The sequence below is a fragment of the Lepeophtheirus salmonis genome, chromosome 2 (assembly GCF_016086655.4).
Source record: "Lepeophtheirus salmonis chromosome 2, UVic_Lsal_1.4, whole genome shotgun sequence".
Lineage (NCBI taxonomy): Eukaryota > Metazoa > Arthropoda > Copepoda > Siphonostomatoida > Caligidae > Lepeophtheirus > Lepeophtheirus salmonis.
In genome coordinates, this window is record NC_052132.2 from 13,241,312 (window position 1) to 13,385,490 (window position 144,179).

Here is a 144,179-nt window from a genome sequence, read left to right on the forward strand (position 1 = left end):
AAAAGGATTTTCACTAATGGAGGACCAAACCCCCAAAAATAACCTTTATATCAAATTCTAAGCATACTATAGTAAGGCAAATATAAATTATGAAGAGTACCAAAACATTTAAAAGTGTTTATGTGTTATGTTTTGTTTTTTTTACCTAATCTTATCACTATTTTTATAGAGATCTTATAAATGGATACATAATATATTTACAAATGATGGGGTTCCAATATATGAGTGTCGTGCCAAAAATAGACTGTCAATAAAATATATTTTGTGTTTGACAAATTATACTCTACTCATAAAAACAAAAATAAAAGTCAATATTAGCTATCAACAAATAAAAATCATATAATAAATCAACATGGTAACCCTGACAATTTGAAAAATGTTTTAGGAGAGAGCAGTTTAGCTGTAATGGCATTTCATTCAATCACCTAAAAGCAGTTCTGACAAGGGAAGGGGGGAGAAGGAAATAAAGAAGGAGTGTCACATTAATTACTCCTTTCTACATCTTTAATCTTATTCTGAGTACAACAACAGGGGCGTTCACAGGGAAGGAAGGAACTTTTGTTTTCTTGGACTAGGGAAACTATTGCTTTATATTTTTTTTTTTTTTTTTTTTTATTATTATTTAAAAATTACCGTGGAGGAATGATTATCCTATTTAGATAGTTCCGAACGGTTTTTTTGTCCAATTTTCAGTTCCTGTGCCATGTATTCACATTCTAATATTCCAACTCAACGATTTTCATTAATTAATCGATATTTTCGACGTCCATATTACCAGAATAGAATCGTTGGAACCATCGCTTTGCTGTTGCTTTCGATACTGTATTGGGTCCATGAAGAGCACAGTTTTTTTTTTAGTTTTTTGTGTTGGGGTTTTTTTTTTTTTTTTGGCTTCCTTTTCCACTTTTTTACCTTGGTCGTTGTGATACTGGAGAATGTATGGAATTCTATCTTTTTTTTCTTCCATTTCGGAATTCTTTAACACAGAACTGGCTTTCCAAACACAAAACTGTCAATGAACTCTTTTTAAGTGTACACTTTTTGATGCGATGTATTAATCGGGAGATTTAGCTTTTCAAAGGCATCTAGCGAAAAATGCTCAGAACTTTTTACTTAACCTAATATAAATATATAATCAAGTGGACACCCCTGATCATGGACTTATAATTTAAACTTTGCAAAAAATCCTCAAGGTTACATTCAGTCTTTTATGAGTACACACAAATGTTATATCAGGTTTTTAATATAATTAAATATAGTAGAAAAAATATGTTTACTACTCCGGAGTGAATTAATGATGACAACTGCTAAGAAAAATAAAATGTATTCTCCATATTAGTAATACACAGACAATTTACAATGAACGTTCTAGGTAATATTTATTCAGATATCAATGTTAATATCAAACCATATAGAATCACATTTAGAATCCACTCAACTCCTCCCTTACTAACAATTACCTCATTAGTTACAGAGCTCATTGGATAATATAACATTATTAATGGTGAAAATTGTGCGAATAATAGGCTAAAAAACGAAAATTAACATGGTAAGCCTGACAATTTGAATATTGTTTTGGAGTAGATCAGCTACAATCAGCTGTGACAAGGGAGGAGGAGGAGAATGAAATAAACAAGGGCATGCGTAAGAATTACTCCAATATCGATCCTCAACTCTACACTGAGTCCAATAAAAACTTATTATTATAACTATGGAACACATCGTCAAGGATGTCACTCGCTCTTTTAAGAGCGTACTCAAGAATGAAATAATAATGACAACTGCTAAGGAAAAGAAAATTCATTCCTCAGATTACAAATTCCAATAAATGGACAAGCTAAAGCATTCACAGGATTTACATCACTAATCATCAACATGGTTAGTTGTAAAAAAATATAAACTACTGTTATGTTTAAATAACCGAAAATGAACGTAATACCTTGACAATTTAAAGAATATTTGGACGGAGATCAGCTTCGCTATCATGATGTTTGTTTAAATTAAGGAAATGAACACAAAATCCTCAAAGCATCTAACATACTTTGATGCCGGCCCTCCATACTACTCCGAGTCCAATAAGGATATACGGAAATTATCAAAGAAGGTAAAGAAAAAATTAAGTTCAGGAATTAGAAAAGGGAGAACGATTATTATGCGTCCCCCTTTCATCTGTTTTAGTCATTATTTAATATGTCGTCGTGGTGTTAACCTCTACCTCTACAGTAAGTATTATTGCCTATCTTTGATGTAAATTATTTTAAAAATAAAATATATATGAATTAAAATATAATCATAATAATGTATTTTTCATTTGCCGCCAACTGCAAAAAAATGGACAATCAAATAATTGCACCCGATTGGCATCAGTAGATGTAATTGTAAGTTTTGTTGAACTCGGAGTAGAATTGAGGATTGATATCCGTGTAGGAATTTTGAGTATTTCTCTTCTCTGGGAAGACTTGCAGCCAATCTAATAAAACTGCATGACTTCTAAGATGCTCTTCTCCCAATCATTCAATACATTTTCAGGGTTACCATGCCAATTTGTGGTTGTTAGCATAGAGGCAGATCATACAACTACAAGTCTGATTAATGTTTTATTAACTCATTAATAAAGGAAGGATCTGTCTAAAGAAAAAAAAACTAAGTATGGGGATTAGAAAAGGAAAAATGGTTGATGCGTGTGCTCTTCCTTCTTTTTTATTCATTATTTAATAAGTCGTGTGGGTGTTAACATCTCTCTCTCTAAAAGTAGAATTATCACCTATTTTTGTGTAACTTGATTTAAAAATCCATAATAACGTTATATAAATATTGAAATATAATCATAATATCATTTCCTGCTGAAATGATATTTTAAATATTGTTCAGGTTCTCCTCTTTATACCACTAATTTATTTTTTTCCGACAAAATCATATAACCAGTAACTGATATAAATAAGTGTGTTAATTCCAGTGTACTATAGCTATCTTTCCTGCCTTCTCTTGCCCTCTTTTTTACTTACAAAGATATTACCTCTACCAATAGGGAAAAAGGACCAGAAAGCATAAAGAAGCGTTCATTTTACACTCTCTATCCAAACCTAGGGATGATAGATAGGTAAATATTATAATGTTCATTAGAGCCATGGGAAAGCCACAAATCACATTCCAATATAAGTTGTACATAATAGTAACAGTGTTCTTTTTTTCCTAATGGTTTCAAATAATTTACATTGTCAGAGTCAAACAAAAAATATTTCATTGTCTTTTGTTCAAATATTTGTTGTAGGTTGTCATTATATAAACATATGAGCACATAATATATTAATGAGGTTGTATTACTGCCCCAGGAGTACTAATATTGGCCTTTTGATTTCAGTAAAATATTTGATTTATTTCCAACATAACAATACATTTTATATTTCTAAAGTTTGAGCAATTTCAAAATAAGTATCCATTTTTATTCAAATTTATTTTGTCAAAAAGATCCTTCAAAATCTTTTTTTGTTTAAAACTATTGAGCAACATACAGGTTGATCCTTGGTTGAAATTGCACCTGATGGATTTAAATGAACTGTAATAGAGATCCAATATGCTACATTTTTAATCTCTAAGTTAACAATAAATGAAATTCTGGTAAGGTTGAGAGATACAATGTGAAATATTTCTGTCAGACTAAACAGGAAATTACCAGTAGTGCTAATAAGTTATCCTTTTTATCTCTCCTTTTTTCTTTTCTTTTTTTGAGTTGCCGTCCCGAGAGTGAAGTTCATTTTCCCATGTTTCTATCATGATTATTTTTGCAAAGGAAAAGAAAATTCATTTTTCAGAATACCAATTCCAAAATAACGGGATGGCTTAAAAATTCACCGGATTTACATAACTGCACATGAGACAACATGCATTACATTTACAAAATTTATCCACCTTAAATAGCAATTGCTGCACCGAAAACATCCGTTTAGAACACGTTTGTTCACGTTCAGTTTGTGCTCAATTTGTTTCTTCTCAGTTTTTAAGCAAAAAATAAATTATTTTATTACAATATTTTATAAAATTATAAAATTCAAGTCATAAATTCACTTAGTTTTTTTTTTTTTTTTGTATCTTGTCGGATGTAATTCATATTTTTTTTTTTGTTTTGTTTTGTTTGATAACTTAGTAAAGTAATAAATAGTTACTTACTATGAAATACATAAAGGATAATACATAATGATTGGAAATTAAACATTATTTTGCCGATTCTACAAATAACACCCAATTCTCTAATTCCTGAAAAATCGTCCTATCAGTAATTTAGACGTACCTTTTATACAACTCTATGCATACTATAATCAGTGATACTGATCGGTAGTCTTTTTTAAATCGATTCTTTTTTTTTTTTTTTCTTCTTTTTTTCGAAGTGGACTAACTTAAAAGTGTCTTTTCTTTTCCTAATCTATTATCATTATTACTTAATTTCACAGGAGTGAACTTCATTTTCTACTGCATACAACATATAATTAATGTATTCGAAACAAGAGTGAACATTAGTTTGTGCCCATAAATGATGGAGAGTAACCCTGAGCATTTGTTGGGCATTTATAATTGTAAGTCCTTGTTGAAGTCGGAGTGATTAGAATTGAGGATTGACATTGGAGTAATTTTTGCCAATGTCCTTGTTTATTTCCTCCCCCCCCCCCTTTCTTGTCACAGCTGATTGTAGCTGATCTAAAGAAATGTCATAACAGCTAAACTGCTCTCTTACAAAACATTCTTCAAATTGTCAGGGTGACCATGTTGATTTTTCCTTTCTTTTTTTGATTCACTTGCCCAAAATGCCCGAAAATATTACTATCACTGGCAAATACATCAGTCTCTATACATCGTTGTTTAAAGGGAGCTGGGGTCAAGAACTGTAATTAAATAAAGAACACTTTTTTGATTATGTATGATAACTCTAAATTGTCAAATTGTTCGGTCCCTGTACCTTCTTGTATCGTTAACTTTATTGTATATTGCAACCTTTCTTTAAAAAAGAATTTGAAAAAAGGGGCAAAATTAGTTTGTAGTTAGTCTATTTTTCAATTAATTGATTAATAATTGTTAGGAATGCTTCATAGCTTAAAAAGAGCTCCCTCTAATTCAACTAATAAACGTTCAGAAAATCAATTTTGTACATCAAATAAGGAAGAAGAAAGATAGGAATATCTTTAATGCATCGGTCGGGGAGATAATCAAAAGGCTTAATAGGATGACAGAGTATTCATTTTTTTGGATGAAGTAGAGAGTGGTTCCCAACTTACTAACCTTGAGTAGTTTATATGATAAAACATCGGAAGAGAGAACATGTTTCTTCTGTAAACAATCACTCGAGACATTTTTTATTTGAGTGTACTCATATAATTAGTATAATTAACCAAGTGGACTTTGTTGAGTGGATTGACTTTCAAGCATTTAATTTTTCATGCTTTTTCCAAGGCTCTATTATTTTTGGTTGCGTGGTACTGAACTCATAGGTCTTGTGGTTATCAAGACTTAGTTAGAATTAATTTATTAAAGTACCAAGAGCCTGTGGTAAGGGTGTTCGGTGGAGGATCAATAATAAGTATTTGGGTTGTTTTTCTACGGGTCCATATGGAGTGAAAATAAATTACATAACTGCAAAATTAAAAGCTATGTTACATAAATTTAGATGCACAGGAACACCATTACCTAAGTATTTTACGATAATTTTGTAGAATATAGGGTTCAATTTGTTAGAAAATTAAAATTAACGTTTTTATAACATAATAATAAGTGGAAATATTGTTTCACCGAGGTACAAAAAAAATATGTTTAGAACACTGATATGGAAAAGAGATGGAGATAAATCGGCAGCTGGCCACAAAGTACGCCAAGTTTTATAAATAAGCAACATAACTCCTTAAAAATTTATCTTCCAGTTATTTGGAATTCCCGGGAATAATCATTCATTTGTATCATGAATATAATTGAATCCAGAAATAGCTTATTATATTCCAACAATTTTTTATGTTTTTAAAGAAGTCATTAACTACGTGGATCTGGACTTGAAAGTTTCTTGTAGCTAAACATTTATGTCTAAAGATATAAACTGGTCCAGATCTGAAAAGAGGAAGATGCGTTCTATCCTTGCCTTCGTATTGGTAGAATTCGTGTCATTCTATACTCCGTCATTGATTTTTAGTTTGATAAATTATCAATCTAATGGTCATGACTTTAAATTAATGTTTTAACTACAGCTCCGCCTACAATAATGAATAGTTGTCTACGAGAAAAATACGAAAATAACCAGCTACAATGTGTAATTGAACTATGAAGATTTCTACCGCGGGGAAGAATTGGCTAATTACGAAGGGAAATTGGGCACATTTCTCTATTTCTTTTTGGAAGTAAGGTAGTGAGGTACAATCAAGGTAACGATGTGGTATACGAGAGGTGTCTGAAAAGTTTCTTACCTCAACGTGAAGATGGCAACACACGAAAATAAAAGCTATTTACATCTATCTTGCATCGGCTGATAGTTACTCAGCAGTGTTTAAGCCATTTTAGAGGCGAATTTGTTATGTAAAATCTTTTGAGTGAGTTGATGCGAGTTTTTTGTGAAAATTGACAAAAACTGTTTGTTATTTTTCCAGGTGGGAGAGTGATGGAGACTGTTTTTGGGGATAGCCATTGATTTATTTTAATCGATTATCTACAGAAGGAAAAAGCCATTACAGGAGAATCCGACGCATCATTACTTTTTAAAGGGAAGGCAAATTTTTGAACAATGAATGGGCCTTCTTGAGCAATTATTTTGCAGAGAAAAACGCCGAGTATAATTTAGGCGGGTTACAGAGATGGGATCATAGCTTGGAGAAGTGTTTAGAGTTACAAAGAGGTCAGAAACTTTTGAGATCACCCTCGTAGAGAGTTGTTCATTAAATCTGAAAACTTTGAATTTTAAACTTCAACAAGATATAATTTATTAATAAACAATATGATTTCAACAAAATGAATACTATAAATAGTCATGTGTCTAAACTCTCTTAATCATTCATTTAGACGTCCTTAGCGGCAATGATGGCTTCCAGGCGGCGACGAAAGGCTTGGCACCTGCTGCAGATGAAATCCTCTATCATGGTGTCCCCGTGCTGTTGAAAAGTGGTTTCGAGGGCCTCTGCGTTTGCATGATGGACAATACAGGCCTTCCCCTCTACAGACACTTAAAAGGTGTAGTCGAGGAGTTTGACATCAGGGCTGTAGGGAGGCTAAAAGTATCAAAAAAGAGTTCAAAAGAGTCTTGCAACATAAGAAATAGGTTTCTTTCATTGCTAGTGTCATAAGTGACTTCTCTACACTCACAAGACTCTTTCCACCCACTTTTTTGATAGATTTCTAGACAGTCTGATGTGAAACCCCGAAATTCCTTGCATGGACCCTCATGGACTTGAGGGGATTGGCCTGGGCTGTTTTATTTTAATCCTCTGGGTCCATTTTGGCCTTTTTGAAAGAGCCCTTCTTCCTCTCCAAATTTTCAAACTTGCTAACGGCGTAGGCGGTGGTCCTAGAGACGCCCAACTGTTTGGAGTGCACGAATAGAAATTCGTCGATCAGGTAAAAGTCTAATTCTCTGGATTTGTGCGTAAGCTAAATAACTCAGGTCTGTTTTGTTCTGTAACTAATTGTGTATGAATTAATTTCAATCCCTCAACCTTCATTCATTAATGAATTAGTAAGTGTTCAGATTTCAATCGACCACCGGGTAATGCGTTCAATCAATCCTTAAAGAAAATCTACTTCTTTTAAGGCATTGATTTGTGGATAAAAAACAGGTTCGTATTGTGACTTATTGCTTATACTTTAATATATGTATAGCCCGGTATAGATGAAGATCTTCATGAATGAATAAAGCCATCATTTGATATCCGTCCTTCAAATGCATTTAAATTTATTCATACACGTCAATATTTTGACAAAATAAGCCAAGCATAAAGATATGAATAAGGTCGTTTTCTATACAAAGAAAAGTTTTCAGTGAACTGTAGATAGATATATTATGTATGTAGAAAAAAAAGTCAAATACATAAATCAAAACCCTTAGTTATGAATGGTATTATCCTTGATCTATGATTGAGGTATGAAAATAGATAAAATATAATGTATTATAATATCAAATGGTTCTAACTTCATATAATATATTGAACAAAAAATAGTTACGAATCAAGTAGGTTTATATTGTTCTTTCTTGAAAAGGATCTTTGGACCTATATAGAGCGTTTTCACGTGACATTGCCGTTTTTGATTTTCATTAATATTAAGGAAACTACCGAAGTCTTGGATGTCAAAATGAGGTCAACAAACAAAAGGACTTAACCCTTACAGTCTATCAAAATTTTATCAATCTATTATCTAGTTTTATTATATATCTGAAACTAAAATTATATTGTTACTTCCTTATATGAACTTATTTCCATATTGTAGACAATAAATTAATCATTACAATTGAAAGAATCCGATATTTTTTTACAACTCTCCTTCATTTCTCGTCCCTAATCGATCAACAAAAAAATTACAAATCCAGCCATTTTTATAGACTTTTATTATATATCATTTTTATTTTATTTAAATATCATTGTTAATCATCGGCATCAGATCAGGGGCGTCTGCAGGGGGTTGGCTTAAGGGTTGTAGCCCCACCCCAAAAAAAAAATATATATATTAATAATAGTAATCAAGTTTTTGCTTTTTATTAGAATTTTTTGTCAATAGCTATTGAATTTTTGACATTTTTTTTCAAAAAGATATAATATTTCAATTATTTTCAAAAATGTATTCGTTGCATGAATTTTTGAAATTTCTGTCCCGATAAATTTAATACATGAAGTTTAATTTTTGAAATTTTTTTACAAAAAGTTTATATTTATAAGTTTTTTTTCGAAAAAATTTAACTTTCTACAGAAAGTTAAATAGCTTTAGATTTTTGAATTTTTTTCGAAAACAATCCAAAAACTATACCCCCAAAAAAAAAAAAAAAAGTATATATATAATATAGGGTCAGTTTGTATCGTCGGACGTTTCAAATTGTCGGACACTTAACGGTTAAGTCGCAACAATTCTTTAGTACTTCAACCAAGAATATCAAAAGAAATTGTTATCCAATCATAACACATTTTTAAATAATCCTGTAGAAAATCGAATCGATTGATGGTATAGTTTTTGAGAAACAAAAGTTTAAAGTTCGATGTTCTAATTATTTTATGGTGTGTGATGATATGAAGATATTTCCTCCCATTTGGTAATATTAAAACAAAATTCCCATGTTCGAGTTCAATTGAAGTTTTGACATTAGTATTTTAATTATTTGCTGTATATTTGTCATATTATTGGCGAAATAATCGCTGTCGGATAATATGAACCAAATAATTGACAAATTCATATTATTGGACAGTGTTTTAAGTTAAATAAAATAACAAATACCTGACTAAATAGCTAGATAATGAAGAGAAAATCATACAAATAGCTTTTGATCAGAAAGAAGAAAAGGAGGAAGAGAGGTAAGGTACACATTCAACTGCCTCACGCATCACATCAATCATATTAATAACTAATAAAAGGGATCACATTTATATCCGTGCATCCAACTCCGCATCGGGAAGGAATATAACGGATCTACTTCGACAAGAGAATGTCATTTATCCCATGGATACCTCCAATACGTATTTGATTGACGGTTAAATCACTCTCCAAATTAGAAGTATCGTATGGAGTCTCTCAGAGTTCGAGTCGTTTCACTCCTACTCATCACCTTGGCAAATTATCAACATTTCGTTTTCAAGCATAAATAATTGTTATGGATTCCCTAACAGGTGCTCATACCAACAATAAGTTTAACTGGATCAACACTTGAAGCATTGTCAATCTGGGGATTTGAATCTTGAATTCATTTTGATGAATACCTTTTATTGAGGGAAAAATATGAGAAAACAACAGAAGAATTTGTGGCCAATATCATGATCCACCTATCCCATTGGTTTATTACCCAATCAAGGCGACATATTTCAACTAATTCATCAATTAAGAACTCAAATTAATTCCTTTATGAATTGTATATTGTAATATTTAATTAATTGATTAATAAAACAATAAATTGGAACATATGAAAACAATCTTTAATCATTGAGTCAATGAGAAACTGAATTTAGAAATTGCCGAGTTGTAATTTTTTAGTTCCTGAATCTGTGGGAGCTCAGCTTCTTTTTGTATTCTTAAATACATTCGAGTTATCGAGGTGAAAGGTAGTTCATTGAATTCCTTGCCTATTAATAAGTCGAACCGAATCGAACATGAATCTTCCAAGTTCGTGAATGAAGCCTTTCTGAACAAAGAGGATAACTTGAATTTTGTAGAACGGTAATGCAAAGATGTCATTTTACCTGTGCCATATTAATTAATAATTATTATTGATAAATGAAACCAAAGAATGTAAAAGGCTATAACATCAACATCATCTAGCGGAATATAAATGATTAACTCTTGATTGTTGAAATAAATGAAGGATATAGAGTTAGATACAATTCCTCTTCATAATTGATCCATTATATTATCAGGATAATAGACACTTTGACTTGGAAGAGTCTCAATAAAATATAGGTTCGTATTGGAAATGAGGATTTAACTTTCTGGAGTTGACGATAGGAGCAAACAAGACACGAGAATTATAGCACATCTTTGCAAAATTGATTATTTACCGAGGTTCCATGAGTTGAAGTGAAGCGACTTGGACTCCGAAAGACTCCATAGGTACTTGGGTAGAGTGAGAATCCGAGTAGATATTTAACAGTGATTCGGATATTGGAGGTATCCATGGAATACATGGTATCATATTGCAGAACTGGGTCCATTATATTCTTCCCCGAAACACAGACATGATCCTTTATAAATTATATTAATTGTTAATACGACAAAAGGAGTGATGATTCTTCTTTTTCTAATCTATTCTTCTAATTTATGTACCGTGTGTCTGTTCCACCCTCAATTTTTTCTCATAAAATAATATGAGATCCTCCATCTCAAGGATTGCCAAATAATCAAGGATTCCTCTACGTACACGAGTAGGTACGTTTTTATTTTGAATCTTATACACCCAAGAGATAAATATTCACACAGCATTTGCACTCCTATGTATATTTATCTTTTATATTTTTGGTATTTCATGGTGTCTGAAATTAAGAAACATGATTCGAATAACGTCCAAAATAAATTTTTTTGATTTGAAACTTGTTCGAATTTATGAATTTTGGGCATTTTTGATAGTGCTTTTAAAATCTTTAGTCATGTCTTTATTCGACATTTTAATGAAAATATTTTGATATAAAACTTCTTACTAACATCAATCTGTTCATTTAAAAAAATCTCAAATATAACGCACGATGTCTATATAAAGTATATGAACATAAACACCTCTTCGATGTGTCTGACAATGAATAACTTACCCTATATATATGTTTATTCCTGCGGGCGCCCCTGCAAATAGTATTCAATCCAGTTGTTAAGTATTTTGTTTTTTATTCTTAAAGCCACTTCAATAAGTCCCATCTTGATTTATAGGAAATTTGTCCATTTTGTGGTAAAAGTATCAACTGTAAGTGAAAATGGTTTATACTTATTAAAAGTTAGACAAGGGTTTTTCGTTTAGATCACGAGGAGAAGGGGAGCAAGATATATGGTACATCTGAATTAAGACCCGTGTTAATATCAGCTGCCTGATATATGATTTTGGAGGGGATAAAATAAATTACTGCAATAGATAGGAGAACCTTCTTTATAGGTATAAAATAGCTTTAGTGCAGAGAAATATCATAGTTATATTTAGTTTGTTATGTTTTTTTAAATCAACTTATATAAAAGATAGGCGAGAATTCTTCTTTTATAGTGAGATGTGAGCACACCGACTAATATTAAATAATGAACAAAAAAGAAGAAAGAGCACACGCATCAACATTTTATTTTTCCCCTTATTTAATCGCTATAGTTAGTTTTTATTTACACAAATCCACTCATTAGTAATAGCCAAATCATATAGTTACGATACTATTTTCATCCGCTAGGGTGACACTAAGGGTTTCATGAATTTCACTATAACTGTTGGACGAAATTAAGACATTATTATATGACATTGGAACTATGCAAATTACGATTAAATGCTATATTTAATGTTAGTATTTTAGTTAGACGTATGGATAAAATGTATGCATTGGAAATCATCTCAAACAGCATTACATATTAAAAGGAATGTTCCTAAAATAATACTCGTATTTTAATACCAAGAGTCTCCTCTATTTATATTTCTTGGAGTATAACTTCTATGGTGTTTACATTGTAATGTTATATTGGAGAACGAAATATAATCAGATTGAATTTGAGCTCCGAATAGTCAAGTGCCTATTTCTAGGATCCTACATTAAATAACCATGTATCTTCCACGAATTCAACCTTTTAATTGAATTAACAATGTAAACTCATTAAAATAGAAGAAAATATTGCATTGGTCAACAAAAAAGAATAATTAAGTTAAGTCATTTGTGGTCTAGGGTATCATCTTCAATTCGGTTTTAAATGGTTTACTCATCTTTTTTCTAACGTTAGTGTAATTTTTTTTATTGAGGTTGCGTGAACGGGTGAACATAATTCAGATTCATGTTACTTGTTTCATTATTTTTTCAACTGCCTTCGCTACTCGTTTTTTTTTTGGAGGAAAATCAAAACTACTCTATATTTTCCCGTGAGCTTTTTTTGTCAGTTGATTCCTTTAAAAGGACATTTATACATCAACACTTTCCCAAAGGTACTTTAACAAGAGAGTACTAGAGAGGTGGAGGACTAACTTGTATTATTAAGCTACAGACGAAGTCTCCTATCATAATTATCTTCGTATGTTTTGTTTCTACTTTTTCACTGTTTATAGCTTCAGTTATACTTGGTTTAACATATATTTTCTTAAGATATCAAATTAGAAAGGACATACATCATCCAAAATGATAAAGCTGAATTTATTTCAACGATATCTCATATTGATGTTTCCGATTGTAGTAAAGTTTCATCTGTAATAGTCGTTTGTATGAGTTGATATGAGTGTTTTTGTGAAAATGAACAAAATTGAATATCACACTGTTGGTGCAGTTTAGGTACAATAAATTAGAGTTTTGGTGCTGATTAACTAATGTACATGAATCTTGGGTACACTATTATATGCCCTAAACAAAAATATGATTCCAAATAGTGGATTACAAAGATTTTCGTCAAATGAAGTGGAAATCACATTCGCGAACAATTTTTAGCAAAGAAAAACGCCGTACTATTTGGACGGGTATAGAGAAGGGAGCTATGGATCATACGATGTAAGGTTATAAAGGCGTGAGTGTACACTACAAACGCTTTTTGGACAATATTAGGCTTGGCCGGTTCAGTCATGAATAATTTTCGTCGAGTTTGCAGGTCTCAAAGAAAGAAATTCGGCATATTCAACATTTTTACTACCTGAAAGGGAAAAACGTGTCCAAAGCAACCAAGAAATTTTGATGTATACAAGGCCGATACTCTTTCGGTTCGTGTTCCACAACAGTGATTCGAGAGATTTTTTTTCCACTCAATTCTGCCCTCTATTGTGAACAACTACACCGTTTGAAGTTGACAATATTGGTGAATAGGAGAAAACAAGACATCATCAAGACAACGTCAGGCTACACATATCTTTGATTAAGCACAAGAAACTCCGGGAGCTCAAATGAGGGTGTTCTTATACATCCACCCTACAGTACAGACCTGGCACCAAGTGAATACCACCTGTTTCTCTATATTGCCAACGTTCTTGGAGCTACAAATTTGGCCTCAATAGAGGCCTGAGAAAATTGTTTGTCCGAGTTTTTTGGCAATAGGGTCAAGGGCTTCTACGAAAAGGACATAATAAAGTTGGATTCTCATTTGCAAAAAATTATCAAATAGAATTAGGCATACTTGGCTTAAATCTGTTGATTGTAACACATCCTATAAAGCATTGAAATAAAACGAAAAATACAAAATAACTGTTTTTAGAGGGTTGATGATTAAGTAACATCTTGAAATTCTACTATCTGTACAACCATGGGTTTTGGTTGATAAATAAATTGAAAAAATAGCTTTTATAAGAAAGGATATTAAACGTGAACCGGTTTAAAATCCCAAGATTTATGTAACAATATCAGCATTACACATCCTTCAATGTGAAATTTTATCTATACGAACAAATAATACTTTCATATCTTTCAAGTCCATAAACTTATCACTCCAATCTTTTTTTCTAAAGAGAGATATTTATTTTATCTTGTTCTGATAAAAGTTTTATCAAAATCAGAGGATATAGGACTACAACTCAAAACTCAGTGGTCTTCAAAAGGATTTTTTATGAAATTCATAATGAAATCTCAGGGCAGAAGGATGATATAATTCCAAGTACCGAAATTATCCAAAGTAACTTGAGAAGTATTTTGTAACCCTAATAACTTAACATTGGTCTTTTATGGTCGGCCTATCGTCATTATTAAATAAATTATGAGGACTATGAGTCTTCTTCGTATTTTATCTATTATTTCTGGTCTGACGATGAGCCCTGAAAAAACAGAAATACTCAGTCCATTTGAGGATATAATAGAAAAAGATTGGCCAAACTTCCAAATCACAAAGGATATTAACCTCTTTTGGACCTCGATTAGAAAATCTGGATGCATACACAACGAAAATGAGATCGTAAAAAGGATTGATTAGGCCTGTTCCTTCTTGAATAAATTTAACCTCTCAATGTGGGATAAAATCATTGTATGAAACACATACAGTGTTGTACCTCCTAAGAGTTACTCCATACAGTAAGAAAATCTCCCAAAAATAATTGAAATACAAAATACATTCCTTCAGATGAAAAAAAGGAAAAAATGTATCTTACGCCAGGCTTCATGCCCAATGAAGAATGATAAATATATCGGAAATATGGAAAATAGTGAACTTCTACTGGGTGAGGAAAATCTGGAGAAACAAGGAGCCTTTGTGCTTCATGTTTAACCATTTTTAAAGAAGAAGGAATAGATGTTAAAAAAAACCTCTGGCGAGTTACAAAGTAGACTCGATAAACTTTCCCAATACTCAGAGTGTATGAAACGGCTTGGTGAGGCTGTGTGGAAGTTTTTTCAAACCATGAACTTTCCTTGGAATAGAAATTGGCCATACACCAAGGTTAAAATTTCCCTGAAGTGCGTACAGTTTCCTCCGATATCGCTGCTGAGGTTAATCGGTCAACCTCACTGATAAACCAAATGGCTCAACTTTCCTTTAGGAAAATACTCGGGAATCTTTCTAAGGTTAATAGTTCCATTTAGACTATTCATTCTAAGTCGCAAATTAGGAGAATGTTCCAGACAAACACGCTAGACCCCTTTAGCTGTTACTTGCTAAGAAGAGGAATCACCACAAAAGAGGCATCAGAAAGTGTCGGAGTAAAAAAATACCGATGGCTCACATCCTCAGAAAAATGGTTCAAATACTGCCTGTTGTCCAGAACGCTGGAAGTACGTTCTAAGTTCTTTGATAGACAGAAAAGCCTCCATATTTTCTGCATGGGCATGAAGGAGACAACAGACCATATTTTTTGATGTTGTAGAGCCCTAAAATAAATATATCAAAAGGTAGTGGATAATTTGTCGAATATTTTCGGAGCATATATTGGTAAAAAGTAAATCTTGCCTTACTTCACTCAAAACAAAGAAGGGAAAGTCAATACAATATTAACAAAAATGCAGCATGTCGTATACGCAAAACGATCCTCAAATGACACCCCCCTAAAAGATATGTTATCAATCGTGGAGATGTCAATCAAAGTAGCAAACTAATGGAGGGAATTTTATCATTTTATTGATGCTATTTATATCCATACTTTATATTATGTGCACATATTGTTCTAATAAAGTATTTTACCCAAACGTTTGTTTTATTTATATATATGCTTATGACACCACTATCATATTTTATGGAAGCTTAAAATGAAAAGCCTAAAAGTATGAATAAAGTCTAGTATTTTGACAAAGGAAAAAAAATGAAAGCTCAGAGCAGGATTGAGTTACAGATCTGAAATTTCATTTTTGAGGCTCTGAATAATAAGTGTTTTGACATCCAAAATTTAATTCAAATTGGGCGTGTAAATTTTACATACAATTACCCATATTTATTAATGGATTTATTATTTATTTTTTGAATACCTCTTGTATCATCAGATATTTCCCCAAATTGATTAAGATACAAAGATTTGATTATGACATTTTGAAAAAACGTATTTACTTGTTAATTTAAAATACAGGATATATACTTTATATTCAACAATCAACGTATATTTCAGTATATATATTTCTTATTTGAATAAATTAAAGCCTAATTGTATTGTGATGCAAATTTTAAAAAATACTAGAGAGTCTACGTTGTACTAAATTTGTAAATACAATTTCCTTTAAAAAAGAATGTGTTCTCCACCTTTCTAGTTGTTTCTACCTTAGTATAGAAGTCTAAAGATATTTATTTTAAGTTTTTTACCATCTTAAAGAGTCTACACCCAATATTGAGTCCACAAACATTAATGGTTGATTTCGAAAAGGCATTATCAAATGCATTCAGTGAAACTTTCACCGACTTCTAACACCACTAGTTGTCTTTTCATATAGCCAAAAATTTGTATCGGCACATTGTAGATGTGGACTTAAAAGTTAAATAACTTGTAGTAGGGGTCACCAATTTATAGTTGGTATGAGGACGAGTAAAATAAACCAATCTTTGCTGAATGCAATAAGTTTGATATTCTATTTATTTATGTTCATGTTCGATCTTTTATAGTAATTCTATTATACAGTATGTCCAAAAGTTGATGGTGGTTTTTTTTTAAAGTCATGCAATAACCTAAACAAGTTATTCTTTTTCAAACTTTATGACGACCTTTAAGCTTAATACATTTTTTTATGCGTTTTGGCATCCCTTCATACAGATTATTCAAAGTATTTGGAGAAATTTTTTCCCAAGCTTTTGTCAGTTCTTTTTTCCTTCATCCTCTGAAGTTGCTGGCGCATTTTTATTGAATTCTCTCTGGACCAAGGCTCACAAATTTTCAATGGGAGACAAATCAGGACTGTTGGCAGGAATCCAAGTTGTCTGAACACCACTTTTGTGCCCTTTTGGAGTGGTGAGCAAGGGCGCCATCCTGCTGGAAAATGGATCTTGATGTTTTAGACAACATTTTCCTCTTCAAAGGAGGTCCAGTTTCTTTAGTACGAGACAAAGCTAACATCAGATACTTGCTGAGGATCTCTGTTACGTAGTACTCGGCCATCACAGTTTGGTTTCATGGAATCAGGTGAAGATCTGACACTGTCTGGTGGAAATTTCACAGTTGGAGTGTGTTCCACATCTCCCTTATCTCTTGCCCAACCCCGATCTGTTTGGGGATTTGGGGCAGGAAATAGCTCAAATGGACTTTCATGACTGAAGAGGATACATTTCCAGTCATCTGGAGTCCAATGTTTCCGCTCACGACAGAATTGAAGCCTGGCCTTTCTTTGGTCTTCTAAAATTTTGGAGTGCAGACGAGGTTCGTACGACAAAGCATTCAAAGAGTGCCTCAGGTAGTTGTGGACAGATGACTTGGATATTGGATAGCCCTTTGAAGTCAATCTTGCACCAAGTTTCCTTGTGGATTACCTCTTTTTGGTCAAACATTTTGAAATCACCAGTTTGGGAACTTTGCCCATTTTTTTCTTCCTTCATCGACCCTTCTGATTTGCAAGGGTTTGTCGATCCTTACTTTTCTTACACCAATTCTCAATGGTCCTGAGAGGAATCTGTAATCTTTGAGGAACGTCTCTCTGGCTTGATCCACCCTCTATCGTCCCAACAGCCTTGGCTATGGTCTCCAAAGACTGATCTCTCGCCATTTCTGATATTGAATTTTCAACTAACATCCTGTGGTATTTTCTGAGCCTTTTTATATTAATGTATGATGTAATCATCGAAAATTATTGGAGTAGAAAAATTCAATATTGCATATTGATTGCATCAGCTAAATTTCATTTTATTCCGAATAAAAATATTTATTCTTTACTTTAAAACGGATATTTTTAATACCCCCATCAATTTTTGGACATACTCTATATACAGTATATTAAAATCCTCCCGTCTTAAGAATAAAAAGGTTTACTTAATAAAGAAAAAGGAAGGGAGGAAGACAATATTTGGTGATGGAGCTAGTTCGCTACATCACTTCCCCCCAGTGACGAGAGGGTTGAGGAATGAGACTTTCTTTGACGACTTTTTTCTTGCTATAGGGACTTCAACATAGTTTGTTAAAATTCAAGATATAGATCTTGTCTGACAAAAAGTTTGACTTGGACTCTCATAATAGTTAAGAGTCATAAATGTATGCTGGTTTAAGTTGGAGCTTGAAAAGAAGATATATCCAGTGGATAAGAGGATGGCATCAAGACGGTGAAGGAGGGCATCGACAAGTCGGCGGAGGGCAACAAGACATCGGCAGAGGATAGCGAGACGTCGGTTGAAGGGCTGCGAGACGACTGAGTGTTGTCGGCTTTGCAGGCAACGTGTTGTCGGCTTTGTGGGCGACGTAGAGTTGGCTTTATAGGCGATGTGTTGACGGCTTTGTGGGAGACGTGTTGTCGGCTTTGTGAGTTACAGGTTGTCGGCGTGTCCATGATGTGTTTTTCGTGGGTTCACTCATCGGGACTAGCAATAAGCAGGGTTTCAATGTTTGTGTGCATGAAGGGGAGGCCGCAGAGTATCTTATCGATGAATCTCTGGAAGGTTTTTGCAGCATTCTTAAATCCAAAGGGCATCCTTTTTGTTCCAGTAGGGTTTTGTCGTTAGAAGGCACCGCTTTGTGAGTCGATCCTGTTTCGTCGTCAGAAGGCATTGTTTTGTTCTAGTAGGGGTCACCAATTTGTAGTTCGTGTGAGGACGAGTAAAATAAACCAATATATGCTGAATATAATAAGTTTAATATTCTATTTATTTATGTTCAGGTTCAACCATTTACAGTAATCTATAAAGTACTTTAAAATCCTCCCATCTTAATAATAAAAAAGTTTAATTAATAAAGGAAAATGAAGTAAGGAAGACAATATTTGCTGATGGAGCTGGTTCGCTACAAACTAACCGATTCAAATTTTTATAATAATGTCAAGTACTTAACAACCTTGGAATTTCTCCCAGTCATTGATGTAATTAATATGTTTATAGAACTCATCGACAATGATAATATATTGCAAGAATTTGTTTCTTACTTTGAAATTAATTAATGGAATATGTTCCAAAGGACTCAAGCTATGACAATTCGAACGAATAATAGTGTAAAAGGATTTGGCAAAGCTTAAAAAGCTCATTTAGTAGTATTCATCCCAACATATGGAAAGTAATAGATGCTTTTAAGAAAAAAGAGAGCTTAGTAAGAAAAAAAAGTGATCTAAACAGGAGCTAAATAATACCAATATCCAAAAAATATTCAAGTATAAATAGAAGGATCTACAACATTACTCTTAATTATAATCCAGACGAAAAGATAAAATATTTGAAACATAGCTTGAAATTTTCATATATTTTAAGATTTATTCATCATTATGCATTATTTATGTTAAATATAATATTTTGTAAAGTACTTTTTTGCTTTCATTACATTTAAAAAAAGGTTATAGAAATAAATCATGTAAATATATCATTTGTTGGAATAATTTAGTTTCAACAGCGATTGGTTCTTTGAAAATGTAGAGAAATAATGCTGGATTTCGGACTCAGAATTACTAGGTACTTAAAAGTGTAACAATTTTGATTATTTCAATATCCCCTAGGAATACTACACGCTTCTTAGGGGTTCTGCAAAAGTTTGAGAGGCCCTGGACTAAGGAGTAGTGAATATAATTAACCAAAAAAAGAATAATGTTTTTATTTGGAAAGGTGTATCCCAAAATAGATGTGAATACTTTATAAAGAGATATGTGAAGTGAGTCAGTTCGGATAGACTATAATGATTAAAAAGGGGTAAATGTTGGATTTGGCATTGGAAAATAGACTGAAAATATGAATATGCCTTTAGTTGATATATTTTCTGATGACCCAACTTTTCATTTCTTCCTGAAGCTTAGATAAAGACAACAACTAGTATGAAATGATAGAAAAATCTTGTTAAACATACGTAGTAATAATTAATTTTTACTTGTCCTCGTTTTGTAGTGTAAGTTGGATTTTACTCCAATGAAAGACACATCTTCAAAATTATTGAGACACAGACGACCTCGAGAAAGAGGAGTGTCCATTAGGTAAATAGGAGCTCCAACACATTCCATCCAAATTATTCTTCATTCAAGTTGTCTATTGAATCTCAATCATCACTCATTGAGTCACTAATTAATCCACACTCGACTCCCTCTCTTCATAAACCATGTTTTCAATTTCGAATTCATATATGATATATTTATTTATTGGGCTGTCGTAATGATTTATGATACAACGGTTTTGAAGCATCCTCATAATTAAATGAATCAATTAATGACCACTTAATTATTACAATAATTAATCATATTATATTTTAATTTTGGAGCAACAGGAATGGGAATCATAATTACATAGTATCGGATCATGAATGAACATCAAATATGTTTATGATATAATTTCGGCAAAATGGCCTTCGGCAATAAGGTTTTGGTAATGTGTCTGCGCACAAGCCATGATGTATCAAGCGAGACGAGGCAATTGACAGCTGAACACACAATACAAAGGGTATTTTTGTGTTCGTGAATTAACACCGTATTTTATATCTCTCTGCTTCTCTCCGTCTCATCCATCTTTCTTTCTCCCTTAATATCTTTCTACATCCCCCTATCTGTTTCTTTTCTTCTACCTTCATTCTTTGTTTCTATTCCCCTCTATTCAGCCCACCAACATAGGCAGCCTCTGTTAGTATATTTATCCAATAGACCTGTTTTTATAAGTAATTTATTATATAACAGTGGTGATAAGCCCCCCAAAATGATGAAAGGTAAACCGCCTGATTTGAGCTATCATGACGTCTTAGTAGATCAGCTAGAAGTATCTATTGTGAGGAAGGCGGTTTGAAATAAAAAAAATCCCAATCTACTTCTTCTCCGAGTCCAACAAGTATATAGCGACCCCTGATAGATGTATATTATATAAATATTTTTGATTTAACAAATAATAATGTAGACGTATGCATGAGGTATTGCAGGCGTGTGTATGTAGCATCGAGTAGTAGCACTGTTTTTTCTTCTCTTTAAATGTGTGGCCTTTTTTTATCATTAACTATTGCATAGCACTACAATTAATTGTAATTTAAATACCTGGAGGGATTGCATAATAAAGATATAAATAAACATTTTAGCTTAAAATTAGACCATAGACCTGCTCTTCTGTTCTTTTTTGTTATGTCTCAATTTCCAAAATGCTCTATAAGTATGAAACATTCATTTAAAACAATATTGGAAATATAAATGAAAAGAGTTTACAATGAAACATACAAAAAAAAAACGAGAAAAAAATATTTAAAAAATGGACACAAATACACAGAAAACGTTAAAAGTTATAATAAAATTACAGTAACAAAAAATTTCACAGTTATAACTTACTTGAAGGACAAATAGTAACTAGCAGCGCTTTTGTTATTCCTCTTTTATGTCTATCATCATTGATATACATTTTCAGTATAGGATTGTTCAGGTACATCTGGAGATTTAACTGCATCCAGATCAATAAGGGAAGCCATTAAAGGTTTGAAATTTTATTTACAAGTTCTACTATTACAAAATAAAATTAATTCAATGTGTCCGCCATCTTTGCTAATCATTCCCTCAATACGATTCCTAAAGAGCAGGCATTGATCACGTCAGTGGGGGAGACTTTGTTCCAGTAGCATGATAGAGGCCTTCAAGGAGTCCATGCTGTTGTGTGAATTGGCAGAGACCTTCCTCTTTAACTCCCCTAAAAGAAGTAATCCATGGGATTTATATGGGGGAAGTTAGAGGGCCGGGCTGGGGATCCCAAAACGGTACTTTCTCTTCTTTCAAGGAAGTTTTGGGTCTTGCAGGCCTGGTGAGGGAGGTCTTGTTGACCGAAACTTGTCATTGGCCTCAGCTTTCATCCAAGATATCACTCGATCAGATAGAAGTTTTCAGTACTTATCAACACCCACCCTTGTTAGCTTTTCGTGTCGAAAGTGTGCCTCCAGTGCTTACAACCGACGCCTCGTTGAAAGGTATGGGTGCATCACTTGAGCAGTAGCCTCTCTTTTTGCAGAAAAAAAAATCGGAGCATGACACTGCCGTTACTCACAATGACCCCAAGGGTAATGATACTGGCCGAAAACTTGATTTTAAAGACATGGGGGACATTAGATCTCTTTGTGGCTAAACATATCTCGTTATGGATGTTGTGGGATCTGTCGACAGTCCATTGTTTCTTATCCGATCTTATCTTATTGGTTACCTTGGGACTTCAAATAGTTCTGCAATTTTCTTTTTCGAAGAACTCAGGTGGTCTTCATTTGGTCTGTAAGAATATGCCTTTTGTAGAGGTTTCATCCTCAAATCAGTATTTATGGACCAGGATACTGTTGCACTGCTTATTTGGCGCACTTGGCAAGAAAGTTAAGAGTCCCAGGAGATGTCTTCATAAAACCGTTTCAGGGATATGATGAATCCGGGAGTTTGTGTTTTATCACTTCGGGACGTGTGGGGTTTTTTTATATGTAGATGTAGATAAAGATGGTCCGGAATTCCCTGAATGGCCTTGTATATGTTAAAATTTGAATAAAATACAAACACTGGTATGTAAACATGAATTAAGTCGCACAGGTTTTTTATGTAGCATACAGGTAGCACTGGTTTGTTTTTCTGCTAGTGAGGGATCTAGAGACAAAAGTATCGATCAGTCATCCCATCATATTAATTCGTTTTACCTCAAACTCTTATTATAAATCATTATTTCTTGAGACAGAACACGTCATATGAATGGATATAAGTATTGAGTAGATACATGTGAGTCTGCTTATGAAAAACGGATAGTAACACTGAGGAAAGAGGATTTCTTTGGGAGCTATATTGTATATTATTATAGCTAAATTTGTCTTTTATCAAACGCCTAATTACTCTGAGCAATGCCGGGTACTCCCGTTAATAATATAATAATTTCAATAGATGTGAATCCTTTATATAAATGTACAGATATTATTGATTGAATGTTATATACATATTTATATCTTTTTATAAAGTATTCACATCCGCTGTGAGACACACCTTACCAGATAAACGCATTAATATTTTCTTGGTTTTATCCATAGAGAAAGAAATCCATTAGTTCTTTATGGTTTTATCATTAAAAATTAGTGTAATGTGAATAGGAATGATAAATATTATAAAATAATGTATTTCAACATGCACCCTCATGGAATATATTTATTACTTTTTTCGATCTTACATTTACACTACCGAATACAAACTGATGATGAACTTTATTTTCGTTTTCTTGGAGAAGCGAATACTTGAGAAGAAAATGAGGGAGTTTGTATATTTAATGTTGTCTAGCATTAACATTTATAGGTGTGTATAGAGAAGGGATTAATGTATTGTAGAGATATATAATAAATTAATTTATAGGTGTATAATTAAGGGAAATGAGGTAATCTTCCAATAAATCCTTCAGAGGCACATACAATTTATAGTTTACTACTGTTATTTTCCCAGGATTAAGACCTTTTTAATGTATACAAATGTTTGGATGGGTTTTTTTAAACACAAAGTTTTTGAGGGCAGTAGGATACTCATCAAGATAAAATCTAGATTGGATCATTCATAACATGTTTTTGTTTGATGATCCACAGTTCTTAATTTATAGGACAAGTTCGCTCCTTTGCAATCTTAGCAATTAAAATCAAAGTATCCTAGCTGAAATTACTATGTTCATGACTAAAAATGGTCAAATAATGCATAAAAAAATATATATATTTTTTTTTTTAGGAGTAAATTAGCAGCTTAGTTTTCATTACCTTTTATTCGATTAGCTATAAGTTACTATGAGAGGGAGGAAATGAATACAGATCCCATTCCTTATTTAGCAAGAAATAAGGCAAGAATTATTCGGGTGTCGATCATCAATTATCCTCTGAGTGTATCATGTACTTTCACTTATAACTCTCCAACAAATCCTTGGTTTTACTTTCCATATTTCATGAGCACAAGCACTTTAGACATAACTAGATATTTTCTCCTCAAGAATAATAACAGATTTTGAAAATGAATGGAAAATGATTGGAATTATCAACTCTAACTATGAGAAAAATATATCTGCTGACAAAGATGACTATACCAGCTAGTACTTTGGAATTTTTTTAAAGGAATATTCCTAACATACTCTCGCAGGGATTTCGACAATTTTTACAGCTGTAATCATTGACAACTTCTGCTTAGACAGATTGAGGTGGCTGCTTATTGAATGTAATTATTAAACTAAACAAAACAATTACTGGATATATGAAAAGAGTGGGTTTTTAATATCATTTAATTAAAAATATTAGGAGTTTCTTTTGATTTGAGAAGTTTTTAATTGATTTTGTATGCAAACTTTATTTTCTTTTACCTACTTCACGACGTGATTTCCATAAAAATTTCCTTTTTACTTTGTTGGCAGCTGCCGATTTTTCTGATTCTTTCTCTTTTTTACTGTTGTGAGTCTTAAAATCGGTTGAATCCGAGTCAGCAATAGTAGAAGTGTAAACAGTTTAAAACAATAATTGAACAATTCATCCAATGTTTAAGGGCTCTGCAATGTGCATCACCCTTGAAGTACTAAATTTATCTAAATTTGGGAACAAATAGCATTTTTAACTAAAAATTGCGGATATTCTATATAACTTAAAATTGAACATTTAAATGATTATTTAACAGGAATAAATAATCGTTTTTTGGATTTTTCCCTGCGATGTTTCTTTTTTAAATGACATTGATAGATAAAGTAAAGGCTGTGTCGTATATAGGGCGCACTTTGTTTGCCTTTTATGTTTAACATAAGATCGAAACTTTAATTAAAAAGCCTTTCCTAAATTGAAAAAATGCATATTTTTTAATTAAATTATATATATTCATAAAATGGATAGTAGCAAAGATGTAAATAATATGATAATGGAAAAGGCCCTACTTTTTGGAGTTCCTACCTAAATAGTTTTTGGTTTTTTTTTCTCCAAAGCTGCTATCATTACTCTTATAATCATGAAGATAGAACATAAATTTATAAAGTAATTACTAAAAGTAAAGGATTTGTTGCAAAGTAAAAATTGTAAGTCCTTATTGGACTCGGAGTAGAACTGAAGAATGGACATCAGAGCAAATAAAGAGGAGAACCTTCTACATTTAAAATAGTGTTAGTGCAGGGAAAATATGATAATTATATTTAAATTCATACATATTTATTTCAATATACATTTTTAAAATAATTTATACCAAAGATAGGTGAGATTGCATACTTGCATACTTATTTTATGGTCCTTTAATCAGTCAGAATGAGTTTAAATGATAAAGCATAAGTTAATATTATAATGTTTACTCCACCTGACCAAGGAATCTTCTTTGAAGTCCATACACATGAAGTATACATATTCCCTTCTCTAGGAGCAACGGAGAGCTAACCGACAAACATTAAGTTCAAGAGAATCATTTCTCACCGGCCTCTTGTCATTTGAGCTACGTCGTTCCATATTTTCCTTATAAAAATATCAACTCTACACATAGCTACGAGCAGCAAAAAATTGATTGAATCAGCTAAGCTTTGGATGATAAAAATTGGAAAATTGATCCAAACATTCTTCAAGGTGACCACGTGAGTTTTTTGTTTATAAGTTTTGAGTTCAAATATAATTGATTTTTCTAAAAAATATTTCGGACAAGTTTGTGTAATTTTCAGAAAATAGTCTACTATAGTATACTCGATTTTTTCGAGCTCTAGTAATACTCGAATCCAACAATAATATTAAAAATCCTCGCTACTTATTGGTTCCTATCGAAAGTAACAATATGAAATTATAAGCATTTTTGGTAGGTAAAAAAAGCCTAAAGGTAGCATGGTAACCCAGGCAATTTGAAGAATGTTTGAGAGGAGTTTGATTCCCAACAAATCCGCCATTTTACTCTCTGTCACTTATGAGCCCCACACTCGTGATAGACCTACGAATGTGGTCTGAAAATTGTTGACCTCAACGTGAAGATGACATCACTCGTAAATAAAAGCTAGTCACGTCTACATATTTTGCATCTGTTGGCAGTTACTCACAAAAGTTTTAGCCATTATTAACGAGCAGTTGTTGTGTATCAGTCGTTTGAGTGAGTTGATGTAAGTGTTTTTAACTTACAATACCTCATATATTGGTTGTTTTTGTTATTAAAACAGTCTGTAAATGGTTGTGATTGGAAATTTGGGTGAAAATTTGGGAAAATATGTTGACATTGGAATTGGTGAAATATTAAAGTAGTGGTTTTTCTGTCACTAGTCAACCCCTACTTGGCAACTCCGCCATTCCCTACCAGTGGTTAAGAACCACTACTCTGGAGCATTTAGAATAATATATAGTAATATAAAACAAGAAGCACATGATGCATTTTTTGTCCAAATTCAGCTGCCCCCTCACGATCTCCCTTTAGAGATACACCATAAATATTGATGAAAATCGTATCTATAATGGGCATGATAAAAACAAGAAACTGAAAATCAAATTGGTAACTCTGACAATTTGAAAAATGTTTTGGTGGAGATCACATACAATCAGTTGTAACAATCGGGAGATCGAAATAATTACCGACTTGTTAGCTCCACCATTATCCCCCAGTGATGAATTCCCCACAAGTTAATAACCACTGTTTTAGAGGGAAATGTTGAAACCCATCAACGCATCACCTAATTGTTATACTTAGTTTTTTTCATTATACACTTCTTTATATATATGTCTTTACTTATAAATTATCTCCCCAAGAATGAAAAAATAGTCATAACATCTTTAAGGATTTTCAGGTTGCCAACAATAGCAAAACTCACATGTTAAAAATGTTTAGGATTTACAACACTTTTAAAAAATGATCAAAACAAAAGATTCTTAATATCATATTAAATAATTATTTTTTATCTTTTGAATTTAAAGAATGAGGTAATGTATCGAAAATCTATAATAAAGCTCTTAAAGCATGGGATATATATTATTTATATATTGTATTATTTATTGAGTATACCGGGCGGTCCATTAAAATCTGAACTCAATACTAATTTAATCATTAATGAAGGTTGAAGGATTGAAATTAACCATATTTCGATATATTAAAGCATACAATATAGTTACGAAATAAATTTAAAAAAACTTTCACTAGCTTACGTACAAATCGAGAAAATGATACTTGAACGTGATTGACGAATTTCCATTCGCGCACTCCAAACAATTGGTGTCTCCAGAAACGTTGAAGAGGAAGAAAGGCTCCGTCAAAAGGCCTAACTGTACTCAAAGGAGTTAAATAAAACAGCCGATACCAATTGTCTAAAGTAAATGAGAGCCCATACCAGAGATATTGGCCCTTGGGGCTTAGTATCAGACTTTCCAGAAAACTATTTTTAAAAAGTGGGTGGAAAGAGCCTTGTGAGCCTGAAGAGGTCACTTTTGACACCAGCAATGAAAAAAAAACCATCCCTTTTATTGCAAAACTCTTTTAAAGTCTTTTTTGACACTTTTGCCCTCTATAGCCCTAATGCCAACCCCCTTGACAATACCTTTTGTGTTCATGTTGAGTAGAAGACCTGCAGTGTCTTATCATCCAAACGCTGAGGCCCTCAAAGCTACTATCAGCCATCACTGGGATACTATAACAGAGAACTACATCCTCAGTGGGTACCAGGCCTTGCACTGCCGCCTGGATGCCATAATTTCTGATAAGAATGGCTACATTAATGATTAAGAGATATCATACACACATCTATTTATGCTATTTATTTTGTTGAAATTCTATTGTTAATTAATAAATTATATCTTGTTTTTGTTTAAAATTCAAATTGTTCAGATTTTAATGCAACACTTGGTATATTTATATATTGCATTATGTATTGCACATCGAAATCTATAAATTTTTTCTCTATCGTAAATGTTAAAAAATAACTTCTTTCTAATAGTGAGACGAATACTTATAACTTACACTTAATTTTTGAAACGAAATATCATAAGGATTATTATTCGTGAAAGTTTTGAAATTCAACCAGTAATAATTAATCAAATACAGAGCCGTTTTAGCATGAGCGGGAGCTAGGGCCAAGATAAATGAGTGTTGATCTTTTAGTTAATTTTTATATTAAAAAAACTAATTTTGATTATTTCGTAACCCTTTTCGAATAGGAAACAGTGTGGAAAGGGGGAAAATCAATATATAATTGGCCAAATCATGAATTATTCCCAGCATAACAGAAGGTAATTCAAATTCAACCAACGAATATTCGGAACAATGGTAAGTAAAAAGGAAGTAGAAGTATCGAGAGCCGACAACAAAATACACGGTACCTATCATGGTGTTATCTCACGGTGTTACTTCGCTAACACTAAAATACCCTACGTACATATTTTGATGTCAGCTGTAGATTCCATCTTCTTCCTTGATACGTCATTGCTATTTCATAATGTATTCTTTTTGATAAATAAACAAAGTAAAAAGTTATTTTATACTTATGCTCCGTTTCCAAAACAACAGGAATACAATTTCTTGTTGAGCTCTTGTCGTTTATAATATATAAATATTGGCCATTTTATTATGTATATGAATAAATATTGGCTACCATATAGAAATACAAATTTATAGCTACGCTTTTAATGGAATATTACTGAGCAATATTATCATACAGAATAGAATAATATACCATGTATATTTTAATATTACGAAATATATATCCTATAATTTATTTTAAAAAGGGTAAAGAAGTAATATGACGGTATTAGTCTGGGATAATAAGACTAAAAAGGAAAGGGGCGTCATATATATCAGTCAATAATGTTTGTTTGTTTTATCTCTAATTCTCATTGGTTTATAATAGAGTATTTGCGCTATGTTCAAAACGTGCACAGTTCATTGTGATATTCAATTAATTGAAATACATACAAAATTGTTCATTAGATCACGTTTACTTATTCAAATTCATTCAGTTGATATTATATTTCATTGGCATTTATCTTATCAATTATCATAATGGTGATGGATTGTTGCTTTAATTACAACAATATGTCTAAAACCCTCAAAATAGCTTCAGGTTCTACTCCTCGAAGATTGTTTTCCTTTCCAAAGGACAAAAATTGAAGAAAGTTGTGGATTAACGCTGTTAAACGTCCCAAGTGGACTCCAACGGATACTTCAAGACTTTGTGACGTAAGAATTCATTTTAAATAATAAATTCAATATATATTTTGATAACAAACATTTATATTTCATTATATATTATTTTACATTTTAGCCCCACATTGAAGAGAATATGTTTCGTCGTCGATCTGTAGAAGGGCAATGGCTATTGACTAACAATGCAGTTCTAACTCTTTTCGACTATAAGAAGAAAAAAGATAATCGGAAACCCTCAACAAATAGAAATAGAGTAAAGGAAGAGCTGGATAGAAATAGATTTAACATCATTTTATACCCTTCTTACGCCAAGAATTGTTCATATTCACTTGAAAAAGGCGTTTTTATATATCAACCATATGAGCAGTTTAATGAATTGATGGTTCAAGAAGTCACTGACGTTACAATACCAGGAAATGATCAAAATCCCTCGAAATCCTGCTCAAGTTGTAAATATTTATTACTTAGGAATAAAGCTCTTTTAGAAAAGAATGCTCAACTTCATATGAAAATAGCGAAACGGAAGGCCTCACATAAATCCAGAAGACTTTGGATTTAACAACGTTGCAACTTTAAAACGAAAAAGGTATTTTTCAATATATTAAGCTGCAACAAATTCAGAATATTATTATATTCTGAATATCTTTTTGGCTAATTCTCTTAACACAAATGACACTAACATAAAAAAAATTCTCAACGATGACCAAATTAAATTTCTATGTCGAAAAGGAAAAAAAGCCATTTGTCCTTGGACAAATTTAACCGTCAAAAAAGCTCTTAAATTAAGGTATATAATAGTTTAGAAGTGTTAAACAATTACATCATTGTAATTTTCACAGATTTGTTATTGAGGGGGGTAGTTTGAATTTATTTATCATGGTATTCAAATAATATAATTTGAAATACATTAACAACTATATTTAAGCCTAACTATAATATAATTTATCATAAACTGAACTTAGTGATGACATATATATTTAGTCACTGAATAATAGAGGAGCTCAATATTTATTCGTCATTAAGAGCTTTATGCATACATAAGCATAGAACAATTATTTATTTTGGAGTCAAATTGGACTCTAGGGTTCCTAACTAATGAATCAACGTCGTAACAGTCATAATAACTTATATCCTATTTGTATAATAATAATACAGAGAGACAATTAAATTTACTTATGTTAATTTAAATGATACGTTAATTATTTCAATAAAAATAAGTAAAACATTATTTGAGTACATTTTGATATTTCACTTATTAATTTATAAATCCTTCGGAATTTTATAAAACCTAAGGCGGGTTTGATCTTTTGAACATATTGGAGGTGAATATTCGTCTTTTCCATTCGTAGAGAAGTGATCTCTTATTGGTTTAAGTTTATCCTTCCATCATAATGATAAATCCATTTTCAGAATGATATTCAGGATATAGAAGGATTGTAGCCTAGAACCTTTATTAACTATAAGAATTCTATTACGATCTAAAAGTGAAGGGGATATTCTTAAGTTCGTAGATCCTATTGTAATGTTATTTTTATTTATTTTTTTCTGACTCCTTAAAACCATATTGTTGAATGATTTATGTCTTAATATTTTTGTATCTACATAAATGTACTTTTTTATTTAATTCAGGTTTTCCTATGGATTGTTAGGATATGATGTCGTCATTGGTGGAGGATACCCATTACCTTCAATACGAACTCTTCAAAGGAAAACTGAAGGCATTGCATTTGAGAGTTGAATATTAGAAGATATTTTTTGTATTTTGAAGCTTAAAGTTGAAACTTTGGAAGAGAGGGGAAAAAATTGTGGGTCATTTTAATAGATGAAATGACGATAAAAAAGTATAAGGACTATGATCTAAGGTCAGATTCCTTAATAGGTTATTTTACTCTCCCAGGGCATCAGGGGGATTTTGCAACACATATCTTAGTAATTATGCTGGCTGGAATAATTAATAGACGGAAGCATGTTGTTGCATATTTTTTTACACCTGACTCTGTTGAAGTGTCTATTTTTGGCAAATTAATCAAAGAAATAATAATGAGAGCTTCTGAAATTGATTTGAGGATTCGATCCATAACTACTGATATGGACCCATTGAACCAATCAATGTTCCGATGGTAGGGTGTTAATTGTGGAAGAAACAAAACGATCAACAACTGTATTTCTCATCCTGCTTACCCTGAAAAAAAACTATATTTTTTATATGATGTTCCTCATCTTCTAAAAAATATTCGCTCTTCTAATATATCGAACAACGATAGTGTTCTTCCTTAATTACTGAAACTCCGATCTCCTCTGGTATATGCACTATAATCTACGAAGACTTATTGAAAAAGAGGACAAGCAGGAGTTGAAAATTGATCATAAGTTATCTAATAGTATTTTCAATCCCACTCATTTTTCTAAAATGAGTGTTAGGTGATGACTGACATTCTTCTCCCATGCAACAAGTGCAGCATTAAGATATTATTCATATTATGATTTAGATAAAGGAAACAATACTTTACCTGAATTTATAGACTTAATTCGGAATTGGTTCGATCTAATGTCATTCAGATCTACATCAATGGCATTAAGTAACCATAACAGAGAAAAATATGAGGAGGCCATTTTATTCTTGGAAAAATTAAAATTATGATCCAAAGTATAACCGTTGGAGTTAATTGACGTTGGAAACCTTGGCAAAGTGGTTTAATTTTATCAACTACATCTATTCTTCAACTTCACAAGGAATTGCTGGAGGAAGGAGTTTCGTTTATTTTTACAAGTAGGTTTACTCAAGATGCAGTGGAAAATCTTTTCAGCATGATTAGAAGTCCCACCCAAACATCTTTGAAGGGTATGAATAATCTGAAAATAATAAGCTTCAGTCAATTTATGAAAGAAAAAGAACCAACTATCAATTCGACAATGGGGATTATCTCTGTGATTTTCTCGAAGAAATCAAAGTAAATAAAAATAAGGAGGAGGATTGTTTTCTTCAAAAGTTAACACTTCATCAAGAAATAGATGAAATCATAAAAAGTGAACAGCAAAAAAATATTTTATATTAAAAAGCAGGCTACATTTTGAGCCAACTAAATTCTAGAGGGATATGTTGTTCAGTATGTATAGATACTGCTACTAACTGTGATCCAAAACCTTATTCTAATCTTTTGGAATTGAAGGACTACGCAGGTTGGAGTCTTTTTCGATGTAGCAATTACATTTTTGAATACATATTTTTACCTGCAGAAAAATAATTCTGCCTAATTATGAATAACTCTATTATAAACGGAATAAAAAATATTACAAATATACATAATAACCAATTAAAAATCGAAAAAAAAGGATGTTGATATACCCAACTTTCATAACATTCATCCTAAAATAATTAAAATAAAATGCCAGGTTAGAATTAAAATGCATGCTAAATTAGCTAGGAAGTTTTTGAGAGAAAATTCTAAAATAAATAATATTAGATCAAGCAAGAGTGTTGCTATGCATGAAATTGTTAAAAATATTTAAACTATATAATGAACTATTGAATAAATAAATTAATTATGTATTCAAATAAATTATTTCTTATTGAGTAATGAAAAGGGACTAAATATCTATACATATATTTTATAAAAGCTTCGACTTTAAGACCTTCATTATGATCAAGGAGCTGTATGCATACATAAATATAAATCTGTTAGTTATTTAGGAGTCCAATATGGTTTCAAAATTAAATAATACACTTCTGAACAATACGAATAAATTGTATTGTATTTTTGGAATGATAACACAGAGATCCCATTAAATTTACATCGATTTAAATGACTTAATACTTATTTCTATAAAATTAAATAAATCATTAGTTAAGTACAATTAGATATTTGAGTAATTTATTTATAGATCCTAGGGAATTTTATGAAACGTAGAGAGAGTTTGATGATTTCAATAGATTTATCCTAATAGACTATCTGATTGTAGGTGTTTAACTTTATCTTTCATAAGAGTTATTAGCTGAACAATATCTTAGAAGAACATTCTGTATTCAGTATTACAAATTAAGTTAATTCATATGTTCAATATATATTCATGTCTCATACGGAGGAATAAGGATACTCAGTTGACAAAGAGTTTGCATTGACTCAGGAGAGGGTAAAATGTATTATTAATTATTTTAAAAGAAAAAAAATAAGCTACATTTTGACTAAGATTCATATATTGTAATTTAATACAAGTAGACGTTTTCGAAAAGGGTTATGTATTTTTCTTTAGAATAAACCAGAAAACATACACTATTAATTAAAACCATAGTTCATAGTATCTTAATCATAATTATGCTCTAAAAAATTATTAAAATTATTTTAAAATATAACTACATAACCCAAATCATCTAGGAAGGGTATTTATATTCTATATTTTTTGATCGAGGTTACGTGAATTCTGAACATAATTTATATACATGGTTTTTGTTTACTTTCTATTTCAATCATGTCGTCTCCTCTTTCCTTTTTAGTCTCTTTAGTCTGGGAGTAACAAGCATAGAGATATAAAGTATTTTTTATCTCCATGGCAATAAGAGATATATAGCAGTTGGTATGATTGTTTATATATCTACCATATGATTTTAGGTATTTTTTCTAATCCTTTTGGAAGGAAAGGTTGCGTAATATAATAAAGGTAACGACGTGATCTTGCTTACAGAAAAATATACCCTGTTGTCAGCTGTCAATGTTGCTAGTTTTTTTTCTAGTCAGTGTTATGAATGTTGATTAGTTGAATTAAGCTTATATAATTAATTTAATAGTTCGTAAGAATTGGCCACTACCAACTAAATTTGGGTTTTTTTCAGTTTATTTTTATATGAAAGGTTGTGTGGTACAATAAAGCTAAGGACGTGCAATATTCAGTGGTTAAAAAAACATGACGCTTGAAAATCACACTTTTTTTGTAATTGCTACTTTTTAAAACAATATTCACAGATCTGCTATCATTATTCTTTAATTTTTGAGGAGAGAAAAATAAGTATAAAATAATCCCTAGCGCATGAAAGAGGAAGAGTTACTCTGAGGATTTGTTGTCGAGTTATAAGTGTAAGTCCTTGTTGTACTCGGAGGACAATGCAAGAGATATTGGAGTTTCACACCGGACTGTCCAGAGAGCTAACAAAAGAGTGAATGAAAAGAGCCTTGTGAGGGTTGAGAGGCCACTTTTGACACCAGCAATGAAAGAACCCCATCTCCTCCGTTGCAAGACTCTTTTGAATAAGTACTTTGAACATTTTTTTTTTTACACTTTTGACCCCCTACAGCCCTGATACCAACCCCCTTGACATGCACTTGAAAGATTTAAGCCTGCAGTGTCCGTCATCCAAACACCAAGGCCCTCAAATCCACTATCAGCGAGCACTGGGACGCCATGACAGCTATATTGAAAATTAAGAGAGCTCAGAGACAAATCTATTTATAGTATTAACTTTGTTGAAATTCTATCGTTAATTAATAAATTATTTCTTGTTGAAGTTTAAAATTCAAAGTATTCAGATTTTAATGAACCACTTGGTATTTTAATCTCTGCCTATATTTCTATGAAAGCTAGTTGTTTTAGAGAAGAAATTTCAAATCCTCGCTTTCTGGATGAATATTTATTTTTCACAAATTACGTTTCCAAATCAATTAAACTTTTTTTAGAAAAGATTTATAAGGTTATAACAAATCTACTCATTGTAGCCTTATTTTTTATAATCAGGTGGAGGACGGGGCAATGACCCCCCCCAATTCCTCCTCCCCACATAAAACCCACCCTGATCAAATCTAAATAAATATGTAGGTATTATAACAGTAGATTAAAGCCTGTTTTTGTCTATTTATAAATATATATACCTGTTATTGCTTCAATTCAGGGTGTGTAGAAACTTATCGAGACATTTATAGGGCATTTTATAAAGAGACTATGAACAAAAAGTTAGATTTTATATTTATCATAGCTAAATGGATACATTTTGATAAAGAATTCCCTGAAAATTAATCGTAATTTTTCGATCAATTAATTATTGAATAAAAAGTTACTATTAAATAATGAAAAGTGAGGAAGAAATATTGTAAAATATATGGTGTACGTAAACATAAAAACAATCATGATTCACAAAAATCAAGAAATAGAATAAAATTCCATATAAATTTTTACATTCCAATATTTACGACATATTTCGGTCAATTGTAGGATAACTTAAGATACCTAAGGGCTAAGAGTGTGAAGTATACCTTATGACGTTTGATTTTGGTAACTTAATTTGACAGCTATATAACCTTTTAAATGAAATCTAACCATTCCTTTATTTGTAGCGATGCACTTTTGCTACTTTAAATGGAAATTGCGGCGCTTCCAAAGGATTAATCAGCTGAATTAAGACCTTTGTTAATATCAGCTGCATTTTATATGATTTTGGTGCGAGAAAATTAAATACTACTATCAAGAGTAGAATCTACATTTAAAATATCATTAGTGCAGGGAAAATATTGTAATTATATTTAAATTCATGCATATTTATTTTATTGTACATTTTTAAATCAATTTACTTTAAAGATAGGCGAGAATTCTTCTTTTAGAGTGAGATGTTAGCACACCGACAAATATTAAATAATGAACAAAAAAAATAAAAAGAGCACACGCATCAACTGTTTTTCCTTTTCTAATCGTTATACTTAGGTTTTTTCGTTACAAGATCCCTGCTCTAGTTATTATGAAGAGAAAGCCCTGCTGCGACAGAAATGATTCATCTATATCGCAGATGATTAAAGGAGTTTGACAAAATATCGTTTTCACTTGACGTCACAATTTGATGTCCATTTTGGGGACCTGAATAACCAATTTTATACCTTTATTCTATTAATATTAAGAAAAATACTAAACTATTGAATGTTAAAGTGGGACCAACGAATAAAAAGACTTAAGCCCTAATTTTTATCAAAAATGTATCCCTCTAATGCCTACTTTTATTATATATGGGACCCTAAAATGCATTAAAAATATGTTATTACATCGTTTTACGATTTTATATCCGTATTGAAGACAATAAATTAACCATTTTAATGGAAAGAATCTGATATTTTTCTATAACTATCCCACATTTCTCGTCTCTCATCGATCAAAAAAAAAAATTGGACAACTCAAGCTATTTTTATTGATTTTTGGTACATATTACTTTAATTTAATTAAAATATCTCTATTAATCTTTGGTATAAAATAGTATTCAATGCAAGTGTATAAGTCTCCTTTATTCATAAAGCTATTTGATGGAGTTTTATCAAGGTTTAATCGAAATTTTTCTATTTTATTAAGTAAAAGTATCAATTTTGAACCCCCAAGAGGGTGTTTCTTTCCATTATAATACAATTTATGACGTTAGTCAAAATGCTCAATTAAATGATACTATAGAATTTTTAAAAAAAAGGTTTAGTAGATTACCTGATTCAAATTGTTCCGTTACTAAAATTATATCTACACACTATAAATTATATAATTAGCAAAACATATTAAAGAACAGTTTTAGAGAGGCTAATTATTATGCAAGTATATATTTAAAAAAAATCTTTAATTCAAAAACGAATTCAACAACAAGCAACAAAACAAAAAATACAGGAAATACAACAACATTACAGAGCGTTTTTGTTGTCCAAGGTCATTGCTACGAATGCATCAACAGTCTGAAAGACCAACTTACTTTTTAAAAGTAAGAAAAATAAAATATTTTTTTTTAAATCACAATTTAGTAATAAACTCATATCCTTTAGAAGAGAGTAATGAACGGTTCTTCATGGCATCCAAGTATATTGTATTTTGTGTTATTCTTAACTCTCCTATGTATATCACTTATAAAGTGGGACTCAATATTACCGTTAAAACTACCGAAATTAGAACTTTATAGCCAAAGACTTGAGGATCACGTTCCAGATCATTGTAAGTTCAAAATCATAAAATTATCTCTAAAGTCTATCTCTCGACGCCCTAATTACCTAGTTACAGGTGTGTTATACCATTTTGTTATACCATAGCTAATACTTAATAGTCCCTATTTCCGACAAACATAGTCCTCAAACTGAATTATTTATTAAATTAATATGTAGAACTTGACGAATTATAAAAATATTTTCACGTTGAATTCGTTATATGAACATACTTATGAAGATGAGTCATTTGATGGATGTCAATAACGTTTATTTATTTAGACTTCAAACAACTACAAGTGTGCAACATACCTAGTCAATAGATAGTAGTAGGTATGTGTCGGCATCACATGAATACATAATATTGTATGAATTTGTAAGATAATCCTCCTCTTCGCGACATGTAGTTTATGAGACTATTCAAATGTAATAAAGTCATGTAACAATATCTTCATCATAAGCTATAATCAAGGATAATTGCTTTATAGATTATATTAATTTCAGGGATATCTGAAGGGGGTGGGATGGAGAAGCTGTAACCCCTTCCCCCCCACTAAAAAAAAATGAATGCATTTTTGTTCTTTACTTGAAAATTTAATATTTGAAATTTTTTTTCAAAAATTTAATTTTCCGTAGGTAGCTATGGATTTTTGAAATTTTTTCCCCCAAAATGTATTTTTTTGAGAATAGCTATAGATTTTTTTTCAAAAAATTAAATTTTTGTAAAAAGCTGTGGATTTTTGAAATTTCCATCTACAAAATTAAATATTTGAAATTTTTTACCAAAAAATTAAATTTCAATAATGGTATTTAAATTTTTTTTTTTTTTTAAACAATTTAAATTTTTTGCTCCCCCACCTCCCAAATATATATATATACATAGTTCTGCAGCAATGATAACTATTTTTGCATATTTGTAAACAATTAATATGAACATAATTAAGCGGTTTTTTTAATCATGAAAAAAGCTTCGTTATCCCCAAATAAATGTATCTAATATTATGTTTATAAGAAGCAAAATTCTTTGACTAGTGACAAAGTATGGTTTGAAATTGGCTTATTAAACATATATATATATATACATGTTGCGTACAAGTTGCAACCAAAAAATTACATGAATCATTTTAAATGAAGAATTTACGGGAAGGATAATGCAATAATTGAATATTCGATGGATGATGAATATAAAAATGATGTAATTTTTGACAATTTTATTAAAAATTTCTAAAATAGTAGGTATAGTAAAAAGAAATTCATTATTTTCTCAAGAGATGGCTTCAGTAATGTGTATCTCACATTTTATAAATACCATTAGTTTTAAGTAGATGGCGTTAGAAAGATAAGATTTTGTAATAACAAAATATTAGGACTTATTGGGATTGTTTGACTTAATATTTTTGAGTGCCCGTCTAAGACAAACTCTAGCAAAGAGAAAATTCCCCATATTTTACAGTTTTTATTCGAAGGAGGGGAAAACGCAAGCCAGTTGGCTAAAAATGTTAATAGTAAATATGGTCCTGATACTGTAACATATAATCACGCGTAATTATAGTTTCGTCTATTATGTTTTGGTAATTTTGATGTCAATGATGGCTTTGTAAGGACAATTGTTGAAAATGCGGATAAAATAATGAAAATCGTAGAGTCCTGCCGTATGTAAGCCCTGTTTCATTCTCAAGGAGATAAGCATTCATGGAGGGAGGAATCTATTAAAAATAGTTGATTTAGTTTTACTACACATTATATAAGTATTCTGTCCACATTATAGAGTTCAATTGTCTACAGTTATATTACTCATAACTAGTGTTTTGTCGGCCCTTATTTAGGAAAGAGTACCACAGTCCAGTCCCTTCCGGTCCTATCCAGTCACACTTGTGGGTCCTTAAAGAAGATAAATCAATCCCTTATAACATCACTGAGGGTGTTTTTCCTTTTTTTTAATTATTCCATTATATAATAGAATAAGTTTTATACTAAGTAACAATATGTTCGTATTATAATAATAAAAATATTTTTTTGCAAGATATGTGTAATAGTCATATTTCATATATCTTATTTGGCTTAATAAACCATCATTATTTGTATGAAAAATTCCAAACCGACAGTCTTAAGACTAGACTGGACCGAATAAATGAGAAACGACACAACAAACTCATATATACGTAATAACCATGTAATTTGAATAGATCAAAATGAAATGACAGTATCAATTAATAGTGTTTTAATTAGAATGACGAATGTTGCAATTTAATAATGGATTTTAAAACGAAGAAATTACAACTTGTACACAACATATACTTACATTGATGTTAACATAATATGCGCTCTTTTAAAAAGCAAATATATTTTTGTATGATTCTAGATAAAGGAATAATGCAAAAAACACTTGATAAGATTATTTGTCAATGTGTTCCAAGACTTGTATGTGAAATTTACTCGTCCAAGAGCAAACAAAGATCCGAAACAGAGGAAAAACTTTTACATATTGCAGAGTAAATTTATTATATTATTTTATTTTAAAAAAAGTTTTCATAGAATGCAGCACTGATTTTCCAGATCACAGAGCATATTTGATTCACAAAATGGATACACCTTTGCTGCTTTCATAGGACAACAAGTTATGGAAAACGAAGGAAGTGGATGCAATGATTTTTTCTCAGATTGTCCTTTCTCTAGTCATGACATGCGTGAAATAGCTAAAAGGACGATTATTTAATCGTTATAATTATTGGATACATTGAGAATGATTTATATATATATAATTCTAGTCAAAAGGATGATAACATTGAAATGGAAATTGTCAAACAAAATTAGACATGGCATGATGAAGGGAGAGCACAAAAAGATAAGTGAACTGCAATACACTTCTAGTAGTGAATGTTGGATTACTAATAATTAATTAATTATACAACATAATATACGTTCAGATCATATAGTTATTGATATAGTATAATTATAATCGGTGTTTCATTGCTTACAGATGGACGTGGATTAAAATAATTAATATAAGAATAGCATAAATAAAGTTTTTCCTTAATGTTTTTTTTTTTTTTTTTTTTTTTGAAAATAGCAGCATCAGTGACAAGACATTATTCACATCAAACAATAATAATAGTAATTAATTAATTAAAAGTCTTGTAAGGTAACATTTATTCATACGTATGTATATATATATAAATAAATTTTTAGCAATTCATATTTTTGGAGTTTATACACACTTATATTTATTAATTCTTCATCACAATATATGTAATGCAATATTCCTATCGTGCGATTTATTTTCTTTACAATAACAATCTGGATTCCAGAGACTAAATTCGTGTATAATTGTTGAAAACGATTCTTCTCATCCCTCATCATCTTCATCAATAAATTGAATATCCTCTACTTTCTCATTCGATGAAAATGTAGTTCCTCTCTCACAGATATCTGCGATCGTTGTGTTCTCTGATACCGGCGTTCCTAGTTGCTATAACCTTGGATCAGTAAGCATGAGAGGAATGGTGTATTCCCGATCACTGGCAATCAATTCTTCATCTTCCTCGTCATCGGATTTCTTATAAATTCCATCCGCTTTATCACTGAGCCTTCGACCCGACAAAGGCCCAGAGGACGTCATGAGAATTGAGCTCCCATTATTATAATGACTATTAATAAAACTATTGGATGAGGAGGAGCTACTACGAAAGGACCCCCCCGGTGATGTATCTGCAATGAAGGCTGCCACCATGAGAGCTAAAATAACGAGGAGCGCACCAAAAACAAACGGTGGTCCAGGGATTATGTTTGTGACAGCATCCATGGGCTCCAGTTGCACAGTTGAGTTAGAAAAGGTACTAACTGCCTTATCTTTTTCATTAAGATCAACATGAAAGAGACTAAATATAAGTCCAAACATGGCCGGGCCGAGTCCATTGCATAATCCTCTCATACCCGTGATCATTCCCTGAACTAATCCCTGTTTGTCTGCGTCTGCATGCATAGACACATACGAGGATATTGCAGGATACGTTATACTGAAAGATATAAAATATTTTACTTTTAATATATATGTAAGATGTGTATCAATTAATTACGTATTATAAAGATAAAGATATTTATGAACAGAGTAGGAACAATAATTACTTCATTAATTAATAAAAAAATAGGAAATATATGTATGAAGAAATATGTTCATTTAATACAGAGTGACAGAAAAAAGAAAGAATAATTGAATTAGTATTTATATTGATTTTCCTATAGGTAATTAGGGGGAATTATTGTATGAAGATTTATTCAAAGTAATTCAAAGATCTTGAAAGAAAGTTACCATTTTAGTTGTAGAAATTAATTTACTATAGATTATAATTTATTATCCTTCATGAAAGAAGAATTCTCTTATTGGAAAAGAAAGACTCTCTAATTGAAGAAATGCCTTTCAATATATTTAATATCAAATATGAAAAAGAAAGAAAAAGGTTAATGAATCAAGATTACCTTGAAATGGATGCAAGCACGCCAGCCGCCCACATCATCCATGTTTTAGACCCGAACCCGTACCACATGAGTTGAAGCATCTCAAAAAGAAGGCCAATCATTATCGTATGCTTATTTCCCAATGTTCTCATAAGCAAAGTGAGTAGTCCAGTCTGGGCAATGACAGATAGAATTCCAATCGTGGCAATGAACAGAGCCACTTCTTCTTTGGAGAAATTCATGACAAGACGAAGGTAAACAAAAAAACATGAATATTGTCCTGCCTCTGGTAAATACGAGAGGAAAACAGTGACACATATCATGAGTACGGTCTTGTCTTTTGACATTTTTCGAAGGGCTTGAAAGGGATCCACTTGTTCAAGTGTGATTCCTCGCGATGCTGGAGGTTTACATTTATCTGGTAAACTCTCAGGAACAGCAACCATAATAAAAAGTACATCTAAGATAGCAACAGCTGTAGCCAGAGCAATAACAACTTCTTCAGAATACATTTGTTCTAAGTAGGCTCCAAGAGCAGGAGAGGTAACTAATGAGGCTGCAAATGTAGCAGAAACAAGTCCATAAGCTGAAGAACGATCCGCTTCGTCAGTCACATCTGCAACATAGGCAAATACGACACTAAACGTTACAGCAAAAACACCTGAAATAGATATCATGGCAAAGTACCACCATGTGTTAATTTTCATTAGGGGAATAGGAACACATGTGAAGAAAACTGTGATGAGCAAAAAGAACTTGCGCCCCCAAATATCGGAAAGTGCTCCAATAAGGGGTGCTGAGAGAAATGAGAGAAGGCCCTTGATGCCCACGATGAGTCCATTGATGAGAAAAGTATGCTCTGGGAATGTTTCGTTTAGCACTGTGATCATAGGGGAGGTGAGGAGACCCCAGGCAAAAAACTCCAAGAAAATCACGACTAATGCGTGATAAATTGAAGCCTTCCCAACACCTGAACTCGTCACGACGCCTTCCATCTTTTTCGCTTTGCCACTTCGGAGGAAACCCCCAGAAGAGGATTTCTTACTTGTAATACTACTACTTTTCATCATTCTTCTTTCTTGGCTTCACTTGCTTGTCTACTTATTCTGTCTTGGGTTTCAAGCAAAAAAAAGTCTTGAGAGTCCCAATACACCAAAGCCTGTCTGCAAACAACAAGAAAAGATAGGATTAGTCAAAAAAAGGACAAGGAGTGGACAAGCAAAAGATGACTCACTGCAAATAAACCGTTAAGAAGGATATTGGAAGTGCTTTTCAAGCGCCTTCCCTGAACCAACACCAAATACAAGCTCAATGAGAGGGGGAAAACTCCTCCAATCACACGACAAGACCAACAATCTCCGATTCCACGAGTAGCCCCTTCATTGTCACGTAGTTCTCCACTCATTGAGTAGTCGAGCTTAAGAAGAGGATCTCTAGGACTTTCCTTCCATACAATTCGCTATTAGTTATTATTTATTACTAATTCTATTCCAGCACACCAAAAATAAAGACAGCTCCACTTCAGTGACTATATAAGACTAAGTAGACGTAGGTAAGAGAGAGAAAAGATGAAGAAAGAAAGAAAAGCCAGCGAAACATGCCTAGCTGCTCCACCTAAATCTATCTTCTCCTCCAGCAGCTAGCTGCGTGCAGAGAAGAAGAATCAGCACTTATTTTTCTACAGTATGACGTCATTGACACTCAGTTCTACCAATTGTTCACTCGGATATAGCCACGTACATGTTTTGTACAAGTTGCAACTTGTATAAAAAACTGTACACGTTTCTTCGACTTCAAATACATTACTTAATTACGAGATGTATCATTCTAATTACCAACTACTAATTCACACTATTATTTCATTTTGATCAATTCAAATTATATTATTATTATGTATTTATGAGTAATATAACTGTGGTCATTAAAAAATTTATAATGTACCACAGAGTAATTATATTTTATTAATTTTTATTAAAATGGGCAAAATTACCATCATTAATATATTTATCCTCTAAAGAATATTCAATAATTGCATGATCCTTATCCCAAATGCTGTAAATCCTTCATTTAAAATTATTAATCTTATTTTTAATTGCAACTTGTACAATTTTCACATACAATTTAAATATATATTATATGAATGATGTTCGTCAATAAATTCTTTCAAATCAGTGAATTTGGCTGTAGATTGTTAAAATAGGTAATAATCATTTTCAATGAAGACAAATAATTATGCTATTTATATCCTACTAATTACTGAGTGATAACGCATTTAATAATTAATAACAGTAGAAAGGAACTCAAATAAGGGCATCCCTTTGGATTGAGTTTGACGAGTGACGTATTGAATTATTATACAATTTTAATCCATGTCAATGTTTATAATAAAACAATACAGGTTACCAACATCACCTTGATCAAAGTTAGCTAGATCATTATCATAACAGTACTTTAATAAAAGGGTGCGCAATTATTAAATCCATGAGCAAAAGAGATGCAAATTAGAGTTATTTTATGAGTAAATTATGTTCACTGGTTATTTAATTGTAATCTTGTATTTTTATTTTAAAGAATGGCTTATGTGAACAATCACAATACTATTAAATGACGCACCATTAAATCTTAAACGAATATGCAATCAGAATGTATTACATATACATTTATTTTTTTACACGATATGTATAAAAACGATGTCTATATCTTAAATCTCATTTGTCTTTAATATAATATTTGAATGATAAGATATACTTTGTTTTTTGGCTTTATTTTTTAATAAATAAATAAAGTTATATATATATATATTTCAATAGCATGTTCTTATTGAGTTTAGAAGTTTTACAATTCGCCCATTGAAACATAGTATTAATGTAATATAATTACTCCAAAAAGATGTAGAATAATAATTATCTCACTCAATTAGGAATATTATACATCCTACGCTATACATATTAAGTATTATAATCCATTAATTGATGGATAACTATTATATTATTGAAATGTAAAAAAGTGTTGGCTTTTCATTCCGGCTATGTATGATGAGTTGATACTATATTTAATACAAAATATTACTTAATACAACTTTGTTACTTGCCTGATGACGTGTCATTAAGTAAAGTTAATATGTATTATATGAAAAATGATGAATAGTATAAGATAATCCTAACTGACATTACTATTTTTTTTATTTTAAAGAAATAAATCCTAAAAAGATGTAAACTACTAAAATATGTAAAATGCTTCATATCTCTTGAGTTTGTTCTCTAATTGAAGTCATTGCATTACACACTATAAAATAATTCTTAATTAATATATAATATACTACGATATGGAAAATTATTCATAAGCAAATAATATTTACAACATGATCAATTTATTGCAAATGAAGACTTAAAAAAAGGATGAATGAGTTCCGTACTAGTCTAAAAAAACGAGGAAATTCTTTCTTTAACAGCTAAAAGTAAAAAGGAAAACGAGAGGAATATATATTTGGTTGAGGATCTATAGCAAAAAAAAAAAATATTTGCGTGTGCAAAAAATACTCATAGATACTAGCATTGGTAAGAAACATCTTTCAACTTTTTTTGTTCCTTCTTTGACCTTAAATTTTGTATTCTAATGACTTAGTTAAACATACTTATCTTTCACACACACACACACTTATATTTTAAAAAGAACTGGGTTATCGTCGAGAAAACAAGTTTACGAGAAAATTGCTCAATGTGTCTCTCACATTGAATCAAAAATAGGAATACATAGGATAGATCAACATCAACATGTCGGATTCAACAAATAAGTTCATCAAGCATCTTGGTATGCAACTTGTTGCTGGAGGCTCTGCTGGCTGTTTGGAAGTATCTCTTATGCATCCCTTGGATTTGATTAAAACAAGGTTTCAAATTCAAAATAAATTGACAAATCCGAGTGGGGAGGTATATTCTGGACTTTCAGACTGCTTTAAGAAAATTTATAGACATGAAGGACTTATATCCTTTTGGAAGGGTGTCGTACCTCCAATTCTTGTTGAAACTCCGAAAAGGGCATGGAAGGTAGTTTTGTTAGTTACTTATTATTTCATTTCTATTATTATCTAATTTTAGTTTTGTACATTTGAGCAATTCAAAAAGATTTTAATATTTAGTCCAAATCAACCATCCGCTCTGGTAAGTAAACATGTCACTAAAGTAGGTTATTCTTCGTGAAATACTATAATAATTAATAGACAATTCACAACTTATCACAACTTCAAGATCATCTTTTTTGGAAGACGTAATATTTTAAAGTCACTATCACGCAACTTCTAATGAATTTAAGCCAAAAAAGGAATTTATCTTTGACCGCAGAGCCCAAAACTGATCTCAGTTTATCTATCAGTCATCTGAATTCTGAAATCTCTTGGATTGTAATAATTCTGCACTATTATCGTTCAAAGTCCTTTTTACCCTTAAAAACATCCTCAAATTATTTATCGACTTTTCAGCTATTAATTATCATAGAGGCTTTTTTTTAAATCCATAATTATTTTCCATCTTAAAAAATGTTACGTTTTTCCTAGACATACTCCCTCGCAGGTTTAGGCTCTGGAATAACAGAAGCCATCATTGTTAATCCTTTTGAAGTTGTGAAAGTCAGTATTCAATCAAATCGGCAACATCAGTCTGTTACACCTTCAACTTTTAGCGTTGCACGATCAATTATCAAGGAAAATGGATTGCTTGGCAATCAAGGACTATTGACCAAAGGCATAACCGGCACAATGGGACGAAATGGTGTTTTCAATATGGTCTATTTTGGGTTTTATCATTCCGTAAAGGAATACTTCCCTCCTTTTCAAGTAATTTAACTGAGAAAATTTAAATGTGGGATTCAATCCATTAATTATTTCTCTTTTCTATAAAAAAAAATGAATGGAATTAGGATACAAGAACAGAATTCATTCGTAAACTCTGTATTGGATTCGTCGCTGGAACGACTGCCTCATGCTTTAATATCCCTTTTGACGTTGCAAAAAGTCGTATACAAGGACCTCAGCCCGTGAAGGGTCAAGTGAAGTACATGGGAACTTTAAGATCTATTGCTTTAGTGGCAAAAGAAGAAGGGTAATAAAATAAATAAGCAATTACAATTCGGAAATAATAATTTGTATTTATTCATAGGGTATTGGCATTATACAAAGGTCTTTTACCAAAGATACTAAGACTTGGACCTGGTGGAGCTATTATGTTGCTAGTTTATGAGCATGTATATGATTATTTAAAGGTCAAATATCCAGATTAAAATATTTTCGAATAATGCATTTCCAGCGTTTTTATATTGTTATGATGAATGGTGAATCAAATATTTTATATTATTACAAATGTAATTTTAATACACATTATAAAAGCTCTATCCTCCTATGACAGTACAATGAGAATGTTGATATTCGCCAAAGTCACAATTAATATAAATAGATGTCTAAATTAATATAAATATTATAAAACCGAAATTAGCTTTGATACATTTTATTTTACCTTGCACCAAATTATGGGATTCCATGTTGTTAATAATAGGAAGTTACAAACAAGGCTGCCGAGTCAGAGATGAGGAGTCAGGAATATGAAAATTTGGTTCCAACTCCGACTCAGTTATTATTATTTATACTCATTTATAAGTTAACTTCACAAATTTCAAACGTGCTCTATAGTCTATACAATCACAATTCCCGAACATCTTTAAAGTCCAAATTATTATGTTTGGTAGAGCATAAACACAAGCCATGCTAATTCATTACTTAGTCTTGTGAATAGTCCTCAGAGTAACGCTGCAGTGAGAGGTTGCTTGTATTGTTATTCGGGGTTACGAGTACATAAATTATGTTCAGAAACTTATGAATGTATTAACAATAGATAGATTTTGATCCATTTCATTTGTTGTTCATCTTGTTAAATATCCTTTATTCCAAATATATTTTTATACAGTGCACAATTATTTGATAAATATAAATATTGATTATCTATAGCTACGAATTAGATCTAAGGTTATAGTATCTACACTCAAATGACTCAATATATTTTATTTAGGCTATAAAAAAAATTTAAAAAAAAATTGTGTGTTGGAGTCGGAACATTTTATTTACAGACTCTGCAGCTCTGATTAGAAACCCTATTATTAAAAGACGAGATGATCTTTACTTAGTAAAATATATGAGAATAATTGAAATATTTTTCAAATATAGGAAATGACTCATCAACAATACAATTGATCCAAATTACATACATTTGAATGAATATTTATTTTTGTAACAATTAAACCAAAAAAAATTTCTAAATTTATTTGCGGTATAACCAAAAAATTGATAAGTGCATGTAACACTAATTGAGCCGTGAGTACTTGGATTAACTGGAATTCAATACGATATTTCAAGCATTCATTTTTTTATTTTTTGTTTTAATAACGGTTAACTACAGTAACGCATCATTGATATTGATTAACTATCTATAAACTTGTCAAGTCATATAAAACAGTCCATTATATAATAGTTGGCAATGTTAGTAAAATAATAATTCACTTTTGCGCTACTTGTACTATAAAGAGGAAATGCTGGGTCAATCATTGATGCATTGAAGAAAATCCTATATAGATAAGATATATTGATAATCATTATAATAATGAATTCAAATTGTTGAAGGAAGGAATATATTCATATAAAAGTCGGGATATTTTTATGGTTTCACAATATTTTCTTGGTCGAAAAATATACATTAATTCAAAACGTGGTGTGGGATTAAATCAAGGCAGTTACATTTTTTTTCTAGTTATTTTCGAAATAACACTTTTACTACAAAATAAAATTGAAACCACCAATGTTTCGCAATAAAATTATCATTTTTTAATCGATTTCCTTGCGCTTTTTTTAACTTCAAGTACATAATATGATCAATGATCGAGTAACAGTTATTCTTTTTGTATCCATATCTATCAAGAACTCAAATACACATTCATATGTCATAAATATACGCATAGAGATTATATTTTAAATCACTTATTATCTTCATTTAGATGGATAAGTAAAAAAATTAATTTTGTTTGTCCACATTCTATTAATTAATTTTGTGACAAAGTACTAGTATATGGTATACTTAATGGTACAAGACAAATAATTAAATTGTTTCTATTGACACGTTTAGCGAACATATTAACTGTAAATCATTAAAGTATGCTTTCCTTTCTAATTATATTTCAAAGTCATTGAATATTGTCCAATATACAATTGTATATCTACGTCTCTTGTGAAATTAGAAATTAATACAGGTAACTCAACACACTGTTGGACCTTTAAAGATTCCATTATAAATGATAAAAATTCCTTCAAATATATATTTACATTATACAACACCATGGTATCAAAAGATGGATACCTACACCTTTTCCACGATTTACCTGGAGATCCTACAAGATCCCTGCTGTTGACCCATGATTTTCCTTAATAAGAATAATTTATTAACCAATTTTAATCAAAAAAATTATATATTACTTTCATATTTAGTGAATTGCTCTTTTTTTTAATATCCAGTCCTCTGAGTTGAGCATTTGGAACTAATTTTCAGAGCCGTTTTTGCCGCTTTTTATTTTATCAAACTTTGATGAAAATAAATTAATACAATTTAAAATTATAGTTTCCAATATGGTAAAATCTATTAAATCAATAAAACTATATAGTATAACATCGAAGTCCTAACTCACTGACAGCTTTCTAACTATTAAAAGATGAACTTGTTATATGGCTTAAATGACAACTTGACTCCGTACAACATAAAAATTTAAGCAACTTTTGTATCTCATGAGTCTTGTTTATAGTGCCTAATGCATATTGCTCCTTAACTTATTCTCTAATTAGGTTGACTCATTTTAATTATGCAGCACACAAATATATCTACTACATTTTTGATAGTCTGAAAGAAAGCAGAGCTTCATCTGCAAACGTGATTAGGAATAATGAAGAGAGGTTACGACCTTTCACAACTCTGTAGAATCCGTTTCTTATTACAAATTCATAAATGATCATTCTAATCCATTTTATTGACTCTATATAAAGATATCCTAAATTACCATAAAATATTATTAACAATTTGCATGACACAGCTTTAACGTTAATTTTTCACCGAGAGTTTCATCCAGATAATATACTAAAGTTCAATGCATTTTTCAAGAATCGTTCTACAATTTTCAGTATTTAAACATCACATCTATTTTATAAGAGTAGCTTTAATTAACAAGAAAAAACCCCGTATATCTCAAATAAAGACCTTGTTATATATATATTATCAAGAAGATAATTATGTACGTACCTCCACGTCACTCTCTTCTTTAGCGGTCAATTGATTATTTTTAAAAGGTTTCTGAAGCATCTCTTTTTGTATTATGGAAGTATCATAAGAAAGTGTATCAACACCAATTGTAAAAATCGATTTTGCCTCTATACAACTATAAGACAGATGTGATACATATTGTGTCAACGTAGATCATATGCTTTAGTTTCCACAAATAAAGAGAACAGATGTTGAGATTTGTTCTCAACGGAATATGAAGACAAATATTTTATTCTGAATATTTATTTTAACAAATATGCATTCCCATTTTGAAAAGTTGCCTGATTCAAATTTCTCACCATATAACATAAATTACAGAGAAAATACGAATTGCCAGATATTTTGTTCTCAATTGATGAAAATAATTCAATTTTTTGAGGAGAGTAAAATATCATATTTAATAATTAATTAATCAATCAAAGGTACCACATAAAGCATGTATCAAAGGGTGAAAAGTACAACTGTAGGAATTACGATAAAATAGTTTGCTACTACTCTGCTGGTTCAATACTTGGTTTGTCCATAAAATCCAGCAGATCCGACTTTTTCAATCTCTTGGCTTGTGGATTTTCGTATATATCCGCTTCTCTTGAGGCTTTCTTCCTTAAGCTTTCTAAGGACTCTTCTTGTTCAGCCCATTCTAACACTAACCTTCTTCCGTACAAATGAGTACTATGACTTAGGGCATTAAATGCTTTTTTCGCTTCTTCTACTGTATGATACTCAACAAATGCAAAACCCCTGTGAGAGCCAGTAACTTTTTTAGGTAAACGGACAAATTTAATTTGTCCAAAAGTCTTGAACAAATCTTCAATTTCCTTTTTATGAGCTTCAAAAGGTATGTTTCTAACGAGAATTTTAGAGCTTTCCTTGATGTCTTTGTTAGTGGACTTACGAGCATGTCGTGGGTCTTGTGCCTCTGACACTCTTTCTGATTTTTTCAATTCTAAGCTATGATTATCAAGCATTTTATGCTGGAAAAGTTTTAATGCCTTGTCGGCAATTGCTTTTTTCTTGAATCGCACAAAACCAAATCCCATTGAGAGGAGTCCTTCCACATTGTCCTTCTTTTTAGCAATAGTCACTTCATGGATAGCTCCCATTTTTTCGAAATGTCTTTTCAATGAGGACTCATTTGTTGAGAAATTAAGATTCTTCACAAACAAAGTAGTTTCAGGCTCGGGTTCTTCATTCTCATCAACCTTTTCCTCATCCATCGCAGCAGAGTCTTGACTACTTTCTTCCATTTTAGAAGGAGGAGGTCGATCGTCAGGATTAAGAACTCCTTCAGGAGCAAACTCAAGTAAGAAAATAGTGTCTCGAAACTTTGAATAGGCAAGGCCACGAAAGGCTCCTCTAGCTTCAGATGCTTCATAAAATTCTACTAATGCAGTAGCACAGTTAGGTGGAAGAATAACACGTCCCAATGAGCCATATTTAGCAAATTTATCTCGTATTTCTTCGACAGGAACTCCAATTGGAAGATTTTTTACTAGAATCACAGTTTTTGATCGAGTGAGTTTCTTCGGATTTCCATCAAATGCTTCAAGACTAACGCCCTGCTCTTCCAAAAAGGATTTTGTATCTGCTACAATTTGTGTTTCTCCCAACGCAAGTCTAACTGCAGCTGTTTGATTACCCTCTCCAAGGAGAACATCCTTCTTGGATACATTATACTTGTCAGAGACAAGATCTGCAACGGCACTGGTTCCAAGGAACAGCGTATTCCAATTATGAGAGGAAGTTGCCGACTTCTTTTCTTTTAACTTTTTCTTTTCTTTGAATGACAAATTCTGATTCTTTTCCTCATCTTCATCATCTTTTGGTTTTCCGGGAATAATGTGAAGAAGTCTACCCTGATATGAGGTTCCATCCAATTCAGTAAAAGCACTTAATGCATTTTCGGGAAACATAAACGTCACAAAAGCAAATCCCTTTGATTTACGACTAATTTTATCAATAGGTAAATTCACTTCAGTGAGAGGACCAAACTTTTTGAAAAGGGTCTCTAAATCCCCTTCAGTTAGGGAGTAAGACAAATTCCTTAAAAATAAGCGACCTGAGTCACTTATCACCCCTTCCTCATTCTCAACTTCAGGGTAAATTTTTTTAACCTTGTCTTGAGACTTATCAACGTATTTGAGAACTTTTACACTATTACCTTCCATGATACTCTTATTTCTAGAAAGAGCTTTTTTCATTTCTTTCTCAGTGGAAAAACCAGCATAGGCAATACCTTTAACATTTCTTGGAACTCGTATAGATTTTGTTTTGAGATTGACGGCTTGAAAGAATTTCTTAATATGTTTCTTTTTGGCCTTATAGGGTAAATCCATTAACTTGACAGTAAAATAACTTTCATTCTTGTGCTCTTTAGGCGCCTTTGTGTCTGTTTGTTCGGTTTTTATGAGGGATTTTAAGTAGTCCAAGTCGGAAATACCAGAGTCTTCTGCTATTTTGATGTCTTCTTCCTCATCCTTCTCTTCTTCGTCCTCAGAGTCTTTAGCATCATCATCACTATCGTCTCCAGACTTTGATTCATACTTCTTCTCGAGTTTCATAATTTCTTCATGACTCCATTTGGATGAGTTACTCTTGTGAAGACGGAGAAACTCTTGGAATTTGACATCTAATTTGTATTTCTCAATGATCTTTTTGATGTCTTCATTCTTCTTTTCAAGTCTGGGATGGAGTTTTGTCTCTTGTTTTGGAGGATCCTATTATAATAAACAAAGAAAGAAAAAAGTAGATGAATGAGTTGAAAGTTTCATCAAGGATCGCCTTCGTTCAGAGACGATCCGGCGTTCAAGTCCCACCTTATTCACTTCAGTCGCATCCTGCTTCTTTTCCTTATTATTCCTTTTAGGAGCCTTTCCCAAGTCCTCACAGATCTCCACAGTACATTTTTGAGTGCCAAAGTACGTGCCATTCAGATATTGAAGGGCCTTCAAGGCACTCTCCGCGCATTGAAACCCCACAAAGCCGAACCTTCGGAAAACTCCGTCTGGGGTATACTTCAACTTTATATCCGTAATTTCGCATCCTTCTGCTGATGAGGAAAATTTGTCACGAAGCTTGCTCTCCGTGATGGACGGAGGAAGATTCTTCACAATAAGTCGAGTTGCCATCTTTATCTATTTTATTTATTTCATTTTCAACACACGTGGTTTTGTTTATGTTTAAAAATGAAATAATATTTTTATTTTTTAATAATATTTTAACACCTAGCTACGTCATATATAAAAAAGAGAAAGATCAACAGAGCAGCAGCAAGAAAAGACATCTAACTAGCTACTAGCCAAGTTTCAAGGATTTTTTTATACGTATAAATAGGGAAACTGTCACACTCATTACTACTACACCAAAATACCTTTTATGCAACAGACTGAAATTACAATCTAAACTTTAGTTCAAATCAGGAATGCAGAACGGATTATAAAACTGGGAGAGGGGACCATTTGTTTAACATTCCTATCAACAAATTCATAAACATTTATCAATTATAATAAATAATAAAAATAATATGCAAACTTGTGAACAGAACGCTAAATTTACCGGCATTCATCGGAACACACATTCAATGAACGGAATGCAATTTTTTTTAACGCTTAGAATGAGATTTTAGCATTCTGTTCAACTTATGTTTGGGGCATTTAGTACTAAAATTGAAATTACTAGCCGTATCAGTGTTTCCACTTTCCACTCAAAAAAAAATATAGTCTTCCAAGGATACTTTCAGAACTTCTTTCGAAATTTTCTCTATTTTGACGGTTGTCAAGAATCAAACACCTATAATTCAGATTTTTTTTTTTTTTTTTGCATTTCAACATGTTTTCTGTGCAATCGGGGGAAACACGGAAACACTCTTATTTCATGAAAGAAATTGAACATTAAACTGAAACGAATGCTGTGAAGGGGTGTTTAAAATTTTATTTGCAAGAGTTTGACTTGGACCAGGTGCGTATAAATCGTAAAATATGAAAATAGCTTATGTTAAAATCATTATCATCAATGAACCTTACAACTAGAAGCATGCTTCCTAATTCCTAACTCCTTATTTGAGCCAAATGAATCAAAGCTAATGTATTAGTTTATTAAAATAAAATTCTAGAAACTAGGATTTGTTTGGATAGTTCTAAAATCAATCCAAACTACGACTGTTCCTAAAATAGAAATTTATTATCAGCTGAATAAGTTTATCTCACAAAGTTTTTATAAGAGAGTATACCTCAAACTCAGGACTGAAGGAGGCCTTGAGTAATTTACCCCAACCTACCATTTCAGCTCTACATATAGCTTGTAACCACAATTAATTTTTCTACTTTATGAATTGAACACTGAACGGAACGCCTACAAGCATGATAATATATGTAATTTGAGTAATATCATCCCAATCAAAAGTTTGAATTTTTCTAGAGGTTATCTCCCCATAATAGTTATTATAATAATGTATATAAATATACTAAGGTAGTTTAGATCAGTGGTTCCCAAACTTTTTTGAGTTCGACCCTTAAAATATGTAGCTAGGCAATGAGTGACCCATAGCCCTCTCATTGCAATAAGAGCATTTTTAGATTACTTAAAGGCCATAAACCCCCAACAAAGTTCAACCCAGAGGCAAATTAAATAAATTATTCGACTATATTGATCAAAAATAAATATTTATATTCCACATATATTGAAAAATATAAGAAAAAACTAAGAAATACTACGAAGAAATAATCGAATATATTGTAAATATAAAATCAACGATTTATATTATGTACTATTTGGAATCATTTCTATAAAATCGATTGTTTTTGCGGTAAATAAAGTCAAAATTTAGACTCACAATTGTATTGTGGATGTACAAATAGGTTTATATACAAATCAAGGTCTTAATTTGATGTTAAGGCGCTATTTGTATTTATTTTTTAATACGGAAAAAGTCTTCGGACATAAATAAGTTAAGCAAAATGGTATAAGTAAATCTAAAGCTACTTTAACTAGCAGTGGGTACTAATTCATCACATAAATCCAAAATTCGTCAAGTGTTTTAGAATCAAAATCTTTTTTTATTTTTTGATTATATGAAAGCTCGATAGGCACATCTTTCATGTCAGACGACAGATGAATAGCTATAGAGGTAAAAGTGGCGTATCTAATATCTTTTTGTGAAGCACTATCTTCTAGGAAATACTTTTTACTTCTGGATCCTTTTACAGAAGAGACCTAAAAAAAATATGTACATTCATCATTATTTAAGTTTTAATGCCACAATTTAAATTGTATTATACATTTTGGAAATCATGTCGCGACCCGCACTTTGGGAACTACTGTTTTAAATAATGTGATAGCTATCAAGTAAAATTTTATAGAGAACAAATTTACCACCTAGCCTAATGTCTGAGACAATCACCCCGTTTGAGAACCTTTGCCGGTCTTCCCTACATTGAGTTAGGAACTCCTTTTAATTGAAATAACGGTTAATTACCTATCTCAGTCCTAAATGCGTAATTTGGCCAAATTATATACAAAACGTATCAAAAAATTCTTCATAATGCATGATCGTTGTGAGATAGATTTGCTTTTTTGCGCTAATAATCACCTTAATAAGTGTGACTTACAAAAAAGGGATGATCATATATACATTAATTGATTATATATATTATATATAGTGCATATTTTTGTATTGTAGAATATATTTTTAGAAACTCATTGGTACTTGAGTGTTAATGCCCATATGTTTTAATATTCAATCAATGAAGGTTAGTGTTTGATTATATGGATATATAATTTGGAACTAAACATATGTCCTTTAACCCGAATTTAATTATTGTTTTTTAATTATTATTATTATTTACGAATTGAGTATGACTAGCTTAAATAATATGTTTAGGATAGCCCTAAGATAATATTGCCATTAAGACTGTACTTATATTGTTCTGGCGGCTCTATTTGTTCCGGTTCTCGAACCTAGAATGAAACTGAGACATAATCATATACGTTATCGGTCTGGGTTAAATAAATTGCGAGATAATAATTTTTAGATACAACATGTAATGCATATGAATAAATTATGTTTTTTTAAAAGAATAACAGGTTCGATTTATTTCAATGCATGCTGATATGCAGTAGGATATTTCTTTTGGTATTTATAATTTAGTCGTATTTTTGAAGAATGTAATCAAAAATCAGTTTGGGATTGACTTGACCTTACACACCATTAAAATTTGAACTTGTCACTTCATAATTCAGGTTTTTTTGGAAATAGCATACATATATATAAGGAGTATTAATTTTCCATGTGAATGATGTCTAAAAGGAGATGAATTATTAAAGAGGCGATATTATCGCTAAATATACTTGTATTAATTGTCTAATATGTAGTCTATAATTACTTATATATTGTAATAATGTCTAACAAGTAAAGAAACACTAAAGGATGTTGAATGTGGACTAATCGGGGGAAATGAAAAGGTGTTTGTCCCACACTTCCAGTTTGAATCGATTGCTAAACCGAGACCTTGGCAGGTGAAATGGAAGAACCGAGATTGGAACCGTTGAACCTGATCTGTGTACAACCTCGATTATTATGTTATTCAAACAAAAGAGGCCCATAACTACATTTAAAAAATGTAATCTACTTTCTAGTACGTACTGATAAGAGAATTATCGATGAAGAAGATGAACAAATAGAGGTTTAAAAATGATATGATAATTAATAATTACTGGTCTGACATTTAATGAGTTACACTTGTCCATCATTTCAGATACTTTTGAGACTATGATATTCTTTCACTATACAATGAGTTTATTTCAGCAAAGGAAACCCCCAAAAAAACACCCTATTGTTTAATCAATTCATATTATGAAAACAATCTCCTACTGCAGACTTTCTCATATAGATACATATTACGCAAATCCGACTCGTTATGTCATAACTCATAGGTACTCATAGGAAGAGCTTGCATAGAGGAGCAAGCCCATATTTTTAATAGACTCAGACTCGGAATATTATTAAGACTCGATCTCAGAATAATAAGGCAAAGATTTCTTCGAGTCTGAATCAAGTCGATTTTGTTTCGAGTTGGATTTAGATCCAATATGAGTCCATAAGAAAATGACCCGATTCCAAGTCCGGACAAGTAGGGTTCTGGTACCAAAAACCCTTAATTAAAATAAATGCAAACCTTCTTTTGGTCATTTTTAAGAAATTTTCATCTTAGTATAATTTGTATAAGGGGATCAATGAGCCGACGGGAATGAATCACCGTGGTGTAGTAAATAGATTTAGTGTTACATAATGACCAGCAGAAGAATAGTATTTTATTTTTATTTATTGAAAATTGGAAATCCATTCTATGTACAGGAGTCAGGTACGATTATGAATGTATTTAAACAAGGATTGAGTACCAGGAACAAGTGCCATTTACAAGATATGTATATTATTTAATGAGTAAATTTAGAGCATATTATTGTTAAAATATTCTGTGGATATCAATAAGAAAGAAAGTTTTGTATTCGGATCTATCGGAGCTTTCACATTTGGAAGGGAGAGAGTTAATGTTAAAAATAAATAAGGTGCATAATTAATTGCAATACATTAGGTTGTGGGAAAAGTAATTTCGTATTTCCCACCCCTTTTTTAAAAATAAGTATATCTCGTTCATTATTGGTAACATTGGATCATACGATAAGGGGTGATGTAAAGGTGTGAGTGTATACTCCAAACGCTATTCCGGTAGTATTGCGCTTGGCCAGTTCATTCGTGAATTATCGTGCGTCAAGTATGGAGGTCTTAAAAGAAGAAATTTGCCATATTTGACATTTTTACTAACTGAAAGGGGGAAAATGCATCAACAGCGACCAAGAAAAATTGTCATAATTTTTTGCCAATAGGAATTTCTACGAGAAGGAAATTATGAAGTTAGATTCTCGTTCGGAACATTTTATCGAACAGAACAATATTGGCTGAAATTGGATGATTGGGACACTTCTTGTAAAGCATTAAATTAAACCAAAAAATACAAAATTATTTCCTTCCCCCTCCCCCCCCAACCTATTATAATGATCTTATAATAATACGTAAACGTGGGGATTCGAATAAACATAAAGTATATGTATAAATGTATTTTTCAGGAAAGTATTATAATTTGACACATTAATATAAAAATATTTTTGAATACAGATAAGTAAATTTAAAAAATAATTAATAACATTTAAAAAGAATTATAATTATCATAGTCGATCTATAGACGAAGCATATGAATGTAGATTAAATTAAAAAGATCCTTTTTGGCAATATAAATTTTAGCCATAAAATCGTAGGAAGTCGAATTTATTTAACATAGGTATGTATATCTATAGTCCAAAATTGTAATATTTGCAGTGTTCAAACTTGCCGTAATAACAGAAAACAATATTTCTTTATTCAAAATAAAAATAAAGAATTCTCCTCCTCTATTTTTTTGAATGCCTCAAAGTATGTAGATATTTTGTTTAATCATATAATATTATAAGAATATGGCCTTATAACTTTGAAACGATGCGATAGGAGGAGATGAAGAAGTGTAGCTTCTTCAATCATAGTAATTAAGAAATAAAGAATTTTGCAGGATGTATTTTAGCACCATGAAAAGAAGGGTCCTTTGCTTTGAAACCGCTGCGTAAACGTATCACTAAACTCCCTGAACCTTTCCGTCGTTCCCACTCGTCCACTAGATCTATGGAAACACAAGTTATAAATTAAATAGGCGAGAATATCATTAATAAACTAATTATGATATATATACCTTTCTACCACAACAACTGGCATTTGTGCTAATTTATAGGGACTTAGATTGTCTTTTAATGACTGTGTTAAATTCAAAATTTGACCGCGCATTACACTCATTTGCTTCTCAAACAAGTGTCGATCAAAACCCTTATCCGTCTAAAGAAAAAAAAGAAGATATAAATCTATAAATATTTTTTTAATGAAGAACAAAGAACTCACTTTGAATAGATTATAAAGTTCATCACATAAATCCTGGGCAAAGTTCATATCTGAAAGCTTTGGTAGAACGAGTTCTTTGATTTCGTCAGAGAATTCCTTTTTCGAACAAGGGAGCCAGGACCAATGATAAGGATAAGCTCTCCAAGAGTCTGGATGCTTAAATGGGAAGGCCAATCCGTTATCGATAGCAGCAATATCGACTGCTTCAGGTATCTAAAATGAATACAAAAAGGTGAGAGATTGTTGTTGATGATGTCCACATATTACAATGTGGATGATCCAGTAATATGCCTTACACTTTCTGATTCCTCTGAGTCTTTTTTCTCTTTCGTATGCTTTATGAGCCAGTTGTCATTGCCTCTATCTGTATTGCGAATTATATAATCTAGGACAACTAGTCTTTCGAATTTCAACTGGAATTCCTTAGAAGTTTCCTCCGAAAGTTTATCGGCTTCAAAGCGTTTGATTTGAAAATCTGCATCTTTATAGCCCTCAACAAATAATTGAAATGAGCCAACCTATAATAAATAATAATACAACCAAGGCTTAATGGAGAAAAAAAGTACATATATGTATATCTTACTTTCGGAGGTAAACCCAACCTATGAAACCTTCGACCAACCTTTGGGAAATGCTCTGATACAATATGCTTAGCTCTAACTTTTTCACGATCAATGCGCAGGTAATTAAATGTCTCGCTCGCTAATCTGACAATCTAAAAGGTAATAGAAGTTATAATCAATGAATAATAATGACATGCTTGATTAAACATAACTCGATACTAGACTTTACATATAGTTAAAAAAATAAAATAAAGAATGCAACCTTAGTTTTGGGGACAACATTGAGTGATAGCTTCGTATCGACTAGACTTGCACCAGCTTCGGACATGTAACCCTGATTCGGCACCAAACATGAGCGACCAAAGCAACAAGGACAACATAGTCTGTGCATCCATTTGGTCCATTTAGGATTTAATCGACCATAGGGCTCTTCGTCTTTGGGTTTAAAAACTCCAATTGTCTTTCCGTCGCTGTTCTTGACAAAATAGCTACCACTACTCCCCTGGTATATCCTTTGAGGATAGATTCCATTGTCAATGGCTGTCTCTGCAGCACGAACTACCTCAGTGAAATGGGGATCATCTGTAAATAATGAAATGACATCATATGGAGTCACATTATGCATTTCCAATAAATAATATATAATATAAATAAGGTTATTATTCCATTACTAAAATCATCATTCCATGGTATTGAAAAATAGTCTGGTTGCATGGTTTGAGAGATCCTAGTATGTTCATCATTGCTCTCGTAACTTTCATTGATCATGTCTTAGAAAAGGAAAATAAGGAGAGAAGTCAGAAGAGTAAGTAGCAAGAGTATAAAAATTCACTAAAAAATTTGTCTTATAAAATGGGCGTTTATAATAATTATTTGCTCATGACACTTGGTAAAGTTCTAACACAAACTACAAATAAAGAGGAAGAGAAAATCCTCTGTTACAAGTATGTATTTAACACTTATATGACAGAAAAAGTACTGAAAAAGAAATACAATATTGGATTCTAAAACATATATAAGTAGCGAAGTCTGATTAAGTTCATCATCTTTTAATAGTAGAGTACGCACACTTGTGGCTTCCACGCCACTATGTTACTTTTTCGCTCTCTTTCTCTCTCTTTTTCTCTCTCGAGAACTGTTAAAGAAGAATCTCCATGTATGTACTTATATTTCATTAATATATAAATATAATCCAATATAAAAACATTTACAGTAAGTGAAAAACTTATTCAATGAATGTACAATGTACTTGATAAATCGTCTCCTCATATCCTTTATAGGGTTACCCGTTAAAAAGTAAATGACACTTGGGGGGCGGAAATGGTATATCAGTCGAAAAAATATGATGTAATGTTGAAAGCAAAATCTGTAATATTTAGTACAAAAACACGGGTTGGTGTCAAAAATTTTATAAAAAATCATCAAGAATATGTCTTATAAAAAAATTTGAACATAAATTTCTAAAAATTTAAAAAAACGGCAAAGAAAAATCATAATTGCTGCCAACCAAGTGAGCTAGACATTAGCTTCATAATGTATAAGAGCTTAAAGATCTATACATAACCCTTTGATTGGTTAAGAAATTATATAAACAAATGAATCCTTATATGAATATAATTTGTTTTACTAACTAGAGCATTATAATCAGATTTTCTTTTTTTTTTACGTTCCTATAAAATATGCCTCTTTTCTTTTACGTTTAAAGAATGAAAAATCAAATCATGTTACTCTATATATTTAACATTAATTTACAATTGTGTCTTTAGAATGATCCATCCAACACCTTTTCTAAAACCATGTTATACAATTTTTCGGGATATTTCCCCCACAAAATATGTAAAAAACATTGTCTCTGACATTTGTATGTACAAATTCTTTAATTAATGTCATATTTGGAATAATGGGTACCTTTAATGAGAAAAATGACACATTAGAATTAATTGCATAATTAAGATGTGCGTTTCTGTTTAAGTGTTTCAAATAAGGGTGGAAACAATTAGGAAATCCGAGGGGTTCATTAGAAAATATCTAACTAATTGTTATTGTCAAACGGAAAAACAAGAAATTTGTCTAAGGAAATGCACTTATGCTCCATCCCAAATGCGATAAATGTGTCAAATAAACTTTGTAATGGGATAACAGTCACAATGATAAGAAAGAAAATATAGTTTTACACATGTTAGAGCCCCACAACACAATCAAAGTTCATGTACAAGAATATAACAAAAGATTTAATTTGAAAGACACTGGGGAAACGTAATCCCTTTTCCTCCTCCTCCTCCTCCTCCCCCATGCCTTTTGAGGACAAATAGTAAGTACATAATGATTATGAGACTAAGCATTATTTCTGTAAAGTACTAAGGACCTGGAAAAACGTTAGTGGTCTCATCAATGTCCTCGTAGAGAGGATGAGGCCGTCTATTTCCGTTTTGTAGTAGAGGAGCATGTTCTGAAGGCCATCGCCTTGGGGATCGATATGCAACATCCGACAAAAGAGCGTCTTCTGAGCCTCCAGAGCCGTAAGAATCCATTCGATGACGCCCACTCTCAATATCAGCCGCCGTTTGGTTCTGATAGCTTTGAATGTCGTCTACTGCCACGACGGAGGCCATTCCGTTGTTGTTGGTTGGAATTAGAGGATCACGGAAGACAGGACAGAATAGCAAAAAAAAGACTTGAAGACTGAATTTGTTCCACTCCGTTTTATTTCACTTCAACTCTTCTTGATGGACGACACAATGAATAACTTATCCCTTTTTGATGTTTGTCAATTCTAAACTGACATCAACACTCCTCAACACCTCTCAACGATACTCCCTTTTAACCTCATCACTCAGAAAATCCCATTATATTGTACTAAGATAGGCATTAAACAGTCCATAAGGATCGATGAGACATCCAAAACAATCCAAATAATGATCAAGTCCCAACGGATATATTTTAACTGTAATGATTATTTTTATTAGGAACTATTTCAAAACGAAACTAAAGAGAAACAAAGTTGAAGGAGTTAAACAAGTTCGTTGTTGCTGAAAAGGAGTATTTGTATTACATATTGATATAAAAAAATGGTAACGTAATACTGGCAAGGGTGGCGCACGCCTCAACCTCCAGCAAACGTCATTCAAAAAATAAGTAAGGGAAAAACAGGCTTGTCAAAAATTTATTGCCTTTATTATAAAAATAATAATTCATGCAAATCGTTGACGTTGACTTGTCGCTCTTAATACCGCACTTATATAGTAAATATGGGTCTACATAATATTTGTATAAATAGCTAGTTAGAAGGAATTGATGCTTGCTTGAATTTTGTACTTATTTCAAGGTTAAAAGCTACTCTGATAAATACTATTGTTTATCAATAATGATTAACGGAACAATATCAGATTGGGGATCTGAGATTCAAACCTTTTGAACAAATGTTGACATAATAGACAAAGAGTCAACTTCCCCCCTCCCGACGGCCTTGAATATTAAAATTTATATTTCCTTCCTACATAATATTGGCGTTGCCTTTCATCAGTTGCTATTATGACTTAAGACTGAGTTATGATTAATGAATTATGATGTGATGTCGGAGTGGCATACATAATATTTGAAATACTTTTATCAGATTAAATATATATTTTATTATGGTTTTATTATTTGTCTGACAAAATTATATTTCTGTTAATTTACAGACCAATAAAAAGGCTATAAAAATCTTTTTAATATTTAACAGCAAATTAGGGTGGTCTTTGTTATTATGGAAATATGCAATATTATGATGTTTTATTCCCCATGACTCATTATACTGGGAATGAAACAAAATTAGCTTAATAATACATAATAATATTTGTAACTTACTTATAATACCTACACATTAATTGTCATGACTCAACAAACGAAAAAAAGAGAGATTTTTGTATAGAAATCCTTGGTAATTATAGTTTGACTTTACACTGCTGTAATGTACTCAGCTACAATACAAATTTAAATGATTTAAATTTATTATTACTTATTAGTCGTCCATTGACGTAAAATCAATCAAGGAAGGACACACTTGTATACCATTCAGCATGAATTTCAATTCATGTTATATATACATATATTTTTAATTGAGCAGAAAATGAGCATTGTTCATAATCTCCGTTCATTTTTGAACGCCTCAGTGCCTTAACAGAAACAAATTGAACGACTAACGGTAAAAAATCTTATTTTTTTCACTTCATGATTATTGTTCTCCTAAAAACATTTTTTACTTCAGGATAAAAGCTAAAATCAACTAATGGCGACCAATTATATTTTTTTGTCCAAATTTAGTTGGTTCCGAAAATATTTTCGTGTCTGAGAGTTTCATGATTTACACTAAAACTGTAGAGATGTGTTGCTGGTTTTTTTTTTGTAAGAGGGCGAGGAGAAGGTGGGAGCGAGACATATAGATATGGTACACCTGAATTAAGACCCTTGTTAATATTAACTTTCAGTTTTATGTTTTTGGAGGAAGAAAATGAATTACTGCTATAAACTAGAGAAGAGCTTCTACATTTAAACAACCATTAGTACAGGAAAAATATTGTAATTATCTTTAAATATTTTATTATGCATTTTTAAATCAATTAACATCATGCTTAGTTCAGAGGGGAACCATATCAAAATGTGTCCTCCACATTCAGAGAGACAGACGAACTTTGCTTATTTTTAACATAAATAGTATTCAAATTTAAGATTATGATAGGTTACCCTTTTCAAAATATATATGTTTACGTTCTGAGGCATTTGAAGGTGATGATCTTGTTCATAATAAGTAAATGTGGGTTAATGGAAGTCCTTACACACTCATTCTGCACGCATAATTTGTCCCTTTTTTTATTATTATTATTGTACTTCACATCAATTTTTTTTTTTTTTTTTTTTTTTTTTGAAAATTAAAAATTTACTACATAAGGATAATTATTATAATAAAAAGCAAGAATAAATGCGTGCTATATTGTGCGTAAGCACTTCAGTGAACCCACCTTTAGACTCGATAGTTTAAATTTATATAAAATGTTTGCTGAAATGGTATTAATGCCCTAGTAATAAGGCACTTCTATAAATACCAATGATTATAATTACTGTAGAGAAAACTTTGCTGTAACTGATTTGGGCTCCCTTGTTTAATAAAAAATAAGCATAAAAAATGCCAAAATCATTATCAATTTAAAAAACAGTTGATAAAATTCATTATATAAATTTTATTTTTTATCTATTTGGAAAATTGAATGAAATCAGCCAACCCAAGTATAAAGTTTCTTTTAAGAATAAAGTTATTTTTTCAGGAATAGGGTCCTTTGTCGATTTTCCCTATTCCCCAGATACTCTACAGAAACCCCTTAACTACCTCCATAAATTCATTCTTGAGTGTTGTTGACTTATATTAGTTTCTAACCAAGGCTTCTGATAGTGGCGCCATGTTGTGGGGAAATAATAAAACTCCAAGAAGGATAATACCCCATAGGGAATGAGCTTTTCTGACTTAATTGTACCTTGACAACCACCTCTTGAACAATCAACCCGCCCCGCTATGTTATTATAATAGAAAATAGAAAGAGAAATCTCCCTCATAAGCTGGGAATACAAATCTCGAGATTCATGATTTATTCCTCGCTCCAGATTTTATCTTCAGCCAAGTATTGAGTCTTTTTCTAATTTATTTTTCCATTTTATATTGGTGAATACCAAAGAGGTGACTGTTTACTTATTTGTTCATAAATAAATTGAAAACTGTTACGATACCTTACAGATAAAATATATTTTCAAGTTTGCTCATGCAAAGAAAAAAAAAATGCATACGTTACGAGGGAAAATAATAGATATTAAAGTCACGTCATCTGAGGTACATTAAAAAGGAGACCTAATCCAAGGTTAATAGAAATACAGGTTAGAATAGAAACATTAAACCAAGTAGCGTATTGATCGCTAAAGTCATTATTAGCGAAAAAAATATCTTGGTGAAAATTTACTTTTTTTGTCCGCTAGAGGTATTATTATTACAAGCATTTAGGAGAATAATTTCCTGTTCTCTAATGAATTAGTGAAGTACTTTACTGTTTCTACTTTTATTTACTTCATTATTCATATATTTTTTGCTTGAACAATTATGGAGAAGGAATTATGATTCAAAATGATTTTCACATACAAAATGGTCAGCAGGTTTCCAATTAGGAAGATATTTAAGATTTGATATACAGTTTTTCTTTTTACGAGTTCTTTTGGATTTTTGGAAATGGGAAATTTAAAAAAGTTAAATTCAATTATTTCATCTTTACAAATTGCAATATTGTGGTATTTGTAAGTTGTAAGATAATTATTAATTATAATTTATACCAATGAATTCTTGGATAAGGAAGGGAAGACTTTCGCAACCATTCCAAACAAGTCTACCAGGTAGGATTCATTTTCACTTCACGGAGGAAATTTGACTACACTGTTTAAGTATAAGTTCATCCAAGTAATCTTTGGAAGAACCACTTTGAGTCAAGAATACTTTTTATTTAATTATCACCTAATAAAATCACTTTCATAAAGTCTCGAGTAATAATGAGTAATAAAATTAAAGGACTTTTGTCAATAGGTGACTCAAATTCGTCTGAAGTTTTACTCTAGCTAGTAGCTATTATTCTTTGGCTGGATAATCATAATTATTATACAAGGAGGTTTATTATTTTTCTGCAATGTGGCGCTACTCACGGGTGATGTGTTTACAAACGAGTATAAGTAAACAACGTACATGCCCTATTATATACGTATTATTACTTATTCAAACTTGTTAATACTACGTAGTACCTACAATAAATAAATTAGTGACATCATAGAAAAGCGACATCTTGCGAAAATATTATGACAAATATTGACCATATTATTTTCTCCGTCTAACGGTGCTCGATGCGCTACTTGGTTTAATGCTTTAGGTATGACTAAGTTTGAATAAGTAATAAAAAGTATATAATTTTTTCTTGTCTTAATATTTTATAGTTAAATATTATTATAAAGCATATTTGAAACAAATTGCTCCAAAATAATGGGGCATTGTAGTGTCCGAGGATGCAAAAATAGAACTGAATCAAATTTGCAAAATCTTTAAGGGAACGTTCGCCTTTTCAAAGTGCCCATTCCCAAAAATCTAAAAAAAAGTCGCAAGAAGAAAAAAATGGATATCAAATCTTAAATATCTTCCTAATTGGAAACCTGCTAACCATTCTGTATGTGAAAATCATAATTCCTTCTCCATAATTGTTCAAGCAAAAGTAAATGAATAATGAAGTAATTAAAAGTTGAAACTGTACTGTATTTGACTCATTCACGAGAAAACAAGAAATGATTCTGCAATGCTTGAAATAATAATACACGTCATTACTCTCTTTTGTATCACACAACCTTTCTTTAAAAAAGAAACAGAAATAAGGCCTAAAATTATCTGATGCTATGCCAAATTAGTAAATCATACCAACTGCCATTTATCTCTTATAACATCCCAGACTATCACTATCATATTATTTCTTCACCATTTATAAATTAGGCATATTATTACAATCAAGATAGTATTTTATTCGATACTCTATTATAATATTACTTAGTAATATTTGATTAAAAGAGTAGTTATTATATTATTTCTATGAAGAAATAGCCAAAATTTCTTCATAGAAATAATAAAATGGCTAATATATATCATACATAAACGACGAGTGATCAACATAAAATTGTATTCCTGTTCTTTTGGAAGCGGAGCATGAGTATAGGATAAGTGATAACTTATTACTTTTTTATCAAAAAGAATAAATCATAAAATAGCCATGACGTATCAGGGGAGATGAAGGAATTGACAGCTGTCAACAAAATACTTAGGGTATTTTTGTGTTAGCGAGGTAACGCCTTGAATACCTCTACTGGACAAAAAGGTAAACTTTGGCCAATATATTTTTTTGCCCTAATAATGACGTTAGCCTTCGATGTACTACTTGGTTTAATGCTTTAATTAGACATTCATGTAATTTCAATCTGATGTATTGTACCGACTGCTAGGTACGACAGGCAGATTTTGACAAAAAAACGCAAGCACTTATAGTTTATGACGTCACTATTGTTAGAATTTTCAATTTAATGTATCGTACCGACTGCTGGGCAAGAAAAACAGATTTTGACAAAACAGTAACCACTCGTACACTATGACGTCAATATTAAAAGCCTGGTGGAAGTCAAACATCAGTCGTATACGCATTATGCTCATATAACCTTGTATTTCCATAAACCTTGACCTAATCTGTGTGGAATATTTTTTCGTAACCAAGTAAATTGGGATAAAATTGATCACGTGTTCGTAATTTCTTTTACAAAAATGAAAGGAAAGAAATTAACGATTGCGCACTTGAAGATAATTTTTTCACTTCCATTTTTATCAAGGATTAAATCCCACGATTCCAAGAAGGCCTTGAACGAATAATAATTATGATTACTAAGGATCAATGACTATATATTTAAAATTATTAAGTAATATCATGTATAGAGTAAACATCATAATTATATATTTTCATATGAAATTCCATCTCCAAGGAAATAATATCGAATAAAAGTTTGTGAAACTGATATTTTTTGTTTAAAATAAATAAATAAAAATAATTGTCATGGGCCACAACATATGATTTGAAACTATATAATATGATAAATAAAATCAAGGAAGTAGAGCGTTTCCTATAATATTAGCCTGACTGAATTGCATTCATTGACTTGAAATGATATAAAATGCATTAATCCATCAGAAGGACATTTCTAACACCCCCAATAAGTGATGTAATTACATGGATTACATTATGCAGATTAATTCCTTCCAAACTCATGGTACATATTATTTTATTATTATCATTAGTTAGTAGTTTTTAATTACTAAAGGACACAATTTAAATAAGGTTTAGTTGAATAATGCAGCATTAACTTTAAAATAAATAGGGATACTGAAAAAAGTTGTCAACGTTATAATATTAAGTAAATTAATTCATAGTTAAATAAATCATTTTTCACTACTGAAGGTTGAGATTTAATTTAAGATTATTAATTTTCGTAAACTATTAATATATCCTACTTTATTTGAATCAAATAGTATATTTGTAACATCTTTGGTAATGATTGTAATCATAGAAATTAATTTTGATTGATTAATTATTTATAATCAATCGCATAGATACAATTGAAATAGGAAATTGATTGAGTTTACGTGTGTCATGAGCATCAGCAATTTGTTTTATGAATTATAACATTAAATTATGTTATTTTATCATTATTAATATAATATCCCTTTCCTAAACAAAAGATTTGACTCTAACTGTACGGCTACTTAAGTTGTATAAAAGACAGAGCTAAAAAAAGGATAATCAGTAATCACCAGTCTCTACTTTCAACTTTGTAATATCAATATGTTCCTATACTATCTGGAGGGCCACAAGCTCCAATCACGCAACCCGTTTTGTTGAAAAACATCATTTTTGATGATAAATTCTTGTTGGTTCACTAATATGAGCTTTGTACAATTGTAAGGGTATATTATTTGCCGTAGTTGTAATTTTATCTCATCTTTACGTGGTATTTTATGCTACTCTTCCATTTTGGGACAATATTTGAAATCCTAAAATAATTTTTGGAGCAAAAAATGGTATCCTGTATAAGTTGGCCCACACGTCATACTTTCTCTTTCTATCCCCAAATTGTTGTCAGCGACAGAGGATAGTTGAAATTCAACTCTCGCAACCTTTTTATAATAATACCTTTATTTATTTATAATACGTCAAGCGTAGGGATGCGAAGTGAAGAATATATTAATTGGCTGAGGAAGAGAAGACGCGAAGTGAAGCGAAGAATACATTGACGGACGAAAGAGATCTCTACTTTTCCGTGTTATTCGGTTAATTAGCACTTTGAAGGGTCACGAAAGTAGATGGAAGGTCTCATTGTATGGAAGAAGTTATGAAATTGGTTCTTATGGAGTATTCGGAGGAGGGGATGGGTGAGTTCAAATAACATTATCAAACTTATTATTTAAAATGAAGAATTTGCCCTTCACAAATAAAGTGTCAACTTCAAATCGGGTTTGTACAAGATTATGTTGTAAGTTTAACTCAAATAATATAAAATATTATATCTTCCATTGATCTTTGAATAATGATGTAATTAATTAATAACGAGGATTATGTATTTGTATGTTAGTTGCCGAACAGAATGGTATAGAAAACGTCATAAAAACTTTATCGATTACTCATATCCCCAATTCATGAGTTTAAAAGGATCAAAATAATGTAATTTTATATAATTGAACCATGTGTTAGTAAAGTCGGATGTATTTATGCTCGGAGTTGAATGGATTTGGATTTAGAATATATTTTATTTAAATCTAATGAAATATTCCCCCCCCCCTATACAATTCCATTAAAACTACACACATCTAAAAATAAATTATTCGTAATTTATAGTTAGAATAATATTTTGTGGTATTAGCTCTGGACCCAACCATTTATATTATGCAACTCCAAATCCATTTGATTCATTGTGAAACTACACTGGACTCTACCGACCTTTTGAATTAATCACATTAATTATTAGTATCCAATGATCAATCTAATAATAATATTTCATGTTAATTAATTATTTAAATGAAACTTACAACATAATGCTCTTTTACAAACACGATCTGAAGTTTATGCATTATTTTTTAAGGACAAATTCATCACTTAAAATAGTTAGCTTTATAATATTTTGAACATTTAAAATATATCTACTTTGATTTTGAGCCGTGTACATTAAATAAATCCATAATTTTTTGGTCAAAAACAATTTTTTATGACTTCAAATATTATTAAAAAAAAGAAGAGTTCCTTAATGTACCCAAGTGATGTTGGTATAAAATGACAACTACGACAAATATTATTGCCTCGTCATTGTACAAAGTTCATATGAGTTGATCAAGTGGAATTTATCATCAAAAAGGATGTTTTTCACCACAACAAGTTGCGTGATTTGAGCTTGTGCTCCTCCAGTTAGTTTTAAAAATCATTGGTATAAATATTAAATATTATTTATTGTCACAACACGTCATTATGGCACTTTTAAATGAAGAAAGCCATTGACGTCATATATTTATATAAGTTATAAACAGCTGTTTTTGTGTGTGCATGTTATTATTTATTAATTTTTTAATATAACATGACCGTCAAGGAACACATTTTTATTTCGTGTATATTTTGGTGCTTGGATCTAATTAATCAATTAATTGATTATATGAATTAATCATGCGGAATCGAGTTGTGATGTGTGTTCTCCTTGCTGGATTGTTGATAGGAGCTCTGTATCTTTTTAAATTCCAGCAAGGTATTGACGGTGCTATTGATTCCACTTCCGCTCCCTTAACGAAGATCTCCACACCGAAAATCCTTATTTATAATCGTATTCCTAAAACTGCATCCACAACTTTGATGCAGCTTCCTTATACTCTATGTAAAACATTAGGCTACAGTGTCCTCATGGTGAATGTGTCTCGATCCACGCATTATCTAACACTCAAAGGTTCTATTCGTTTTCTCACGCACAGGGCTCCATATCTTTATATGTCTAATCCTTTCCATAATTTATTCCAGACCAAATCACTTTTGTGAACAACATAACATCCTGGAGCAAACGCCTCCCCGCCCTTTACCACGGTCATTTCTCATATCTCAACTTTGAACGCTTAGGTTCACCCCTTAGTCCACTCTATATCAACATGATCCGAAGACCTATTGATCGCCTCGTTTCTTACTATTACTTCCTCCGCTATGGAGACGACTATAGGGTGAATAAAATTAGAAGTCGAATGGGGGATAAAGTCACATTTGACGAGTGTGTTGAGAAAAAGCTTCCTGACTGTGATCCCAAAAAACTTTGGATTCAAGTCCCGTGGTTCTGTGGACACTTTAGACGGTGTTCTGAACCAGGGAGTCGTTGGGCGCTTGAGCAAGCTAAATTGAATGTTGCAAGAAGCTATTTCCTCGTTGGGCTGACTGAAGATATTGAGGGTTTTATTGATATTTTAGAGAAGAGTCTTCCACAATTTTTCAAAGGTGCAGGAACAATGTATCGGAGCTCTGGTCCGAAGAAATACGTTCGAAAGACCAGACATAAAGATGCAGTGAGTGAGGCTACTATTGAGGCACTACGCAACACAAAGATATGGCGAATAGAAAACGAATTCTACGAATTTGTTGCAAGTCATTATAGAGCCATAAAAGGAGATTTGGAGTCACAAGCCAATTCTCAAAAGCTGTTTCATTATCAGAAAGTGAGACCTTAATTGTACGTAGTAATAATTGATAATTAATTACCTATGGTACATATTATGTTAATTGACCTGGATTCTGAAGAGTTGTCAACTTAAATTAATTTCATTGTTGGTTTTTAATGTTATTAATCTTTTATAAATGTTTTAAGTAACTGAAGAGGAGTTAGGTACTCCATAAGGATCTGTTATGTTTTTGCTAATTATTGTTCAAATAATATATGTAATTTATTTTCAAGGACTTGTTTTATTTAAAACAAATTTTATATGATACGTGAATTGAGACTAGTATCAAGTTTGTAATACATAGAATAATTATTTTATATTTCAATTCAATGGCTACCAGAGGGGCGAATTCGACTTTGAGCCCATATTTGAAGATCCCTAACCTTTGTCTATTTCTAAACCTGATTTGATACCTTATACCCTGATTTGTAGTTTCTTCCATATTACCCTTCTATTCTTAGGATAAAACTTTAATTCGATATATGCAAACGTAATCGACTATTTGAACTATAAACTGTAATTTTAAGGAACGAAAGGTTAGGTACATTATTATAAACACGATTTTTCTCAGTTTAGAAGGGATAATTACGGATTCTGATCTTTCTCAATAATTCATATTTGGTTTTCGATATCACAGTCAAAGATTTGAGACTTGACTTGGACTCAAATATGCAATAAGACTTGAGATTTTAATTTTTTTACTCTTTAGATTAATCGAAATCAATTAGTAGACTTGATAGTTTGTTACAAAACATCGAACGAAATATGAATCGTGTTTTGTCAGCTTATTTATCAGATTGGGATCATTGGAATAATGTACCTAACATTTCATTCTTTAAAATTAGAGTTTATAGTTGAAATACAGTCACTCACGTTCGCTAATATCGAATTGAGATGAAACTCTAAGAATAGATGGATAATATGGAAGAAACCATTTTATAAGATATCAGAAGAGATTTATAGATGCACAAATATTAAGGACTTAACTGTCAGTACTTTTAAAAGTATAAACAGATGATTTTTTAAAACCAATGATAACATTTTTATTGGTTAGAAAGTCTGAGTATATATACTATTTATTTATATTATGATACTTCTTGATGATTGACGACACACGATGATGTTAAGTGTTTAATTGCCTTGTTTAATAAATAAAATGCTTGAAGGGGTAACGTAATTAACGAGGATGATGCATTGCATATATATGATTCAAAATTATATAGCCTTTATTTAATGCTTTTGTATATACCGAGTGGCCCCTTAAAATCTAAACACTTTGAATTTTTAAATTCGACATTATATAATTTATTCATTAACATAGAATTTAAAAAAAAATAGTACCATAAATAATTGTGTAATAGAGCTCTCTTAATCGTCAATCAAGCCACTCCTAGTGGCTTTTTCCTCGACATGAACCCAAAAGTTGTAGTCGAGGGGGGTTGGCGTCAGGTCTGTAGGGAGACCAAAAGTGTCAAAATAGAATTCAAAAGAAATCAAAAGGCTAATTCAAAAGAGTCTTGTAACGGAGGAGATGTGTTTCTTTCATTGCTGGTGTCAAAATTGGCCTCTAAACCGTCACAAGGCTCTTTACACCCACTTTTTTGTTAACTCTCTAGACAGTCTGGTATGAAATCTCAAGATCTTTTGCATGGGTCCTCATGGTCTTGAAGAAATGGTTCTAGGCTGTTTTCTTTAACTCCTCCGGATCCAGTTTGGCCTTTTAGACAGAGCCATATTTCCTCTCCAACGTTTAGGACGTGTTGAAACTGTAGACGGTTTGTCCTGGAGACATCCAACTGCTTGGAAGGCGCGAATGGAAATTCGTCAATGATGTTCAAGTGCAATTTTCTCGACTTGTACGTAGCTAAAGAGCTCAAGTTCGTTTTATTTTGTAACTAATTGTTTATGCTTTAATATATCGAAATATGAATTAATTTCTTTCACTCAACCTTTGTTAAATATTGAATTAGTAAGTGTTGAGATTTCAATAGATCACCCGGTAAATATATATAAGGGTAATCAAAATCAAATCAAAAAGCTCTAAAAGTGATTTGAGTAGGCGTATCGAAAGAAATAGACCAAACGGATTGCATCATATATTGTTGGAAATTATGTAGTTATTATATAAGTACTTTTTTAAATTGAACCTTTTTTCTGACCTAGATACTTATAATCTCTTTATTACTCTCTATATTTCAATTTCAAACAAATGTGGCAAGTTCTGCATGTGTCTCTCCTAAAACTGACTTTACCAGCATCAGGTTAATTTTTGTTAGAGTCGATCTCTTAGCATTTTACAACTATAATAACCTAAGAAAATAATTTATGCTTTAATCAAGATAATAAGTTAAATACTTACTCCAAAATATTTGTATAATAGGTATTATTTGGTAAAATTGGAATGTCTCTGATCCAATCAATGTTCAAGTTTGGTTATTTACTTAACCAGACAAGATTAAATACCAGGCCAACCGTTACTATTTTCTCATACCTATTATGCAAATTTTGAGAAGTTAAGAGTATTTTGTTTTTCTTGTGAACAATGCTGTAATACACATAATTAGCTGTCGATTGCTAAGAAAATATTGTCCTAGTTTCCACCATAAGGACACAGTTCGAGTAGGATTGAGATAGCAGCACTTCTCCGCGCAGAATTGTCCCAGAAAGTCATTAGGAAGTAAACTGGGCCTCGAGAAAGACGATCTCGTACACATTTCTCTTAGTAAAATTGTAAAAAAAAATTTAACTTTTAATTTCTCAACGTTTACAAAATAGAAAAGAGTAAATAATTACGGTGGCCCGGTAACTTTAAAATTAGAAAAGAAAAAATAGTTGTTGCTTGCGCTTTTTTATTCATTATTGAATAATAGGTCTTTGTGGTGTTAGCATCTCCCTCTGAAGTAAGCATTACTGCCTATCTTTTGTGTAAATTGTTTTAAAAATGCATAAAAACTGTAAACTGTGTCAGACTTATTTAGGACCGCAGTCATTCATCCTCGTTCCGGTCAAGTTCGGTCCTTGATGACGTCACACAACTTTTTCTTCTTCTTTTTTAATCATGTTCAGTACTTAAAGCCCAAAGAAAGGACTGCCTTAAGGACCGATCCAAAGACTGGAACGAACTGCACCGAATAAATAAGAACTAATACAATACTACATATAATGTATTTTATTCAATGGCTCTGTACTGTGTATACATATTCTGTCGTATATAAAGAGTGAGATGCATGTCGTAAACCATCCTTAACTCTCCCACAAATATTTCATATGAAATTGTTTAGCTTGATTGCACAATCCTTTTTACAAAGTTAACCGTGAAGCATTAGTATTAATTAAATTAACGAATGCTTAATCCAATTCTTAAAATATGCAAAACAATTCATAGGTGTTAACTTATGAGGAATGATAAGAACGTTAATGTCTAATGTGATGAGCGTATCTCTAAATATTATAATCTACATTATAAACGATTATTTTCATTTTATTGAATCAAAATTCCAAAGAGCTAATGACACACTTCTGTTTGTTCTTTCTTTTTAAAGATTTAATATGAAGGATCAAAGAAAATAATTCACAGTGGAATCAACCGTAGGTCATGTCGTTATTTTTATTGTATATGAGAAACATAAAAAAGACCCAAAATCAGTTGGTAGTCAATTCTTCTCAATAGAATTATAATTGAATAATTCTTGACAATTATTCGCGGCACTTTAACAACAGCTAATTAAAGTTCAATCAATCCTTGTCATTCAGAACATTGGTAAGGGGATGACACGGCATTAACTCACTACACGTCGTTATCTTTATGCAACCTTTTGTCCAAAAAGAAACAGAAAAAAGCCTGAAATCATTTGATAATTAGCTAAATCAGTTAATTGTACCAACTCCTATTTATCTCTTAAGTACTCTCGGACTATCATTGTCATATTATTTTTTCACAATTTTTAAAATGAATTACATATGTATATATATTTCATATTATTAAAATCTTTATTCGATATTCTATAATAATATTTCTTAGTAATATTTTATTAAAAATGTAGCTATATATTTGTATTTCTATATAATAGCCAAAATTTCATAATATAAATAATAATATGGCCAATATATAAATTATGTCAACGACGAGATATCAACAAGAAATTGTATTCCTGTCCTTTTAGAAAAACTTGAATAGCTTATTTAGAAAAATAATAAATTTTGAAATAGCCATGATGTATCAAGTGAGACGAGGGCATCGACAGCTGACAACCAAAAACATTGGGTATATTTGTGTTATCAAAATATCACCGTGACTAACATACAAATTTACATTACATTTTGATGTCAGCTGTCGATTTTTCTGCTTCTTTTCCCATTAATAGTGTTCTTGTGTTGATTGTTGATTGGTTGAATGAATAATTAAACAATAATTTCATTGTAGAGAAGTTACCTACTCCCAATTGAGTTCTGGCGTTATTTTTTCTTTTAATGTGAGATACAATAAAGGTAACAATGTGGAAGAAAAACAGAAAAATGACAACTGACAACAAAATACGGCCTACATTTTTGTGCTAGTTAGATATCTCCGTGAGGTATCTTTTCGAACCAATGTTTTTATGACCTTGTTCAACTTATCTACAAAGTCAATTTATGTTCTTATGAACACAATGAATGTTATTTAAATATATTCATATGTAAATAAAAGTGACAGAAAGTGGCGCCGTATGGTGGCAAAATAATTCAACTATCAATATTATTTAATTTAAAATAACATACGTATGTTACTCACATAGAGTGCGCTGTAAAAATTCTTCTGAGAATGGGCCTCTTTTTTAAAAATCAAGCTACAGACTGTCACCCCCTTGCAGATAATATATACCTTTTTAGTTTGCTCATGTTCAATTAACAAGAGTTATAAAATTTAATGTTCAAAGTAAGTTATGGACTCATTTTATGCTGATTATACTGTCAAGTATATGTTGATAATTGCACACAAATATCAATGAATGCAAAATTGATGTAATATAATGCTTAATTGGCAGGTTACATAAATAAATATATGCATTGTACATGCGTATATTGTTAATGAACAATACATAACTACTAACTATCTAGTAATGATATGCTGATTGCAGTTTAAAAAAAAACTTATGTAGTTAGGGACGTGAAAATTGTGTAAATCCTCTTGAGTGTAAATGAAAAGTATCCATTGACAGTGATCACATAAAAATTATGGTCCTCCTTACTCGCTAATCATATATTAAATGCAGATGTCCACTGAAGTAAATCTGGTGAATTTTTTAGCTGGCCTGTTTTTATTTTTTTTGGACTGGGTAATCTGAAGAATGAATTTTCTTTTCCTTAGCAGTTGGCATTATAATTTAATCCTTAAGTAGTGAACATTCTTTCCTAAATAGATTCAATTATATTCAAAACTCTTCCAAAACATTCTTCAAATTGTCAGGATTACCATGTTGATTTCGGTTTCTTTTTTTTTAAACATGCCCATTCTACACAGGATTCTCACCAAAACGAATGTATGTATCTGTGTGGGTGTGTGTTTGTTAGTCCCTATATCATGGCCAAAACATTGAATATATTTTTTCTTCTCTAAACCTTATAATCTCCTTTAAAAAGAGAAGAAGAATTCAGAATTAATTTTAATTTCGAAATGTTCCGGGTAACACCCGGCAAACCTACTATATCTCCTCATAAAAAATGCGTGCAAAGATAAAATCCAGTTCCAACATGCAGCAGGAAATTTACGCAAATTTGCAAATTTTACGGTCTTTATTTTTTCTCTTATATGAAGCAGGAGAGTTCAGAATTAAATTTTGATTTCTTAATGTTCCAGGCAACGCCGGGCAAAACTACTCTAGTACGCTTGAATTGTCAAAATAGGGAGACATCTATATTAATAAAGCAAATTTTGTCTGTATATATATGAATATATAAATGCATGTTTGAATGAAAACATATCTTATTCATATTTTTGATAATTAATATAAGAAATAACAATGTAGTCATATTAATGAATTTTGATGGCGTTTTGCGTTTAGCATCGAGGGTGTGCAGCTAACGCTTAGACAGGTACCCTCTATAGACTAAAGTACCAATCAGTCATAACGCTGTATTTTTGTTTTTTCTCAAGCTGTTATGATTCTTCTTTCATTCTTGAGGAGAGATCATCTATCATCTATCTATAGAGTAACTACGTTTGAAGATGCTCATGAAAAACAGTGATAAATCTGAGGATTTCTTGTGTAGTTAGCTTCTATATTTTCTAAAACAAAATTTGTCTATTCGACGACGCATAATAACTATGTGAATTCCCGGCTACTACTACTAGGATAAAGGTGAGTTATCACATCTATCACGCGTATACATATAATTTATTATCAAGAACTTTGCATATTATAATCTTCAAACGTCCACAACTCTCCCTGTCAATGTGAAGAAGTTCTGTGATTTAAAAATTTTCTTGTTTGGAGGATATAAAAATGGCACGTTAGTAATTTTCGTGGTTCGAAAATTTAATGTACCATGCTATTTACAATACTTCTAACAAGACACATTTTAAATCATAAAACTTCATTTTGAAAGGAAGAATTCTTGAGGTCTAAAGATGATAATATGCAATATTTTTAGAAATTAGCTATCTATACACGTATACGTACATGATAGATGTGGTAACCTACCTTAAGAGTACTTATATGTTGCTAGTTACCAACTTACTCATTAAAAAAATGTATACTAACATAGAATACGACAAATTTCACATCCTTACATTTAACTACCTATATTATTAGTGATGTAGATCTTGTGTAATTTTAGCTGGCCTTTTTTCGGAATTGGTAATCTGAAAAATGAATTTTCTTTTCCTTAGCTCTTTTCATTAGTATTTAACTCCTGAGTAGTGAACTTCCTTTCCTACTGCATCCAATTATTCCCTGATAGAACATTCGCGTGTTCTCATAAAAGGATTTGTTGCTGAGTTACAATTGTAAGGCCTTGTTGGACTCAGTGTACAATTGAGGATCAACATTGGAGTCATTCATACCGATGTCTTTGCTTATTTCTTTCTCCCTTTTCTCATTCTTCAAATTGTCAGGGTTACCATGGAGATTTCTGGATAATTTTTTTTAAGAGGCCCAAAATACAGACGATTTTCATCACTATATATTGTAGTGATTAACAGGTTGGCTTTTTTGAGCCTGGGATACACTCATCTTTTGAATTCTGAAAATTGATCTAACACGAAACATTTTATCTAATTTGATTATTATAGAAATTCGAAAAAAACAACATCATGATACTACAATATATTAGTTCAATTTAGGAATATTTAATTAAAATTTAGATGTTTATTTACGAAATTACCCTTTTCATTCATAATTAAATTACCTTCTAAATTGCTTTTTAAGTGTAACGTAACAATCAATAAAAAAAAAATTGATCCTCATTAAAGTTATCTCAAATTTGATTCATTCTTCAAATAAACTCTCTAGGGAAAGAAAGACCTCAATACAATGAAATGAAATGGAATATGTCTATGTGTATTATAAGTTACCTCGCTAACACAAAAAATACGCTACGTATTTTGTTGTCAGCTGTCAATTCCCTCGTTTCACTTGATACGCCATGGCTTAATCTTTAAGCCAAGTACCGAAACGAAGACGAAAATAATAAACTGGTGAAAAAATATCCTGGTCAGAATTTATTTTTTTTGTCCGCGAGAGGCAGTATTTTGTTATTATTTCTACCTTCAAGAAAATAACAACTCCAGCTATAAACTAGAATATATTTGTCAATTAATAATAAATATTAGGTTTGAGTCACAGTATGGAAAATAGAATATATTCTATTCTATTAATTATAGTATTAATAAATAACTATTATCTATAGTTTAGTTATTTTAGTGAGAAATTATATGAGATGATAAGATTAAGGTACGGGAGTCTTCTGAGAATGGCCCACTTTGCATCTTGCCTTCAAGGGAGCAGATGAGCTTTTACACCATATCAAAAGTTATTTTAGAGAAAAAATCTGCATGTCAACTGACCCTTACAAGTACTGCATGGCTTTGCTGCGTATTGTCAGATGATACCACCTGAAAAAATCCCCTCCCCATGTTTTGGAGGAATCATTCTAAAATTTACAAGGAAGTCCTTGAGGAGGATGAATTTTTTATCTGACGAGGCTTCAAACTTCAAGGCTCCATCTTTAAATCCTTCATGCATTAATATCTTGGGGTCTCTGCGGAGGTGGATAAATTGATGGAAGTTTATGAGGTACATATCGGAACTTGGAATAACTCAATACTGGTCGGCAAAGGGAATACTCGTTTTTAGTCGGAAAAGAGGGCAAATGGCCGCCCCAGACTACAGGCGATAGATATTGATGGAACATTGTAATGTATTTCATATTTCTTTCCCCCTTGTTCTTCTTATCCTCTTGTATTTTCTTTTATTATGTATTAAAGTACTGTCTTTTACGTAGTATAAATAATCGTGTATTTTGTATATTAATTAGAGTAGGGTTTTTGTATTATAAAGAATACAGATGTTCCTTTAACTAACCGTTGTCTTATTACTCCACGCCTTTCCTTCTCCTCACTTCTCTCAGTCGTCCTGGATCTCTCCTCCTTATAAAGAGTTTCCTTCTCCTCAACCTTGTCAAGACACAACCTTAAACGCATCATTGGCGACGAGGATGGGATCACGATCACGTGACCTCCCTGCTGTGGGATCGTCGGCGAAGCTAGCCCTGCTGGAGTTGGGTAGCCCTTTTTCGTCGACAGGGAGAACGCTCGTTCGTCTACGGAAGGCGGAGCAATATGGACTGTGCCTCAGTTTGGGCCTCCTGGAGGAACAAAATATGAAATACATTACAAACATTCAAGAAGAGGCTACAGAAGAGACCGGTATTGAATTCGGAATTTCTTAAGTTGTTAGAGTTTACCTCAAATGAAGGATGTATAGTCCATTATAAATTGAAGGAATTAAAGTTGATAAATTATACTTGAATTTGTATTCCTTCTTTTCAACTTGTTTGTTGTTAAGCGTTTATTGGCTCTTAAATTTTAGATTCATTTATGGGAAGATAATCACTTCATACATTTATGTATCCCCATCAGGGAGGATCTTCTCATAAAGAATCCTCCTACAATGTACAAGATGTAGTAAAACTAATTAGTATACAATGATAACACAATGAAACAGCATTCGGCCCACAGGCTGAAGTCCACATTTATTATTGTTATTTAAGCCGTAGAACACGAAAATGACCATTAAAAGATATTAGCTTCTAAGTAAATTACTTCATTTTACTTGATTTCTGGTAGTTGTATACATTTTTGATTAATTCTGATAAAGATAAAGTAATGAATAATTCATTTTTTAAATGCTGAAATGTTTGTATCAATTTATATTTACTTTGATTTTCATCTATATAGTTCTTTCATTTCGAAATATAGCATTGAATCGTAATTATACTCTAAAAATTTGATTTAAAAAAAAAAAGGCTCTAAGGGCCAAACCTATATCCATTGAAATTTTTAATGGTCATATTCGTGTTCTCTACGGCTTAAATAACAATATTAAATGTGGGTTTATTTAAGACCTTCATTTTGTTGCATAGTCTAATATATAATAATTGTAACAATATATATCGATAATTGGCAGCTTAATTTATTTGTTAAGTGGTTTGCTATTAATGGCGTGTTCCTTTAGTTTTGATTAACTTGGATGACTATTTACGGTATCTATTAGTAATTTGAATTCATATTAAAAAATTATACAGTCACATCATGTATCGCAAGCTCCAGGATAAGAACACATTTAAGGTCAATTTTCCCTGGAAAAATGTATCCTGTATGAGAACCTTCGTGTTCACCACTTATCCAATTCCATGAGAAAACTTGGTACTGAAAGCGAAGATCTAGAATATATATTGGCAGATTATAGGAGCGAGTAGATCACTTCAAGAAAATACGGAGGTCAAAATTCACTTATCTGAGGATATACGAAGGAATTGGGGTTCTTAATAATATAAATGATATTTTGATTTGCACTGAAACTACTCAGCCTGCAATAGCGATGCTGAAACGATGCCTTCAACTCTCCTGATTTCATCTCTGTAGTCATACAATTGTATTCTTCAAAGATGGAACATGCAAATTGCGAATAATTCGAGCAAAGGTTTTGACTTTAAGCATATTGATGCATAATTTTATATCTTCTGGAGATGATTTTCCTTGCTCAAACCACCCATCCGAAAAAGAGATGCCAAATTCGGACGATGTTTATTTCCATCTGAAAAAATGTCTTATCCTATTAAACAAGGGGTCTCCTCTGAGCAAGAGAAACCCGGCTCTTTTGCTCCAATCGAAAGATTTATTGACCTGATAAGATGGTATTTTCTTCATAGATGGTGGAAAACTTCTCACACTTATTTTCGAAAGAAAAGAGTAAAACAACAAACCTCCTTCCTCAACTTCATAGTATTTATCTTCCTCTGGGGCCTCCTCATAGGAATCAAAGTCCTCCAAAATATGAAAACGAGAATGTTCTGCTAGATCTCCGGCAGTCCGCAGTAAATTCTTACAATTATCGCAGGGGCAATAATAAGAAAAAAATGATTAAGCTTTTGAAGCTTTTAGAATCATTTTTTGAGCCTTAATAACCTACAGGACAAATTTGAGCAAAATCAATTCATTGGTTATGACGTGATTTCCGGACAAACACACACACACAGAGATACATTCACATTTAATATATAGATTACAAAGAGTTATTATATTACAGTTTCGGATTTTAATATTATAAAATATATATATAATTCATTTTAAAAATTGTAGAGTAGTAATTTGACAATGATAGTTTTGGATTACATAAGAGATAAATAGCAGTTGGTATAATTTACTTATTTGGCCAACTATCACATGACTTTTAGTTTTTTTTTGAGAAAAGGATGCGTGGTAACAAAAAGTAATGACGTCTACTATAAAGAAGAAAACCTTCTACATTTAAATAGCATTAGTACAGAGATAATATTGGTATTATATTAAAATTAATATATATTCCCCTTGGAATACTGTCTAAAAAGTGTTTGTAGTATACAATCACACATTTACAACGCTTTATCGTATGATTCGAGATGACCAATAATGAACAAGATATACTTAGTTAAAATAAAAAGGGAAGGAAATACGAAATTACTTTTTCCCAACCTATTAGTGTATAATAATCAGCATATTTTTGAATTATGCTGATTAAAAAGTATGTACCCAAATTCGTGAAAAAATATACCCATTATTTTGTTAAAAGAAGAATTACAAAAATATTGAGTAGGAATTTATATTGCTTTGATTTCCATACCCCTGGAGTGCACCTGAGCAATAAAACTGCAGGTGTCCATATTCACCTATTTCATACTTATACATAGCTTAATCGATTTCTTGTAACATAAATGATGTTTTTTCAAATGCATTTTTTTTAGAGACTCGGACATTCTGCCGTAAATAAATGGGTCATTTCTACAAACTCATCGAGAAGGAATAATAATTGAGGAAGTACATTTCAACAATTTCATAGCTATAAGTATATACGAGCACGAGATTTTTTGTTGTTGCAACCCCTGAAACGTGTTTTTTTATTTTCCAAAATACCACCAACTAAATCACCAATTAAATAGTGGAACAATTAGGAGGGGGGGGGAATTTTTTTGTAAAAATGGATTGAAGACAATAAACAAATTTATCTGCAGACACAGAATCCAAAACTGATCTCAGTTTTTCTCTCAGTTGTATGAATTCTGAAATATCTAAGATTATAGTAATTCTGGACAATTATCCTTCAGAGTCATTTTTACCCTTAAAACAATCCCCAAATTAATAGAAGAATTTATAAAATTTATGTAAAAGTGTTTTTTTATAATTAAAAAGTATTTCTATGGATTCTGTATCTTGTTCTGAACTCAATATATTTACATTTTTAGGGTGAAAAATGATGAAAAACAACACTCATCTTTAGACCCTTAAAACTTAATCATAATACACAGTGATGAGGGATATCATAACATATATTATAGAACATGTATAATTTAAAAAACAAAATGCATCTCCAATGATTTTTGTTCCATTTGGTATTTTTTAAATGATCCCACTTTGAAAGACTAAAATTCTATACTCATCGTGAATGGATCATTTTATTGTTTCGATTCTGGTATCTCATTCCCAAATAATCTTGTCCTGAATACTCGAATTCTTATATTGTATTTGGTATTTAATGACATTAAGAGCTAATTGGTTCTAGCCTTTGTTTTATTTCCTACCGGCACTCAAATAATAATCAATTATGATTAAGTAGATATGTGCATTTTTTTATCAATGAGTTCTTATTTTAATTCATAACATAATCACTCACCTTCCCCCATGAAACATTATCCATAGTGATAAAAATCATATTTATTTTGGGCATGTTAAAAAAAGAAACCCAAAATTAACATACTTATAGAAATACAGGGTTATAACATTACGCGTATATTACTGATGTTTGACTTCCACCACGCTTTTTAATATTGACGTCATAGTGTATGAGTGGCTACATGTTTTGTCAAAATATAAATTTCTCAGCAGTTGGTAACATCAAATTGAAAATATTTAATATGGTCGATTACATTAGGTCTAACCTTGTATTTCTATTAACCTTGGTTACCCTGACAATTTGTAGAATGTTTTGGAGAAGATCAGCTACAATCAACAACGGAGGAGGAGAAGAAGAAAATAAACAAGGACATTGGCAAGAATTACTCTAATATCGATCCTCAATTCTACTCTGAGTCCAACAAGGACTTACAATTATAACTCCACAGCAAGGCTTCAAGGTTACTTTCCCTGTTTTATGAGCACTCACGAAAAAATACACACGATTTACATCACTAATTATCAATCATAAGCCACTTGTTTAATAATAATAATAATAAGATTTTTCATATACCAATACTTTTACTAATCGACACTCGACAATGGTTGAATTGAACCACTTTCACAGGAGAGGCCATAAGTAAATTTTAGCGCCTCTAAATTAAAAATTTACAAAAAATTCATTAAAAAATAATTTAGATTTTATTTTGATTACAAATAGAGAATTTCATTATCATTTCTAATTTTTTTAATTTTAAGAAAACTCATTTTAATTTGTTTTTATTGGAAATTTTATCCTAATTCTTGTTTTTATAGGGAATTCAATTCTAAAGTTTTGCATACCTATTCTATCCTTTGATGCTCCCCAAAATATTCATCACAGGAGGGGAAGGGGGTTCGGGTAGCTGTGCCACTTCGTCACTGTCACATGGTTGATTGGAATTATTTGATTATATTTTTTTAATCTTTACTCGATTCGTGTATTCCTCAAACTCGACTTTACTAAATTCCACAACTTTTGAATATAATTCGAAACCGACCAAAATATTTAACAATCTATTACAAACCCTTCTTTCTCATGAAAAGAAGAGTTGATCATATATTAAAAAGGGGAAATCACATTGCAAATGTGTAAATTATAAAAAAACTAGAGCTTGAAAACTGATATAACACGAACTTCAACATTTTGTCTCGAATCCAAGACGTCTTTTTACTACTATTTCCATATTAAATATGTCCATTGTTTGTCATTCCAAATAAATATTATTTGGAAAGATTCTCTCTATACATATTTAATAATATATTTTGTCAAAATGAGTGCTTGAATATTAAATGAGGTATAATATGATATTGATTTTTTTTATTTGACCTCATTTTAGCTATACATAGTTACAGTACATTTTTGGGATATGAGAAGGGGAGATTCTAGAAAATTGCTCCTCATTCATCACTTTTATTGTATCACGTACATTTTAATCCAAAAAGAAACCTTTTCTCTAAAATGAAACAGAAAACTGGGCGGAAATTAGTTTGTAGTTAGCCAAAGATTAGGTTTTAGGACAAGTGACCGAAAACATTTCTGTCGAACGACAATTTGTACTGACTTCTATTAGGCCTTATGCTATATTGAAAAAATAGATTTGGGATTTATTTTTTCAAATATATGGTTGTTTGAGGAAAATTATAATTTATTTTCTAATAGAGGTCATTCACAAAAAATTAGAAACTTATTCTTAAAAAAAAAAAAGAAAAAGATTGTAATTTCGTAAAGGAAAATACATTTGGTTGATTCAATACGAAAACGTTTGAACGAAGATTGACCTGAAATATTTAGCTTTCAATATTTGGGCGACTATATCCTTGCCAATAATGGAGCTAAGAGATTCAAATTTTGCTATCATCATTAGCATCATCTAGTCACTAGGCTGTCGGTTTTTTAAACTATGTCATAAATACCAAATTTAGAAAATACATTTAACAGGTAGTAATTATTTTTATACAAATTCATATCTTAAATTCGGTGCTAACCTGTGCTATCTGATTCGATTTGTATAATAAAGTTTACATTTCAATAATATAAAACTATCTTATTGAATTTATCTCAATTTATAAATTTGTTAGTCGGGATTTTCATGTTGAACCTGTCATTTCAACTCATGTACTATTACTTTATTATTTCAGTATAGACAAACTCTACAACACACTCTGAGCCCTCAGCAATGCACCACTCCTGATATAGTTTGTAAAGCTTGGAAATTGACAATGAGTCCTCAACATACCCCGTCATAGAAGATTCTCTGGAATAATGGGATTCCAATCCTGTAATATAATTTATGGTGGCACATGCTTTGTCTTTCAGATCAACAGGAGTCTTATTTGATGGTCACTGTATTTTGCGTTTACTTGGGTTTCCTATATAAAAATACATTAATTTCTGGAGGACAGTAATGACTGTATGTTATCAACCATTATCTATATTTTCAAGTGTAACACTTACAAATTTTGTTATTTTATATTAACCACAATTTATTGATAAATTTTGCAATATTTTAGAAATATTTTTTTGAATTTTTTTGCATTCGAGCAGTTATGGTAGTTTTAAACATACTTAAAGACGGTTCAATGTCCATATTAGTAGTTGGAGCAAATTTGAAGTTGGTGATATTTTCAAGAGTCTTGTTAGATGGAGGCATCTTACCATCATCACCACTGATTATACGTTCAACCTTTTGGATAAATGGAAGATCAGGATTTCTGTGAATGAAAGAAATTATTTTCTCTGAAGTCTTTTTCCTTTTTTTTTTTGGGAAAATGTTTAATCCTTTTTTCCGCTTCAGAAAGTATATTTAGAGAACCATATTTGAGTTTTACTTTGGTTTCAGGATCTGTAATAGTTTCAGATAAAAATGGCAAATTAGCTTTGATGAAAGGCTTCTAAACACAGGATCGTCAAGAAATGGCTGGCAATTTTCAATGCTGTGGTTATCTTTTTGATTCAATTCACATGACTCCTAATAGAGTTAAATTCAAAGAAGATTTCAATTTACAAATTTGGCGCAAAAGTATTTATCCTTTTTGTAAGACTCCAAAAATATCCTCAAATAATCTCAAAAGTTGTTGTGTATTCTAACTAACGGGTGGCCCATCTAGCGGTTGTATTTTGAACTACCACTTTTTTTGACGTCTGACAGCTGTAGTAACATTCTCATTGTGTCTAATATTTTGTAAAAGGTCTCCGGTTTACGAAATGGTTAAGTTTACGCTCGAAGAAAATTGGGAAATACTGAAGACTTACTTCCAAAATGGAGAGTTTTCAAACGAAACTTCAAGAAAAAAATAAGGGACTTTTTCCAGAAAAGGTCAATATGAGCAATTTTTTGAGCGATTGAGTGAGGGCTCACAAGTCCTATGTCAAGGTATCAAATCGAGGATGACGTCATTGATTAGTTGTAGAGGAATTATTTTACATTAGAAATAAATGTAAGGCTGGAATGCATCATTGTGGACGCCCCTGACAGTTTAAACCTATGTTAATTTGCTTTAACAACTTATTCCACCATTCATTATATTTATGCGGTCAATCATATCTAACTCTAAGCAAAGATAACACCTATAATCATTCATATTATATAATACTTTTGTTTATTTATACTTAATTAAAATACTATGTTGTTGAATAACGGAATCCCGCATGCTAAGTGGCTCGAAATAGATAAAGAATCATGAAATATTTATGTATTTATATACTGAAAATTCGAATCATTAATTTCTAATCTTGTTAATGTGGTTTTATTTAATCACTATAGAGTTACACACCCTGAAGTTTCTTCTATGAAGATATGAGATTTGCTCTCCCTTGAGGCTTACCTAATGATTTGAAAAAGTTATATCATATTGAAAGGTAATAAAATAAGTACGTTACACAAAATTTCAAATTCAATATTTTCCTATTAAACTAGTTTTATCTGATAATGATAAAAAAACATTTAGAAACAAAAATCATGTCTCTAGCTTCAATATTAAGGAATTAATGACTAATTTGCCTTTGGAATATTATTATTTTTCCCCCTATGGTTTATGTAATAGCCTACAGCAAAATCTGTGATCTAATATGATATTCAAATAAAACAACACAACTTTCTTAAACATCAAGATAATTGAATGAAACTTTTAGGAATTACAGAGTGTAGTATTATACACAGAAAAGTGTTACTTTTAAATACCTGCAATAAAAATAAAAACCAATAATTTCATGTTGCACAGTGATAAAGATTGAAGATACTAACATCGGATTAAAATTTATGTACTTTGCATCAACTGATTGATTAGAAACTTGAAATGATACTAGATAAACAAATAAATTAACGTCCATTATACTTTTTATTTGATCCATAACACCCCATGCATGATTATTTTGAAGGCTATCGCGAGATGACTTATTTTCGAACGAACGGTACGATTAAACCAAGCAACGTATTGGAAATTTTTTTTAAACTAGGTCATAGATTATGAATTTAACTACGTCATAAGTTCAGACGTCAAATTGATTCCCACCATTTTAGTAATAAAAATCCTGCATTTCTATGGGGATCTCCCAAACACTTATAGACTTCTGCGCACGCCTGCTGCAAGTTTTTTTTTTTGTACCGTACATCGGCATTTTGTAACCTACCTACATAAAGGAGAGTTTTGAAATAATTTTTGGGATATGGCTGTAAAATATTCTGGGGAGTTGTAGTCCCTAATGATCCCTAACTAAATACTTTACGACCTTCCTTTTAAAAAAGTTTTATTTTATAGACATGACGACACCCTCAAGCAGTGGTTCCCAAAGTGGGGGTCGCGACATGATTTCCAAAAGGAACAATACAATTTAAATTTAAATAATAATATTTTTTAGGCCCCTTCTGGAAAAGGATCCAGAAGTAAGAAAGTATTTCCTAGAAGATAGTGCTCCACGAAAACATATTTGATACACGACTTTTACTTTTAATTTTTTTAAGGCCTTGATTTGTTTATAAACCTATTTGCACATCAACAGCCAGGAATGTCATCATTAATTTGTGAGTCTCATTTTTGACTTTATTAACCCTCGAAAAAATTATTCCAAGTAGTACTTTACAATATATTAGAGTATATTTTATACATTTCAATATATGTAGAATTAAAATCTTTATTTTTGATCAATAGAGTCAAACAATTTATATTGTTTGCTACTATATTGAACTTAATAGCGTGGTTATATGGCCTTTAAGTCATCTATTTGAATAAAATACTCCCTAAATTGTATATTCATCTCTAAATGAGAGGTATAGGGGTTGGCACATTGTTCTAGTCACATATTTAAGGGTCGAACTCAACAAGTTTGGGAACCGCAGTCCTAAAGTGCTGTTAATCTATCCACTATTTTACCCTTAGGGACTACTATTAAATAACTTCATTACTTATTTTTTACAATTTTTGATCTCCCCACTCAAGGTGTGGTCGTATTTGTTGGTTATCATTGGTGTAGTGTCCATACTTATTTAGGACTGAAGCCTGCAGCCTCGGTTCGGTCCAGCCCGGGTTTGGTACAGCTTAGTTCAGCATATCAAAACTCCTTGTATGACTATGTGTAGAGCGTCTTTAAGAGATAATAATCGTACAAATAACACGGTTGACTCTTTGTGGACTTCCACTCTCGAGTCAGTGATCAACACGGACAAGAAGATCCTCATCAATGCCTCAACTAGGTTCAGAGGCAGGTTTGAGGGTGTGGTTGAAGCTGGAGGTGGCTGGTTTGAGTGATTTACTTCACTATGTACACCTACACATAAGAGCAAACGATTACTAAATAAATTTTCGGAACAAAAAAAAGTAATATACATTGTCCTTAAATTTTCCAGATTTAAAATCTTCACCTGTATATCCCTGATAATGTATTCCTTGACAAACAAGTTTCATTCGTTTCTGAAACGAAACTCGTTAGTCCAAAAACTCGAAAGTTAAAGCAAATAAGCTTGAAGCCGTTCTTGCGTCCCGTCGCTAACTCTCGACTAAAAATCTCGTTGGGCATTTGTAAATTTTACCTCAGAATCCACCTCATATCCAGTGCCTGTTTTAGAGGGGCCTTGATCTAGGTACAACACTGGACAGGGCCTTATTTTTTGTTTATTAAAAAAGGAAATTTAAAAAAAAAAATCCCTTTTAAAACAGCAAAGAAAGATATGTCTCATATACATGGCCGAATTCACCAAAAAGAAGACCCATACAGGTCTACCGTGACAAAGCAGGTCAAACCTGCTGGAAAGAAGTCAAAGATATTTGTGGACAGGCCATTCTTGACTACAAATCATCAACAATTCTGTATGGAGCGTTGGAGGACTCTTGTGAATGAATTCTTAATTAATTTCTGGTCATTCTAGAGCCCTGATCTCAACCTGCTCGATTACAATATCTGGTGACAAGTGGAGTTTAAAGCTTGTCGAGTCCCCATAGCAAGTCCTCTGTAAAAAAAAGGAAGGGAAGAAGATGAGCAGCAGCTACATTACACATGTATGTGCTTCCTTCTCTTCCCATTTGGAGGCCATGCTTACGAATAAAGTTCCTTTATTTATATTGAATTAATCTCTCTTTGATGTGTAGCATGTCCTATTTCATTTGAGTATATTCAGATTAAAATTAAGTACAACATAAAAGATGGTGTAAGATGATTCATTAACTGGTAAATTATGCTTATTATAAAATGATTAAATGCATGTGGTCCCATGAAAATAAAGCTTTCATAGAAATCTGTGGTAGCGTGTACGAGTATGCCAGCCAAGTCGATGAGGCAGAATACCAAGGCATTCAATATGAGTAATTGGAATATGATGAGGTATTTTAAGGATTCTGGAAAAACTAGGTACGACGATATCGACAACTGCATTCAAGAGCTACCAAGGCCAGAAATTGTTGACTTAGTTAAAGTATAATAGGTCAACAATTCACAGCTTCTTAGCTAATAAGTTTTGTACTGTTGACCAGGCTAAGAACACTCGAAATGACCACTAACTATCTGAGATCCCACTGAAGTCCCTCCAATCAATAGGACCAAACATCTTCAAGGGATCAAGATACTGTTTGTCTTGACTCGGACGGGAAGGTAATGTATCCTTAATGGTTCCCTAAAGGGACTCAAAGTAGGACAAAAGGGGTACATGAAATTTTTGCATACGGTCGTGAAGCCTTGAGTTGATGACAATGGCAAGAATGTCAAAAATGGAGCAAGACGGGGCACCTAGTCGTACTGCTAAGAAATCACTGGAGTTATATGGGGCCAATTGGCTATTCCAAGCACTCCTGTAAGCAGGACCGGGCACGCACAAACATGAATTCAAATACGCGTGCAACATGGGTCTATTGAAAAAAAAAAAAAAACAATGCAATGTATTTGGGAAGATAATAAGTAATAACTATTGGTTACTTTGTGGACGCCATCTTTATTATGTTTTGTAATTCCAATCATGCCACTAAGGGTTGTGCTCTAGGGTGTAGAACGGGTTATGACAAAAAGCCACAACAGTCTTGTGTTACGATCCATCTGTGGCCAAACAAAGAGAGAAACCCCGGACTTGATACCGCCTGGTTGAGATCCCTTCCAAGAGAAGCAGATCTGAAGAAGAACAGATTATGTAGGTACAATCTAAAAGTACAAAGCTGTGTTCCCTGCATTTCAACGACTCTGATTTCATCTGTGAGTCTAAAAAAAGTTATACCCTTGGCAAGGGTCTAGGAAGAGGTAAGACAGCTACTCACTTTTGATGCATATGATAATAACTGTCCTTTTTTTACAGGTACCTCAAACCAGAAGTAGTACCATCCCTATGGCTAAACTGCCCCAACTACCTCTCAACTCCTAAAGCGTTATGAAGGACAACTCAATCTGCAACCACGCCACCTAGGGATCAACAGTTCAATGACCTACTTTCTCAACTCCTCAGAGATTGAAACTACACAAGCTTTTAAGCTCTCTTTCATTCGTGAGCGAATGGCTCTCCTCTTCACCAAACCAACAGCTAGAAAATATTCAAAGCCCAAACTTGGCCTCTCTTTCTTGAGATAATTTGTCGACCTTCTCATCAAGGGGCAAAAAATAAAGCGCCTAGCCTCACAGCAGAAACCTTCTTAGGAACAAAGCAGATGTGCCTTTCCGCAGCAGATCTGGCAGAGTATCTTCTCCTGGATGAAGACTTCTTCTATGTACTCCTTGGCATGTTCCAGTCTGATCCCATTGAAAGAAGGTTCGGCTGGTACAGACAACTATGTAGAGGTATCTACTACATCAGCCTGAGACAGATCCTGGAAGCAGAGAAAAAGATTTGTATTCTGAGTCTTGTTAAATTCTCAGGTAAATACGGTATTTGTTAATAGTAAGCTTCTTTATTTAGGTATTACTTATTTTTACAATATAATAATATAATTACAATATTTTACTCTTTTAAATTTTCGTGTATGACTACTTCAGAAATTAAAGCTCTGCTGGATGAAGACCTGGTAAAAGCTCATCTCATTTTGACTAACAGGCAACCAGATGACCTCCAGGAAGTAGCTTCCATAGGAGAAAGTAATACTCTCTACTTTGATGCTGGGTATATTGGTTTTTCTTTGAAGAAGAAGATCAGTCGTACATCATACCAAGATTTAATGGTCATCAGAGACCAACCTCCGGACTCAATAGCCTGTGATAACCCAACCAATCAGCATGTAAACCTGAAAGAGTTCATCGACATAATGAACAGAGGGGGGAGGGGCTGTCGACTCCATCCGACCTTCTCCATCTCTCCTGTCTTTATGCTCCCCCATATTCTCTTACATTCACAGCTACTCCTGAAGAGAAAGACAGTTTACTTGTCACCCCAAATCCTAGAGCTTCATTTGTTCCCACATTCATTGACAAGATGCAGGACAGTTTAAACTCTGCCATTATCGCCGTTGTGGAAGTAAAGTTCGGGACACTCCTGGTCAGCTTTTCTTCAAAGAATTTCATTCGCTTTGTTTAATGTTAAGGGTAAAAATTTAAGAGCTAAACTGAATGATGACATCCGATTTATAACAAAAAAAGAGAATGGCAGCTAAGAATTCAGAAGCTAAAAAATAAAAGAAGCTAAATTTCAATCAAAATCTTCTGACTTGTAGACTTGGACAAACTTTGTACTTTTTGATAGTGCCTTTTCTTTTTTATATATTTTTAATGTTTATTTTGATTAAAGTACTAATACAATATCACTTCTACTAGAAATACCTATATAGCCTCATTTTTATTATTTTGATGGTTTTTCCTAGCAAAATACTTTTAAAAACTCTTTATTTGTAGGAAAACACTTTAAGAGAGACATTCCATATAGAATAAACAAAGAGCCATATTGGGAACGCGTGAGTGCAGTGTCCTGTCCTCCTTACAGGAGTTCTTGGCTATTATAATAACCAAACTGTCCCCCCCACCGATGAGAGACTGTGCTATCCTTCTCCTAAATTTAGATTACCTCTTGGCTTCAGCAGTGGACGACCATGTCCGATGCCTCCTTAAAGAAGTGTGCAACACGGCCAGTTTGGAGGCCATATTAAAAAAGGGAATTACTTTGAAAAATAGAAGGCATATCAACGAAGAAGTCTGTCTTGAAGCCTAAATGTTGCGCTCCTTTTTATTCTTCCTAAAGTTTACTTTATTTGTTGGTTAACAACAAGTCCAAAATTTTACCTTGCACACCGCACATACCTATCAAAATCCATACATACAGACGTTGTTTAACAATGATGCAAATTAAAATCATGCTATATGTTTGAATATGCAATTTACATAAAGAAGAGAGCACACGTTTATTACATAGAACCACTCATAATTTCACAATCTCTCCTCAAGGATAAGCTCAATTAAATCTCTCTTTCTGTTATTATTCTATTTTAACTCCCTTCAATGCATTTAAAATGCTATGGTCATATCATTACTTTTTTGGGGTTGGAATCCTAATGAAACAAGCCTATGTATTGCATTGAGCTACAAATAATTTCATTAAAAGATAAATTAATATAACGAGTGATTTGATAATGGCATTCAATGTGATCATTATGCTTCCTTTAGTTATGTATGCAGAGGAGAGGTGTTTTAACTTTGTTTCATTGAAAGATTCAGATTGACTCCTTTGCTTGTCTCGAAAGATGATATTGTTCCTCTTTCATCCAACCTTAAGTCCAGTCTACTCATAAATCTGTTAGTTATTTTTCGACATGACTGTGATCAGGGGGTTGTGTAAAGGGAGATAGCAAAATCCTCAGTTCAACGGAATTATGTTTCAAATATTGGATATAGTGAGGGGATTTCTTTACTGGGGGTATTTTAATGACGCTCAGTCACATTTTGGGGATTGCAATCATTTGAGGACAATTTCTTGCGTATTCTGGGATTGTAGGACTCTGGAAAGGCGTTATAAAGAAAATGAAGATGGCAAATAAAAGCAAGTCACATCTATCTGGCATCTCTTGACGGTTAATCACCAAAGTTTCGTCCATTTTGGACGTACAGTTACTTTGTAACAGTCGTTCGAGTGATTTGATGTGAATTTTTATTTGCTGAAAATGGAAAAAATCGATTATCCAGCTGTCATTAGACATTTGTTTTTGAAGATATAATCTTTAAATAGATTCAAACAATAGCAGACATATAAAGGCTTGTTGTGTTAAAGTTTGAGGCGTCTAAGTCAATCTAACTCGGATTAATTGAGCCCTAATAAAAAAGGTTTCGTGAACAATAATTTTCCAGAGAAAAACGTCGAGTACTATTTGGATGGAGTACAGAGATGGGAAACTTGCTGGGAGAATTGTGTAGAGTGACAAGGATACCATGTTGAAAAAAAAAAATGTAATGAAAAAGTGTCTTGTGTCTTTGTTAGGTAGGAAACTTTTCAGACTATTCTCGTATCTCTGTTATACGCTTAAACAACGTTTATCCTTCACCAAGACCAGCTTAAGTAGCTCTCAACGAGTTCTGATTAACTCAAATACAGCCAATCTCTTAATTATTTTCTTATGTTTTCGAGGATATTGTTTTTATTCTCAAATATTTTTATAATTATGTGGATATTTTGTTATTGTTATTCATGTTGTTATTTATGGATTTCTTAGTTATTCTTTGGATAAAATGTTGGATAATTTCCTCATTAGTTGATATGCCTATATTAATTACATTATAAAAGAAGAGGGGAAAGAAAATAATATTTACAATACCCAAACTCAACTTCTATTTTTTTTCATATTTTGGATTTCCTTATTAATTTTTATGTCATGTTCTCTTCTTAAGGGGGTTTAACCTATTATTAAAATTAAATCAACTTTTATGTTTTGAATGTTATTTTTAGAAGAATAAATGGCTAGATATTAAAACGAAAAAAGTTTCATCTAAATTATCAAAAAAGGCCGACACATCCTCCTCCAAAGAAATATTCATTTCACAGTCCTGCCCTCCCCCCAAATACGCCCCTGATGACGTCAATTCGATATAATTTGGGCCCACAACTTGCAAACATATCCCGGTGTCGGTAATTGGGGGCCTGATTTTTGTTATTGTGGGGACTACTGGAGTACCTATGTCTCACTATTAAGCGACAAATGAAAACTACTTTTGAAAATACTGTTCGGAGCCCTGGTTCACCAGGTGCTTCGATTAAGACCCTACTCTTTCGTGTACAACGTGTACATGGTCGTTGTGGTATATCTGGACCATCTTTAACTGCATCCTGATCAATAAAGGATGCAAAGAAATTTTATTTACAAGTTCTAATATTAAAAAAGAAAAAAAATCAATATGTCCACCATCTTTGTTTATGATGAGCTTGATACAAGGCATAAAGGATTTGCAGACCTTTAACACGTCCATGGGGGATACTTTTTAACAGTAGTTAATGATGGAGACCTTCAAGGAGTCGATGTGGCTGTGTGAATTGGTAGAGACTCTCTAACTCTCGCTAAAAAAGTAATCTATGGGATCCATATCAGGGAATTTAGAGGACCATTTCTGGGTGTCCCAAAATGACACCTTCTCTTCTTTCAAAGAAAATATGGGTATGTCACTGCTGTTGCTCCAAATGACTCCAAGGACCATAATACTGCCTGAAAACTTGGATTTAAAGACGTGGGGACATTATCTCTCTCTGTGACAAACATCTTTCGTTTTGGATGTTGTTGGATCTGTCGATAATCCATTGTTTCTCATCCAAATAAAATATGATTCAGTTACCATGGACTTCAAATCGTTCAGAATTTTCTTCCCTGGCCTACCTTCATTGTGTCTGTAATAATATTCCTTTTGTAGAGGCTTGACTTCATCTTCAGGTCAGTGTTTATGGTCCTGCAGACTGCTGCACAGCTTAATTGGCGCTTTTTGGCAAAAACGTTAATTGGAGTGCCAAGAGATGACTTCAAGGCCTATGAGGAAATATGAGTGGGTTTTTAATACTGCAAGACTTGTAGGATTTTCTCTTATATGCCCCTTCTACTTCCAGCGGTTGGAGACGTTGTAGACTTTGATCTTTGAATACCCGAGATTCTTCTTGAAATACGTTGGGCCCTGTGGCGTGCAAGCCAATTAGATGATGTTGTTCCTTCGGATCTCCTCCATTGTAAATACTTTTTTGAAGGTACTAGGAAAACTGCCCTGGGGAAAATTGCCCTGGAGGAAAATTCATGAATAAAAAAACGTTATAAATTCGCTGAATATTATTTCTGACAAATATCTAAACATATTTCTTTGTTCCATCGCACAATGGGAAGAGTACCTTCAAGTGTGAGTGTTATTATTGCAATACAATTTCCTTGCAAAAAAAAAAAAAAAAACGAGCTTCAAAAGTGAGGACATTTTGTGCCCAAGATATTCGTCTCTTTTATGCCTTTGTAGGCCGATGCACTGTCTTGTTGGAAGGCGTAAAAAAGTAGAACCGTAGACTCTGTCCCTAATTCTATGTAAGCCTTGCTTCAAAATCCTATAGACAAGTAAAATATACACCTAATGCTAAAGTCACCAGTAGTGTTAAATATGATTTTTTGTTGATACCTTAAGATAAGTTAATTGAATAATAGTAATTAATGCCGGTTGGAAAATTGAAACTTACACACTTGTATCATATTGATTTGAGAGGTTCTGTACACATACATTTGGGCCATCCTATTATTTATTTAAATAAATTTTGGCTGACATATATAAATACTTCTATAAAAGTTACTAGAAAAAATACCTTGGGGCAAATTGCAAGTGGAAGATTGCCATGGAGGAAATTAGCTTAATATTATTTATTACCAATAACTTACATATTCCATCCCCCAAGGGAGTACCTTCATATGTGAGTAATATAAGTGGGGAATAAATATCTTAGGGCCTCTTAAAATATGGTTGAATACTCTACGCCCTCGGATTGGCCAGTGTCCAGAGTTAGTGTGTGTTTATTAAAAACACTGCCAATTAATCCAATACCTTCAAGGATCCCCTCTAAATCAACAAACTAGTTCAAAGCCCTCGAGTTAGCCTGGGTCTCAGGGGTAGTGTGGGATAGTTAAAAACCACCCCCAAAGCATCACCTATATCCAAGGAACCCCTTTAATATCAAAAAAATAGTTCCAAGACCTTAGGTTGCGTGGGGTACTTGAGGGTACTCCCGGATCCTTAAAAACCAACACCAATGCATCACACACATCCAAGGAACCCCTCTAATTACCTCTGAGACAAACCGAAGGTGGAGGATATTCAACCATATTTTAAGGGGCCCTAAGCTATTTATCCCCCCTCCCTACTATCTTCTAGATCCATTTCTTAGAATATTGGGTTGAATTAAAAAAAAACTGCGCAAGGAAGTTGTAGTGCAATAATATTACTCAGATTTGAAGACAAATATGCTTAGATATTTGTCAGAAATAATATTAAGCGAATTTATAATGTGTTATTATTCATAATGAAGTTTGAACAAAATACGGGGGGATTTTCTCCCAGACTATTTTCGTAACTGGCAATTTTCCTCCTGGGAAATCTTCCACTGGAAATTTTCCCCAGTACGAGTATTATACCATATAGGAATTTCATTTATGAAAGTATATGTAATTCATTTTGAAAATTGTGGAGAAAAAATATGACAATGAAGGTCTGAGAGTACTTAAGAGATAAATAGCAGTTGTTATGATTGACAATGCAGGATACTTACTACCAATAGTTAACAATCCATCAAAAATATATCTGATAAGGGGGATACTTTATTAAATGTCAGGCATGTTAAAGTTACAAGAAAAATACCGACGATGTTGCTGTAAGTATTTAATTAAGTGCCGAAACAAATTATTTATGTAATGTAGGGAAAAAAATATAATACTTTTACTGTAATTTTTGATGAAATGATTTGAATTGTGACTTCTTTATTAGGACGGTTTGTTTTTCAACTTTTTCAAACTTTGATTACGGCACGTTCAAAGAAGTTATGAACTGCTCAGAAAATAAACCAAGCAAAATATCCTTTTCCTACAATGTCATCGTTAGGGAGCACATCCTGTTCAAAGTTTGAAAGTAGACACAAGTTATTTATTTCATCAATAAAGCTTAAATCACGATATAATTTGTTAGTATTTGTTAATTAACTATGATAGACATTATTTGAACCTATAAAAAAAATTAATATTTTTTTTTTCAAAAATAACACAAAAAGAGTGAATTAATATTCTTTTTTTATATTTCTACACTGAAAATGTAAAGAAAGATGCGCGTTATACACGGTTCATCCAATTCTCCTAAATTTTTTTCACTTTTTTCTTATCAATAGTACAATTTTCGAAAATAATTTTTGAACACTTTTTATAGATTAATGCAATGTCTACCAAAATGTTTTATTTCCAAAATAACTAAAACCGTCGTCTTAGGATCACTAAGAAAAGAAAAGACCAAGTGAAGATTTTTTGTCCTTTTTTCATTAGCTGATCGAGATGTGTGACCTAAAGATGACCTCGAAGGACAATGCAACTTTTATACCAATTCACAACTTTTCTTCATAAGCCATAACCGAAATTCGAAAAAAGTTTAAAAACAAGCCACCCTAGTGTACATTATTAGATGTATGTAAATATTTGCTAGATAGTATTAGCAAAATCCGAAGTTAATTGATTTTTTTGTAATTTCCTAATAATATACAGGTGAGTAGTGTGTATATGTATATTATGTTACGAGTAGTATTAGGACCAGCCCTTAAGAACATTGGTTCTTCGGACTGTCCATACTCACGGCGGGAGCTGGCGAATACCAAAATACCCTTTATAATTTATTGTCAACTCTCAATTCTCTCTCCTCCCTTGATACGGCATGGCTATTTCATAATTTAAACCCGCAATAAATAAACAAAGTAATAACTGTAAAGTTGATAATATTGTAGAGAAAAACGCATGCAAGGAAAAGGGGGGAAACATTTGGTATCATTATTTAAAATACTGATGTGATTATCATCTGCCTGCTTTATTATGCTTTTGAGGGTATAACGAAAGTATTTATTAGCAAAATGTTTAATGAAGATATACTACGTATAATTGACTTAGACATTTTTTATCCGTTACTGTAGATTTGAAAACGTCATACTCCATGAAATTGTAATTCATTATGAACCCTATTCTCAGAATAATAGCTAATGAAACGACAAAGTAGAGTATTTCGAAATATATTTGAAGCTCCAGGATTAAAAAAGAAGGCTTTAATTAAATATAATCTACATACTAAAAAATATACCATCATACATTTATGTTAAATATACAAAATTAAACAATTGGAATCATATAACTAATAACAATAAAATATATACAGAATATAGAAATAATAGATTGATCCAAATAATATTTTCTTGTTCTGACATCGGAATCCAATTAAATATGTCATAACTTTAAGTTGCAAAACACAAGCGAGACGTGGTGTTTAATCAAAAAGATAATCACACTTCTTCTTCATGTGGAAGTTGCTATATACAATTGTGCACAGGATAGATATACCCATGAGATCTAACTAATTATTCATAATAAAGTAAATGTCAAAATCATGAAATTAGAGAATAAATATACTAATAAAAAAAATGTTAGAAATAAATCCATCTTAAAGATTTAGGGCAAAAGCTAATTATGTAGTAATATCCGTCGATATTCCTCCTTATTAAGAGCCTCAAAAAAGATTTCCCCCCCGTTATTTATGCTTATATAACAACATACTATTATCATGAAGGATATACACAATTGCTAATTATAATGCTACACCCAATGTAACTACCCCCGTTGTTGTGACCATTTAAGTAGTTGTTTTTGCCTTTTATGAGTTTTTTGGAAACCATTTCTTGGGGCCTATCAACCATAGCTAAGCCTTAAGTGATAAAAAAGTAATATTTATTGACTATGTAATATTGGAAAACCTAATGATCATACCCAAGTCTTTAAGCGAAGAAACTAGTCTCAGACAAACTAGTTGCGAACCATCCAAAGCTACTACCCCCGTTGTTGTGACCATTTAAGCAGTTGTTTTTGCCCTTTAATGAGTTGTGTATCATAATTCTTGATATGTTTAGCTAAAATAGAATCATATTTTATGGTTAGATTTAAAAAAAAAATTGAATACTTACTGTTAGATAGTACAAAATTCGGAGTTCCATTTCGAAATTAGTAAATATTTCATACTTTTTACTGATAACTTGATCGTCATTTGGTGTGGATGACTCAAAACATTTTTATATGTATTTCTATAAATGACATCAGTACCAATATACTCCATTAATTTAATGATGGTTCCTCGAGAAGGGATAGGGTTACCCGTGTATTTCTCCATAAATTTTTTGAACGTAGATGATTAGCAATGGATAAGGATATATACATGCAATAAGCATCTTTGTGAGATCAGAGTTAAAGTCTGACTTGATGTATTCATCATTAACTTGATTTTTTAGATGAATATCTATGCTCTTGATATGAGATGAGGATAATGAGTGGCGTGTAATTCTAGACAGGGGACTAAAGGCACATTTATATCGACAAATCCGACAAACCATTTGTTTCTCATCCGGTAAGTATTTCCCAAATTCCTAGGCCTCCATTTTCAGAAATCCAGACAGAAGGCGACGTTATTTTAGGCATTTTATTCAGTTCTCTATCGACTATCAGCATGTAATATTATATTAATATTGAATAGTAAAGGCGGGAATGATAACGTTCTTGATTGATAGAAGAAGATGTATATTATTTAATCAATGATACCATGCGTATTTATTTATTTCTCCTCGCACGCTTTTCTATTCTTACCAAAATTATCACCCTTAGTAATAAGTCATTCTTATACTCTGTTTCCTAAAGGAATTTTCTTTAGGAAAAGAGGAAGAATAAAACTTACCATTTTTTTTAAATGTCCTCAAAATTAGTGAGCTATCCTTCACTGTAAATAAAAATCTAGTATTAACATCCTTTAAAGAAGGGATTATCAACCTTTTTTTTTTGTGATATACCTCTTGTAAAATATTTATTTTATTCAAGTACAACCATGAGTTCACAATTAATTTTTATATTCAGTGACAGGGGCGTCCATAGGAATATATTTTGGAAGGGGTATGGGGAAGGGTTTGGAATTTTTTGAAAGTAAATCCAAAAATTTAAATTTTTTCGAAGAAAATTTCAGATATTAAATTTTTCAAAAAAGAATTTCAGAATATTAAATTTTTCGACAAAAATTTATAAAATCCATAGCAATTCTCAGAAAATTAAATTTCATGACAAAAAATTTCAAAAATCCATATCTATTCTCAAAAAATTAAGTTTAAAAAAAAAAATACAAAATATACAACCATTCTCTAAAAAATATTAATATTAATTAATAAGATATTCAATTTTTTTGACAAAAATTAAGAAACCCATAGCTATTCAGAGAAAAATTATATTAAATTTTGTGTAAAATATATTCCAACATGAAATTTTCTTGTAAAAAATATTCAAAAAAATGAAATTTTCTAGTAAAAACAAAAATTCCTTAATTTGGAGGGCTACAGCCCCTCCACACCACCTCCTGCGGACGCCCCTGAGTGGTGTACCACTTGCAAAATATTTTTTTAATCAAAAGTACCCCCTGGAGTGCCTCCAAGGACCCCATGGGGTACATGTACCCCCATTTGAGAGCCACTCTAAAGTGTAGTTTACTTCCCATTAATGAGATTTTAGTTTTTCAGTCGGAAAAGTCTTGAACCACCAAATATCTTTTCGTACAGGAACACATCAAATGAATTATGATTTGTATTAAATACATACATCATTCATAGTGTTACCATAAGAATTAACTGTGAAAGTTAAAAAAGTTTAATTTTTAGATTTTTTGCAAAAAAAATTCCCCCCTCCCCCAAAAAATACATATAATCTTGCGGACCCCCCTGTAGGGGCTTTCACAGATTCGATATAAAGGATTTATTCATTATTGATTCATTCAGATTGTCACTTTAATCATTAAGTGATTTATTGACTGTTTCTCTTCTATATATATTTTTTCGATTACTAATTTATATATTTAATTAATCATTAGACAGCTGTCATGATTTTTGTTCTAATAGCAGTTTGAGCCAATTTTTGAAAAATCCTTTTAACGAAAGGAATCATCTATTAATTAATGAACACTTGAACATTGCTATTCCTCGAAAGAGATAATATGTACTTTATCCTTATAAAATGGGAATCATAACTACTTAGTATCAAATATATTAATTATTTTTTTTTCGGCAAAGTGTTTTATCCAAAAAAATCCAAAAATAAAAATAAATTTTTTTTGAAAAAAATTAGAAAATTAAATATTATTGATCAAAAATTTCGAATATTAAATGTTTAGTAAAAATGCAAAAATTTCATTATTTTTCTTGGTATATACAATAAAGATAACTTTGTGACATAGTTTTATTTAATTATGTGTTATGATCTTTTTGAATGTACATATTATATTATGACCTGCAAATGTGGCTGTATATTTACTATAATATATGTATTGTAGGATTGCATAATTGGTTCACTTTAGTTGAGTCGCATTAAAAGCATGTAGAGCCTACATAATTGATATAGCTTGATTTCTTCAATGTCTAATCTTGATTTCATCTAAATTGCTTGTTTAATAAAAGTTTGAGAAAGGAAAGTGTGCAATTGATTCTATTATAGATACTATGTTCTACAGGGTGTTACTATCAAATCAGCGCATTTTTCAAAACAATCACTGAGGCCACATTTATGTGCGGATTTACTTGAAAATTAGGTAGAACTGTACATAAGATGAGAAAGAGCTCTTTTGATGTATCTCCTTCCAACATGAATCACAAAATAGTTATGGAAGGAGTAGAAGACGTTGACATGGTAGTTCCTTGGGATGTTAGTCTTTGTCTCCTTGACGGATGCATTCAGAGAGTGCTTAAGGGCATGAAATTCAACGTAGCCCCAAACAAAATAATACATCAGATCCAAACTGTTGGGGGCCTTATTCCCTTCACAATTGAAGTCATAGCAGTGCTCACTCAGGCACATCAGTGATCTATCTGTCTGAGACATAACAAGGTGCTGAGTATAGTCACATTTGAGAACCTCTGATTTGAAATCTCCATGTTGTTGTCCATAAAAGTCATTGTCACGGTGCAACGCCGTTCCTCTTCTGTAAATTTCATCTGCTGCAGTTGTCGCCATGATGTCCAAAGTTTCACTCAAGTTTGTTGGTAAAATTCTAACTGAAAAATAAAAAAAAGCAAAAACACTATCAGATAACTGTTAAACGCCAGCGCACGCAAGCTCCGAATTGTTCTTAACTCTATATAGTAATGGTGAATTCTGATATAATTCAGGAGGTCACACTACGACCTGTATACTGAGCTAAATGTGGCCTCCCAAAAAGTTTCTATTTGGGTGAAGTTTCTACTGTCAAATAGGAGAAAACTAGGCATTTTATATTAATAAAACACATAGTAATCATTATTCTATAACTCAATATTTCCTCCTCCTAAAAGAAAAAGAAAATGGACCTCAAATCGGTTGGTTAATACGGCCAATTCTCCTTAATTTTACGATTATTTCTACTTGATAACACTATGAAACAAAATGAAGGTTTTGGAGCACCCACAAGCTGATTTCGATATGAAAGAACTATATAGATGAAAATAATAGTAAATATAAATTGATACAAACATTTCAGCATTTGAAAAATGAATTATTTATGAATTTATTTTGATTACAATTAATAAAAAATGTATATAATCGCCAAAAAATCGAATAATTTGATGTATCTTAATTAGAAGCTAATTTTTTAAATATTTTTTTCTCAAATGCATTTTATTCTAGCTAAAGCTTCAGAATAGACCTTACATTTCAATTAAAAAACATAGCCTTTAAAAAAGGTCGTTTTTGATTGATTTTTGGCCAATTTAGTTTTTAATATTTATTAAGGAATTTTGGTAAAATAAGCTGCTTAGGTTGCGTTGAATAAAGATTACAATACTATTACAGGGAAAAAATTAAACTGTTTATGAGGTTTTAACTAATAATAATACATATATACCAATATAATTAATAACTTAGATGTAAGGTAATTAAAACAAGTTTATAGATGCCTCCTCAGTGCTGGTTGACAGTATCCTTGAGGTTGTTGATATTTGGGTGACGGACTGTGCAGACCTTGGACTCAAAATGCACTCAAAAAAGTGAAGTCCAATGGGTTGGCATCTGGTGAGTAGGAGGCCACATTTTCTTTGGCTAGAAAGGCACGTTGTCCTCCAACCGCTTCTGGGCCTTTTTGGACGTGTGTGCAGGCGCACAAACCTGCTAGAAAACCACGTTCATGTCTGGGTTCATGTTAAAGATCCCCGACTGCTTTGCAATCTCCCTTGGTTTCTTGCTAGCTTCCAAAAGTGTGCGGACCGAAATTCGTTGGTCACTCTCAGATGGTATTTTCTCGGCTTCTAAGACACTTAGGAAGGTATATATATATATTTTTTTTGTATTTGACCGGAACAATTCTATCACATTCACAAAAACCTTGATTTATGTAGCAAAAACGAAGTGTAAAGATTTTTTCGATGCACCTTGCAATTTCTTCTCTCCTCCTTGATGGATTCCAGGATAAAGGATATTACTTTCAAATTTATGTATCTTGTACATTTTATAAACTAATTAAGACTGCTGGATATGTAGCTAGAAAAGTCATGGACAGATAACTAATTAATTTATAACTTTTTACAATTTCTCAAAGTAGCCTTGAAGTCATCAATAAATAACAACAAGTGGACATTGGATGATTTTATTTTGATTTAATTTTTTTCTATCTCGAAGTTGGAGCTCCAATACATACAAGCATTCTTTGCTAAGTATGGCTTAAAGCAAAAATTCCTTCTTATGAAAAATCTATGTGGCCCCTTTTGAGTCTAGATCTGAACCTATCGACTACTTTGTATAGGGTTATCTCGATTCAAATGTAAAACTGGTCAATATTCAATTTGGAAGATATCCGTGCTGTAATTGAGACAGAATGGGCCAAAGGTACACAAAACTATGTTGCGTGCAGCGTGGGTGACATTTCAATCTCTTCTAAGGGAAGTTGTTGATAAACGAGGCTGATATACCGAATAAAATATAGTTCAAAGTTCAATAAATTTTATTGAAATGTATATTTTTAGTGTTTTCTCTGCCATTAGCCTACCTACCACTGAATTAATAAAACAAATTAAGAGGTTTAAAACTTATGGTCAAACATGTATCTGTGATGATACTAAATTAAGTTATTTTATGGTTCGATATAAATGACCTATATGGAATTATTCAAAACTATAAACATAATAAGTTGTTCCTACGAGGTGTAGCGGCTGGTCCACTGAAATCTGAACACTTACTATTTTAATAATGAATGAAGGTTGAGTGATTGAAATTAATTCATATTTCGATATATATTAAAGCACAAACAATTTGTTACAAAAAAAAAAAAACTTGAGCTCTGTGGCTTACTTACAATTCGAGAAAAAGACAATTGAACGTGATCGACGAATTTTTATTCGTACATTCCAAGCAGTTGAGCGTTTCCCGGACGTTGTAGAGGAAGAAGGACTCTGTCAAAAAGGCCTAACTAGATCTGATGAGTTAAAGAAAACAGTGCATGCCAATCCCCTCAAGTCCGTGAGAGCCCATGCCCGAGATCTTGGGGTTTCACACCAGACTGTCCAGAGATCTATTAAAAAAATGAGTGGAAAGAGCCTTGTGAGGTCGGAGAGGCCACTTTTTGATGCTATAATTTTTACTTATTTAAATGCAACAAATCGTTATGATCGTCACTACCTAAACTTAAGACACGGCACATAATGAAGTTGGATTGATATTTCTTTCATTTCAAAGTCATTTTGATAATCTATTATGACGGTAAGTTCAACTTTTACTTCGTGATATTTTTTTTTACATCATATTTAGTTATGGATCTTTAATTGGAATAACTCATGATTACATTGATCACTTGATGTAGAGTTATTCACCATAAAGTAACATGAGAAAAAAACTTAGGATTTCTTATTTAATTCCATAATTATTATTTTTATTTGAAAATCCTATCATGTATTGCTACGACATCTTGATAGTTTCAAGCAATTGAATTGATCATGAAACATAAAATAGTCCTTGTTGGTTCATTGTATAATATAAATGGAACTACTTTATCCTTTTCATTTTATTTTTCATATCTTGCTTTAGAATAATTGAATGTTCCTTTCGATATTGCACTTGATTCCTATATCAGGAGAGACAGTTTTTTTTTGACATAGTTGGCAGATATAACATTTTAAAGAGTGATTTCACTTTGTCTTGTAGATATACAATTGCTATCTTCTCATCCCATTTGCTCAGAGAAACACCAAACCTAAAAAAGTTGTTAAAACAAACCTCTTGCCACCCCTACATCCCCCATTATCTTTGGCTGTTCTCTTTGCTTGGAGTCATACATATGATTCTTTTGTTTAAGTACCTATATATATATTTTTTTTTATGAGTGTTTTTCATAGTATATTGTTCTCGAATAAACTATGGATGACCTAGATATGCATCCTCGTGAGGATTCCTCCAATATTGACGATTTAGATTTATCATTTTGGGATGATGATGAAAATATTTAGGCCTATAACGTTGAAGCCGTCAAAAAGCGTGGTTTCTGTAAAAGAGACCGTGGCTTTGGGATCAGAATGATTTTGACGAGGGAACCTTTCCTTGGTTCCTTCAATTTATCCTAGCAAATTTAAAGAAGGGTACACAGGAAGGTGGAGAAGGATCTCCTGCTATCAGAGGAGAACAATCTGGTAGCAAGATAATCAATTTTAAATGCAAAGAGTATTCCATTAACCTGTTAAAAAACGAAGTTTTTTCTCCAGAGTATCTGTATGGATCTCAATTCAAGGACTTTATTGAAGGTAAATACTGCTTAGTGAAGGGTCAGCATGATATGATAGCTAAAGATCCACCATTTTTCGAAGAATGATATGTGTTCGGGATGCTCGATAAGATCCACCATTTTTCGAGGTTAAGTTTGAGGCCAGTACTCGCGGCCATGGAAATTATAAAAGAACTACATAAGACCTATATAATTACCTTATATAGATATTTTGAAAAAGGAAATAAAGATGACGGAGGAATCGAGGATTTATATTTGGAATTTCCTTAAATGTTCCAGGAGGATGGAGACGCTGATTAAGGGTACTAAGATTGGAACACTCTTTTTGGGACTGAGGGATCCCATAAAGAGGTATCTGGCTAGGGAACCTTCGGCACTGGATAAGGAGCTGAAGTTCCTGTTATCTGCCGAGATCATTAAGGCAGTAGTGGAAGCAGCAAGGGCTGATAAGGTGTTTTCAAACAGGGTTTTAAGCCAGTGTCTTTGCCATTACCAAAGAGGAGACAAGATTCTAATGATAAGCCCAATTTAGAGCTTCGGGTAGTAACGCCTGGCCGTGAGGACAAAATCCTTCTAAAAGAGGTAGGTGTATTTTAAATTCTCATACTTATCAGGAGTTAGTTCATGTTTTAGAACCAGAATTACTGTATATGTGCTATGAATGATTGAGCGTTAAACTTAATCTCAATTTTCATGAAATGGGTACGATCCTGTTGGGTGCAGCTGGGCGTACAAGTTTATTTTATGATAATTCGAGTTTAGTATCAGATAGTTCCTTTATTTTGAACATAATCATTGAAGGTTATAGGTTATAGTTTTATCAGGGGGACACATCAATCCTTTTTTTCATGGAAACCCACGGCAAGGGGATGAAGATCAAAAGGCAGTTGATAAAGAGATAGATGATATGTTACTTATGCTGCTATTGAAGAAGTAAACTCAAACTCGTAACAGGCACAAGTAGCGTCTGGGGTGTTTGCTATTAGGAAAAAAGAAATTTAAAGGATTTGAATAAATTTTTAGTTAAATCCAAGTTTAAAAATGAATCTGTCCATTCTTTGAAACTTTGGATGAGTTTGAACTACGAGTAGTTTTGCTAAGCATTGAATATATTGATATTTCTGTTGTTTTCTTTATAAAAAGTGTGTGTCTTCCTATGGCCAACCCTCCCATTGCCAGCTTTCCTAGATCCTGCAAGTACATTCCAGGGCCAGTATTGGGACTTGAAGATCTTGATGATATTTTCGCTGGTGGGCCATATGATACCTCAAAAGTAATTTGAGAACCAGTGTGCTACATTGTTATACTGATTATAGGATTATACAAGATTAATAGAAATATAAGGTAATATACAATAATGCTATTCCAACTAATGTTTGACTTCCACCACCTTTTTTTACAGTGACGTCATAGAGAATAAATGATAGTAAGAGTAGCTATATATTGCGGTTACCGTTACCGATAGAGTACCGCTGCTATGTTCTATTACATCAAAATTCTTCTGTCTTGTTTAGCAGTCGGTACGATACATCAAATGGAAAACTCTAGCAAGCCCGATTACATGATGGTCTAACCTTGTATTTCTATTTACCTTGGGATTATACTACTCCAATACAACATATATAAAATCTGAAATTGACCTTCAGTGATGAATAAAAAACAATTTATCATAATTTGGCCTTTTACATACATGTATATACCTTAAATGGTTACATTAAAACAATGAATGTGTGTTCGTTATTTTATGTATGAATCCACGTCATTTTTAGAATAATGATAATGAAAATCAATGTAAGTAAATCAAAATGTGTACTCCACGCTCCTTATCAAGGAGATCATTTCATTAAGTACTAAAATATACAATGTACATACTTCTTTTAAATCAAACTTGCATAATATATTGGTTTCCTATACTCTCCCGAATTCTGACTATAGGTGGATTCGGTCTATGCACAAGCCCAAAGCCCCCCGTCCGTATTTCCTTTTATTAATCCCGAAAAGCACGTTATTTTCCTCAATTTGACACCTTATGAAAAATATGCTGAAGATGACGTTATTGGTTATTTGTAAGGACTACACTTACAAAATAGAAGAGATTAAACTATCCTGGACCCAAGGTTTAAAGGCAGATTATATGGTGAGGAGGAAGAACTAATTTCAGAATTAATCAAACTGTATGAAAATGAGTATATAAGATTTCAAATTACAGATGAAATCTCTGTCTCAAATACTTGATATGAATCTTTAAGTTTTGTAGAATTTTTTTGTCTGATAATTGAACTCCCAGGAGAGAAAGCAAATTTCAAAATCCCGTTGTCCGAAATTGAAAAATTACTTTGACATTCCACTACAGCCTAGAACTTCAAATCCTCTATGGAACAAGATTTCCTTTAATTTTTGCCTTATTAGGAAATATTTGTCAATACCAGCAGCCTTTGTTCCCTCAGAAGGAGTGTTCTCTATTGGATCGTATTTTTATGACTGATTTCGTACCGAGTTATATTAAACAACTAAAATGAATAATCAACTGCCCTCCAATAACATAAATAGAAAAAATAGACGTCCTTGTAAGATTGAAAAGTCATAAGCACATGGAAATAAGTTGATCAATATGTAAAGCTTCAAATTCTTTTTATTAAACTGATTCTGTTTTATTTGAATTGATGAAATCGTTATTACATGTTGATATTTTTAATACATTTAGCTTTTATGAATAAATATTGGAATGAAAACCTTTATTGTATGGATTCTCATATTTTGGCCCAAAGACCGATATTTTCTACCCACCACTAATAATGACTAATATCATTTTCCTCTGCAAAAAAAAAAAAATAATAATAATAATGTGGACGAAGGATGGGGCTGGGCTGGCTTTCATCAATTGGTCACCTCCGGCTTACTTATTGCTTAATTACTTATATAACTAGGTTTATTTTATATACGAGGGATGTTGGAAAAGTTTCCGACTTCAAAGTGAATATGACAGCAGCCGTAAATAAAAGCAGTCATGTCTATCTAGCATCTGTAAACAGTTAGTCACCAAAGTTTCAGACAATTTGGGCGCACAGTTGTTATTTAACAGTCGTTTCAGTGAGTTAATTTGAATGTGTATGGGAAAATCAAAAAAAAAATCTTGATTTTTAATTTTATTTTTAACTCTACACACTTCCCCCAGCAAAGTTACATGCAGGACGGATTGCAGAGATGGGCGGATTACTGGTATTAGTTTGTAGAGTTACAAGGAGATTATGTTCAACTCACTCAAACGAGAGTAACATAATAACTGCGCATCCTAAATGGTGGAAACTCTGGTGAGTAACTGTTAACAGATAACTAGCTTTTATTTAGGAGTGCTGCCATCTACACATTGAGGTTGTCAAACCATCTTCGTATATGCTAGTAGAGGGTACCTCCGTGTCGGGGCTGAATAGAAACAAAGAATGAAGGTAGAAGAAAAGAGACAGAGGGAGAAGAGAAGAGGGAAAAGGCAGAGAGAAGGAGTGAGGTATAGAAAGAAAGAAAGAAAAGTAGATTTATTTTGGTCATAAACAGCCTCTTAATGAACTCAGAGGCCCAAAAAAATATCATAACAACATGCTTTTTATTTTATACGTCTAATTGCTCAATTTCAGTGAGGTGTTTACCTAAATGAAAAGACCGTTAGAGAGTTATACTATTTTCGTCGCCAAAGCACCAAGGAGTAGCCGAGTAAATAAGAGTTACGGAATATAGAGGAATGAGTTTTAGATGGTGAATTAAAACAAACATTCAGTTTATTTGTTAAATGGTAAGAGATTTACTAAAGAGGAGAGTAAAAGGTATGGATGGAAGATCGTACGTTTGTGATTAATACCAGGTAAGAGATAAAGAATGTACATTGATGAAATAATGGGGTGTTAAAATAAAAGGGTTTAATATAATGAATTGTACAATTAGGACTTATAATAGCTACCAACGCCACTGCTTAGGACAATAATAAACTGACTTTGCCAAAGTTTGAGGCATCTCAAAAACTCTTTGGTATGACACAGGCCATTTTAATATGAAAAACGGGGTTTTTATCTAGAAATTGACCATTTTAAAGACTCTTGTACTGTTTCGAATATGATGATGCTATGAGTCACAAATTGTACTTTTTATATTTTTAGTGTATGATTTATTTGTGGTTTTTTTCTTTTATCAAAGATAACGCTTTGCGGTGTTATCTTTCAATAAACTGGGAAATTGCAAATCATTGAGCAATCTTAAACTCTTTAAATGATTTGAAACAAGTTGTACAATTTTTTATGATGAAATAAGTACTAAAATATATATAGAAAGTACCATTTTTGGCAGATATCATCATAAAACATTAAGATCTGAACTTTTTTTTTGACGATACAAGTGGCTAAAAATGGTACTACTGGCGCGTATCATGGTTATATTTAATTAGTAGCGCCTCTTGGAAGAACACACGACAACTTTCTGCCAGATTGGTCTATTTCTTTCTGTGTGGCATTCCTTTGAATCGAGGAACGGCCTTCGCCTTTTTTGTCGCAGATTCCCCCTTGATAACCCATTGTTTAGATTGTTATTTGTTTTCAGAAGTGTAGGGAAGTATCCATGTTTCATCCACAGTGACAAAGCGACGCTTAAAGTCCTCTGGATTCTTCTGGAACAGCTGCAAATCATCATCGCAACCCTTCACACAATTTTGTTTTTAGTCAAGCGTGAGCACCAATCTTGCGTATAGCTTTGTCATGCCCAAATGTTGATGCAAATATTATGTATGATTCGAGATGCCCACAGCACTAGCAATCTCACATACTGAATTCTTCTGTCATCTATGACCATATCATGGATTTTATCAATGATTTCTGAAGTAGTAACCTCAACAGGACGTCCAGAATGTTCAGCGTCACTTGTGCCCATATGCCCACTCTGAAAACTTTGAAACAACTTATAGACTGTTCTAATCGAAGGTGCAGAGTCCCCATAATGTTTATCAAGCTTCTTTTTAGTCTCCTGAGGCGTTTTGTCTTTCATAAAGTTATGTTTAAAAAACACACGAAATTCTTTTTCCACCATTTTTTGAAAATCACTCCACTTCCTCGATTCAAACGAATGGCAAACACAAAGAAATAGACCAATACAGCTAAAAATTGATGTATGTTCTTCCAATAGATGCTACTAATTAAACATAAACTCGATACGTGCCATCTCTCGGACAAGGAATGGACTTTTTAAACGACCCCCGTAATTTGAAGCCACAATAAAATAAACAAGAAAACGATATTTATTACTGAAACTATGCACACCTATTAGCAAACTAAATATGTTCCTACAATAATTTACTACAAATATATAGTTAAGCGAATAAGGGAGTTTATTAAAACATAAATATACATTTATTGGTTGCTACTTCATCATGCCCTAAGATCTCTTTGTTTTTACATTTCATTGTTCAATCATTTTTTTTTGTTTCGAAATATCCTCCTAAAAATTGTCAGTTTAACGTTTTGTCTTTCTATGTTATGTCCGGGCACCATTTCCCAAACAAAGAAACCCCATTACTAATAAAATAAGGCATATTAATTTAATAAAAACCATTTAAGTCGATAAATAATACATATTATTATGAATTTATTATAAGAGATCTAATAGCAAATTCCTTAGATCTTTGATCATTTCCTCCATGCTCTAAAGTGGTCAAACTGCAAATGCAAGTACTTATTTCTCTTCTACATTCTACAAGGTTTTTTTTGACTACAAATGACGCCTTTAGGGGAGAGTTGCAACAATACTGATTGTTTTTGGCACAATTACTCATAGCTGGATGACTTAGATTCCCCAAATCTGAACACAACATATCTACATATGTTACCAATGTTTGAATCCATTCAATGATTATACCCATCAATATTTTTTCAACAAATAACATTTACATGCAACTTGTCAAACGTTGCAACTGTCTTCTAAGGCAGTGAGAGTTGCAACAGTTAATAAATATGTTAACAGTGTTAGATATGTAAACAATTACAATAAAAAAGTATTGATTAATGAATAAATAAAAGTTTATCCTCATGAAATAATCTAATTCAAAGTATTAAAATAAAATATATATTACTGATAAAAAGTGACGTCGGTTACCACTGAGTGACCTTGAGCCCCTTTAAAGTTTATGCAGCTCCCTCAAAATTTTTATCATATATAAAACGGACCTAATTATATACATTTATGTGTATTTATTATAAGCTATTTATAAATTATGGGGGTACGTTCCTTTAAAAGATGAAATCTAGCAAGTCCCTTGCTGATTAGTGTTATAGATAAGAGAAATAGACTATCAAAAAAATCTGCAATGTCCTTCTCAGGCTTAAAAAACATGCTTGATATGGAGTGTAATTGTAACTATCAATATTGATATTGCAACGCTTATCAGTCTTTCTTTCTTTCTATCTGTCTGTATGAAAACGAGTCACCGGATACACTGATATAGTGCCATTTGACATACCTATCTCATAAAAATGTTTTGATCTAAGAAAGAACAATGTAGACGTAGTAAGGCAATATTGAAGGCGTGTGCATATAGCATCGATAGTGTACTCTATATAGTGATCCCTGATGTATATAATATTTAGATCTAAGAAATAACAGGATATTCTTATGGATGCAATATTGCAGGTGTATGTATATAGGATCCAACGTGTTTACAAGGAAATGCGAAATTACTTTTTTCCCAACCTAATATTAAGCAGTCACATCTTGAGCAGATATACACCATTCTTGATATAGTTATACGTAATATAGTGGAGAATAAGTGAAAATAATGTTAATGTTTGTTAATAGGTAGTAGATCTAGGCCTAAATTGTACCGTTTTTGGCTTAATATTTTTTTCATATGCACTTTGGCAAAGTCTTAGACCATTTTAGTTTGTAAAAAATATATTATTTTTTGGCCCAAATTGGCAAATATTTAAGTCTCTTGAAGAATCCCAAATATGACTTTATTAATACAAAATTGTATTTTATATTTGCACATTCTCTGTTTTCATTGTTGCTTTTTGTTCATCGACTATCACTTCAATTAGTGTCAAATTTTGATATGTTATTTATGTATATTAAAAGAGCAAAGTCTGTCTGTATCTGTGTTTTTATTTATGCTGAAAGGTAGTCATTTTTAAGTGTTAATACTTGATCTACGAAATAATAATAGAATGGAGTGTGCGTGTTACCTTAAAAAAAAAGACAGTATTTATATAGAATTGTATAAAAACGTTCTGTAAAAATAAATTGAATATCGTATTCATTTAGGTCAACTCTAATTAAAAAAGATGAACAGAAAGGAAGTACCTTACATACTTAATAAAAAAAAAAACCACGTGAGATGTAATTAAGTGTTTATAAGGAAAACAGATTCACAGTTCTGATATCATGGAAAAAATAAAAGTTACACTCTTGGTTTCTTGGGTAGTTATCATTGATGCGATAAAAGCTATGTTGGTCTTTCGATCGAAGCCTAAAAAACTCCAGGCATTGCCGAATACCCCCACTAGTGTTTGATAAAATAGGGAAACCGGAAATCATTGAGTACATCTCGGGTAACTACAGTTTTTTGATTGTCCCCACTGAAAATGTATTTGTGCACAAGGAGAAAAGTACACACACGAACACGGGACAGTCTATTATACATATACACAATGACAAGGTAAATAGGTTCTACATTCCAGGAAGTCACTAGAAAATTGTTCATTATCATTTTATAAGGGTTCGTCGTTTATATGAATTATATATGAATAATAACGTGTAGTCGTCTATTAGATGATGATATGATTATGTCATTCTGATATATTTGGTAGGTATGTAATAAGAGGTACGAGGGTGATCTGAAAAGTTTGCCACCTCAACGTAAATATGGCAGACTGCTTTAAGATATATGTGTTCAATGCTTATGCATAACAATTTGACCTTGAATATATTGATCAATATAGAACTATATTTTATTCTCGTTTGATAGATTAATTTTGGACTTCACTCAAATTATTAATGTTCACATCCTTATTGGCTTGTTTAAACAACAAAATGTAATTTGGTTATATTAGCTCCGTACTTATTTTGGCATCTAATTAGATAAGAAACTCCATTCTTGGAATAAATATTTGATCAATATTACATAGGTAACTCTATTATTATAAGCAAATTGGGAGAAGTAAAGGCTCTCCTGAATATTTTATTAATATATTAGTCAAATTAAATGTAGCTTAATAGTATATTATGAACAGAGTTGGTGAAAAGTAAGGTCCCATCCTTTTTTCGACATTTTCTACCCCTTTTCTAAGCATTTCCTAGGTTGCATTGAGAAATTGTTCACTCAACCTAGTTAGTAATGAAATAATAAATACACTCTGGGATGCATTGCCCCCAAATTGTAAAAAAAAATCAACTCTTTTCCCATATTCCTGATGGGGTTAAGAGTAAGCCATGGATCCAAAGTGAGTTTTAAGGAACTTTAATTTACTTTCAACAGAATGAAGTGCCAACTCACATTAGCGAATTTGTTTTGATGTGTTGTGCGTCCAATTTTGAGCATTTTTGGCGATATTTCTTCGTTATGTAAGAGGGGTTCTTGGAATGATATTCGAGAAGAAACTGCAAGTGTCAGATACACGTATGCTTTTAAGTGACATAAGGGTGTAGTTTGTGCCAAAAGATGATGACTAGTGATGTAAATCGTATGTATTTTTTAGTCGGCCCGTTTTTTTTTAAGAATTAGTTTTCCTTTGCTCAGCTGATGTCATTATTTTTGAATTATGTAGTAGTGAACTTCTTTTTTCCACTACATTCAATTGTTTCCAAAGTCTGATTGAACATTCGTGTGTGCTTATCAAAGACAGAGTAACCCAGACGCCCACCTTACAGCTGATTGTAAATAATCGGATGAAACGTAATGACAGCTAATCTGCTCTGTTCCAAACCGTTTTTCAATCTTTTTTAACATGGCCAAAATACACAATATGTTTATCACTAATTCTTAATATTTTTCATATTACCCTATGGGCTATAAATCTTATTTACCACACTTTTTTTAAACTGTTATTCTAGAGTAGGGATGAACAAATTCTGATGGGATGGTGCTTTATATCAACCCTGTAAATGATGACAGCCATTAAATGATCTTCAAATGTTCAAGGTCACAATATATATTTTTTTTTTCATTTTTTGACTGTTCATTCGCTGTTCGATGATAAGTTACAAATATTATAAATATCTAATATATATTCTTGTGGAAAGATTGAATCTTTTATAACTGATGGATTTTGTAAACAAACTTATGAATTGTTAGTTGACATTCATCATACATAAAAGTGGAGCAGCGATATTAGAACTTATGTAGGACTTTAAATCATGTCGAGACCTTGACCAACAAATATTTATTTGATTGAACTAGTATAATATGTATGTAAACATCCCAAAAAAGAAGTACGTAACATCATTCTACGCATTATAGACAATTATCATATTTATGTTTGGACCAGTATAAATTATAAATATAAATATATACCTATACAAAATCCTACTTTCAGTGCTTCTTTTGTAGAAGATAAGTGATTATTAGAAATTAATCGAAACTTTCCTTGTGAATTTCTGATAATTGTAAATTGCAGGCATATTTAAATGCATTAAAGTATTATGTAGTTCATTTGACTCTCTCTTTAGAATCTTTTTTTTTGAGAGAGAGAATTACAAGTGATTATAGATCTAATGAAATTTAATTATGTATAATCAAAATGTTGTGTTTAAATGGTGAGGGGATAAATTGGCTGTGTGTTGCTTTAAAGGAAGTAAATTTTCAAGATATTCATTCGGTCGTAATTGAGTCAAAAATGTAGAAAATCAGCCTTATGAAAAATGTTCATTAGAGCAGTCTATGTGCAGAATGCCAGGGAGATGTACAAATTGCCCGTCAGAGTAATGTTGTAACTCTAGTCAGTCTACCTTTACACGCTTCCATTTATTCCAAGATTCTTGGAATATTGATATTACCATGGGGGTTATTTGTATCAAAATGACAAAGCGTTAGAAGTTTACTGCTCGTTTTTTCTTTCAAATGGTTCAGAACTCGTTCTCGCCTATTCTGATTTTATTTAGAGCTAAATAATATATCAGAAAGAACGGTGGAATATGTTCAAGCTGGGAGCTTCCTATAGCCTTAATAACGAAACTTAAACAGAGGAATCAACGATACAAAGCTGGGTTTAAAAGATAAATGTGTACATATATAACGTAACAGGGTCTGCAAATTATAAGTGACGTGAAAAGGATTTTTTTCAAACGCAATTTTCTCTTCCACCAGTTATCAGATTAAAAAATTAAATTAAATTCTGAAAGCTTGGCGGATTCTGATTTATTTCATTCAATAAAATCAGCTATAGTCTCAATTACAGTCTCTTAACCAGGACATAAGCGGGAACAGGTCTTCGCCACTTGGTCCCTTGACAGATCCTGGGATTTTTTATTGACCAGAGTGACAGTTTGTCTTTGGTTTGTCGTTCAATCGTGTCCAACACACACACAAAAAAAATCAATCAGATTCAGATCCGTCGAGTTCGAGGCCAAAAGTCTGTCAAGATGAAGTAGTAAAAATTGTCTTGGATCCATTTCAGGCTTTTTTTCGAGGTGCAGCAGGCCTCCCATTGCCACCACTCAATGCAAAATGTCTCTAGGTCTCTGTGCATTTTCCTAATATTAGCAACAAAAAATTCGAGTCTTCTCCATGTCATATTGCAAAGAGGACGTTGACCTGGTTGTCAATATTTTTTATTTTTACTTAGCTGGATCCAGTGTTTGCCTTCCAAGTTACCCAGACCTCAACCCCATGGACTTCTTTGTGTGGGCGATAGTTGAGTACTACACCAACAGATCCTTCTGCAACACAAAAAAATCCGAGCTGGTGTACAGGATCTAGGAGGTATTCCAGAATCAACCTAACAAGACTGTTATCAAGACCTGCTTCCATTTCCAATGGCAAGTCGAGGCCGTTATTGACCTCCAAGGCGATTATATTGAATAATGATAAAAATATATTACAACTTTTATTGGGCATTAGTTTTATTAGAATTGGATGATTAGTTTAGGAAAAAGTTCATTCAAAAAAATTGTGTTGATTGTTAATTAGAAATTGCATCCAATTGATATAAAAGGTAAGGAAGAGCCTTTACTAATAATTTACTATACAGTATGACGGATCCTAGTTTTGTAGCGTCATGTTGAAAGAGTCCATCAGGAACTAATAATAACTACTTATTTACTAACTAGCAAATTATGGCGTTGGTCAGGCCAAGTAGGGGCGGCGGAACATACAATTTTCTTATTATTTAGACCCCTTCGCTGTAAGCAGGTACAGTATACTTTGATTAGGTATTACACAATGAAGAGCCTGTATAATATATGACATGTAATATAAATAATTAAAAAAAGTTTCATAAATCTCAAAATATTGTAAAAATTATGAGATAAAATGTTGCGGAAATTCAAAATACTTTGACGTATTTTGAATTTATAATTTTATGGGCAAAATTCATTCATTATATCGTGGCATTTCTTCTTAAAATTGATGCTTGATGAAAAAAAAAAATTATTCGGAAAATGACGGATATTTAAGTTAAAAATCAATTTTTATGTGTGAAATTTATATGCTAATGAATTTCCAAACAAATTTTCTACAAACTTTAGTTTTTTTCTACGAATCCCATATTCCATTGCAAATATATTTTTTTGCATCCGAAAAAAAAACCCTCAATTTTCACAGATTTCTTTTATTGACCATATTAATTTAAAAAATAAATAGATTTATATTTGGGTATAGGATAAGTCTCCCTTATATGACAAATCCCCCCTCTGCTGAAATATGCACCCCTGTCTTAGCCTGACCAGGTTCCAAAGAGGCCCAGGGGAGTCCGCAGGGGGTCAGGCTGGAATGGTTGTTGCCACACAAATTTAGGAATTTTGCTTTTTACTAGACATTTTTTTTGTCTGAGGATGAAAAATTTTTACGCGACAATAGGGATAAAAGTTTGTTCTAAAAATATAAAATTTAATTTTGTAAATTTTTTGTGAATAGCTATGAATTTTTGAAACTTTTTTCATATAATTTTAATTTTTTTATATATCAAAAAACAAACCCCCTCCCCATATAATTCTGCAGACGCCCTTGTGCACCTATGTAAAGTTTTAGCCTGCTAGACCCAACACAAACTTCTATTATACAGATATAATTGGGAAGAAAAGGACGTGAAATACGACTTCTCACTCTTGCTTTAAGTGGATAAAGATTTCTAAATCTCTTCTTCGATACACTCTCCGTACATACATATTGTGATTATACAATATACATAAATATTATGTAGACTAAGTATTTTGTACGAATGAATTCAAGTATGTGGAATTAAATTACAATCATTTGGAGCTTTGTTTTGTTTTTTAAAAGAATGAGACGAATTTTTCATCATTCTACGATATGGATTTCATCATCAGAGTAATTACCATATTGGTTCATAACTACAAATAGAAACAGATGGACTTCCATAACTACACAATACCATATTGTAAATATTTTCAATTAGGTATGGGGGATAATATTCCTTGATATTAGTGTCTGATGGATTACTTGCAACTATCAATTTTATATTTAATTAATTAATAGCTGTCAAATCCTCTCTATTCTCTACGCTATTTCATACCAGTTTAGAAAAATGTTTTAAAACAAAAAATAGTAAAATGATTAATTTTTTCCATAAAGGTCAGTAACTTTTTGAGCTATCGCTCACAAATCCTAAGTCTACTGATGAGTAACCAATCGAAAAGAACAAACAGTATTCAAACAACCAAAAGCCACATTTCTTCCCAAGTCAACAGTTTTAAAGATATCTAATCCTTGGATTACATTACAAGTAAGATCCTTGTCAGAGAAGTGATTGTTTATTAAAACTTAAGCATAGTTTACTTCTTAACGATAAATTTACTACCATTCTTTGGTCAGAAGAACCTAAATGGCTATTGCATCTGTTTTTCTTATCTTTTTTGTAGCGACCAAAGCCTGGAAATGTCATGTTGTCAATGAATCGTTATATAAATTGAAAACAGAGAGTTGAAAGCACTCACAGAGCAAGTGTCCCAGAATCTGAGGCATTTCAATATTAGAACAAGATGGAGAGAATTAGTTTGATGGAGGAAAGTTGAGAATGTAACAAAGGATTCATTTCCTTAGAACATCTGCTCAACGTAAATCCCGCGAAAATAATCAGTTTTTTCTACTTGATTGTGTGCAATTATCTCACTTTAATAACGGTTCTTTCTTAATTGTATCTAAATATATATATCCCGTCATAGTGTACATAGCGTATTTGTTTAGTCCTTGAAATATACACTTTTATTTATTTTTTGGCAAGCCTGTTTCCTTTGGAGCAAATAATGAGGAGTTATTTTGGAAACTCTCTATTAGGTTAAAGGAAGAGAAAAAAATATAAGACGATTTAAATGAGTCCCATGATAACTCGATTGACAAATTTTTTACAAAAACTATTTATATACAATACCTTACCGTGTGTACCAAAAGTCCGTGCCAATTATTTCAAGGAGCTGTTCCGAATTCGATAAACATATTACTCAAAAATGGGACCTTAATAAAAGTGTATCCCATTACGCTTAAATTTTTACTTATTAATGATCCCGGATGATTATTAGTGGTTATTATAATGATTGCTATAATAACATTAGACATGCCATTACTTATACTGTATCTCGCAACCTCTCCTCAAAAATAAAAAAGACCAAACATCAATTGGTAGTTAGCCAATTCTTGCAACTATGAAATGATTGTTATTAATAATAGTAGACAATTGTTCACAACTTATTAAGAAATAATTTGAATCCAATCAATCAATATTAAGAACACTGATTACAAGAAAAGTTGCTAATAACAATCAAAGTAACAACGAGTGTGATGCAACAGTTTATGTTGATCCATGTCTCTCCATGCACGTTTTATAAAGATAAATAGGGATATTACGTTAAATATAAGTAATATTTAAAAAAATATAGAATTAAGCAATAATATAATCTTTTTAAGTGTAATAGGTACCTTTGTATGAAACATATTCGTTCTAGGAAAATTCATATAAACCATTTTCGTATAAAACCATTTTGTATAAATTTATGAGGAAACGGGGGATAGAATTTATGAATTGTCATTTGATATCCCGAATATTGGGAGTGTTTTTGGGTAATGGCGATAATTAAGCAACTACTAAGAGCCCCTTACAACCCTTAATTTGTACCTCGAATACTGGGGGTGCATTAGGGTACCGCTGCGTCCAAAACGGGATGCAACCCACCGCAGATAATTTGAAGAAACTACTACGAGCCCCCTACCCTCCCCTAAATCGTACTCCGAATGTGGGGGGTATTTTCTGGTACCACGGATCGCAAAATGGGATGCAATCCAACGCTGATACTTGAAGAAACTACTAAGAGCCCCTCACAGCCTCCCCTAATTGTACCCCGAACATATAAGAGATTACAATTTTAAGCCAATAAGCACTAGAAAACCCCATCAAACATTCAGGGTACATTTGGAGGGTTGTGATGGGCTCTTAATTGTTTTTTCAAGAGTAGGCGATAAGTTGCATACCCTTTTGGAACCTGGCACTACCCAAAAAAACCACCAAACTTTAGGGGTACAATTTGGGAGGGGGGATGTAAAGGATTCTTAATTGTTTTTTTAAAGTTTTGGCCGTAAGTTGCATCCCGTTTTGGTACCTGACGGTACCCGAAAACACCTCCGATATTCGGTGTACAAAATGACAATTCATAAAGTCTATCCCCCGTTTCCTCAAAAATTTATAGGAAATGGTTATATACGAAATTGTTTCTATTCGAATTGTCCTTATACGATTATGTTTTATTCGAAGTTACCGTACACCCTTTTTAAGATCCATAAAATTTCAAGTACATGAAGCCGCTTTGGGGATCTTAGATCTTTTTGGAGAATACAAATTTACTTATACCGTAACCGGATCCACAGCCCGTCCTATCTCTACTTAGGTGCACTCAACATCCACAAAGAGTCGTAGCTAATTTACTATTAACAGGTGGTTAAAAAGAGCTGAAACATCATTCGTAAAACCTTACTAGATAGTTGAATAAAGGACAACTTGTCCTGTGTTTTTAAGTTTAGATAATTGAAGAATATGTTAATGCATATAAATAAATACAAATATTTGTTGACTTCTAATTAAACAGGCTCTTTTTGAGGCCTTAGTAACTGGTGTGGGTGGCTTCCATTTGAAATATTGGGGTTCTAAATAAGATATTTGGGGGTCCTTTACTCCATGATCAATGATAATTGCAATGTTTCGGGCGAGAGCCTACTAGTAATTGGAAATGAGAACCACCAGTTGCAATACTTGAGAACCCTGTGGTTATTCCAAGAAAATGCCAAAGCAGCACAATTCTAGAAACGTGCTGGAACGTAAACCTATTACCAAGGTCGTCCTTATGCCACTTTGATCCCCACCATCGCAGTGTGCACCACATTTTAATTAAGCCTCAGATTAGATCAAAAATTAATTTTTTATAGAAATATTTTTCTTAAAAAAGTCATTTCAGAAAAATGACAAATTAGTTATCTAAAATATGAATTAAATTCAAATTTTTAAAGGAAAAACCCCCACAAATATATCTCATTGATCCAGACCCCACTCACGCTAATATCGCCCATGGCCTCAGATGATCTTTACCTAGATTGGGATTAGGGCTCTGTGTTTTTAGTTTACATAGGACAGATTGTCTTGTTGGAGAGTGGGAGTTAACATCTTGAGAGAATGTTTTTTGATTAACTTTTTTATAAAAGAAGTATTTGAGACAGTTCTTAAAAATTTGATAAATATATTATTTATTTAATTTTGAAACTGAAAAAGAAATTTTTCGGAACATCCATTCATTTATTAGAGAAAAACGTAGTTTTTTCCAAAAATTGACAACAAGATTATAGTCTGGAGAAGATGGTAGCATCCCCACTGGGGTTGCTGGAAGGTAATTTTGAGGTAGGGGACAAATTATATATAATGCTGACGTCATTAGTCTTTTGATTTCTTGACAATTTTGAGAGAATAATTTTCGTTTTTTTTATAAATACTAAATAAGTTGTTTTAAACTTTAGAATTTAACTTTTTTAACTAATATATCAGATCTACATTTTTCCAGATCCGATTTGGTTGGGATCTCTAGGCGTTCGAGTTAATTTCCGATCTTATTTTTAAGAAAATAAATATTTATGGCGTTATTTACAAACTTGATAAACATATTTTTAATTTTGACAACTAAAATATAAATTTTTGAGAACAACCATTCATTTTTTAGAAAAAAGCTTGTCATTTTGATAAACTTAAAGAAAGGTAAGAGGGGGGGGGGTATAATCCTGACATCCAGTGCTGGAATGTACTTTTGAGTGGGAAGGGGGCAAATTATATAACGTTGACGTAATAAATAGTTTGTTTTTTGATAATTTTGACAGATTATTATGTTTTTTTTTATGAATACCAAATATTTTATTTAAATTTTAGAATTAAATTTAGTTTCAGTAGAGACTAAATTTGAAAATTATGTCATTTAAGCTTATTTAGAAAATAGGAAATTTTTTTATTGTGATAAATATACATATTCTGAAAAAGGGAATGGGCAATGGCCCCTTGGACCCTAAGGTTCCTGTGCTACTGATCCTCACATACTCGTGGTCACTGAATACCAATGAATATAATAATTAATTATTGAGCAAATCCCTTAAATGTTCATATTAAAATAATATAAATTATTAGCAAACTGGAAAAGTCAGCTGTGTCTGCCTTTGATGTAAAAAACACAAGAACAAGACCATTGATTATAAATTTTAATTCCTGTTTGTATCCCTGATGTATAATTGTCAGTATGTACGCTCTAGGATAGCAAAAAAACAAGATCAATTTATTGCAAAATCAAATAGAATTAATACTAATATATGAAAATCATACTGATAACAGGATAAATTATATAAATCCTCTGTCAAAAAGAAGTAGAATAATGCAAAAACAAGAAGACAATAAATATATATAAAAAAACACAGAAATACAAATATTTTGTAAGTTTCATTGTGTAAAAAGATATTTCATAATCTTGTATGCATAACTTTATTCAAAGCCAATACTAGCGATGATAATATTATACATATCTGATCATTCTATTAATAAGTTATAAGAAGGATGATGATATTATATGTACTTACATTATTCATAATAATATGTACTTGTAGATTTATATTAACAAAGCAATGTTTGTCTGTCGGAATGTATGCAAACGAGTCACCGAGTGCAATGTATATAGTGTCCCTTGATGTATGTATATCTCTAACATGATTTCCGGAAAATTCCCCACTTAATAATCCCCACCTATATTAATAAACCAACTCCTATTTCAACTTCCCTACTCAATGAATTCGAGGGTAAGTCATTTCTTTCCCAAAGTTTACGGATATTTCTTCTCATCGTTTCAATTGTAGGAAGGTTAGCAGCAACATCATCATTTATTTTTCTTTCCTTAATTTTAAATGTCATAATGGGCACTTGTACCTCAATTTACGATGGAGCGTGTGTATGATCGATGATTTGTTCAATAAATATATCATTTTTGTTGATTTTGATTGTTGCCTTACATTGGTAGCCTTTTTGTCTCAATATACATTAAACTGTTCTCAAACCAGTAGTCAAATCCTTTTTGTAGAAATAAGTGTAGTGTGTTTTCCTTCAAATTGTGTATTATGTTCAATCAAACAGACAAAAGATTACCACGGGTAAACAATAATATGGAAGGATGGCACCCTTGTTTTTCCTCGCAAACTGCTTCATGCCATCCAGTTCTCCAGAAGTTTTCCAACTTTTAAAGGATTCAGAAAACTTGATCTATATAGATATCCTTCAAGAGGTTGCAAATCATCCTCCGCCTGTTTAATGAAGACAATATCGTGATTGTAATCAACGTATTGTGACCATTTTAAATGATTGTGAGAATCGTGAAAATTTTGACTATTGGCGAGCTACTTTTTTATTATCTCATTGTAATATTTGCTGTTAATTTAGAAAAAATATAGTAAATACAATATTAATAGAAAATAAATTTGTAAAAAAAGTAGAATTATTTTATTTTTTGTCTTTTTTTTTATAAATTGGTTTAATATTATAGATGGGAATTCACCGTGGGCTTTAGAAATCTCCAAGTTGAAATTTTCCGGATACCCATGAACATATTTTGATCTAAAAATTAATATTGTTAAATGAAATATTGCAGGTGGGGTTTTATATCACCGAACGGTTTTAATGCTCTGTATATAATGCGTCCTGATGTATATAATAACCATATTTTGAGCTTTGAAATAATTATGTAGTGTTAAACAATGGCATCGCTAGCCCTTTTTTATAAGGGGTTGGGGCTTGAGACCCCCTAAAAGTTTCTGAAGTCCCATTCCCTTTTTATAATACCTTACATATACTTATAAGCGTGGATGGAAAACTGCCATGGAGAAAATTGCCTGTATCTTGTTCAAGCTTCATGATGAATAATAACACATTATAAATTAGCTTAATATTATTTTTGACAAATAGTTAAACATATTTGTTTGTTCCATCGCCCAATGGAGTACCTTCAATTAGAAGTTATATTATTGCAATATGGAAGGGGAGAATAACTAGCTTAGGGCCTCTAAGAATATGGTTAATACCATATTCTAAGAGGCCCTAAGCTATTTATCCACATTTAATGTTATTTTATTTATTCATTATATATTATATTATTTAATACGCGGCGCTAAGACTCAGGCCTTCCAGAAAGAAACTTTCCGTACTTTTGGGACCTCAACATATGGTCGCTCTCCTCTCCAGACACAAACCCCCTTGGACTATCTTATCTAGGCCTTTCTGGAGGAGAGGGTATGTGCTGCTCTTCACAGGAGTGTCAAGTCTCTATAGGCTTTCATCAAGAAGGAGTTGACAAATCTAATGTGTCAGAACATAGTGAAGAGATGCAACGCCTCATATTAAGGTAGTTATTGGAGCTGAGGCTCACATATTAAATAAAAGTTGTGCCAAGCAATATTTTCAGATGATTTTGTTAAGTGAATGTCCTCACATAACCTCTCATTTAAATTTTACTCTTGAAAAATTAAAAATAATAAACTGTGTACCAATAGAGGAGATCAACCCTGCACTTGATATTTAGCTTTTGATCATAGCTTCATCATTCATCCTACCCTTTTCCAACTGATATTCCAACTCCCTTAATAATAATTACTTCACTTCCTTGTGCACACAAACAATTAAAATATTTGTTAATAAATGGTTGTCAAAACATATGAATACGAACGTTATATTAAACATTATAATGTACAAAATAATCCTATCCTTAATACGAAGGTATAATTTCTCAAGGATTTTAATTGAATCATACATCCATCCATCCTTGCATTAAACAAAAAAATTCAGGGTCACTCACCCTATGTATGTATATATATATGCATGTACATCGTACAATCTACAAATACTAATATCCACATCATAAAAAATAAGAAATTACTTTTTAAATCTTTAAGATCAAATCTACAATACATACATATATGTAGGGAATATATAGAGTGTGGTGTGACCAATCCTTCTCTTTTTCCTTAGAGAATGTATAGAACATCCATAACCCTATTATATCACGCAACCTTTCCTCCGATAAAGACCCAAAATAGGGGATTAGTTATTATCCAATTCTTCTCCACTGTACTGTGTGCCCAATTAAAATCTGAACACTTTGAAATTTAAACTTCAACAACATTTCATTTATTAGTTAATAGTAGAATTTCAACAAAGTTAATACTATCAATAGATATGTTTCTGAGCTCTCTTCATCATTAATGACGCCGCCCTTAGCGGCAATGATGGATTCCAGGTGGCGGTGAAAGTCCTCGCGCCCGTTGTGGATGTAGTCCTCTATGATGGCCTCCCAGTGCTGGCTGACAGTGGCTTTGAGGGCCTCGGTGTTTGGATAAGGGAGACTGCAGGCCTTCCCCTCGACATGTGCCCAATAGGTGTGGTCAATGAATTGGCATCAGTTGCTGTAAAGGAGTGTACAAAAAGTGTTGAAAAGAACTCGAAAGACTCATTTAAAAGAGTTTTGCAACGCAGGAGATGTTTTTCTTTGATTGCTGGTGTCAAAAGTGACCTCTCTCCCCTCACAAAGCTATTTCCAACCACTTACTTGATATTTTTCTAGACAGTCTTGTGGGAAACTCTGAGATATCTTGCATTGCCCTTCTTAGACTTGAGAGGATTGGACTGGGCTGTTTTCTTTAACTCCTCCTGATCCAGCTTGGCTTTTTTGAAGGACCCATTCTACCTCTCCAACGTCTTGGATATGCCAACGGAGTAGACGGTGGTCCTGGAAGCGTCAAACTCCTTCACGATCACGTTTAAATATAATTTTCTCAACTTGTACGTTAGCACTAGAGCTCAGATTTGTTTTGTTTTGTAACTAATTGTTTTTGCTTTAATTGTTCGAAATAGAAAGTAATTTCAATTACTCAAAGTAAAAGTTGCAACATACAATAAAAGTATCAAACAAGTCTTCTTTTTACATTCTGGGCTCATAAAAATATCTTTCATGTAATGTCCTGTTTTTAATAGGGCAAATAGTTGAAGATGGACGACTATTAATGACAGTAAAACACGAAATATAGAGGGAACAAAAACGTACTCGTTTTAAAAAAAGAAAAAAATATTAGGGTCACCCTCAACCAATGGAATGGGTACAATACTAATATTTTTTTATTTTTTTTTGCAATTTAGGGAGGTCCTGATAAATTGAGAAAATCTTTAAAGACTAATACAAACCAACTTGATCGGCTAAAACCATATCTTTTTTTAGTTATTGAATGCTACATTCAATTATTCAGTAATGAGATCCCCCTCTCCTGATATCCTCAGCCACACATCACCGGAAGCTTTGACAGGTCGGGACGATTTTGTTCGGATCTAGTTTTACCATTGCCATGGTTCTGGGTTTTCCACTTTTAATTTACATTCCGTAGAGAGATGGAATATACAAAAGGAAGAAATTACAACTACCAACAAGACAGTGCACTGTCCCACAATGCCAAAAAAGTGCGAAATGTCTTTGCCACAAAATGCCCTCACTTTGAAGCCCAGATTTTTGGTCTGCAACACAGCCAGGACCAGAAACCAATGCAATTTGGGGAGTGTAAAGGATGAGTCTTATGCTAATTATCATTCGTCCGTGTAGGCCCTGAAAAAGTTCATCCCCCGTACAATGGCAAAGCTGGTTAAGCACGATTTTCCCAATTACCTTAAACACCCTGTACATAATATTTATTTCACAATCTTTTTGTTCCTTACTCGGGAGACATAAAGCTATCTGTCAATTATTTCAGGGTTTACTTTACACATTCAACTCCTTTCGTTCGCAGCCATACAATACATTTATGATGGTTCCATTCCATTGCCTCACTCTCCAGCAGTACACACACTCCTTAATGGTAGTAATTTTTTTTTTTTGCTCTCATGACATGTTATGCGAACAACTATATGGAAAAGTTTTTTGTATACATTATATATGCAGGATATAAGTATCCACAATAGTAGGTGAAGAAAAAACCTAATAACAAGGTCATAGACTCACATGTATCACCTATGAAGATGACCTCTAATAAACTAAAATTGCTAATCCAATTGGGTTTCCTAAGAAATTGAAGATTGTACGTTTTTTCTGAGGAGTGTATCGGCAGGGGTGTCCTCAGGGGGTGGTATGTAGGCTTTAGTCCCCCTCCCAAATTATTGAATTTCCATATTTACTAAAAAAAATTGGTCAGGATGAAAAAATAATTTTTCCAAAAATTTCCATTTTGTAGTGATCCCATTTTTATGGGGGTGTTCTAGAAAATAGTCAACATTATCATAATCTTTTTTCCAATTTCATGACGTCATGTCTTATAAATTGAAGATCGTGGCAATCGGAGGAAGATACATCTAACTTGAGCATCAATCTCAAGATATGTTCGAATTTGGATTCCGAATTCCACGAGGACGACGCGAGGAGAATTAATCCGAAGAATACTACCAGGCCACATAAGGGAGTAGAGTGGACTCCTTCCTTGGGAATGACGTACAAGGATTGAATCACGATGAGTAGAGAATTTTAATATTTCAAAATGGGATCACTTAAAAAAATATAAAGTTGAACAAAAATCATTGGAGATGTATATTTTTTAAATGTATCTTTTTTGAAATTATTATTTGAATGTTTTTCTATAATATAACCTAATATAGAGCGCCCTCTAGGAGGCAACATTTTCACTAATATCATAGTTAATTGACTACTTCAGCTTAGCACTTGAATTAGCTTCGTAAAACTATAAGCAATTTATTGTGTAGTAATAATAAAATGATGATTTCTCAGGTATGATAATAATTTGCCAATAATCTTAACTTTTGATTTATTAAAATAATTATTATATATAGTGTTACAAATTGTGTGTATTTTTAGGAGGTACGTTTTTTGGAATTGGTGATCTGAAGAAAGAATTTTCTTTTCCTCAGCTGTTGTCATTATTATTTAACGCCTAAGTAGTGATCTTCCTTTCCTCTTATATTCAATATATAAAATATTCTTATATCCATAGTTTTTTTTTCTCTGTGAAGTCCTCCATTTCATTTATAAAAAAAAATTATAAATAAATCAAAAATATTTATCTATCATAGACTTATGGACAATATACGTATTATGCATAAAAGGCTGTCAAAAGTATTTGTCCTTGAAGTAGTTGCATTGAGTCCATAAATAGAAGGTAAAAGGCACAAAGCGTAAATGATGAAGTTACAAGCAGTAATGAGTATTTTGATTTATCAGGATCTCAAAAGGGGAGCATGAAAAGAAGAAAAATATATTTTTATATTTTAGGACAATAACAAACTACGTCACGGACATTATGATGGTAATCAATCATCAATCAATATGAAGAAAATGGATGGTTTAGGACATTCAAATTTTATTTTGAGTTGCTAATATTATAGGGCCGTTATCACTGGAGGTGTGGGCCCCAAATAAATTATTCCCGTCGTAATATTAATTGGCATATTTATGGCTACTCATTCATACCCACTCCAATCAGCATCCCCCCTCCACTACAATTATAAAACCCTAATATTGTACATATTATCAGAATTTTTTACTTTTGTTACATATCAAAACAAAACCAAGCTTAAATGATTTTCCTCAAAATTAAGTGAGGATGAAATTTTTTATTCTTCGACAAAATTATTGTCATTTTGAATTTTGGGGAAGTTTTGCTCTGGGATCTTTCGACCTCATATATACAGTGGTGATTTTATCTAGTGGTACACATTTTATTATTATTTTCAATTTCCAAGAGAAGAAAGGTTATGTGAGGATTTTTATTTAATAAAATCATCTGAAAATAGTGCTCAGCACTACTTTTATTCAATTTGTGAGCCCTCAGCTCTAATAGTTGTCTCAATACGAGGCCTAAATCCGTTGCAGGTCTTGACTATGTAATCAGACTCGAGCTTGGTCCGACCCCTTTTTGATGGAAACTTCTAGAGACTGGAGACTCCTATGAGGAGTAGCACACACCCTCTCTGTCAGATGCGCCTAGATAGAGTAGTCCAAGATTATCTTATCTTAACATGTTGGGATTGCAATGGTCTTAAAAGTTGTTTCTTAGGAAGGCATGAGTTTTTATCGACGCAATAATTCAGAGCTCCGTCTTTTGTGAAAAAATGCTGTCCCCGCCATTTTTCTCTAGCCCATAGTACCACTCTCTAATTCAAAAGTTGGATGTAAGCATCTGCATTGCCCCGCTCTTTCCTCTCCACAAACATAGGAGGGCAGACTTTGTCTTTGGCCACAACACCCAATCGTATGATGGCAGTGAATAAGTGCCTGACACGATAAACAGTGGTATGGCTGTACCCGGGTTATAGCCGAGGGGATATGTCGCGTGAGAGAAGTTTCAAAATTTCAGTCTTTCGTTGCTCCATTTTACTCGTTCTCGTTTGGTCGAAACTTAACATAAGGAATCTTTAGTGACAAACCCATCTTTCACCGAGTTTGAAGACAATCGACGAAAATTTCCAATTTTTAAAAATTTAAATCAAATGTACCACTAGGTAAGATCAAATGTATTTAGTACTAATTTTTTCGAGCTTAAAATACTTTGAGCTTTTACTTGAAGTCCTTTGGGATTTTTTTTTACATGGACAACTTTGCCAAATGAATTCAAGAGGGCTATTAATGATTCTGGTTCCAGAGCTTAATTTAGTCCCTTCAATGCTAGGGAAAGGCGGCAGTGTCTCTCAATCAATTTAAATGGAAGTGATGCGAAAAGACGAGGTAGACATCTTTGATAATATATGCTTGGGTAGTATTTGAGAGTTCCGTGGCATATCCAATGCTTATAATTAATGAGGTCTAGAATCTCACTTTCTTCTCCAAAAAAATAATATACGATCCTAATTGAATTGCCCACTGTTGAATTGCAAGAAGTTCTCTCCATTGGCTGTCAAGGTATATTCAAGAGAGAATGCAAAAATAAATTACAAATGACTTTAAGTGAAGAGAAACCCATTTTAAACCTTAAATGATATCTAAGAAGATATATTTTTCCCATAATAATTATATTCGTATATATAAGGGCGAAAATTCCTTTGGCAAATCATCCCTAGAACCAAATATTTACACTTAAATGTTACATAACTTTTCTCTCATAATTAAAGAAAAATGATATGATGTATTCTACTTGCAAGACATTATCTAGCTCAAATAATGTTTCATAAATCAAATGGAATCGACGCAGCTCAATGAACAACGTGCTCGGGGTAAATTATTCTATTCAACCTTAAAATAGAATGTAGGTTAGTTTAAAAGCTAGTACATATAGAAGAAAGACGGCTAGGATGTTTGTTGGGATTCAAAGGGCATTGAGCAACAGAAAATGCCCACTTTTCTCGGACCCAGTGTTTATAGACACGATTCCTCTCATATTTGTGTTTATTTTTGTATCCACCTTTCTGCAAATCGATTAAAACGGGTTTAAGATCGATGTTCAGCTCCTGGCCGACGATTCTGCCACATTTGTATCCACATTAAGTAAGTGAGCCATTTGTATCCATTACATTTGTTCCTAGAGTAAATAAGTGCAAGTTTTGTATCCACATTTTTATTTATTATAATTTGTCAAACTGCATATTATTATAATGACATCCAGTGAAGGCAGTATCAGAAGAATGATTCAAAGGAGACGGTAAATAAGTGGAGGTATTTCTCCATTGCCTATCTCATTTGAAGATGTTATCCAGTTATTGTCCCAATCACTCAAGGTAACTTATTTTACAGCAAATATTTAGTTATAGATTTTCCCCTCATATATTTTTTCTATTGTAGGAGACATCGCCTGGGGTTAGATTGCTGCTTTTTGCAGACTACATCAGCAAGGATGATGTGATAGGTCCAGGAATGCTTATTTTTATGTCAAGTTTTGGACAAGAACTACTAAAATCCTCGAGTCTATGGATGGCTGATGGAACTTTCAAGACTTGCCCACATCCATTCAAGCAAATAGATGTAATCTCTGGAAACTTAAAAGGACGAACACTGCGAGATTGCTGCCATTAACTTTGTTGTCAAGCATGTATTACAAGATACTGATGTATTAACCTGCTTCTTTCACTTCAAGAAAACAGTGACGGATCATATAACCAAGAAAGGGGCAAAAACGCTTGTGAATCAAGATTTCGAATTAGGCAGGCTGTTTAAAGTTATGATGGCATTGGGCTTTGTGCCTCATGAAGTAATTGTTAAAGTATGGGAAGAAACAATTAACATTGAGTATTCAAGGAATGTTGATGTGGGGGAGGAGTTCGACGACAATGTCCATGACTACTTCGAGGGCAAAACCAATCTTCATAGCAGGAGGGCAATGCCTCGAATAGAACATGGTCTTTGGAGCCACTTTGTAAAAATACTAGCCTATATCCGACATGGCAGTGCTCTCTACTTGCATAAGCTCATAATAAGGCAACGAAATGTTTGCTGTCTATCTATAATCATTCCAGTGCTAGGACTTTTTTTTGTTTTTAATTTTCTGATAGGCATCTTATTTTACCGAATGATGGCACATTTAAAAAAAAATATGGGCCTCTTCATTTTTAGAAGGTAATAATTTCTATTCATTTCTTAAAAGTACTTTTTTTTTAGAGAAACGTATTTTTTCAATAGGCCTTCATTTCATTTTTTTTTTAAGAGTCACTAGTTTCTAGTTTCAATAGTCTAATATTTCCAACTGACATCCCATTTTCACCGACTTGAATACCACACCCACAGCGGGCCACTGTATAATTATTATAATGATTAATTGATCAACCTATGACTAGAAAAATAAATGCTTGATTCATCATTGTTAGAAGTAAGTTAGTGCTTCAAATATTATTATGAGTTCATGATGTCTTCATTAACTTTTTGTTTCCATGATATCAAGGTAATAGTAACCTGTACCTAAGTAGATATGTAATTATGAGTAAAAATCAATCAACCTATATATGTATATTTAATGTAGTCAGATATACTTCTGTTGGGGACCGACTGATAATTCTATCCTCAAAAAGACAGAGGGACAATCCAAGGAAAAAGTGGATCATATACAGAGCGTTAAGATTTAATCGGCGCATGCGTGCACCGGCGATTTTTTTATGACACAACTCTCTCATGGGGTATCTGTTTTGCCGGCAGAAATGTTGCTGTATCAACACACTTACATGAAGTTTTGGTTATCAGGGCGACAGAAGAGGAACTGTGAAGATGTGAACAACAAGAAGATTTCAAATCGGGAGGTCTTAAATGTGACTGTGCGTTCCAATCCGAGATTGGTAAGATTCGTAAGCCTTTTCTGGAGACTGATGATCCTAGGTGCATGGCTGAGTGAGTACTCCTATAACTTTATTGGGAAGGAAATATGGCCTCCAAGGAGTATGGATCTTAATCCAATGTATTTTTTTGCTTGGTGCTAGGTTGAATATAAAATATATCGAATATCTTATTCCGTCAAGTACTCTCTGATTGCCTCCATCAAGGATACAATGACCAACATGCAAAATAACTACTGAGGGGGTCATTAAAATATGAACACTACGAGTTTTAAACATCACAACAAGATATAATTAATTTATCAATAACAATAGGATTTCAATAAAATTAATAATATAAATAGATGTGTGTCTTAGTTCTGTAGCCGCCCTTAGCGACAATGATGGCTTCCAGGCGGCAGGGAAGGCCTGGAATCTGCTGTGGATGTATTCTTCTGCCATAAATTCCCAGTGTTGGCTCACAGTGGCTTTGACGGTCTCAGTTTTTGGATGATGGACTCTGCAGGCCTTCTCCTCGACATTCACCCAAAAGGTGTAGTAGAGTGGTGTGCCATCAGGGCTTTAGGCGGCCCAAAAGTGTCAAAAAAGAGATCAAAAGAACTCAAATGACTCGTTTAAAAGATCAGATTTCAATGGAGGAGATTATTTTCATTCATTACTTGTGTCACAAGTGACCTCTCCATGATCACAAAGCTCTTTCCACCCACTTTTTTGATAATTCTCTAGACATGTCTTGTGTGAAACCCACAGATCTCTTGCATGGTTCCTTATGGACTTGATGGGATTGGCTCCAACGTTTTAAACTTGCTAATGGCGGAGATGGTGCTCCTGGAGACACCCGACTGTTTGAAGTGCACTAATGGAAATTCGTCGATCAAGTGTCCTTTTCTCGACTTGTACATAAACTAGGGACCTCAGGTTTGTTTTGTTTCGTAACTAATTATGGATGCTTTAATAAATCAAAATATGAATTAATTTCAATCTCTCGATCGTCATTGATTATTAAACTAGTATATGTTCAGATTTCAATGGACCCCCCGGTACCTCATTGAGGGTGATTCATTAAATGAGCTCTTTCTCAACCTTCATTCATACGATTTCACTCAATTTTTAAGTAAACCCGCAGAAATTTGTGGCTTCAGTTGATTTTTTTTTTTTTTTTTTGAAAATGCACCGATTTGAATTTAACGGGATGGTGTTACTAGTTAGATCATCCTTTAACATGGGTTCCGTCGTTGGATTAACAGATTAATATAACTGATGGATGATATTACCAAGGACAATTGCCTTATCTTGTAAGGTATGTATTTACATATTTAAATGTAAACCAATCCATCAAATGAGTAAAGCAGAAAAAATGGATTGAGATGGAGATGTTTTAAAACATTTGAATCTATCACACTACAAGACCAAATATTGTATATATTATCTCGTCTTTCACGTGATCTACAATCATTAAGGAATATTTTTTCTTATATTATGTACAATCTACATATGTGGCCTATGAACAAAAAAAAATCCTTTAATAATGTTTGTCAATAGACTCATCCGTCTAACATGCAGCAATTCTTGAAAATTACAGTAATTGATATATTTAAAAAAAAAAAAATCCAATTTTTTTTTTTTGGAAAATTTAATTCATTTATAAAATCAAAGGACACCTTATTACATTCTCAAAAAATATAGCCGCCTTTTGCCTTTATTACCAGTTCCAGCCTGGTGCGGAAGTCCAGGTTGGAACTGTTAGGGATGTGGGGAGGCCAAGAGTCTTTCTTTTCAAGTATGTTGAGAAAGGTTTTGCACAGAGTCACACGCTTTACTTGATCCAAAGGCTTCAACCCCTGACAAATAGTTTTCTTCTAGGAATTAAAGCTTAGGTATTGCTTCAACAAACAGCACATGGTGGTCTAGCTGCTATCAAATTCACGAGCAAGGCTCTTGAAGACCGCCTTCCCTCTTCTACTTTCAATGTTGCCCTTAACTGTTTCAACTAATTTTTTTGGCCTCTTTGTCTTTGATCCGGATCTTATTAAAACTTTTGTTTATGCCCCGTTCTGTTTTATAACTTGTTGCCAACGAGAATCCAAATTTCTTGTAGAAGGCCTTGTCCCTATTGACAAAAACTTGCACAAACATTTTTCATAAGACTCTATTGATACCTAATTTGTATGCCCAAGTGCGTTAGCGATAAACAAGAACATATGATAGTCATTTAATGACAGGTCCAGACTTTAGGACGGATGCTAAGAACTTGCCATCCGAGCTCCCGAACCTTCTGGTGCGTCATCAAAGATGCATGCAGCTTGGTATTGTCTTGATGAAACGGTCAATTTGTTAAAGTAGATTATGGAATTGGTCGGGTAGCCATAGGAAAGCAGCTCATTATAGAATATTCCCCACCAACCCCACCAAGCACTCAGCATCGCATCCTTAGAAGTAAATCCTGACTTGACCACAGTGTGAGCCACTTTCTTGGCTTCGAAAACGATTTTTGTCGTTTGACATTGACATAAATACTCAATTATTCATCACCAGTGACAATACGCAGCGATTTGCAGATTGAAATTTGGCCTATGAAATTTTTGAAATATGGGAAATTTCTTCCATTGAGACTTCCATACTCGAGCACGATAATTCACAACTAAACCCTGCCAAGCACAATGGGGTCTAAAAACGTTTGTAGTATGCACTCATACTTTTACAGCGCTTTATCGTATAGGAAATTACTTCTCCTCCAACCTAATATTTGTATTTTACAACTAATTATCTTTTATTTATGTCAATAAAATATTCTGATTTATTCATAAGAGGCCCTGCAAATTGTGCTTGAAGTAGGAAGACGGAAATTAGAGAAGACAACAAGATTTTCACTCAAACTTCTTGACCAGTGTGTCTCAGAGTGGGAACCAAAAAGTATCAAGAGGTGATGAATGAGGTTGGTTGCCAAAAAGACTAAGCAATTTGCTGTAACAACTCAAGCTTGATGGAAATAAACTTCACCGATTTCTGTCCTCCAAACATGTGGCCTCTTCATCACAGGACTGTTCGCCACTTGACTATAGAATATGAGACTTTGTAAAGAGCAAGACCTGTAAAGTCCCACACCCCAATATTGATTCCCTGAAGGTCTCAATTGAGAAGGAGTAGACAGATATGTCCAATGAATAATTCATCAATTTCTTCCTATTCAAACTAAAGGCCCTGTTAAGCAATCATTCTTAATAATTAGATAGTATAATTAGAGTAAACAAATAATCATGTTCTTCTTGATGAAGCTGATTCAAAACTTAGTATCCAAAAACGGTACGATTTGCTTACAGGCATTTTATTATCTTGCCGCCTCTCAGATCAGAAAACTCAACTATAGCTCTACAAAAAAAAAAGTCCACAATAGATAGGACGTTCATAATGATAATCAAATGTCAACAGCTAATTGCTCTAGTATCAACCACTGCAACAAAAAAATATTGTCTTATCGTTAAAATGGTTCAAAACAAGTAATAATTAGATATATAGGTAGAAGTCAAACACACTTAAATATCAAAAGAGAGCTCGAGAGATGAGAAACAACTGTACTCTCATACTCAGTGCTCCTAAAAAGATTATTCCATCTTTTTTTTACAAGAAAAGGTCAAGAGAAAATAAATCTTATTAAATGAACGCTCTCTGCATTGCCAAAAACATATCTATGGGTATTGGTCCAGTGCTTATTTTTTAAATGTTCAAAATATGAGGTTAATAAGAGTATCAAAATGATTCTTTTAGTATATAGATATCATTGGCTAACTTTTAACCACTTTAGAAAATATTTAGACATTTCTAAAGTTTTGAAATTTTATACAGTTTTTCATTTAAATATCTCCTATTTAGTACACAAAATAGCTTTTTGCAATTAATATCAAATTTAGATGAACAACATCTCTATCAACAGTATTCAATAAATTATTATGAACATTCCGTATTTACGTTTTTTAAAGAACGATAAGTGTAGTGACATGAATTGTAGACCTATATGTCTATCATGTTACTACACTTAAGGTTCTATTGGAATTGTTCATACAAAATTCTCATAAAAATTATATAAATATGATTGATAGATATTTTGTTTATCTAAATTTGTTATTTTTTATACAAAAAAAATCTGTTATGTGTACCAAATAGTTGATATTAAAACAAAAAACACATTATTTTTTTTTTACAAAAAAGTGTAAAATTTCAAAAACTTTAGAGCTACCTATTATTAATTTTCAAACAAGATCCAATTTAATCAGTGATATGTATATACTAAAAAAAAACATTCTGAGACCCTTTTAACCTCATATGTCGAACATTTGAAAAATAAGACTAATTCTAATGAGTATGTATTTCCCGTAAGGTAAGCTTATTTAGAGGGATGTACGGAAGACGACCTACCATGTGTAGTGTGTATCTTTTTACAATGGCAATATGTATATATATTTCACCAGCCAAATTAATGAAGGAGAAATAATAAATATTATCCACCTACACTCAATAAAAATTGATTAAATATATGTAAAATGTATACTGAAATCAAAATATAATCCCGGAGTAGGTGGTGTTTGCTACTTACTACTTGGCCCATAAAATGGTGGTCAAATTATAAGGCCTTAAACAAGTAGGTCTCATTATTTTGCATAAATATGCATTATTTATAACAATACACGCTCTAAATATTATACATACCGAGGTGTACATTAAAATCTGAGCAAGTAGAGTTTTAATCTACAAAAAGATTTAATTTATTAATTAAGAATAAAATTTGAAGAAAATTAATACTCTTAATAGATGTGTGTTTGAGCACTCTTAATCATTAATGTAGCCACCCCTAGCATCATAGTGGAAGGCCTAGCACCCGCTGTGGATGTAGTTATCTATCATGGCATCCCAGTGCTGGCTGAAAGTGACTTTAAGGGTCTCGGTGTTTGTATAACGGACACTGCAGGCCTTCCCCTCAACATGACCACAAAAATGGTTGCCAATAGGGTTGGCATTGGGACTATAAGGGAGTTAAAAGGGTCAAAAACTGATCAAAACAGCTCAAAAGACGCATTCAAATGAGTCTTGAAACGGCGGAAATGTTTTTTTTTTTCATTGCTGGTGTCAAAAGTGGCTTATCCACCCTCACAATGCTCTTTCCACCTATTTTTTTAATAGCTCGTTGAACAGACTGTAGTGAAACCTCGAGATCTTTTGCATGGTTTCTATGAGGGGCCATGCAAAAGATCTCGAGGAGGATTGACCTGGGCTGTTTAACTCTTCCAGGTACAGTTTATCCTTTTTGAAAGAGCCCTTCTTCCTCTCCCAAGTTTTGAACTTTCTGACGGCGTAGATATGTGGTCCTAGAGACGCCCAATTTCTTGGAGTGCGCGAATGGAATTTTGTCACTCGCGTTCAAGTGACATTTACCTACTTGTACGTAACAAAGAGCTCGGATTTGTTTTGTCTTGTAGCTAATCGCGTATATTACAGGGGGTCACCAAACTTTTTGTACTGCGGGCCTGATAAATACAAGAATGACGAGCGCGGGCCACATAATCATTTTGTTTTGTAACTTGTAACAGTGACACATTCATTTTTGGTAAACTTTTTCGGGAAGAAATTTCTTTGCGTTTAAAAATTACATTTCATGGACTCATAATTCTCAGAGTGAAACGTTCCAGAAAACTTTTGGTAGATGTTTTGCTTCATTTTAATGACTAAGATTTTATTTTTTCAAAACTGTGACACTTTTGCTACATATTATGTAACTAACTTTCTGGTCCTTTGTTTTCACAAAGAAATACTTTACTCCCCACTCTTAATTGAAAACGCAAGACTCGGTGTCCACTTCTTTTTATTATAGCCATAATGAAGAGTGAAGGAAATGGGATCTGAATATAAAAGAATACATAATTGTGGAAACCAAACGGAGATGGAGAAAATGAATTTAGCTCCTGCTGGTACTACATCTACACTAAATATATATTTCTTGAAATGCATGGAACAAGACTAAGATACTCTATAGTTGTTCAAAAGATAAATCGCATATAGTAAATGTAAAGCACACAGCAATCAAAAGCTTCTAATTTTCCAAAACACATATTCGAATTTAAATTTTACGACAAAGTTTGCGTTCCATACATTTAAAAAAGCAAATTCAAGTACTGTCGAAGGCCCAGATGAACCCATGGTGCTTAGTTTGGCGACCCCTTGTATAATATATCGAAATATGAACTAATTTAAATCACTCAACTTTGATTAATGATTGAATTAGGAGTGTTCAGATTTCAATGGACCACCCGGTATATAATTTGTGGTTTGACATCCTTTTAGAATAATAAAATGGATCATTATGTAATATAAAAAATATACAAGCATAAACTATAGATAACTAAATGTTGTGTACATGTGACGGTCTTGTACGAGTTGAATCATTTGAAAGGAAGTATTTAGAGGGTTATTGTGATGAGGATAATGCAATAGTTATTTATTAAAGTTACATGATTAGATTTTAACGCCCTGCACATACTCAAATTTGAGATTGGTTGAATGATGTAATTTTCGACAGTATTTGTTGGCAACTTATTGAGTCACATCATTGGTAAATGTATAATATATAATTTGAATTGATCAAAATGAATTAATAGCCAGAACTTATAATTGGAAATTAACCATGACGAGTGTTGTAATTAAATAAGACATTATAAGACGAAGATTTTACAGCTTGTATAATAATTTTATAATACAAGTTACAACTTGTTACAAAGATGCACAGATGAACAGTAGTAAATGAATTAATAAATGAGCGCTTGAGCGAAAATTTCGCCAAAAGCGAACGGATGAACGAGACAAATGTGAAGAAGTCCAAGCCTGAATAATGTACAGTGATGTAAATCCAGTGTAGAATGCGCAAGGTAAAGAAGAAACCAAAATCCAACATGGTAACCCTCACAATTTGAAGAATGTTTTGGAGGAGAAAAATAATAATCTCATGATGTTTCATTAGATCAGCTACAATCATCTGTGACAAGGAAGGAATGAGAAAAGTATATAAATAAGGCCATTGTCTAGAATTACTCCGATATTGGTCGCCAATTCTATTCTGAGTACAACAAGGACTTACAATTATAACTCCACAAAAAATCCAAAGGGTTACGCTCAAATTGGGTGATCAGTTTAGGAGGACATCCATTTTTTTTTTTTTACAAAATCGTGTTTGTTGTTAAATAGAGATCGCAGACTGTAATTGATATTATAATATTATCTGTTTTTCAAGGTTCTTCTTGTGTTCAGGTATCATCTATTTATCTATCCATCTATATGCTCATAACATGTGATGTACATATTATTATGTCGTCCATTGTCTACTCAAATCAGGATTACCTATATATTTGTTTGTTATTTCTTCTTACTTAGTTTGGTATACCTTATGCCACATAAAGACAACAATACACAAAATCATTTGACTCCCTTCCTCTTGTCGTTTTTTTAGTTCTTCTTATTATTGTTTTCGTTGTTGTTCTTGTGGAATAGTAATTGTTAAATGTATTGTTATAATAGCAAGAGAGAAGTATCCACCAAATAATATAAATGATGTCTTTACCGTTATCATTAATTTACCTGTTCAAACATCATCATCTTCATCTAATATAACAATATCATACATACTTAAAAAGAAAACACGCGTAAAATCCGAGTAAGGTTTAAAAAGTAAAAACGACATGGAAGAAGTTATTTTATTCATTTCAGATTTGATAATTTGCTTTAGTTGAAAGAGTCTCAGGAGGACCTTGATTCTCTGCATATATACATATACATTCTCCTTGGATATTTTCACGCAACCTTTCTTCAAAAAAATAAAAAAGGGGGGGGGGACACGGCGTTACCTCGCAGACACCAAGGTTAATAGAAATACGCGGCTATACCACTACGCGTGTACGACTGATAATGGACTTTCACGACGCTTTTAATATTGACGTCATAGTAGATGAATGGTTGCGTGCTTTGTCAAAATCTGTGTTTCCTACCCAGCCTTCGCTACGATACTTTAAATTGAAATTTTAGCAATAGTGACGTCACAGACTATGAGTGGTTGCAGGGTGTGTCAAAATCTGCCTGTCTTGCCTAGCAATCCGTACAATACATATTGTATTTCTATTAGTCTTGGCAAACACAAAAAATACCCTATGTATTTTGTAGTCAGCTGTCAATCCCCTCCTCCTTGATAGATCATCCACGACGTTACCTTTATTTTATCACGCAACCTTTTCTCAAAAAAGAAACTACCAAAAAAGGTTTGAAATCATCTGGTAGTTAACCAAATAAGTCAATCCTACCAACTGCTGTTTATCTCTTATATACACCCAGACTTTCATTCTTTTATTATTTTTTCCCCCATTTTTAAATTGAGTTACATATTATTAAAATCTACAGAGTACTTTATTCAATTCTGTATTATAATATTGCTTAGTAATATTTTATTAAAAGAGTAGGGAGGAATAGTTGTTATTTTATTTTTATCAAGAAATAGCCAATATATGTATCTTCGAAGAAATAATAAAATGGCAAATATTGATATATGATAAACGACAAGAGATCATCAAGAAATTGTATTCCTATTCTTTTGGAAACGGAGTATTAGTATAGATTAACTTATTACTTTGTGTATTTATCAAAAAGAATAAATTATGAAATAGCCATGACGTATCATAGGAAGAAGATGGAATCTACAGCTGACAACAAAATGTATGGGACATTTTTATGCTAGGGAAATAATTCATATTGTATTCTTTCTGATAAATAAACAAAGTAATAAGTTGTTCAATACTTTGGTTCCATTTCCAAAAAAGACAGGAATACAATTTCTTGTTGATCCATCGTCGTAGATACAGAATCGTTCAGGTAAATCCTAACTACCTCTGACCAGATTAAAAAAAAAAAAAAAAAAATTGATAGTAATTTACATAAGTACAATTACATGGGTGTCGAAGGGATTTTTGTTTGGGATAGGGAGAAGTGGACTTGTTGAGGAATTCAATGACGTTATGAAAGACAATTTTCATAATTGCTTGGCTACTGATTCATCACAATAATGTAGAATTCGTCAATTCTTTTAGAATCAAAGTCTCTTTTTATTGTTTGGTTGCATGAGAGTTCAATAGGCACATAATCCATTTCAGACGACGACTTATAGTTATGTTTTTATGGAGCACTATCTTCTGGGAAGTATTTATTTTAAATGATCTAGAGGGGACTTGTAAAAAATATGTAAATTAATCCTTATTTATGTTTTGATACCACAATTGAAATTAT

General features: G+C 32.2%; 5 protein-coding genes and 3 long non-coding RNA genes across 9 annotated transcripts; 3 read left to right on the forward strand and 5 right to left on the reverse strand.

Annotated features, from left to right (window-relative positions):
- Positions 1–10,058: 10,058 nt before the first annotated feature.
- LOC139907654 (uncharacterized) lies at positions 10,059–10,788 on the reverse strand. Its single transcript, XR_011784379.1, has 2 exons — positions 10,401–10,788; positions 10,059–10,342 (listed from the first exon to the last, which is right to left on the reverse strand). It is a non-coding gene; the product is annotated as an uncharacterized lncRNA (long non-coding RNA).
- Positions 10,789–40,111: 29,323 nt separating this feature from the next.
- LOC121132450 (hippocampus abundant transcript 1 protein) lies at positions 40,112–43,452 on the reverse strand. The gene is made up of 3 exons (XM_040727853.2): positions 43,059–43,452; positions 41,846–42,987; positions 40,112–41,385 (listed from the first exon to the last, which is right to left on the reverse strand). Exons 2-3 carry the CDS (start codon positions 42,892–42,894, stop codon positions 40,839–40,841), a joined length of 1,596 nt encoding a protein of 531 aa, XP_040583787.1. The 5' UTR covers positions 42,895–42,987; positions 43,059–43,452; the 3' UTR covers positions 40,112–40,838.
- Positions 43,453–45,250: 1,798 nt separating this feature from the next.
- LOC121132449 (mitochondrial 2-oxodicarboxylate carrier) lies at positions 45,251–47,306 on the forward strand. Its single transcript, XM_040727851.2, has 6 exons — positions 45,251–45,381; positions 45,449–45,870; positions 45,922–45,984; positions 46,377–46,655; positions 46,739–46,920; positions 46,978–47,306. The coding sequence occupies exons 2-6, from the start codon at positions 45,598–45,600 to the stop codon at positions 47,096–47,098; spliced, it is 918 nt and encodes a 305-aa protein (XP_040583785.1). The 5' UTR covers positions 45,251–45,381; positions 45,449–45,597; the 3' UTR covers positions 47,099–47,306.
- Positions 47,307–50,384: 3,078 nt separating this feature from the next.
- Positions 50,385–53,390, reverse strand: LOC121132448 (probable RNA-binding protein 19). Its single transcript, XM_040727850.2, has 2 exons — positions 52,986–53,390; positions 50,385–52,886 (listed from the first exon to the last, which is right to left on the reverse strand). Exons 1-2 carry the CDS (start codon positions 53,295–53,297, stop codon positions 50,661–50,663), a joined length of 2,538 nt encoding a protein of 845 aa, XP_040583784.1. The 5' UTR covers positions 53,298–53,390; the 3' UTR covers positions 50,385–50,660.
- Positions 53,391–58,249: 4,859 nt separating this feature from the next.
- Pi4KIIalpha (phosphatidylinositol 4-kinase II alpha) lies at positions 58,250–62,950 on the reverse strand. 2 transcript variants are annotated; one of them, XM_040727849.2, is made up of 8 exons: positions 62,075–62,793; positions 60,381–60,479; positions 59,972–60,291; positions 59,730–59,861; positions 59,443–59,664; positions 59,147–59,359; positions 58,944–59,083; positions 58,250–58,874 (listed from the first exon to the last, which is right to left on the reverse strand). In XM_040727849.2, the coding sequence occupies exons 1-8, from the start codon at positions 62,319–62,321 to the stop codon at positions 58,775–58,777; spliced, it is 1,473 nt and encodes a 490-aa protein (XP_040583783.1). In that variant the 5' UTR covers positions 62,322–62,793; the 3' UTR covers positions 58,250–58,774. The 2 variants fall into 2 exon arrangements, with proteins under 2 accessions (XP_040583783.1, XP_071742709.1); XM_071886608.1 differs by lacking the exon at positions 60,381–60,479 and having other exon boundaries at positions 62,075–62,950.
- A 6,588-nt stretch (positions 62,951–69,538) lies between these two features.
- On the forward strand, positions 69,539–72,263 carry Hs2st (Heparan sulfate 2-O-sulfotransferase). Its single transcript, XM_071886609.1, has 3 exons — positions 69,539–69,724; positions 70,582–71,277; positions 71,349–72,263. The coding sequence occupies exons 2-3, from the start codon at positions 71,004–71,006 to the stop codon at positions 72,038–72,040; spliced, it is 966 nt and encodes a 321-aa protein (XP_071742710.1). The 5' UTR covers positions 69,539–69,724; positions 70,582–71,003; the 3' UTR covers positions 72,041–72,263.
- Positions 72,264–80,511: 8,248 nt separating this feature from the next.
- LOC139904760 (uncharacterized) lies at positions 80,512–81,816 on the reverse strand. The gene is made up of 2 exons (XR_011778934.1): positions 80,975–81,816; positions 80,512–80,875 (listed from the first exon to the last, which is right to left on the reverse strand). It is a non-coding gene; the product is annotated as an uncharacterized lncRNA (long non-coding RNA).
- On the forward strand, positions 80,800–82,865 carry LOC139904761 (uncharacterized). The gene is made up of 2 exons (XR_011778935.1): positions 80,800–80,936; positions 81,815–82,865. It is a non-coding gene; the product is annotated as an uncharacterized lncRNA (long non-coding RNA).
- The last annotated feature ends 61,314 nt before the right edge of the window (positions 82,866–144,179 follow it).

What these genes read in the sequence shown, in the direction of transcription:
- Pi4KIIalpha (XM_040727849.2), bottom strand. Translation starts at nt 62,321, where the DNA reads ATGGCCTCCGTCGTGGCAGTAGACGACATTCAAAGCTATCAGAACCAA. An exon ending in ATGTTGTCCCCAAAACTAAG is followed by an intron (nt 59,862 to 59,971) that starts GTTGCATTCTTT and finishes ATTACCTTTTAG; the next exon opens with ATTGTCAGATTAGCGAGCGA. An exon ending in ACTCAGAGGAATCAGAAAGT is followed by an intron (nt 59,360 to 59,442) that starts GTAAGGCATATT and finishes TATTCATTTTAG; the next exon opens with ATACCTGAAGCAGTCGATAT.
- LOC121132448 (XM_040727850.2), bottom strand. Translation starts at nt 53,297, where the DNA reads ATGGCAACTCGACTTATTGTGAAGAATCTTCCTCCGTCCATCACGGAG. An exon ending in ATGCGACTGAAGTGAATAAG is followed by an intron (nt 52,887 to 52,985) that starts GTGGGACTTGAA and finishes TTATTATAATAG; the next exon opens with GATCCTCCAAAACAAGAGAC.
- LOC121132449 (XM_040727851.2), top strand. Translation starts at nt 45,598, where the DNA reads ATGTCGGATTCAACAAATAAGTTCATCAAGCATCTTGGTATGCAACTT. An exon ending in AATACTTCCCTCCTTTTCAA is followed by an intron (nt 46,656 to 46,738) that starts GTAATTTAACTG and finishes GAATGGAATTAG; the next exon opens with GATACAAGAACAGAATTCAT. An exon ending in TTAGTGGCAAAAGAAGAAGG is followed by an intron (nt 46,921 to 46,977) that starts GTAATAAAATAA and finishes ATTTATTCATAG; the next exon opens with GGTATTGGCATTATACAAAG.
- Hs2st (XM_071886609.1), top strand. Translation starts at nt 71,004, where the DNA reads ATGCGGAATCGAGTTGTGATGTGTGTTCTCCTTGCTGGATTGTTGATA. An exon ending in GCATTATCTAACACTCAAAG is followed by an intron (nt 71,278 to 71,348) that starts GTTCTATTCGTT and finishes AATTTATTCCAG; the next exon opens with ACCAAATCACTTTTGTGAAC.
- LOC121132450 (XM_040727853.2), bottom strand. Translation starts at nt 42,894, where the DNA reads ATGATGAAAAGTAGTAGTATTACAAGTAAGAAATCCTCTTCTGGGGGT. An exon ending in GTGCTTGCATCCATTTCAAG is followed by an intron (nt 41,386 to 41,845) that starts GTAATCTTGATT and finishes TATATCTTTCAG; the next exon opens with TATAACGTATCCTGCAATAT.